Below are 126017 nucleotides of genomic sequence, written 5' to 3'. Positions count from 1 at the left end.
CTAACAAAAGAGATGCGAACGAGGCCTCAAAGCTTCCAAACCCACCACCAATCATGAAGTAGAACCTTGTTGAAGGAGTTAGACAAATAATAGATAGAAGAAGGAAGGTGAAGTTAGACTAAGTGAAGTTGATGTAGAACTCGCAAGGCTTAGGTAGGTTAAGTAGTATTATAGCCGAAGGCAAAAGCAAGAGTGGCTACATCTTCAGCTATTTGTGAGAGTTGAGAAGGGGCCGAGGAGAAGGATCAAGCCCGCTATATTGTTGGTCAACGCTAGCTCTCAGGGTGTTGCTGTGCTTATGGGTCTATCTCGACACGGGGCCAATGGTAAAGGGGTCCAAATGAGAGATGATATGTCAACGATCAAAGCTAGCCAATGGAGCTTAAAAACCTTAGGGTTAGCTTCATTGAAGACCTCTAAAGGTTAGTGTAAAAGTCCTTTGACCTTAGGTAAGCTAGGGATGTGCTTCAGGTGGGAACCACGTCCAAGATTGTGGTGCTTGTCATGCCTGATGACTGAGATGCTTGGGTGCTTGTCGTGCTTGAGATGCTAGGGTTGTACTTGAGGTGGGACCCCATCCCAAGCTCGAGGGGCTTAAGGGCCGAGCTTGTGGTGAGAAGTGGGCCCAAGGTTGAGGGGCTTGAGGTGTCACAAAATTCAACACAAATCCCTACAAGGAGGGGGCGAGCCATGGAGGTAGGGGGGGTGGTTGCTTGACCTCTCTCTCTCTCAAAGGGCACCCCTTGCTCAAGAGGCAAGTAGGACACATATCAAGTCCCTACCTAGGTTACCCTCAAGGAGTGTCCAAAGCCTACTGGTTGATCCCTAGAGAGGTCCAATGATAATTTAGTTGATTTAATTAATTATTGTCGCATTTATCAAGTCCTCTCTCTCAAAGGGGAAAGGGGGACACTTGTCCCAAGGCTACCCTTGTTGCTTGATATGCATTCTGCATGTGATTGGCCAGGGTTGCATGGGTCCAATGAGCTTCTATGATGAGCTAGAAGAGGGGGTCGACCAAAGCAAGAAGGGAGGTTGCTTGGGGGGTATACTCTCCCACACACACTCACACACACTCTCATTGTGTGAAGTGCAAGAAGGTGCAAGAGATTCACTCCTTCTCCAAGATAGTAGAGAAGTTGAGAGCCTACACCGACACTGTTGGCTCTGGAATGCAAATCCAAGCAAGCCATCTTCTCCATCTTCATTACTATGCTATTACATATTCTACCAAAAAGAGTGATGATGAATGAGGAACTATTTCTTTCTCCTTTGAATGTTTCTTCTTCCTCTTCCCTACTCTCATTCCCCGCTATCTCTCTCCACCTTTGAAGGTGTTTGAGGCCTTAGGACTGAGGCTTGGGATAGTTAATGTTTTTTTCAAAGTCTATGTTATGCTCGTGATGCATGTAGCTTGCTATCTTCATTGCATCACCTAGGTAACAAGTAACACAAAAACTATATTGTACCAAGTCTCTCTTGATGGGAGAATCTTTAATACAAAAGCCTATTGGAGGGGGGACAGGCTCCACATAAATCCGGTCCTCAACTGTTGTCAAGTTCTCTAAACTCTCTCTCTTGCAAAATTATTGTTCATGCCAAGTCAAGTAAGTACTATGATTATGTTGCTACCATCAATTAAGTTCACCCTCTATGTTCTCAAAGTAGTCTCACAAAAATGCTTTCTTTAATTCTCCTAATTCCGATATTCTCAAAGTTCATAGGTCATTTCCATTACATTGGTATCAGATCATTTGGTTTCTCTTTTCTTGCTTAAGAAGAGAGGTCCTTAAATAGCCTAATAATGGTTGATTTTTTAATTATATTAGGGTAAGGGGGACTGGGATCTATTATCGGTTTTGTTGAGACCACTATGTGGAATATGGTGCACACCTTGGGAGCTTTGGTCTTAATAATGGGGTCTTTTTAGACTTGCCTACTGCTTTACCATTATTGAGCCATAAGAAGTCCAAAAGGAGCTATCCCTTGGCAATTCTGTATATAATATTATACCCACTCCACTACTCTCTATAATTAACCAATTCGAGGCATGGGTTGTAGATACTTAGGTGGTGATTTTCAAAGTCTAAGAGGAGTAGCAACTAAGGTTTTGAATTGCCAAAGAATACACTAAGTAAACACAAAAATTCTATCCACATGGCTGACAATAACCAAGAGAGTAGAATGAACATTGATAGCTTTGATTTTTCACATGAAGGTGCTAATGGTGAGGCCCCCATGTTTGTCAATTATCTTGTTACTAGGTTGCAACAAGCTATGGGCAACCCTACATTATAGGCCGAAGTTACTCAACAAATTTGTGCTTATGGGATTTCCCTTCCTCTCCAAGAGGAGAGAGAGCTTGGGAGGCCACTTAATGAGATCCCCAAAAGAAGACTCTCTCCCATACGAGAGGAGGCATCCAAAGAGCGAGAAAGTAATGAATCTCTAAGTTCCTATGAAGATGTGGCTCCACGAAGATGGCGGTCTAGATGGTCCCTAACTCCTTCCAAGAGGAAACGGTCAACCCACAGTCCTTTTCCTCGTCAGTCCAAAAGAAAAGAGAGGAAACAAATGAAGAAAAGGGCAAGAAAGAGGTCACCCTCTTCTCCTTCTTCTTCACCTTCCTCCTCTTCTGACGAAAGCTATGGCTATTCTCCTATAGAATACAAGAGGAGAGGACATCGTAAATCTTACCCTGCATGGCAAAGGTCACAAAATCTCAAGAAGTTCAAAGAGGGAGGAAAGAGTATCTCTTTTCTCACCTATGATAGCACCTTTGGTGCTACCAACAAAGTGTTGGCCTTCATCCAAAAATTTGATGTGGCCTTTGCAGACAAGGGCTTCATGGAGTCCTCCAAGCTACACCATGTAGCTATGCACTTTCAAAAATTGGATCGTCAATGGTGGGCTAGCCTTCATGGCAACGGTGAAGCCCCAAAGACATGGAAAACTCTATGAGTTTCCATCATGAAGCTATTCCTTGCAAGCAATGCAAAGGACAAAGTGCTTACAGAATGGCGGAGTTTGAAGCTTCTCTCCCATGATTCTATCCACAAATACGTGGACAAGTTTTGGGATTTACATCTCAAGGCTACTGTCTTTCAAAAGGTAGACTTTGTTGAGCAAAGGCAACAACTATGTGCAGGATTACCTGAAGAGATAGCCGAGTACGTCAACTCTCAACTACTTGGTTCTATCACCGAAGTAATCCACCACATCATGATTGCTTCGCATATCAATTTCCAACAAGGGGCTAGACAAAATGTCAAGCCCATGGAAAGAAAAGACAAAAATGAGGCAAAGGGGAAAACCAATGTCCAAAATTCTTCCCAAGGAAATTCCAACAACCACAACAATCGGTCCAAGGAGAAAGGAGTTTACAAAGGTAAAAACAAACACCCTCCTGAAGATCTTGAAGCTTTTCGCAAGGACCACAAATTGTTTAAGTGTGGGGGGCGGGGAGCAAGGGCATGGCTATCGTTCTTGCCCCAAGAGAAATGCCCGCAATAAGACTCCTAGAGCTTCCACCATGGAAACTCCAAAAGAGCATGCTCATTGCAAAGGATCACCTCTCTCCTATGCTTTGGGAAAGGTAAGGGATCATGATGCCTTCATCTTGTTTGACCCTGGCTATACGTACAACTTCATATCAACGGAGTTGGCCACCAAGTTGGGCATTCAAGATTTCGAGATGGGAAATATTGTTACTGCCGATACACCTTTCAAGGGACATCAAGCCTCCGTTACTCCCTTGATTGGAAAGTTGAGGCTTCATGTCCAAAGCTATGTCGACAAAGAAGACTTTTTCATCTCTCCTCTCTAACATGAGGATGCTATCCTAGGGGAACCCTGGTTCAACCACATGGCTGTCAACATGAAGTTCCCTCAAAGGAGAATATACATCACCTACAGGGGAAAGAGCATGTATATAGACACTAGTGAGTTTGATTGTACTACTCTTGATTTTGATAAATCAATGAGAAGCTCAGTTTTTGCATACACGAATTGAGCATCGAATTGAGCTCCTACCAGGGAGCTCACTGTCTAACAAGTCTGGAAGCATGAGGACCGGTGCGGAGGTAAGCTTCTCTTTGAGCTTGTCAAAATCATTCAGCTCCTTAGCAATCCATGAATACTTAACATTCTCCTTTGTTAAGTCACGTAATGGTCCTTCTATTAGAGAGAATTTTGCTATGAAGCATCTATAATATGCACACATACTAATAAAGCTTCTTAGCTCATGTAGATTCCTTGGATTAGGCCATGCTTTTATTACCTCCAACTTTGATGGATCCATACGGATACCATCTTGAGAGATAATATGACCTAAGTATTGAATCTCTTGAAGAAAAATTTGCTTTTTTTTTTATTGAGAAAAAGCTTGTTCTCCGTCAATGCTTGAAAAATCACTTGGAGATGTTACTTGTGTTCCTTCAAGGACTTGGAATAGATGATGATATCATCAAAGAACACTCCAATGAATTTGCGATAGGGCCTAAAGATTTTCTCCATTAAACGTTTGAATGTGGCTGGTGTTCTTTGATGATATCATCAAAAGATCACTCCAATGAATTTGCGATAGGACCTAAAAATTTTCTCCATTAAACGTTTGAACGTGGCTGGTGCATTACTCAAGCCAAAAGGCATGATTAGATATTCATAAAGGCCAAACATTGTATGAAACGTGGTCTTTAGGATATCTTCATCCACTATCCTTACTTGATGATAGCCACTTTTAAGGTCAATCCTACTGAAGTAGGTAGAACCTTGTAGTTTATCAAACAGATCTTCTACCCGAGGCACGGAAAATCTGTTTTTAATAGTGATATGGTTTAGTGCTCGATAGTCCACACACATACGATATGTACCATCTTTCTTTTGCACTAAAAAGATTGGAGAACAAAAGGGAGAGGAGCTATGCCTCACCATCCCTTTGTCTACCAATTCTTATGCTTACCTCCTGGTCTCCTCTTATTGAGCTTGGGAAACTCAATAAGTCAACGCCATTTGAGGTCCAATGTGATGCTTGTGGTGATTGCCTTGGAGCAGTCTTGCTTCAAGAAGGGCATGCCATAGCATATGAAAGCCAAAGGCTCAACACAGATGAACGGGTCTTGGCCATTTGTGAGAAAGAGCTTTTAGCTATTCTACATGCCCTAGACACATGGAAGCACTACCTATTAGGAACTCCATTTATTTTACGAACAGACCACCAAAGTCTCAAGTACTTCATGACACAAACCAAGCTTTCCGACAAACAAATGAGGTGGGTAAATTTTCTTTTGCAATTTTATTTTCATATTGCTCACTTTGCTAGTAAGCACACTCAAGTGTCTGATGCAACGACCAAAAGTTAATGCGGTGTCTATAGCAACTCACAATGATCTATCCTCTATGATAGATGAGTATGCTACTGACCCTGACTTTAAAGACATAATGCTAGCCCTTGCTTTAGGGAAGAAAGAGGAACCATTCACCTTGCAGGATGGTTATCTTCTCCATGGCAATAGGCTATGTGTTACCCACTCCCTTCGTGAGAAAGTCATGTAAGAAACCCATGCTCCTCCCTATGCGTGGCATAGAGGCATTCAACCTACTCTCCGAGAAGTAGAGACGTATTTCTCTTGGACTACCATGAAAGTGGACATACAAGAGTATATTTCAAAATGTGCGGTATGCCAAAATACCAAGTATGATAGAGGGAAGAAATCTGGATTATTCTAGTCATTGCCTATCCCAAATTCACCATGGGAGAGTATATCCATGGATTTTATCTTTGGATTACCCAAGTCTATCCATGGGAATACGAGAATATGGACAATAGTCGACATGTTTAGCAAGCAAGCACACTTTATTCCTATCAAAAAGACTATTAAGGCACACCAAATCTCAACTCTCTTCATATCTCAGATTTTTAAACACCATGGATTGCCAGCATCCATCGTGTCCGATAGATGATGTAGTTTGTCTTCTTCCAACATCTCGTAGTCATCAACATCTTCGGTGTCTGTGCCTCTGCCATTATTATCGGCATGTGCACCCAAAACTCTTTTGGTGGCCGTGTCATCTCTCGTAGTTGCTGCTAACCTTGCTTCCTCACTCCTTGTATTAGGCAGCAGAATCTGGCAATGTCTACTTGGAAGCTTCAAGACTACTGCAATCATAGCCAGGTTGTGTTCATAGCAACTGTTGGTGCCTTCATATTTGTGATTCTTGCTGTAAGTTGACCCATTAAGCATTGTCTATTTCTTTCGTTGAGAGTATGTGCTTGACCTTTTGCGGTGTGGCATTTTTTTTTTTTAAAGTTATGGAGTACACCAGTTTTGACTCCCTTCAAGCTGATAACAGTTTTCAGTATAATCTAGGATCATTGTTGATGTATCGTGTAGGAAAATTCTTACCTTGGTATGATATCAAGAACTCACCTACAACAAGGCCAACAGGGCAATTTCTTTGTGTTTGCTGTGTAATAGGGGAGGGCCAATTTTGTTTGTGTCAAATGTAAATTTCTACGTTTATCCCATTTTGCACAAAAGCTGCAGGCGGTTTTACGTCAATTTTACAGTTGACTGGAAATCTTTTACTTGCTGAAGGGAAGTTTTCCCATCAGTCGTGTACTTTAGGAAGTGACAATAATGGTTGAAAAGGCTTAGTGCCGTACTAATGTTCAGTGTGTTGTGGAAAGAGGATTGATTTGGAATGATGCTAGTTGACTGCATGTGATTGAGACTTGAAGGGAATTTTGGCAGGTTGAGGGAATCAAGGTTGATGCAAATGAAGGTGGTGCAACAATCACTCATGGCGGGTTGCCCTGGATAATTTTGCATGCTGGATGTATTGGCTTTGACTTTGATGCACATCGTTTGTACAGTATTTGTTAGTCTGACCTTGGATCATCATTTTGGGGGATGGTACTTGTTCTCGCTTCGATAGATCCTTTGTCAGCAAGAATTGCTGCAGCCTGCTTTGATCGCTGTATTATGTATTGCCAAAAGTTGCTGCTTTGATCGTTGTATTATGTATTGCCAAAAGTATAAGTATTTTCTTGGCGTTTCTACAATTTTTTTTCTTGTTATGTTGGCCTTGCCATTTAATAGATGGATACCACCATCATAATCTGATTTCTCTCCGTTTTTGGATTTCTGCTCTCGATGATTATCAAGAACAGTGGTTTCTTTGCTGCCTTTGTATTGGTACTGCAGTAGACTCCTTCAAGCTCAATAATTATTACATTGCCCTGGTCCAATTAGCATAAAAACAACATCATTTATGATATGTACTCATGACACGTTCATTATTTATATACAGGCTTCTTGATCTTTTTGGGTGCCATCTGGGTGTTGCAAGAGATGACAAAAGTGCGAATATTGAGATATGTTGTTCTGTTCATGGGTAAAACATCTTTTGTTTACACTATTTATTTGGGTGATGAACTTCAAAGTTTTGATATTACAACTTAAGGTACTATTTACTGTTTGCAGGTGGATATGAACAGCATGTTTGCAGGTGGATATGTGAGTATCAGTGAGGTCCACCATGATGTAACTCTTTGGTCTCATAGGTCACTTTGGCCTTTAGAAGACCTTAACATTTCATTTCATCTCTCTCTCTCTCTCTCTCTCTCTCTCTCTCTCTCTCTCTCTCTCTCTCTCTCTCTCTCTCTGACGTTAAAATTCTCTTGTTCTTGTTCTTGTCCCCCCCCCCAAATGGGCACTCTCCCCCTCGAGCCATCACTTCCACGGAGGTCTGGGGTCACTATGCATCATCCCTATACACAGTTTCGAGGCAGTCACCTCCTCCGGATCCTCCAGAGCCATGCCCACACACGTGCTTGCTTTACCGCCGAATGTTAAAGAAGGCCATTGACATGAGAACCAGGAGAGCATATGATCATGATGGCCTAGTAGCAGAGCATTTTATACATGCCAGAAATCTGCTTGCAGAGTTTCTAGCTGTGATGTTCTACCGAGCTATGTGTGAGGGCCTACTTGATACTTGGAGTTTGTCTACTATTGTACCTATCGTCAAGTCAGGGCACCCTATGGAGCCTAGGAACTACGGCACTATCATGATTGGACACACATTGGCATGGTTGTATGCATATGAGCAACAATTGAGTAGATGGGCAAAGAAAGAGGGTGCATGTGCTGCAGGACAGGCAGGTTTCAAGAGGGGTTTCTCTACTCTTGATCACATTTTGACACTCAAAACCATTTTTGGAGAGGGGAGATCACATAGGAGATGGCTCTATTGTAGCTTTGTGGATTTCCGCAAAGATTTTGGCACAGTGCCCAGAGCTAGACTGGTGCACAGATTGTAGGAGATGGGGCTGCCTACAGAGTTGATCTGGGGGATCATGGCTTTGATTTGGTTTACTCCACTATTGGGTTGAACCAAGGTTGCCCGCTATCCTTAACACTATTTGGTATGTATGTAGATGAGGTTTGTGATTACATTGAAACAGATGGTGATAGAGGAGCGCAGTTGGCAGGGACATGGAACCCACTATTGTTATAGGTTGATGATATTGTGTTGATTTCTAGCTCTCTAGAGGGGATGCAACGGCACTTAGATGGTTTACATGCATTTGCCCATGATAGTGGATTGTCTATTAACCTTGGCAAAACCAAGGTTATGGTGTTTAACACCACACCTCAGTGGGTCAGGAAGTCAGCACCCACATTTACATATGGTTGGGAGACAGTGGAGTAGAGCTTATGCAACCTTAGGAGGATCGGAGAGGATGTGTTCGCAGGTGCAATTTCAGGAACCTCGAACAAAGGGCATATCTGGTAGCATAGATGTATGGAGAGGCCTTTAGTCATGATGATTTCTCTCATGATTCGGGCACAGGCTTCAGTGCCCCATGAGATTATTCAAGCCAAGCTAGCTGCCCCTCCCCTCGTCGGCGAGGCACTTACTAGATGAGTCTCCTTTATGCACAGTTTATGGGATCTCCCCAGAGACAGATATGCTCAGCTAACCCTTGAGTCCTCTTGACAACTAGCCCTGCAAGGTGATACATCATGCTGGTATGGGTAGATGACATCATGGTTTCAGCATGGACGATTGCCTCCATTCCACTACTCATTGGACGCACCTCCCTATCTCTCACACGGACAAAGATCACTCATGCGTTAGGATTCAGTTCAGCTAGATACTAGGAGGAGAGGGATACAACTGATACAGGAGTTGGGCACGAAGATAGCTTTCTATAGAGAGCATCTTCTCCATCTCATGGAGGACGGCTTTGTGACTAGGCCCTGATACATGGATACACACTTATCTCATGGGATACCGTGTGCTATTGGCCAGATACGCACATCCTTGCATCAGCTTCAAATCAAGACTAACAGATTTCGAGTACCAACAGAGGCCAGAATATGTTGCTTATGCCATATAGAACTAGAGACAAAGCTGCACTACATATGTCATTGCCCAGTGTACTATGAGATACATTGCCGCTTTCATTGCTTGTTCAAAGAGGGTTTTGGACCACTTTCTAGAGTCATGAGATATGAGGACCAGAGATGTCTAGGACTGTTTTTATTTGAGCTGCATAGATATAGAGAGAGCTTGTTGAGGACACCAGGGGAGAGCTAGTCTCAGAGGCGGATCACAGATTTCTTCACACTAGCCATCGGGCAGCTAGAGGAACATTTGTCACAACAGAGTTCAGATTTCACCCACACCAGAGGTATGTTGATTGATCGAGCAAGTGAGCTAGCGAGATCCCAAGTGCCCACAACCTCCGAGGGCTTCACAGCATTGACGGAGGTTGCAATAGAGGATCCGGATCACTCTAGCTTGACATGCAAGACGCCCAGTCAGAGTCTTGACCATGGAGGATATTGATGAGATTCGCTAGCGACCAATGAGGGATCTCGCTGATTTTGATCCACTTACCTTTGTTGATTTGTATCACCCATTGTATCAGCTCTCATCCCCCCTACACAGCCCCAAAGAGTTTAGCTGTGTAGCTCGTAGTAAAACTCTTTTTTGTACTCAGACATTGTATCATATTCAACACCTGTTTGGGCATGTGTCGCCTGAGGATGTGTTGCCAAGGCAGTGAACATGGTCTTTGAAAGGCTGAACTCAGCCCTTGAGACTAATCAAGGTACATGTGTGATATAGTTTCTGTCATCCCAAAATAGGGAGGGTTGACCTCTATGTGTGTGTGTGTGTGTGTGTGTGTGTGTGTGTGTGTGTGTGTGTGTGTGTGTGTGTGTGTGTGTGTGTGTGTGTGTGTGTGTGTGTGTGTGTGTGTGTGTGTGTGTGTGTGTGTGTGTGTGTGTGTGTGTGTGTGTGTGTGTGTGTGTGAGAGAGAGAGAGAGAGAGAGAGAGAGGTGGATATTGTTAATCTGGAGAAGAGCCTAAAAAGGTTTGGATAGCTATCGATTGGACAAAAGAGTAAGAGGGCCTTCTCATAGGCCAACTCAAAGCACTGTTAACGACCCTTTCTGGATTTTGGAATGATCCCATACACAGCTCAAAGCGCCGCTACAAAAAGGTACAAGGCAATTTTTCCTCCGACTTGGGGGGTAGTTCAACCACCCTCTAGATGCTTGAACTGCCTCCGAAACTGGCTAGAGCCCGCTACTGGGTGTCTGCAGCTACTTGTGGACTGGAACACTCACACAGTGACCGGCATCGAGCAGTCTGTTGGTGGAAAATTTCCCAAGTATGGGATGGGAGCGTGCCGCTTAACAGGCCTCTACCTTTGGAGGGCCTCTCTATGAGAAGTGCTTTTAGCGGACCTACGGGAAGGCTCTCTAAGAGTCCTTAGATGCCTTACTGATCCACATTGGATATATCTATCCATCATATTCAAGGCGACATTGATCTTTGTAGCAGTATTTTATGCCTTTTCGCATATTTTGCATAAAACATGCCATAGAGGAGAAGGGAGAAAAGCATGAAATTTTTTGAGTGCCGCAGGGGAATGATCTCCTTCGCCTTGCTATGTGCCTCTGTTTATCTTGGACTAGTGATCTTGGCAGGTGACCACATGTGATTCTTTGTCAACTTGGAGTAGTGATCTTGGGAACTTCTTCTTCTTTAGATTTTAAATGTAGGGGGTATTACTCAGAATCAAGAAAGATCATGCCTTTAGGGTCAAAGACGAACAAGGAGCCGTAGTTCCAGATGGTGGTTATCGGAGAAGACAAGCTTAAGTAGGAGGCTGAGAGGGCACCAAGCGAGAGGTGGCATGCTATGAGCAGCGAGAAGCTGCGTGCGCACATATATAAGCATTGAAGGCGCGCTGCCTTACTAGTCAGGTCGATGATCCTCCGCACTATCTCACACGGTCATGGGATGGATGGGAGCAATGGCCCACACCCATTTTGGGGATCGGGTTCGATATGATCCGTCTGATGATATGAGCCGTCTGATGCGACTTTTGTAAATTCGGGAAAACGGGCAAATTCGGGCGCACCAAAACTTGTAAATTCGGGCGTCCCCACCCCCTCTCCCCATCTCATCCCCTGGACTTGAACCCCGGACGCCACCTTTGCAAGCCTATCACCTTGGTTAAAAGCAATGGGAGAAAGGTTTCTTTTATGATAAACCCGTCCCTCGTTGTGTAAATTTGGGTCAGCTTTAGTAAATTCGGGCAAACTAGGAAATTCAGGCGCGCCGTGAGATCAACGGTCCACGATGCCCGCGCTCCCCAAAAATGGCGTGGGCCATTGATCCTATCCAACCCATGCCCGTGTGAGATAGTGCTGAGGGTCGATGATGACAAAACTATAGCCTGGAAGGGGGGTACCGTGCGTGTTCGAAGCTTGAAGGCTGCACTCCTTTCGATGCTTGCTCAAAATAAAATATCAAAGCTCCCAGTAGGAAGTATTTGTTAGTAGGGCAGGAAAGATAACCACTCCACAATTTTTGAGAAGTAGATAAACAAGAATTGGGCACTGAATCCCGATGCATATATAGGGGCAAGTAGTTCCCATGCTTGTACTTTCAATGATCGTAGTCCGAGGAGTTACACATATCCAACTAAGGAAGATTTTGATGAGTCCATACTTCAGATTATGAGGTCAAAATCCTATCAATGCACTCCTTAATCCCTTGTTTTTAAGGCTTCTTTATGCAGGCCAAATAAAGGATGCAAGTGCTCTACCATATCCATGCCCAATCTAGTAAGCTTGGTGGATGGAGGATAAAATTGTTAGAGGTTGTGGCCTTCACCTTTAAAAGAAAACTATTTCAACAAATAGGATTTATGCAAAATTGCAAGTTACTTATAGTGATTTATGGCAATAACACCCACATTGTGAACTTCAAAATTAAGGTTGAATTGAAATGATATTCTTTTCAATCTGATGCTTACAAAATGGGAGATGCGAGCATGTGTGGATTTCATTGTTGGTCATTTTGGCAGTGGGCAATGTTGATTGACTAGTGCGTCTCTACCATCATTTTGTGGGTCCAATTAGAGTAATATCATCTTTGGGTGCATGAGGAAACCTTCTTTAACAATTTTTTGATGCATGATTCTGTAATGATAGCCTTGGGTAAGAGGTCTCATTATCTCAAGTTGATATGGCAATGCTCAAATTTTTTGAGTGGGATCATGCTAATTGCATTTTTCTTTGCACTACATGAGTGAGAATGAACAATCAATATTGTAAAATTTTCAAGAGAGATTACATTTACTCCAGGGTGAATCCAGTGCTGCATCTCACAAAAACTCTTTTTGCTTAGCTGAAAATGTAGGTAAACCTAGGTTTTAAAAAACAGCTCTAGCAAATTTAAATGGTCTATTGTGAACTTGGAATGTGCTCTCTCTCTCTCTCTCTCTCTCTCTCTCTCTCTCTCTCTCTCTCTCTCTCTCTCTCTCTCTCTCTCTCGTTGGGTGCAAATCCCACTCTTCTACCATCATGACATAGCCACTTGGTTACATTGTACACTCATATACATGCATGCATACTTAAATATACACACCCATTGAGTCATGTTTTTGTCGATTCCTTGTACACAAGTTAAACATGTGTACAAACTTAAACATACACTCTCATATACATGCATTCATACTTAAATATACACATCCATTGAGTCATGGTTTTGTCGATTCCTTATACGCAAGTTAAATACACATAATGTATACACTCAAATACACGAAGGGAAAGGATTTATCTTATACATGCAGGTGTAATTAGCCCCCCCCCCCCCCCCCCGCGATGGAAGTTGAAAGAGAGAGAGAATGGAAAGTCAAAGGAAACTATTATAAGTTATATAAGTGGCTTTGGAATTTTAAGTTTTTCATTCATATTATATCTTTAGACTTTTCTCTTTTTTCGTTAGTTACAAAAATCTAGCAAGATAATGGATTTATCAAGAGTATAGCAAGGTATTTGGTTGATTTTTGGGAGGGTTGATTAGTGAAAATCTTGGAAGATGCCACCTTGGTGATCAAATAGGAAAAGGAAAGGGTTGTCAGATGGTACGCGAGCGATCCACGTGGCGCACAAGAGCATGCAACATGTATGTGCATGCGTCGGCCATGCAAGCGATCCATGCGATTGGATGGGGTGGTGGGGGGGGGGGGGTTGTAAGAGCACAAAAAGAAGGAATTTGTTTATATTGAAGGCATTACAAAGTTGACAACAAGGTCATCATGGGTGGGTTGGTTAGCGCAGAGGGCTTTAAATATTCTATGCAAACACTCGAGTTCAATTCCGATTGTTGCATAGTGGTTTTACTCCTTGCATTGTTGCAAGTAGATGAAGCAAAGGAATTTGTGAAGGTTTCAAGTAATGGAAATGCAGAAAGGAGCAACTATGTAGAGTATAGCAACTACTATATGCATGCAATTGCATATGTTGATGAATGTTTATTACACAATGAAAAGCCACTATGGCCTACATAAGAGGATGGGAAAGTGTGTGTGTGTGTGTGATCCACTGATGTCTTTGTTTGCCATATGGGATCATAAATCCCCATGCAAAAGGTGCCTTGCATTGGATCAGGGCTTGCTGATTAGCGAAAACTAATCTTGTGAAAAATAAATCTTATGATGCCCAGCCCTCCCGTACTTGGGATTGAAATTCCCATCACTAGGATGAGAGGACAACACGATAGCAAACTCGTTTAAGTGTGTCATCTTGGTCAAGGTGTGACTTATATATTTTAAATGTTAATGTCAAGAAAAAATTTGATACGGAGATGATGGCCTTGATCTTCTCAAAAGCAGTCCATATCCCAATTTTTTACTCTATATGTCCTAAAATTTTACCTTTTCTCATCGTAAACACACCTCAAGAGTCAACAAATTTTATATAGGTAGAATTGTTCAAGATCTTTTTTAGGTGATCAAAGTGATATCTCCCCACAAAGAAGAATAATCAAAGAGGCCATCCATATAAAATTCTAAGAAAAATCTTGGGTATTCTTTGAAAGAATAACTCATGAGCCTTTGGAATGTAGCCAAAATATTGATCAATCCAAATAGCATGACCATGTGAGCAAAAATTTCCCCTCCCCAATCAATTGGTAGTCATGCCTCAAAAAACCATCCAAACAGTTATACTTTTTTTTGCTTGCTACTCTTTTCGGGATATGTTTTGTGATGGGAAGTGGATAATTATCCATAATGGTAGCTACATTCACCTTTTTGAAACTTACACAAAATTAAAGTTTGCCATTTTTCTTGGTACAATCACGATTGGTGGAACCTAATCTATATATTCAATCTCATAGATGAATTTTGCAGTTTGGAATTTCTCAATTTCCTCTTTAATCTTCTTACCAAAGGTCTCATTATAAGTATAAGGTCTTTGTCCTAATGTCATCTCACATAGGGATTGTGTATTGATATATGTTTGGATCTACCCCTTTAATTATTTGTACGACCAATGAAATACATCTATACATTCCTTTAGGGTTTTGATAAGAATCTCTTCTTCCTTTGGAGATAAGTCTATAGCAATGTATGCCAGCTTAGGATCTTCACTTGGTAGGAAAAGATCTATTTTTTTATCATCTTCTAAGCCATCATAAGATTTCCCAAGCTCTTTCAACTCCCTCATAGGTTTTTGAATCACAATCTTTATGTCTCGAAGTATATACTTCTACTAATGGGATGGTACAATCACATCACTTGGCGTATCTTTATCGAACTCTATTTGTGTTGTCTCTATCTCTTTCAACGTCTTTTTCAAATTTTCTATATTTTACTCTTTACTTAGTTTTTGAAAGTTTAAGTTCACTTTCAACCTCAATTGCCCTCTTAGGTTTCTTTTTTTACTTCATTTTCTCATTTGAGTCCTTTCCGGGTTCTCTATTGTGTGACAAACAACACTCAATTATTTTGTCTTTGACACAATCCTTTGCCTTACAAGAAAATGAGTATTCAACTCTCATGGCAGGTATTGTGTGTGTTCTTATTTTTAAAAACCTATTGTTTCTTTTTGTAATTCTTTTTTTATCTGCATCATTTGTTCAAAAAATAATAAAAAAATTCTCCCATTTCTTGCCAGCAAGCACACCCTTGAGCATTGCATTCTTGAATTGGAGCCACTAAAAGTGATAAGATCCTCTTCTATCTCATGTGCAACATCATAAAAGGTAAATTAAACCTCTTCTTCTTGCCCATACAAGTCATTGATGGAAATTTTTTCTTGTAGCATGAATGCAGGTATCTCCTTTTCATGTTGGCTCTCATGTATCACTGACACCAATTAAATTGGGATCATATCATAACCTTCTTCATCGCAAAATGTAGTAGGAGTGGATTCATTCACACATGTATCCATTATCGCCAAAATATGAGTCCATTCAAATTTCTTGAATAAGTGATCAAGGAATGGCTTTGGAATATATGCTTCATCCTCCACTTCCCAATCTAGGATACAATTTTCTCTCATTAAGCTACCATGTTCTAAAGCACCACACATCCAAAGTTGTGGTTTCGCATATAATTATGAAGGTAGGTTTGTACCTAGTGCAAATATGAATCAAATTCTTGAATAGGAGTTTTTGACACATCTATGAAAGGATGATCTTCTAAATTGAACATTGATTGATCCTACTTTTTTGAGGTATACATAATTATATCCCAAGTTTTGAATTAGTGACAATTCTCTCATAATTTCTTTTTCTAATATGACATCTTGATTGGATTTCTTTCCAAAATGCACAATTCAAAAGTTTGCTAATAGTCAATGCCACAAGAATTGACTATACACCTTCTAGAAATCCTAGTCGTCTTTCCACTTTTCCATCTGCAAGTTGTAGCTTCATATGTGTCTTTCTAGCATTGGGTTTACCCCAAGATCCCTACACTTTCTTGGTGTCAATGGCAATTCTAGCCCCACTATGTAGTATAGGCAACGTGGTGTTTCTCTCTTTAGCCTCACAATAGTCCCCTTCTTTGTTCACTAGAACAAAACTTACAGTTTTTCTTTTTAAGACTATTTTTGTTTTAGTTCCTCGACATGCTCTTGAGTTAGACCCTTCGTTTCCATTTTATCAAAAGTTTTATGTAAGTTGCTCCATAGGTTAGTTCTAAGATTTAGTAGTTCTCCCAATGTTAACATGAAATTTATTTTTGTGGACATTATACAATGCAAATTTCCAATATTCAAATTCTCCTTGGCTTTCATCACTTTGGTTTGTTGTACAAACTAAAGACTTTTCTTCAAGCTCACCTAGGAATGATGGTGGTGTTTTAAGAGTAAATTTTCTCTTGAAGTTCTCGGTTTTCCCAAACCCCAATCTCTATATAAATATTGCATGTCCACTTCCATGGGTGGATGTTCTAAACATAACTTTGCAAATGGTGTAGATCCTAAACTCTAGCTACCATTATTTGAGTCTCTCACTGCATCCCATAGATAATTATGCCAATCTTCCACCATATTCAGCACAATAAGAGATGGTTGTCTCATGAACTCAAGCTTTTTTCTTGTATTTTGTCCGCTTTTTCACTAGTTTTTGAGTTACTTCATTTTGTTTTAACTAGTGTAGATGGTCCTTCTTTTTCATGTCCAAAAGATTTTGGATAATTTGGTCCAGCTTTTGATAAGCTTCAAGCTTGGGATTTGAGTACTATTTCCATTTTTTTTCCAAATTTTGCTCAACTAGTAACCCTACTGATGTGCTTCTAGTGTAGCTTTTATAGGTTCTAATGCTTCGTCTACCAAAACTAAATCCTTGCATGGTCAGTGGATTCCTCTTTCTTGTATTGACTAGTTGATTTAGCCCTTTTTTCTAGAAATTTCTCAGCCTTCTTGGCTCTTGCATCTTCTTTAATTTTCCTCCATGATGCTTTGTTTTTTTGGATTCTCCTATTTAGAGATGATTGTTTCGCTTCATCCAACTTTTCAAAAATTTATTTCCCCTTAAGCTTTCCTTGAACTCTTGTTATGACTTTCAAAGGCATGTGTGTTTTTTTCTCTTGATGGAATAATTTCCACCATGTTAATTGCAACTTTATCCTTATTATTAGGGGTTTTACGACATGCATTTGGAAAGTGTTCGCCCTTCTTGCAACAATCATAACACTAGACTATTGGTGACAATAGTGTTCTCTCAAGACGAGGACATTCATTCTTCCAATGGTCGTCAATTTCACGATTATGACAATTGCCAATCCTAAGCCTCCCCTTAGTTGATGATTGTTGCCTTACCATTGGCTATCTTGGCCCTTGATTGTTTAAGGAAATATAATGGCATAACCTTTGGTTGTGCATAATAGATTGATCCCATCATTGATATTGGTTGTTGCACATATCATCTCTCATTCATAGACATTGATGAACTACTCTCTTTAGAGGCTATTATTGGCACTAAGGGTGAAAGCATGTATAGGTGGACCGCTTTTGCCACTATATAGTATATGGTTTTTGGGGTTGAGAAAATGGGTGGTTTAGGCGTTTGAAACAGTGGGATTAAATTCAAAATTTATGGAAAAAAAGGGTTAAAATTTGACGTGTACTAAGTGAAAGCGCTTACTCATTAATGATCACCCCAAGGTACGTTCAAGCACTTAATGCAAATATTCTCTCGAGTCTCGTCCCTCTCACTTTGTCTCGCTCGTTCCTCCCCCCTCTCTCTGTCTCGCCAGCGCCATTAAGGTTTTTGATTCCCTCTTTCCTCCCTCCTTTGCGTTTCTCTGCTAGCCGAAGCAACAAGCAGCAACATCACAACAACAGCAAGCAAATTCAGGAGGAGTACTTTTTGCTGGGCTGGTCATCAACTTCAGTAAAAATCCCCTGCAGCAGCAACAGGTATGTGTCATCATGTAGCTTGACGCATTCTATCTCGAATGTTGGTTGAATTTCAACCCCTGGCGATATGGTCTGCCCTCTGTTGGGTGGCAAGATAATCATGGATTGTAACTATTAATGATGCATGTGTAAGTTTAGAATTTATTTGTGGAATGTATATGCATTGTGCACATCTAATTGATCACCCTTGTGAATGCTTTATAAGAATGCATCATGCAGCTTGAAGCATGAATGCAGATTTTATCAACTGTGTGTGCATGCTTATACGAATGCATCATGCAGTTTCAAGCATGAATGCATTTAACTATTGATCTTCTATCTATGTGGCATTTGTGATTTTTTCAGGATGAAGAATCAGGCTACAAAAGGACCTTCAGACTCTGACAAGGGTACACGTAGGAAGGGAAAGAGCTCTACGCAGGAGTCGCATATCAAAACAGGTTAGATGCATCATGCATGCATTTCTAAAATTGGTTTTATGTCTTGTAAAATTTCTGAATTTTTTGCACATGCATGCTACAAAAAGAACTTCCGAGTCCCCCAAGGGTACACCTAAGAAGCAAAATGTTCAGCAGGTTAGATGCAGGTATTTCCCCATGGATTCAATTAAAGTGTTGCTTTATTAGGAAAAAGTAGTGTGCACACCACTAGTAAATATCAAGTGGGTGAACCCCACTTTTTATGGGTACAACACCACTGCTTGGCTGTGTTGAAGTGGTGCACCTGCAGCACCCTTTAAAGTTGGGCAGAAACCATGGTTGCATCACTACATAGTTATGCTGATATGGTGCACCATCTCTTAAAAGTGATATTGGACCACTTTAAAGTGCTGGGCAGCACTAAAAACAGGTAAGGTTCTAGTAAAAACTGGCGATACAATGGGTGCATCGCTTTCTAGTGGAAAACCCTAACTATTTTGTGGTGAAGCATCACTTTTAAGTGAAGCATCACGATGGTGCACCACTTTTTAGTGGTTTTACACACTTTTAAGGTACCGAATAACGTTCTAGTTAAGAAGCACCACTCTATACCACTTTATTGATGTTTACCACTTTAAACCAAATAACGTTCAGGTTAAAAAGCACCACTTTTCAGTGGTTTTACACACTTTTAAGGTACCGAATAACGTTCTAGTTAAGAAGCACCACTTTTTGTGGTTCAAATCACATTTAAGTGGTGTTTATAGTGGTGAAGACCACTATAAAGTGGTGAACATCACTATAAAGTGGTGCTTCTTAACTAGAACGTTATTCGGTACCTTAAAAGTGTGTAGGACCACTGAAAAGTGGTGCTTCTTAACCTGAACGTTATTTGGTATAAAGTAGTAAACACCAATAAAGTGGTGGTCACCACTTTTTGTGGTTCAAATCACATTTAAGTGGTGTTGTGTGATGGTCAACCACTTTCACTGCTGTAGAACCACTTTTTAGTGATGCTTTACAAAAGTGCAATAATCGTTAGTTCTGCATCTTTGCTAAAAGTGGTGGTTAAGTGCTTTACAAGGAGATACCACATTCTATTGGTGTAGCACCACTTTTTAGGAGTGCAGCACCAGTTTTAAGTTGTGTACAACAATTCACATCGGTGTAGCACAACTGAACAGTGGTTCAGCCCACTTTTATGTGCTGGAGCACCACTTTAAAGTGGTGAAGAAACACCAAAAGGGGATGTATCGCTAGAAAATAGTGGCGTAGCAGGACTTTTTAGTGTTACCTAACCAGTTTTAAGTGGTTGAGAACCATTTAGTGGTACACCACCACTTAAAAATTTTGCAGTACCACTGAGAATGGTGCAGAAATCATTTCAACCACTTCTTATTGTTGATAAAACAAGTTTAATTATGGATCATTACATACTAACATGCATTCTTATATGTTTTTACAGGGAGGTGGACAGTACCACGAGTGGCCTTATCCACTCAAACAAAATTTTGCTTCACCAAGGAAGATTTTCATACCGAATATGAGCTATGCTTGGTTGGCCAGGATCCGAAACTCCTATGTGATGATGATTTCTCAAATGAGGAGTGGCTTAGTGTATGGCTTTACAAGCGCCACCAAAAGGAGAAGATGCATTTAAAGGGGCTGAGGCCTGAAATGTATGAAGAATGTCTCCTACTATACCACAAAGTATATCAGGGAGCTCCCCCAAACAACAAGGTAGGCGTGCATTTTGCACATGGATTTACTTGGCAGGTGATTGTGTTGCTTGTGGGATGTCTATCATGCAGACTGTTGTTACCGGTGTCTACATGCTCCAGTGTCAACATCCCTACCACCCACTTTGTTTTGTAACTGCATGTAAGTCTGCCGGCCAGTGTCTATTTCATGGATGTGAGGAACCTTTAAAAGATTCTTCAAAGCTGCTGGCACCTGGAGAGGCAAACATGGATGAGCATGTTGGTATAGGTAATCGATGTTTTTATACCTTATGATATGAAGCTGATTGTAGATTCATTTCTTGACCATTTTGTTTCTTTTCTCCATGTAATTGCAGAGAAAGATCCAATGGAAGGCATCTTTGGATCTCCTGTTGATGGAATTGGTAATATTCTATGGAACATTCTTCTCTTTGAATGTTCACATAACTTAATATTGAGTATTATTACATTGTCTTTTATGTAGCACACTCCCAAGCTGGGTCATCACGCAAGCCCAATATTGATAGCATGTGTGGTGGGTGCGGGGATAAGAATGCATCCCAGAAAAAAGCAGGTGAAGACACTCCGGACCAAAAAGGCTGAAAAAAGGGCTGAAAAAAGAGCAGATGTAGTGGGAGCTCAAGGTGACGCATCCAAGAAGTCAGCCGAGGTGCCTCTGAAGCCAGATCCTGCAATGAACAAGGACGTAGAGGACACTGGAAAATCATCTGAGAAGCCAATTGAAAAGGATACAATAGTGAACTTGTCTGATGAGGACTCAGAACTTCTTATTTCAGAGGTTTGTGCAGAGATTTTGGGGCGTAGGAAAAAGAGGAGCAACACTGAAGAGCGCGCCACACCAAAGAAAAAAGCTAAGGTTTCATCCAAGCCTCCAGAGCCTACTCCAAGAGGTAAAAAATCCAAGGAGTCTTCATCTGCTCGGAAAAAGACTAACCTCCAAGCACCCAACCTTAAACCTCCCAAACCAAAGTCCCGCAAGAAACTTCTTTAGCCCCTATTAACCTTTTCTGCTTTGTAGACTCTTTGTAATTAACAACTTGCTCGGGGGTGCTGTAGACAGTAAAGAAATGGATGACGATGATGACTTCATCATGATCAGTCATGCCAAACCCATGCCCGATGCAGCTATGATGAAATAAGTACTTTAGAGTAAATAGTTAGGGGTGTTCAAGAGGAAGCTATGAGGGCTAAAAGCGGGCAAAATGTGCAAGAGGTCGGTGATGACAACCCTCTCTGGGTTTTGTAAACAAAGTGAAGCTGAAGAGGAAAGGTGGCCTGCAACAAAATCCAGAAGAGCCCGGAGATGATGCTTGTGTTTCCCCAATTAACCAACCTTACCAAAGGTGAAAATAAAGCCACTTTCTCATGCTCTTGTAAGAAACTATGCTAAATCTATTCTCTGTTGTGCCCGATTTTTGTAGTGATAGCAAGCTGCACATCTTATGGCATGTATCTCTTTGATTATATATAATGGAGAAAATGTTGTTGGCATAATTCCGTGTTTGTGCAATAGTTCAACAACTTTTTCTTGTCTTTTATGACGTCTTCATTAGATACCTTTATTGTGTTGCAGGGAAAGAGAAACTACAATCAATGCCTTTGCATCATATGAATGTTGCCATTGCATTGAAAAAGATATGAAAAAGGCATATTGCAGGAAACAAAGTCCAATGTAGGAAACAAAGGCTCAACAAATCTAGGAGCACAAGCACACTGGGTACTACAAGTACAAGCACCCTAAGTAGCACAACCATTTTGAAGAGTAGTCCAGACTCTTCACATACTTGTAAAATTATGTACTATGATGAAAACTTGTAATATCGTGATGAGATCACCTTTTCAATGTTCATACCTATTCTGACTTTAATCCCAGATAATAATGTTTACAAATTTTGTACCATTGTATTGTTTGGGACCATACCTTGTGCTATGTTGGCATACTTTCTGGTCTTGTTAACATTATATGAATGCAATGGTATCATATTGAGGGTTGCTTTTCACACTCAGTAAGCTAGTAACCCTAAGCAATAAGCTAGTTGACTTACCCAGTTTGCTAATAGTATAGATAGTTTTAACCATCATGAATGGTACTTTCTGTGCTAGTTATTAGCACACACAATTATGCTAGTCAATAGACTTTTGTGTATGCTAGTCATCATACATGCTAGTATGCTATCTATGCTAGTTAGCAGAGTCAGTATGAAAGTTAGGAGAGTTTGTGTGCTAGTTAGCATAGGGGGTATGGTAGCTAGCATACTGTGTTTAGTTAGCATACCCACTTATGCTATTTAGCATACCTACTTATGCTGGTTTGCATAAATGCTACTATGTATGCTAGTTAGCATAGTGGCTATGGTAGCCAACATACCCAGTTAACCTAGTTACTATACCCAGTTATGCTAGGTAGCATAGATGCTAGTTATTCTATGTATGCTTGTTAGCATAGTCTGTATGCTAGTTAGCATACTCAATTACTGGTTGTTAGAAACACCAAAGACATGTATATACAATGCATAAGAGACACAAAACCAACTTTATGATAAAACTGCATTATTTGCAGCAAGAATTATATTAAGAATCCACTGGTTATAACTCAAAAACTGAAGGGCATGCTATTACAGATTGCTTCATAGATTTTTGGATGATTGTGTACACCTGCCTTTTCCTTGGGATGTTCTCCATAGGTATGTTGATACATCTCAATAGATGTGAAAGTAGGTGGAAAATGGGTTGCTTGTGGTCTAACCTAAAGGTGTACTCATCCAATTGCTTGTAATAAAGTCCTTGCACAACTTATGAGCCTCTATCAATTACATTGCTCCATTCATTGATGTACCCCTTCTCCACCTTCTCCTTTGCTACAACACACTTTACAAGGTAGAATCCACATCCTTGGCATTGGTTGAAGCATCTAGATTTACAATAGAAGTGTTGCCAACACATAGAGCTGATTAGGTATTATAACAAGCATAGGATGTATGCTAACTAGCATGGACAATGTTCTGATCAGCATACCCACAATGCTAACTAGCACACTAGTTGTGCTAACAAGCATAATCAGTGTGTTGTTTCTCACATGAGGTATGCTAAACTACATATAATGTATGCTAAGTAGAATGAAAAGTATGCTAACTAGCATGTATTAGGTTATGACTAGCGTACCCTAAATGCTAACAAGAATAATAGGTGTGCTAGCATACTCATTACATCAAACATCATACTCAAGATGCTAGTTTGCATACTAGGAACACTAACTAGCATAAACATTGTGTTAAACAATATATGTAGCATGTTGGTGAGCATACAAGGTATGTTAACTAGCATAAATGGTGTTAATTAGCATACACATTGTGTTAACTAGCATACTTTGTATGCTAGGTAGTTTACTAGGCATGCTAACTAGCATAAAGGGAATTAATTAGCATATATATTGTGTTAAACAACATATTCAACATGCTAGTCAGCATACTAGGTATGCTAACTAGCATACATATTGTGTTAACCAACATACTCTACAAGATTACTAGGGTGTTAATTAGCATACATATTGTGTTAACTAGCATATTCTAGATGCTAGGAGGTTACTAGGCATGCTAGCCATACTCATTATGCTAAACAGTATACCAAGATATAATTGGGAATGCTAACTAGCATAAACATAATGTTAAACATACTCAGAATGCTAATGAGCATACTAGGTATGTTAACTAGCATAAAGGGTGTTGATTAGAATATATATTGTGTTGACTAACATACTTTGTAAGATTACTAGGCATGCTAACAACACACCCAACATACAAGGAATGCTAACTAGCATATACCTTATGTTAAATAGCATACTCAGAATGCTAGTGAGCATACTAGGTATGCCACCTAGCATAAAATGTTAACCAGCATACTCTGTATGCTAGGTAGATTACTAAGCATGATAACTAGCATGCTCATTATGTTGGACAACATAGCCAACATACTAGGAATGCTAACTAGCATAAACGTTGTGTTAAACAACATACTCATCATGCTTAACAATACTAGGTATGTTAACTAGAATTGCATATTGCCATAAACACCATACTATGTATGCTAGGTAGATTACTAGGCATGTTAAGTAACATACTCATGACATGCTACCTAACTACCTAATGTAACGTCGATAAATGTGGTAGCACATCCTCACATCGTTGTTGATGTCAATTGCAACAGCTCCGCTTAAAAATTCGAATCTCCCTACTTGTAAATTGTTCTCAACACTTCAATAGTCATAAGCATCCAAATGAAGATAGTTGCAATGCCTTTCAATCAACATGTTCTTATCCCACATCTTGCCTTCCATTAGCTATCTAACTTTTGTGGAGGAAGACTTGAATCCTCACCAACTTCTCATTCACAACTTCTAATTTTGAGAAAACATTCAATGTCTATGTGTGTGTGTGATAGAGAGAGAGAGAGAGAGAGAAATAGAGAGGTGGCATCGTTCTTGAATCTCTATGCCTACTTTCTTTCCAAAGTGTAGAGAGAGAGACAGAGAGATGACTATGATGGTTATGGCTAGCAAACACTCATGAGACGAAGCGTTAGGAGGATTTAAATCTCCGCCATCTCTACAATATCCGCCTGCATTCCAACCCACGTGCTGTTACACCACATTGGGACAGCTCGACCTCCCTTCCCATTCATTAAGAGGAGGTATAATTACGTGGTCCTTGGGATGGCTCGACCTCCCTTCCCATTCATTGAGAGGAGGTATAAGTACGTTGTCCTGCATGTGCGTCTCATACAAACTCCTGCTCATTTGTAATTGCTCCTAAAAAATGAAAAATCCAACAAGATTAGGTTACTTTGACATGAGGCCTCCCAACAATGTTATACATACTAGTGTTTGAATCGTCTTGGTGGTTGTCATTGCACCTAGGTAGCTGTGTCTGAACCGAGGAGGGCTAGCCATGGTGGTGAGAACATTGATGACGCGTCGGTGACACTGGTGTTGAGCGAAAAATATTGTGATGAAGCAATGTTTCCTCTCCCTGACCTTTATCGATTACATTGCTCCATTCATTGATGTACCCCTTCTCATTTGCTACATTACACTTGACAAGGTAGAAATCCACATCCTTGGCATTGGTTGATGCATCTGGATTTACAATAGAAGTGTTGCCAACACATAGAGGTCATTACGTATGATAACAAGCATAGGATGTATGCTAACTAGCATGGACAATGTTTAAATCAGCATACCCAGGATGGTAACTTGTTAACTAGCATAAAGGGTGTTGATTAGAATATATATTGTGTTAACCAACATACTTTGTAAGATTAATAGGCATCCTAACTAGCATATTCATTATGCTAAACAATACACCCAACATACAAGGAATGCTAACTAGCATAGACCTTATGTTAAATAGCATACTCAGAATGCTAGTGAGCATACTAGGTATGTTACCTAGCATAAAATGTTAACCAGCATACTCTTTATGCTAGGTGGATTACTAAGCACGCTAACTAGCAAGCTCATTATGTTGGACAACATAGACAACATACTAGGAATGCTAACTGGCATCGTTCTTGAATCTCTATGTAATGGAAATGGCCTATGAACTTTGAGAGTAGCGGAATTATGAATTAGGTGAAGCACTTCTGTGAGATTACTTTGTGAGCATAGCGGGTGAGCTTGGTTGATGGTACCAACATAAACATGGTACTTAGTTAACTTGGCATGAACAATACTTTGCAAGAGAGAGAGTTTAGTGAACATGACAATAGTTGAGGACCGGATTCATACGGAGCCGGTCCCCCCTCCAATAGGCATTTGTATTATAGTTTCTCCCATCAAGAGACACTTGGTACAATACAATCTTTGTGTTCTTGTGACCTAGGTGATGCAATGAAGATGGAAAGCTTCGTGCATCATAAACATGAAATAAAATTTGTAGAAAGCATTAACTATCTCAAGCCTCAGCCCCAAGGCCTCAAACACCTTCGAAGGTGGAGAGAGCTAGCGGGGAATGAGGATAAGGAAGAGGAAGAAGAAACATTCCATAGGAGAAAGAAATAGTTTCTCACTTATCATCACTCTTCTTGCTAGCATATATAATAGCATAGTAATGAAGATGGAGAAGCTGGCAAGCTTAAGCATTGAAGCATGGCTCTTGGTTGGATTTGCATTCCATAGCCAAGAGTGTCGGTGTAAGCTCTCACTTATCACAAGCTTGGAGAAGGAGGTGCAGTTCCTCCACTTTTACCAAGTGAGACTGCTTCCAAAAAATGAGTGTGCAAGTGGTGTATATCCCCCCAACACCCCCGTTGCTTGCTTGGGGCGATTTGTGGATTTTACACATGTTTCAAGCCCATTGGACCCCTCTCCCCCTAGCCAATCACATGCAACATGCATTCAAGTACATGGGTAGTCTTTGGACAAGTGTCCTCCTTACCCCTTAGAGAGAGAGAGAGAGATCTTGAAGATATCTAGATATTTGTTGGATGGAACTAGAAGCTCATTGGACCCCTCTTTATCCCAACCAATAGCATTCAAGCACACCATGTGGTTAAGCATAGGGAGAGTCTAACATGTGTCCCATGTGCCCTTTGAGAAAAAGGGGTGCCCTTTGGGTGAGTGGAAGGTTAAGTCAAAGATTCCCCTAACTTTGGGACTCTCATGCATAGGAGCTTCTCAAACACCTTCCTCAATAAGTTTGTAGGGTCTCTTTTTGACTCAAGCCCCTTACCCCCCATGCATGGGAAGCTTCTCAAGCACCTTCCTCATTAAGTTTGTAGGGTCTCTTTTTGACTCAAGCATCTTACCCCCCATGCATGGGAAGCTTCTCAAGCACCTTCCTCATTAAGTATGACAAGCACCTCAAGTACCTTAGTCATCAAGCATGACAAGCACCTCAGGCACCTTAGTCATCAAGCACGCACCTTAGTCATCAAGCACGACAACCACCTTAGTCATCAAGCATGACAAGCACCTCAAGCTTAGGTTGGGTTCCCACCTCAAGCTCAGCCCTAGCTTGCCTAAGGTCAAAGGACTTTTAACACTAGCCATTGGAGGTCTTTAATGAAGCTAACCCTAAGGTCTTTTAAGCTCCATTAGATGCACATTTCTCTTTGATAGACTACCTCTTTTTGGATCCCTATTGAGATGTAACCATCTCTCCTCTTGGTCCCCTACTGAGGTAAGTATAGAAGCACTTATTGCACATTTCTCTTTGATAGACCATCTCCTTTTGGACCCCTATTAGATGCAACCATCTCTCCTTTTGGTCCCGTGTTGAGATAGGTCTAGAAGCACATGTCTCTATTATAACTCTTGTTCCCCTTTATTCTCCCACATTAAATGATCAGTTTAATATGAGAAAATCATTTGGTAAAGTTAGATATTATATTTTATGACATTACCTCTTTCTTGAAATTATAGTCATCCTCGACTATGAGGTAGAGAAGATAAAGCCTAGTCATTAGTCCATGCTTCTTAGCGGTTAGAGGATCCCGTTTTACCCACGAGATCATTCCAAGATGGATGACTAGTCTATTTGGTGCTTGGGAGACGTAGCTGCCGCAAGCATGTCTACTTTTTAGTCCATATCATACTTCCAAAGTAGAGTGACAAGTTCTATTGGTCTTTGGGAGACGTCATCACCACAAACATGATTCTAAGCATGCATACTATTTAAATTTGTGCACAATAAAAAGAGAACTAGTCTTATAAGACAAAAACATTTTTCATTTAAAATGCATTTTCATATGCTTACTCTAGTGCAACATTGTAAGCATTGACAATGTTCATATTGTCCTTAAGCTAGGTTCCTTGCATCCATTTAGCATCTTTAAAAGGATAATTCTTTAACTTAATAAGATATCATCAGATAATCTTACTGTTTCTTAATACCTTGTCTTCATGTCATAGGATGGACTTGATTGAAGTACTTCTTCTCGATCTTTGATTTTTGGAGGGTCTACAATTATTGCTTCTTTTGATGGTGCTCCTTCGTAAGGCTTATGTACGTTCTCATGGAAAACATTGTGCATGAGCCAATGGTTGGGCAACTTCAATTGATAAGCCATCTCATTGACTGGCTTAAGAATTTTGAGGACCATAGTATCTTTTTGCTAGTTTAGCATCATACTCTTAGTGGTCCATAGGACTCTTGCCCATAGTATGCCTCAGATGAGCCTTTAGAAACTTTAGCAAGACCCAATCATTTTCCTTAAAGGCTAAGGCTCTTCTGTGCTTATTAGCAGCAACCCTTTTTGCCTTTCCTGTGGGATGGATATAACCCCTTTAATCTTTGGAAAAGATTCTTGTAGGTCTTGGCTATATTCATCAGCAACAAAGATCTTCCCATGTACTTTAAGTAGTAAGGGACTTTTGGATCTTCCTTCTTTAACCTCAAAAGGTACTTTCCCCATAGAAGTATGTACAATATCATTGTATGCATACTCTATAAGAGGTAGGCACTTCTATCATTGAGAACATTGATCTACTTCCATGACATAGGCTTTTAGTATATCAAGAATCGTTAGATTAGTTATTTCACTTTGGTCATCCGTTTGTGGATGATAGGCCAAAAGAGAAATTTAATCTACTTCCTAGATTCTCAAAGAGACCCTTCTTGAAATTACTGGTCATTCTAGGATCTTTGTCCGACACTATGGATGTTGGAAATCCATGATGTTTGAAAATTTGAGATCTCAAGAGGGTCGCCATTTGATGTGCCTTAATAGTCTTTTTGATAGACATAGAGTGTGTTTCTTGTTAAGCCTGTCGACTGCAACAATCCAAGTTGCTTCTCTCGATCAAATTTCAACTTTTGGTATACCACGCATTTTGAAACATCTCTTGTATGTTTACTTTTCATGGTAGACCAAGAGAAATATATTTCTACTCCTCAAATAGTAGACTATGGAATCCCTCTTTGCCCCGCATAAGGAGAAGTATGGGATTCATACATGACTTTCTTATTGTATGGGTGATTAATACATAGCCTATTGCCGTTTGGAAGATAACCATCCTCCAAGGTGAATGGTTCTTTTTTTATTCCCTATTGAAAAGGTTGTAATTACGTACTTAAAGTCTCGGTCAGTAGAATACTCATCTATCATAAAAGATAGATCATTGTGAGTTGCTATAGACACCACATTTTCCCTTGGTCGTTGTGAAAGTGCATCAACCACTTCATTGTGCTTGTTAGCAATGTGAGAAATATGAAATTTAAATTGAAAACGAAAATTTGCCCACCTCATTTGTTTGTCAAAGAGCTTGGTTTGCGTCATGAAGTTCTTGAGGCTTTGTGATCCATTTGTAGGATGAATGGAGTCCCCAAGAGATAGTGTTTCCACATGTTTAGGGCATATAGAATAGCTAGTAGCTCTTTTTGGTATTTGCCCAATACTCACTTATCAAAGTTGAGTCTTTGACTCTCATATGCTATGGCATGCCCTTCTCGAAGAAAAATAGCTCCAAGCCGATCACCACAAGCATCATTGGACCTCAAATGGCTTTGAGAGATCTAGTAGTGTGAGCACACATTGAGAGATAAGCTTCTCAAAAGCTTCTTGCACTTTTGCAGTCCACGAATACTTAACATTCTTTTTTTTATTAAATCATGTAATGGGCGTGCTATTAGCCAGAATTTTTTCTATGGATCATCTATAGTATGCACACATACCTATGAAGCTTCGTACCTCCTATAGATTCCTTGGATTAGGCCATCCTTTTATTATGTCTAACTTTGTTGAATCCATATGGGTGCCATCTTTAGAGATAATGTGACCTAAATATTGAATCTCTTGTAGGAAAAATTCAAATTTTTTTAAATTAATGAAAAGCTTATTCTCTCTCACAACTAGAAAGATTACCTGGAGATGTCCCTTGTACTCCTCAAGAGAATTTGAATGGCCTAAAGATTTTTGTCCATCATGAGTTTGAATGCGTCTAGAGAATCTGTCACGCCAAAACTTGTAAATTATAAAATAGGTCTTCTACCCGCATTATAAGAAATCTATTGTTGATAGTGATCTTATTTTGTGCTCTATAGTTGGCACACATGTGATATGTGTCGTATTTCTTTTGCACTAAAAGTAATGGTGAACAAAATGGAGAGGAGCTAGACCTCACTATCCCTTTTTACACCAATTGATACACTTGCCTCATGATCTCTTGTTGAGCTTGTGAAACTCGATAAGGAGGCTTGTAAGCAGTGAGCTTCTTGGTAGGAGCTCAATTGCATGGTCATCATCCCTCATTTTAGAGGTAGCTCACTAGGGATGTCATCAATGAAAACATCTTGGAATCCATTTAGGAAATTAGATAGCTCTAATTCCTCTTGATTCCTTTTATTGCAAGGATATGGTGTTTCCCAACTCATTTAGCATCTATATACATGCTCTCTACTCTACAGGTGAAGTAGATTCTCCTTTTAGGGAGCTTCATGTTGGAAGCCATGCAGTTAAACCATGGTGCCCCAATGATAAAATTCTCATGTTTGAGAGGGGAGATGAATAAATTCTTTTTGTCCACTTAGCTTTGGACATGAAGCCTAAATTTTCCAATTAAGGAAGCAACAGAGACGTATTGTCCCTTGATAGCTCCATTGACAATGCATCTCCCATCTTGTGGGCTTGTATGCCTAGCTTAGTGGTCAACTCCTTAGATATGAAGTTGTGATTTGAACCACGGTCAAACAAAATAAAGGCATCATGCTCTTCCATCTTTCCCCAAGCATAGGAAAGGAGAAATCCTTGGCAATGAGCATCCTCTTGTGGAGCTTCAAACATAGAGGCTCTAGGAGTCTCATTGCGGGCAATTCTCTTGGGGCAAGGACGATAACCACGGCCTTGATTCCCACACTTAAAACATTTGTGGTCCTTACGAAAAGCTTCTAGCTCTTTGGGAGAGAGTTTGTATTTACCTTTGTTAATTCCCTTCTCCTTGGGCCGATTGTTGTTGTTGTTGGAATAGCCTTGGTAAGAATTTTGGGCATTGGTTTTCCTCTTGGCATCACTTTTGTCTTTATTTTCCACGGGCTTGACATTCTGTCTAGCCCCTTGTTGGAAATTGATGCACAAAGCAACCATGGTGTGGTGGATTACTTCGGTGATAGAACCAGGCCGTTGAAGCCATCTCTTTAAGTAATCCCACACAGAATTGTTGCTTTTTCTCGGCAAAGTTTATCTTTTGAAAGACAATAGCCTTGAGATATAAATCCCAAAACTTGTCCACATATTTGTGGATAGACTCATGAGAGAGAAGACTCAAACTCCACCATTTGGTGAGCACTTTGTCCTTTGCATCGCTTGCAAGGAATTGCTTCATGATGGAAAATTGTAGAGTTTTCCATGTCTTTGGGACTTCACCATTGCCATGAAGGCTAGTCCACCATTGATGAGTCGATTTTTGGAAGTGCATTGCTATATGGTGTAGCTTGGAAGACTCCGTGAAGCCCTCGTCTTCAAAGGCCGCATCAAGTTGTTGGATGAAGGCCAATACTTTGTCGGTAGCACCAAAGGTGCCATCATAGGTGAGAAAAGAGATACTCTTTCCTCCCTCTTTGAACTTCTTTAGCTTTTGTGACCTTTGCCATGCAGGGTAAGATTTGCGATGTCCTCCCCTCTTGTATTCTCTAGGAGAATAGCCATAGATTTCATCGGTAGAGGAGGAAGGTGAAGAAGAAGGAGAAGAGGGTGACCTTTTTCTTGCCCTTTTCTTCCTTTGTTTCCTCTCTTCCCTTTTGGAGTGACGAGGGAAGGACTATGGGTTAACTGTTTCCTCTTGGGAGGAGTTGGCGATCGTTTAGTCAGCCTTCTTCATGGAGCCACATCTTCGGAGGAATTCAGGGATTCATTACTTTCTTGATCTTAGGATTCCTCCTCTCGTATGGGAGAGAGTCTTCTTTTGGGATCTCATCAAAAGGCCTCCTAAGCTCTCTCTCCACTTGGAGAGGAAAGTAAATCCCATAAGCACGAAGTTGTTAACTTCAGCTTGCAGCGGGGTTTCCCATAGCTTGTTGAAACCTAGTGGCAAGATAATTAACAAACATGGGGGCATCATCATTAGCACCTTCATGTGCAAAATCAAAGTTATCAATGTTCATTCTACTCTCTTGGTTATTGTCAGCCATGTTAATTAAACTTATGTGTTTACTTAGTGTATGCTTTGGCAATTCAAAACCTTACTATGCTACTCCTCTTAGCCTTTGAAAATAGGCACTTAAGTATCTACACCCACGGCTCGAATCGGTTAATTATAGAGAGTAGTGGAGTGAGTCTAACATAGCGAAGTTGCCGAGGGATAGCTCCTTTCGGACTTTTTATGGCTCAATAATGGTAAAGCCGTAGGCAAGTCTAAAAAGACTCATTATTAAGACCAAAGTTCCCGAGGTGTGCACCATATCCCACATAGTGAGCTCAACAAAACCGATAATAGATCCAAGTCCCACTTACCCTAATATAATTAACAAAATCAACCATTAATAGGCTACTTAAGTACCTCTCTTCTCAAGCAAGAAAAGAGAAACCAAATGCTCTGATACCAATGTGATGGAAATGGCCTATGAACTTTGAGAGTAACGAAACTAGGAAATTAGGTGAAGCACTTTTGTGAGATCCTTTGTGAGCGTAGCGGGTGAACTTGATTGATGGTAGCAACATAAACATGGTACTTAGTTAACTTGGCATGAACAATACTTTTGCAAGAGAGAGAGTTTAGTGAACATGACAATAGTTGAGGACCGGATTCATACAGAGCCGGTGCCCCCTCCAGTAGGCATTTGTATTATAGTTGGAATTAGGGTTGCAGAGAAATGCACACAGCTTGGAGAAGACGAAGGAAGCTCAAGGCATACAATAGAGAGTGTGTTACTTAGTGTGGAATGTAAAGATGGATAGCCATAGAGTGATGGGCGTATATACAATGCTCGGGGGGAAAAAACCTCCTAAAGAGGGAAAAAATGCCTCGGCGGTCCTAGTGTGTTCAGACACATCACTACCACATGTATATGGTAACAAATCCCCCTTGGAGTGATGCGGTGAACGAGAGCTGGCACATGAGTAAAGGGAAGTGCCATGCCCTGAGGACATGATTAGTCCACAAAGGGGAGTAAGCCCAAAGCTTTGCGGAAAGCTTCAAGCTTCTCACGAGACAATGCCTTTGTGAAAAATTCTGCAAGGTTGTCCTGTGTCGGCACATAGCCAAGCTGATCTCTCCTACTGAGAGCCTCTCCCTGACATAGTGGTAATGCACCTCAATGTGCTTGATGCGAGCATGAAAAACTGGGTTCCTCGCAACTGCCAATGCGCTCTGACTATCAGTGTAGATAGTGTCGGCAATGTCCTGTCCAACACCCAAATCAACCATAAGGCATCTGAGCCATACACACTCAATCGTAGCTGTGAAGACTGCCCTGTACTCAGCCTCACAACTCAAAGTGGCCACAGTAGGTTTCTTCTTGCTCAACCATGATATACATGAACTACCAAGCATGAAAAAAAACCCACTTGTGGACACTCGCGTGTCAAAACAACCAGCCCAATCTGAGTCCGAAAAAGCATGTAAGTCTGGCAGCAATGATTCCCCCTTGGGATAAAACAAGCCAAGATGTAAAGTGCCACTAAGGTAGCAGAAAATCCTCTTGACAGCCTGCCAATGCTTAGACCCTGGGCTATGCATAAATCTGCTGACCTGTGAGACTGCAAACTGAATATCAGGCCTCGTGTTGCATAAATAAATGAGGCAGCCAACAGCAGTTTGATAAAGAGTGACATGAGCAGGATCACCAACATCTTGTAGACTCAACTTCAAACCTGTTTCCATGGGAGTGGCAATAGGTTTGCAATCCTCAAGTCCAACCTTACATAGCAATGTCTCTATGTAACTTTTCTGACACAAGTCAATACCACCATTACACTGCTTAAAGTGTATACCCAAGTAATGATGCAACAACCCTAAATCTTTCATCTTGAAAGTAGCAATCAAATCAGCCTTAAATTCAGCAATATGTCTCTCATTTGGTCCAGTGATCAGCAAATCATTGACATAAAGAACCACAATGAGAAGTACATCATCCTCATGCTTTACATACAATGTGCTTTCAGTTGGACTGTTACGAAAGCCTCATTTGACCAAATTGTTAGGAAATAAGACGTAGCTAAATAGATAATTGAGTAGATTACTTAATGGAGAGAGACAGATTTATATACACGAGATTATAGAGTATAGAGAGAGAGAGAGAGAGAGTACACACGATATACGTGGTTCACCCAATGTGGGCTACGTCCACCGGAAAGCAGCCACTCAATGGCTTTAGTACTTCAAAACAAGAAGTAGTTTACAAAGGGATTATACCCTTAATGGAGCTCCCGCCTTGCTTCACTCTCACCACCTCACACTCACCTTGTTGCATCAACTTCACACTATGAAATGTGTGTAGAAATGGCCTCCTTTTATAGGCCAAAAGGGCTGCCCTCTCTTATGAGAGACAGCCATGTGTAGCCGCCCTTGTGCAAATAAGTCCAAATCGGACCCTCCAATCCGCCCATGTGTGGCCGCCCTTGAGAAGACAAGTCCGCTTTTGAATTCAGCCACCGGCCATTGACTTCCGACCACCGGCCACCGGCCATTGACTTTCGACCACGGGCCATCGGCCATTGACTACCGGCCACCGGCCAACCGACCGGTTGTTTTCCGACCACTTTTCGGCCGCCGTCCGGCCATAATATTCCAGCGAAAAAGAATATTCCGGCAAAAAAAAAGTCTCGGGGGCCTCCGTCCCCGAGGCCTTTAAAGTTGCCCCTGATTCTTGTCCGTGAAAATTTTGGTTTCCTGTGAGTGATTTTCCTTCACGCACGATGGCTTCTCCTCATAATGGGGGCCTTACAAATGTGCGCTTTTACCACAGAAAATTACAAGGGTAAATCAGGCTCCATACTTAACACAAATGAGTGTCAGCTTTCTCATACCAAGCACGAGGAGATTGCTTCAACCCATACAAAGCCTTCTTACATCTGCACACTCTGTCCTCTTGTCCTTTTATTGAAAAAACCGCGAGGCTGCGTTACATAAACTTCCTCAAATATGTCACCATTCAAGAAAGCAGTAACAATGTCTGATTGATGTACATCCCAACCAAAATGAGCTGCCAATGCACATAGAAAACGCACAGTAGTCATACGACAAGTGGGAGCAAAAGTCTCTTCATAATCTATGCCTTTTTGTTGTGCATAACCCTTTGCAACAAGCCAAGCCTTATGGCGATCGATCTCACTATCCGGCTTGCGTTTCAACTTGTAAACCCACTTCGTACCAATCGCCTTTTTGCCAAGAGGCAAATCACATAAAGTCCATGTGTCATTTTCTATAAGTGCATCATATTCTGATTGCATGGCAGCCATCCAATTTTTTGAATTTTGTGCTTCATCAAAAGACAAAGGCTCCTCAACATCATGTAAGCTAGACACAGCCACAACATAACAATCTAATGCATAAGATGCATGGCGAGAGCTTGAACGAGTATGACTAGACAAAGGTGCATCCAGTTTACTGTCACGCAAAGTGTGCACCAGCCATTTTGGCATACCTCAAGTCTACTCATTTTCAGCCCTTTCCTCATCAAGTACATCATGTACATCTGCATAAGTAATAGACTGATCTATAACATTTTCAAAAAACCCCATAGGCTGTAGATTTGCCTCATTGAAACTTACATTCGTATTTCCACCACTGAAAAGAGGCAATAAAGTGTCATAAATGTCATGTGAGCTTACATTACTGTCTCTAGTACATGACAGCAAGGGTTGAACAGAATCTTCTACAAACACTACATCCGGTGAAACCAGAATATGTTTTGTTTGTTGATGATACAAGATGTAACCTTTGCTTTCATCACTATAACCAACAAGAATACATTTGACAGCCTTATCATCCAATTTTTTGCACTGTGATTGTGGCACCAAAGCATATGCCAAACAGCCAAAAACACGTATGTGCTCAATAGAAGGCATTCTATCATGCCAGGCTTCATATGGAGTAATAGACTGCAAAGATTTCGTAGGACACCTGTTTAGTACATAAGTGGCACACATGATGGCCTCAAGCCAAAAAGAATGCGGCAAAGATTGACTTTTGACCATACATCGTGCCGTTTTCGTAAGTGACCTGTTTTTCCTCTCAGCAACACCATTTTTTTGAGGTGTGTAAGACAATGTACATTGGTGTTTTATCCCACGACTAGCCAGAAATGCATTGAATTCATGAGACATATACTCCCTCCCTCGATTGGAACGGAGGGTGCCCATAGTACATTTCGAGACATTTTCAGCCATAGCCAAAAATTGTTTGAAGCACATAAAAACTTCGGCCTTTGCTTTAAGCGGAAATACAATGCATGCCTGGAGTAATCATCAATGAAAGTCACGAAGTAAAGGTAATTGTCCAAGGACGGAGTTTGCATGGGCCCACAAACATCACTATGCACTAGCTGCAACCTGCATGTGGCCCGAATTGAACCATCCTTTGGAAACTTAGAACGCTGCATCTTACCCAAAATACAGCCTTCACAAACATGTTTGACAGGTGCTTCAAGAGGCGGCAAAGAAGCAACCATATCAGATTTTTGCAAACGCAGCAAACTGACAAAATTCAGATGACCAAAACGTGCATGTCAAAGTTTTGCATCTGAAATAGCCCTTGAATCTGCAACAGCATTTGCAAAATTTTGTCCACACTTGTCATAGAAAGAGAGCTTATGCAGCCCACGCCACAAAAGGCCAGATGCAACAATTTCATCACCAAAACTGAGATCATGAATTGTACATCTGTCATCCACAACTTTGACTACAAGCCCAAGTCTAGCAAGTGCGGATACATACAAGAGATTCTTCTTGATTCTAGGTACATAAAGTGCATCAAAAAGTGTGAAGGAACTTCCATTTGCAGCAGTAAGCACAATCTTTCCAACTCCCTGAACCGGATAAGAGGCATTGTTGGCACCAGTGTGACTAAATTCCCATGAGGGACAGACTCGAGAGAGGTGAACAATTCACGATGTGAGGTAATGTGCTTTGTAGCACCACTGTCACGATACCACACATGTGAATCTGCACCAACTGACAAGCATGCATCATGGAAAACAGGATTGTAAGTGCACTCTGCGCTAAAAGCCCATTCTGCATCGACATCAGCATCATAGTCTCCTTTCACAGAAGACTCAACAATGGTTGCATTTGTAGTGGAAACAGCATTTGCAATGGAACCACCCTTTTTCTTCTTAACCTCTTTGGTCTTCAACTTAGGACACTGCTTGATCAAGTGGTCATTAGCTGTACAATAATGGCAACGCATCTTCTTTTTGCCCTTATCACCAGAATTGCCAGACGAAGTGCTGCGAGCAGAAGCATTAGGAACAGAAGTTTTGCCACTCGCAACAGAACCATAAGAAGTGGATGCATTGCTGTTACCACCCTTTCTTTGAGAAGCAATAAAGGCCTATTCAACTGCACGCTGTCTGGTCCTGTTTTTTTTTTTAAGTGACTCTTGCAATAGTAATGTGCATAATGCATCAAACTTGACAACTTCTGGATTTCCTTGGGTCATAAGTATCCAAGTACTAGCAAAAGTCTGGTAAGAATATGGTAAGGCATCTGGAACAATCTGCACAAGGAAACTGTCTGAAATGACTTCACCTGCAGAAATAAGTTGCTCATTGTTATCCTTGACACTAGCAAGGAAATTGTCCATATCATCTTCCTCATGCATAATCTTCGACTCTAGCTATTTACGCAGCAAAGCAATTTTAGCCTCATTGCGACTTGCATAAAGACCAGCCAATATATCCCAAGCTTGTTTTGCAGATTTTGCTGAACGAATGTGAGGAACAATGGTGCCCTTCACAGACAACGCAATCAATGCAGGAGCCTGCGCATCCTTTACATCCCAACAGGATTATTCTGCCGTAGGCAAAACAACTCTAATAGCAGCAAGACTTGCAACATCCTCAACATCACCTGCATCCTCTAAACCAGGACGTACATCAAAGCCCTGCACAATATCCAGACGCACTTTGACACAAGAACATGTTGCATCATGTAAGCCCACATAGGGTAATTGTCCCCATTCAACCTGTCCTCAGCAGCAAACATCTTGAACACATCTGTGTTTTTGTCAGTCATGGTAAATGTTGCACCTGATGTTAAAACTGCCCGAAAAGAGGAGTAACGAAGTGGGAACAACACGTGTTATATAGCACAAACTGTAGTAGACTGTAAGGCATCTAGTGTTATGCAAAAAATGGCACTAACAAAAATTCTGCACAAAATGACGAAATGGCCTGTGCAGACCTGCCTATAGTGGAAACGGAGGCCGAAATGAGCCCAAATAAAAATCTGAGCAGACTAAGCTCTACGAGCTTATCCGAAATATTTGTTGACCTGTGAACGCTTGCCAAACCTCATTGTAATCGGAGAAAGTGAGTAGGCGTGTGCTGAAGCAGCTGGCGACTATACCCAGGAGGACGTAACCTCTTCTGATACCAATTGTTGCAATTAGGGTTGCAAAGAAATGCACACAACTTGGAGAAGACGAAGAAAGCTGAAGGCACACAATAGAGAGTGTGTTACTTAGTGTGCAATGTAAAGATGGATAGCCCTAGAGTGATGGGCGTTTATACAATGCTCGGGGGAAAAAAACCTCCTAAAGAGGGAACAAATGCCCCGGCGGTCCTAGTGTGTTCACACACATCACTACCACATGTATATGGTAACAATAGTTTCTCCCATCAAGAGAGACTTGGTACAATACAATAGTTTCTCCCATCAAGAGAGACTTGGTACAATACAATCTTTGTGTTCCTTGTGACCTAGGTGATGCAATGAAGATGGAAAGCTTCATGCATCATAAGCATAACATAAACTTTGTAGAAAGCATTAACTATCCCAAGCCTCAGTCCCAAGGCCTCAAACACCTTCGAAGGTGGAGAGAGCTAGCGGGAAACGAGGATAGGGAAGAGGAAGAAGAAACATTCCATAGGAGAAAGAAATAGTTCCTCACTTATCATCACTCTTCTTGCTAGCATATATAATAGCATAGTAATGAAGATGGAGAAGATGGAAAGCTTAAGCATTGAAGCATGGCTCTTGGTTGGATTTGCATTCCATAACCAAGAGTGTTGGTGTAGGCTCTCACTTCTCACAAGCTTGGAGAAGGAGGTGGAGTTCCTCAACTTTCACCACGTGAATGCTTCCACAAAATGAGTTTGTGTGTGTGTGGTGTATATCCCCCCATCACCCCCCTTGCTTACTTGGGGTGAGTTGTGGCTTTTACACATGTTTCAAGCCCATTGGATCCCTCTCCCCCCTAGCCAATCACATGCATCATGCATTCAAGTATATGTGTAGTCTTTGGACAAGTGTCCTCCTTACCCATTATAGAGAGATATCTAGATATTTATTGGATGGAACTAGAAGCTCATGGGACCCCTCTTTAGCCCAACCAATAGCATTCAAGCACACTAGGTGGTTAAGCATAGGGAGAGTCTGACATGTGTCCCATGTGCCCTTTGGGAAAAGGGGTGCCCGTTGGGTGAGTGGAAGGTTAAGCCAAAGATTCCCCTAACTTTTGGACTTTCATGCATAGGAAGCTTCTCAAACACCTTCCTCATTAAGTTTGTACGGTCTCTTTTTGCCTCAAGCCCCTTACCCCCCGTGCATGGGAAGCTTCTCAAGCACCTTCCTCATTAAGTTTGTAGGGACTCTTTTTGACTCAAGCATCTTACCCCCCATGCATGGGAAGCTTCTCAAGCACCTTCCTCATTAAGTTTGTAGGGACTCTTTTTGACTCAAGCATCTTACCCCCCATGCATGGGAAGCTTCTCGAGCAACCTCCTCATTAAGTATGACAGGCACCTCAAGTACCTTAGTCATCAAGCATGACAAGCACCTCAGGCACCTTAGTCATCAAGCACGACAAGCATCTTAGTCATCAAGCACGCACCATAGTCATCAATCACGACAAGCACCTCAAGCTTAGGTTGGGTTCCCATCTCAAGCTCAACCCTAGCTTGCCTAAGGTCAAAGGAGTTTTAACACTAACCATTGGAGGTCTTTAATGAAGCTAACCATAAGGTCTTTTAATCTTCATTTCTCTTTGATAAACTACCTCCTTTTGGACCCCTATTGAGATGTAACCATCTCTCCTCTTGGTCCCCTACTGAGGTAAGTCTAGAAGCACTTATTGCACATTTCTCTTTGATAGACCATCTCCTTTTGGACCCCTATTGATATGCAACCATCTCTCCTTTTGGTCCCGTGTTGAGATAGGCCTAGAAGCACATGTCTCTATTATAACTCTTGTTCCCGTTTATTCTCCCACATTAAATGATCAGTTTAATATGAGAAAATCATTTGGTAAAGTTAGATATTATATTTTATGACACTCTATGCCTACTTCCTTTCCAAAGTAGAGAGAGAGAGAGAGATGATTGTGATGGTTATGGCTAGCAAACACTCATGAGATGAAGCTTTAGAAGGATTTGAATCTCAGCCATCCCTACATCTGCCTGCATTCCAACCCACGTACTGTTACACCACATTGGGACAGCTCGACCTCTCTTCCCATTCATTAAGAGGAGGTATAATTACATAGTCCTGGGGACGGCTCGACCTCCCTTCCCATTCATTGAGATGAGGTATAAGTATGTTGTCATGCATGTGCAACTCATACAAACTCCTGCTGATTTGTAATTGCTACTAAAAAATGCAAAATCCAACAAGATTAGGTTACTTTGACATGAGGCCTCACAATAATATTATACATACTAGTGCATGCGTCGTCTTGGTGGTTGTCATCGCACCTGGGCGGCTGTGTCTGAAGCGAGGAGGGCTAGCCATGGTGGTGAGTACATTGATGGTGCGTCGGTGTCTATGTGTGTGTGTGTGTGTGTGTGTGTGTGTGTGTGTGTGTGTGTGTGTGTGTGTGTGTGAGAGAGAGAGAGAGAGAGAGAGAGAGAGAGAGAGAGAGAGAGAGGTGGCATCGTTCTCGAATCTCTATGCCTACTTCCTTTCCAAAGTAGAGAGAGAGAGAGAGAGAGAGAGAGAGAGAGAGAGAGAGAGAGAGAGAGAGAGAGATGATTGTGATGGTTATGGCTAGCAAACACTCATGAGACAAAGCTTTAGGAGGATTTGAATCTCCGCCATCCCTACATCCGCCTGCATTCCAGCCCACGTGCTACTGTTACACCACATTGGGACAGCTCGACCTCCCTTCCCATTCATTAAGAGGAGGTATAATTACATTGTCCTTGGGACGGCTCGACCTTCCTCCCCATTCATTGAGAGGAGGTATAAGTACATTGTACTGCATGTGCATCTCATACAAACTCCTGGTGATCTGTAATTGCTCCTAAAAAATGCAAAATCCAACAAGATTAGGTTACTTTGACATGAGGCCTCACAATAATATTATACATACTAGTGCCTACGTCGTCTTGGTGGTTGTTATCGCACCTGGTGGCTGTGTTTGAACCGAGGAGGGCTAGCCATGGTGGTGAGAACATTGATGGCGCGTCGGTGACACTGGTGTTGAGGGAAAAATATTGTGATGAAGCAGTGTTTTCTCTCGCTGGCCTTTTGATTCTGGAACCAGTAGAAGATTTTTCAGTCCTCTATGTGGCCGTGTGCATGCAAGCGAAGAGTGATGTGGCTGATTTGCACCATTGTGGGGGTGCGAACTGCGCACGCCTCTTATTGTGGGGGTGTGATCTACCTACAAACATGGTAGAATGTGTGAATATATGCAGCAATCTAAGATCATGTAACATCCAATTTGAGAGAATGCGACAAATGACAACGAGGGTAACCGCATCTGCTTGCACGTACAATCGCATCGTGGAAGTTAGCAATCTTCTTTTAGATTCCCCCCATCTCTCACACACGTAAACACAATGGTTCTAAAAATAAGAGAATGCACTATCTTTATGCAAGCTTGTGTGTGCCTGCACGTACGATCCCATGGTGGAACCGCATTTGCTTGCACGTACGATCGCATCGCGGAAGTTAGCAATCTTCTTTTAGATTCCCCCCATCTCTCACACACGTAAACACAACGGTTCTAAAAATAAGAGAATGCACTATCTTTATGCGAGCTTGTGTGTGCCTGCGCACATGTGTGTGTGTGTGTGTGTGTGTGTGTGTGTGTGTGTGTGTGAGAGAGAGAGAGAGAGAGAGAGAGAGAGAGAGAGAGAGAGAGAGAGAGAGGAAATAACGGGGTTGTGTGTGTGTGTGTGTGTGTGTGTGTGAGAGAGAGAGAGAGAGAGAGAGAGAGAGAGAGAGAGAGGAAATAACGGGGTTGGTGGCAACCTCTTAATGTATTGTCATCCATGGTCCTGCTGGCGACAGAACCTCTTAATGTAGTGTATTCATGCCTCTTGACATAGTGTATTCATGCGGTGCACGCAAAGAAAAATAGATTGGCAGCAGATTGAGGCAACATACAAAGGTGTGTGTGTGTGTGGGAGAGAGAGAGAGAGAGAGAGAGAGAGAGAGAGAGAGAGAGAGAGAGAGAGAGAGAGAGAGAGAGAGAGAGAGCCTTACTTCGATTGGAGTTATGAGACCATAGGCCTCGCTTGCAAACGCGTTGCTCTCCTCCCATGCATCTTTTAACGTCGACAACCGTTCTTTGCAGTATAGGTGTGCATGCATTTGAGGGTGGAAATCAAGCCACATGGGTAAGCGTCGCGGGGGGGGGGGGGGGGGGGGGGAGAGAGAGAGAGAGAGAGAGAGAGAGAGAGAGCATTATGTTGAAAATTTAGGTTAACTACAAAAGACGTTGATCCACCAAAAGCTTTACAACTGAATGATTAATGCCTTATCATAAGGCAAGTCTCTTAGTACATAAAAGAGTTGTTCGTGTTCTCAACGTTTAGAAGCAGAAAGAGCTTCCAAAAGTTGGTGTGGCATTTTCAAGCATCCAAAGAGTGGTTTCATTGAGACCATTTGTGATTTTGTGTAATTGATCTCATTTTGAATTTTGGAAGATTGTACAATAGCAACGCCTCTTCAGTTCACTATCCTTTCCTCTTTATTTGTGGGATTCAAATTCAAGCTCAGCTAACTAAGACACCAAACCCATGTGACAAAAGTTAAGTCTCTTTTTATCCTTTCCACTCTGAATGCTTCACATTGGAGTCGATGCGATTTCCCCGGGAAGAATACACATTGTTCTGGATGTAGTTGTACTCAATGGAATTTGCAACTAATTTTTAGAGCAATCCCATATTTGCAACATATGACTAACGGGGATCATAAAATTTCAAAGACTTTTAGACACCACCTCAAAAAGGATTTAAATGTATGTAGGCCTTAACACCGGTAAGAGATTATTCCATGTTGTACAAGCTTTGTTCAAAGCATGAGATTGTGTGACAAACTCCTCAACAACGTATCTGGCAAGCCTTCTCTAGGACATGTGAACCCAAGAAAAATTAAGGTGTTCTTTGCTCATCAATAACCATCAGGTGCGAAGTCCCCCAGTGACCATATTTGATAACCAAAAACATTTTTCATCTGGCCGTAACTGACACGCCACACATTCAAGTCATCCACCAAGTAGAGGGTACCTTTTGGCTTGAAAAATCACGCATCCTTGACCCTACTAGGCTTCCCATAGAACAACCATCCTCAATCATGTATCCTCGACCCTGCTAGGCTTCTCATAGAACAACCATCCTCAATCTTGCATACAAGAGCAATTGTTCTTTTTTGCCACAAGCTAATTTCCTTGCAAAAGACCTACTAAACACCTTACTCGTGTCATACATTTCTTGAATTGACTCCAAAGACACTGGCGGCTTTGCTTCCATAACCACAATCTGATTTTCTACCAAACCCTCATTTGAACCGCAATCAGTCATACTATAAACCGCATCATCCAAATGCGTTTACACTCCCACTTCATTCAATTTACATCCCTATCGAATACTTCCCTGTTCCTTCAACACGCCTGTCTCAATTTATGAACGTCATCCGAGACCGCCATCACATTGCATTACAGGTCGCATTATCTTGTGTTGGCATGAACCACCTGTTCCATTTGTCAACACTCACAAAAAAGTGATGCGTCACTCTTTCAACGTAAAAAGCTACAACCTCAACCTTAAAAAACCATGCCTCTAGAGAAGCTATCTCATCCACAGCTCTGAGCAGAAGAAGTCACTAGATTTGTAGTCTCTCGACTCAGCAGTATCGCCAGGGAACCCACTAGCGTTTTCAACCTCCAGAACTTGGTGTTTTGCAACTTGCAAATCCCAATCAACAAATCAGGTCGGCGTTTTCAGATTTCAACCTTCTGCACTTGCAAATTCACCCCTTAGCCTCGCAGATCTCATCTCTCGCAGCAGATATTCATCATTTCATGAATTCAGCCAGCGTTTTCCAATTCAGCTACTAGCGCTTTTCAGAATTCAGCAAATCAGTGTTTTTGAAGCATTGTCGTCAAGTCGTTGTCGCCGTCGTCACCAACACAATATCAATTTTTAGCCTCAGATCAGCCCTCAATTTTCAGCCAGATCATCCCTAACATTTTTGTATTTTAGCCCGTCCGCCATCATTGTCGTTGACATCGTCGGCAAGTCCATTGCATCTAGACCATTGTACCAGGATTGTGCAATCTAAAGCATATACCTTTCTCGCCATAGATAGGGGGGCCCTTGGAGGGAGGTTTGAGAACCCATATGGTGTCGTATTCTTCTCTCTCTCTCTCTCTCTCTCTCTCTCTCTCTCATTCTCAACACTTTCATTCACAGTAGCATTCACTTTGTTTGTGGCCATTGCACTTGCACTCTCTCTCTCTCTCTAAGAAGAACGGAAGGCTCTAAAAGGGACCCTTGAGCAAAGTTTGGAGCACTCGTCCTGAGCATTATCAACATTCACTTCCGCTGCACCTTACAATCAACCTACAATTGACGTTTGTACTCGGCTTTGATAGACTTTTCCACCAAGAATTTGTCCAAATCTTCATTCTTTTCTTCATTTTAGTTCCGGATTTCAACTTTTCTTTGCCTACCTCCCCCTGACAGGTGTTATCTTTGTTAGATTCTCCAAGAGAATCGATGAGTAATCTAGAGTTCTTTATGGCTTATGCCCTTTAAGACAGAGCGATGAAGACGGGAGCGGCATTGGATGTGTGATGGACGAAGGGTGGGAGTGGCTAATAAGTCTCTAAAAGGATTGGATCCTCCGTCGAAGAAGAATCTTTTTGGGCTCTTATACCACTATAACAAGCTTGGACACTCCAAGTGAGAAATCAATAGCAACATGTGAACAAAAACTTCAAAATCACTGAACTTTTATATATAGATATATATATGAGAGAGAGAGAGAGAGAGAGAGAGAGAGTACGGCACGACGGAGTTCTGCGCCCAGAAGCATTGGCCCCAAAGAGTGGCGCCCCTTTCAGTATTTCTTTATTTGTTGATCTCAACAAGGTACAACTCTCGAGGGTCCTGTGCTTTAAGAAATTGTGGCCAGATGCTCTCCAGAGTGAAGCCCCAAGGGCTCTTATAAATAGTACAAGGGATGCCCAAAAGCAGAGCCCCAAAAGCAATCAATTCAAAAGCCCTTCTCCCCCCAAAAGCATCTGCTCTCGAAAGCTAGTGTTGGAGATTCCCAAAAACAATTAGCATAATTTGTGAAAATCCGTACAGCCTGACATGTGGCACTTGCAACGCAAATCGCGGAAATTTCGTACGGCCTTGCCATGTCAACATCCGTACGATTTGCCACGTCAACATGTTAGTGCATTTTATGAAAATCCCTTTTAGAGTTCAAACTCCTGTCTTTTAGGGTTTCGGGCCCCACAACTGATGCTTCATAAGTTCTTCAATTTAGTCTATTAAGTTTCTCTTGTCCACTTGGCCATTTTTTTGCCAGTCGGTCATGCCACATTATCACTTTGTAACACAGTAGCTCACTTTGTAACACAGTAGCTCCGAGGTCATTGGTAAATGTGTTTTTTGCACTCAAAACGATCCAAAACAGAGAACTACAGCTTGCTGCGTTTGTTTGTTTGTTTGCAGGTTTAGAGTTTCACACCTAAATTGCAAGTTAACACAGGAGAAGCGTCGAGGGAAGCATTGGAGTGGTTGTACAGGAGTTTTGGCACCTGTCAGTGACCAAACACTGCAGGCTGATCAAACACTGCAGGCTGATCGACAACTTGCAATTTCTACCCTTGGCTGGTTTGAACAGCTTAATGAGAGTTAGGTGTAAATGTAGGGGTGAGGTAAACCAATCGTAGACCATGTGTAGGGTTCTCTCTCTCTCTAGCCGGCTTGCTTGGCTCAGAAAGCTGCGATAGGCAAAAGAACCTTCATTGCTAATGTGCGGACACCGGCAAGCAAGCAAAACAGCGAGCGATGGGGGCAGCGAGAGCAAGCACGAAGAGGGTTGCAAAACTCGGCTGAATACCAGTGAAGCAATGTGGAGTGCGCCTTGGTGGAGGGAGGAACCAACGGGCCAATTGTAAGGAAAATACATAGGGAAAATAACCAACTGGGCTGCACAAGGAAAATACCAAGAGGGGGGTGCGAGAAGATCTGCGCGCAAGAACAGAGAATGGCTGAGGCGGCGGGCTGCAGAACTGAACATGAGGGTGGGATGTAGCAATTAGGGTTTGTGCAGGCCTCTCTCTCTCTCTCTCTCTCACACACACACACACACACACACACACACACCCAATGTAATTGCGGCCTTTCTTTCTATCTTACCTTAGTCTACTGTGTGTGTCCAGCTCTGTTTGTGGATTCCTTTGTAGACCTGCAGGATATTATGCTAATATCGATGAAGCTTGGAGGATGACACCCAACTGGAGTCACCGGTCGCTGCAATATAACTGGTGAGGGACCTTTTATTCCCTCACTTAGCCTTCGAATATTGTTTGTGAGGAGTGTGTGAGAGGTTTTCTGTGCATCCTTGCTGTGGTGCAACATTGTCGGCTGTAGACCAAAACTGGTTGAGAATACTGCTTCGTCTCAGGTTTCTATCTCACTCGTTTGATTCTGATATGATTAATTTTGGTTTTTCATTATTTCACCTTTGCAAGGCTGATCTGCCGTCGTGTTTAAATGATACTAAATCCAGCAGCCTATTTTCTGAAAATATGCTGTTTGTAGCTGTTGGCTTGATGGTGGCACATAATGAAATCACCCGTGGGATGGTGTCAAATGCTTTGCGGAAATCTACAAAGGTGCAGTAAAGCCTCTCCTTCTGCACCTTTGTCCCATCAATGAGGCAACACAAAACAGAGATGTGGTCGATAGTTGAGAAGGTCCGCATGAACCCTGCGTAGCCAAGAGCCCATAAGCCCTCAGCCTCCCCATAGGAACTAAGCTCAGCCTCAAGAACTGCCCCATACTGCTATTCCATTGTATGCCGATCATGATAGTCTTGTAATTCCCAGGGTCCAAAGTGTCTCCAATCTTTTGGATCGGCACAATGGTGTACTTGGTCCACTCCTTTGGGAAGCCCTTCCCTACAGTTCGGTTGAATGCATGTGCAATCAACGGGGCTATCGTGGCGGTTGCATAAATGAGGTGCTCACTCTATAAACCCGGATGGCTGATGTTTGAAGAACAAATGTGATGTAAGAGGCAAGCATAGGTAGTGGCGTAGAAGAGTGGAGTAGGAGGAATCCCTTCTCGACCTTTGCCGAGTACAAGGGAGCTAGCCCATGTGTGATATGGATCGTGGTCCGGGAGGTGTGCTTCATGGGTGTGTGGGGTGTGGTGTTGCCAGTGAAGGAGGGTGCAAGATAAGTGTGGTCGGCTCTAATTGGTATGGGTGGGATGGTGAAAGAGCTAAGTAGGTGGAGGTCCTCTCTAGGTCCCATGATGTAATCCATGGTGCTTCCCCCTCCCCCCCCCCCCCCCCCCCCCCCCACCCCCACCCCCAAAATTGCAACTCCATGTTGTGTGCATGGCAGTCCTCCTGAAGTAGGCCATTGTGCTATCCCGTTATAAATAACGAGACAATGCTGGGAGTCTAATCTGAGCAAATGATGGTCGTAGAGCTGTGTCTACCGACTCTTTCATGGTGGCCTCTTCTTGTATGGCGAATAGTGCCACCGGGTCCTCTATGTCGTATGTCTCACTGATTCCTACCTGTCCTGGCGTCGGTCTCCCATAAGGAAGACTGTCCCTAGTGTAAAGTACTTCATAATCTCATCTGACAAGTATGTGAATGGGGATGGTCTCTCCTCCCTCTCCCCTGTTGTCTCTGTGGTAGTGAATCTGGAGCCTGAGGGGGTGAAGTAGTAGAGGGCGAAGTAGATAGTCTTGGCTTGTGATCGCTCAAAACGGATCCAGAGGTAACGGGCCTGTGGGTCTCGTGCAACAATCTGTATCCTGCTTCGGAATCCCCGTCTGAAGAGTATAGCCACCCCTCCTGACCCTCGTGTGGTGTGCTAGCGGGTGCTCTCTCGATGTGAGGACTCCCACTGAAAGCCTTGGATCTTTGGTAGACTCCGCTCTGGACTCTCATGTGTCTCTGTCAGAAGAATGATGTCCCGTCATCTCATCACCTCCTCAGGTCTCTTTGGGTGTGTATAGATCCCCGTTGCAGTTCCAAACCGCGAGGTGGATCTCCTCATGTGTCCCATAGGTTGCCAGTCCCTATGTGATGGACTTGCCATCAATGATGACCCTACCATCTTGGTATATCTCCTTTTTCTCTTCTTTACGAGCTTTCTTGACTCTAGGTATGCATGCTCGGCGGTGGTCCTGTTGCATCTTGGTGAGGTCGTCCTCAAGGTAGATAGAGGGCCCCTTGAGTGCTCTCAGGATAACCTTGTTTTGGATGAAGGATGTTTGAGACTCCTCGGAGGTGAGGATGAGGGCTGTTTTTTGTGGATCTTTGTCGGCTCTCCAAGCTTTGGAGAAGGATGACTCCTCGTCTTCTTTGTACCCGAGCTTCATGCATAGGGTTTTTCTATCACTCTCGGGTGTGGACACCTCCTCTTCTTTGATGCTAGTTACCCGTACGTTGATGAGCCGCGGTGTTGACCGCTTGGTCAACAACACAACATAACTCAAGTTTCGTACCAAAGTCTCATCTTTTGCGAGTTATGAAATGCTATGGATTATGGCTATAAACGTCATTTGTAATGAGTAGTTATTCTAGTTTCAGAAGCCGGGGTGCAATGGCACTTCCAGATTGTAAATACAAAGCCATTTGACCCTTTCGACCCCATTTTTGGTTAAACCTAAGGTAGCCTTAGTATATAAGGTACCTAGGTCATTTTGGAAGGAGGACTTTTTATCATAATCAAGTTTTAGCGATGCCATCTACTGTGTGTGAGAGAGAAAGAGAGTGAGTGTGAGCTTCATCCTCCCGCTACGCCCGGCTCGCTCAACACATTGGAGATCCGACTGCACCATTGCGGTAGGCTCGAGGAGAGCTACGTGACAACGCCAAGTATTCCACGCGGGACGAAGCGCCCACGTCGACACATCTACGAGCTATTTGTGGCCGTAAGTGTATCAAACGATGTTTGTTTTCTGCGTGCTAGTAGTCTATAGAATTGTGACGACATAAGCTACGCATAGGTACTCATAAATTTCAGTTTCGGGCACTTTCAAAATTCTATTCTGTCATCCTACGCGTTTTTCGCAGATGGGTTTAGAGTGAGGGTTTTGAGTGTAGAAGCTTAGGGACATGTGTATCCTAGTGAGGGGATGGTGTTCCTTAAGTTTCGTATGAATCTGGCATGATTAGGTGAGTTACCTTTTGTATGTGTGTATGTGGCTAGGTGGTGTAGTTGAGGGTAGTTAGGCTCTTGATTGTGGTTTAGTTGGCCTTCCAGAGTGTTGTATGTGTAGGATGGTCTCAGCCTGACAAGCTTAAGAGATTTCCTCAGTGTGCCTATTGTGTCATCTGTGTCCTCGATTGACATTATGTTGATCTAGGTAGTGTTTGCATGCACTTCATGGGTGTGTGAGTCGCTTCCCGTCCAACACGCGGGCTTGCCACATCTTCTCTTCCTCAATGGTTGTGTGTATGATGAGCGCTTCAGACTACTTAAAGCCATCCTTCCTTGGTAGTAGTCTCCATTTTGTCGTCGATGCTTGCCGTTAGAGCTTTGGTGATCTTATCTTTGAGGGTTTCCTTGCCTTCTGCTTTGATCTCTCCTTCTTCGGGGGTGAGAAATGTGATAGAAGCACGAAGGAGGTCGATTTTCTCCTTAAGCTCTTCTTTTTCTATCTTCCATTCTTCTTTCTCCTTCTCTCTCTTCTCTTCCAACTTCTCCTTCTTCCATGCTTTCTCTTTGGTCAAGGCTTTGACCTCTTTCTCAAGCTTGCATAGCCGATTATTGAAGCCATAGAGGGTATCCTTGATGTAGCACGTCATCTTATCATCCTGCTTGTTCATCTCTGGCGGCTTGGTCGTCTCCTCCTTCGAAGCGCTCTTCGGCATGTTGGCACTTTGAGGGGGGCGCATGATTAGGGTTTTCTGGTGCAAGGGGGTGGTGTGCAGGTGCAACACGCAGTAGCAAACAACACGGAAATGTGCAGAGGTGTAGCAACAGCAGCAAGGCAAACGTGCAGGTGCACTTGCAGCAGCAGGGAAGCGTGCACACACACACACACACACACACACACACACACACACACACACAGAGAGTATTTAACAAATAATTTGTTTGTAGGTACGGGGCATAATGAAACTGTTTATCATTAAACAAGAAGTGAAAGGGGATTCAACAAAAAAATTTCCAAATGAGTACACCAAAGATATATGGAGAAAGATTATATCAAACAATAAACAGCAGTATGATGGTATTGGTTGAAGAGGTCTTGGGCGGCGCAAAGAAGGCTTATTATATCTTCGCTTGATGCCGTTCGAAATTACCTTCATAGTAAGTTTGAAACGGCATCAAGCGAAGATTTAATAAGCGTTCTTTGCGCCGCCCAAGACCTCTTCAATCAATACCATCATGCTATGGTGAATGCTGGAGATAGGTTCCTTATTGGTGAAAAAGATCTTTGTGATCCTCGTGTCAAGGAGATCATTACTTACATGGCACAAGAGCTTCACATAAAGGTGGAGTTCCTTGCAGCAACATGTAATCTCTCTCTCTCTCTCTCTCTCTCTCTCTCTCTCTCTCTCATATGTGTGTGAATAAGAAGAGGAATGTTGATATGCAAGTGAGAGTACCAATGCAAGTGATGGAGAGAGTTTACCCCATCATACCTATGTGGCATAGATTGATGCATCCTTTTTATATCCTGGAGACAAATTAGATGGAAACTTGTCTCTCATCGTTGGAACAACAACATTACTCCCTTTTGCTAAGTTGGCTTAAGTTTTGAATAACTATTATGCGGCTATTTTTCCTATACGTTTTTGTCCGATGGTTGTTATCTGATGGCTCCCCTTGGTATCTACCCAAGGTCATGATGGTTTGACTTATGTTGTCATAAAAGACGTTTTGGAGTTTTTTTGCTGACTGGTTTGCATGAAGTTCTCTATGGCTTGTTTCACTGACTGATTGGCATGAAGATCTATGTGGCTTGTCATTTGATCAAGTTATGGCTCGTTTCTTGAACTCCATAGAAGTGAATCACTGACTTGCTTGCCTAAAGATCTTTGTTGCCTGTCATTCCAGTTATGGTTCTTGTCCTTGTTCTAGTTATGATGAATTTGCATTTTGGCTTGCTTACAGATCTCTATTGCTTGTCGTTCTAGTTGTGGCTCTTCTCTGCTGCTTTTTTTTCAGTTAGGGTTCATCTCCTCAACTCCATGGGAGCGGATGGTTACTTATAGCTAGGTTCCCCTCTATTCTCAGTACCTTCTGCTATAATCCAAAAGTTTCATCGGACCGGCATAAACATGCTTTTCTAAACTCTATGATGTTGCTGTTGTTTCGTGAATTCCATACGGCAAAAGCTTGCTTGGATCTGAGACAGTTGAAACCCATGCTAGTACACCTCTTTCCCTACCCAGCATCTCGGCTCTCTCTGTCACAAATAGTGTGTGCTGTGCACATTTTGCTTGATTTGGCGAGAATGTATGCAATGCTTGTTGGATTTCTTGCTTAACTGCAGTAGTAAGTGCAAGAGCCGTATTGATTAGCATAATTATTCTTTTGGCATTGTTAAGATTTTCTCATGCTTATGGTACTGTATGCGTTTGTCGAAGATTGCTTATGTTCTGAAAATCACGCGTACAATTGACGAACTTTTGACAAGCAAGGTGCATTTATTTCTGGCTCTGGCTATCGTGCTATCCCCCTTCTTGCTTACCCCAATGATAGAAACCTCTGTGTTCTTATAAGCCAATAGCACAATAGGTTTGCAGATGTATTTTCTACACAAAACCTAATAATATTGCAAGTATAGAGTAGTTTTGTTGTTTTATTTTCATTACATCTGAGGGATCTGTACAAATTCGGGAGTGCGTGATGATGAAGCAGGTCTACCTGTTTTCAATTCTGTCTGAATTTATTTCGATTTTGTTCGATTCTCACAGTTTTATGATACTAAACATGTACAGCATGCAGGAGACTCTTGGGAACTGTACCTGGCCCAAATTGGCTACTAAGCTGTATTTTTGTCCCCATCCCCCATCACCTAGGGTTTGCTACTTTGCATTAGTGACCATGCATTTCACGCTGCTCTTATCAAGCTGGATGAAGGGGTCCTTGCTCGTGAGGAAAACAATGAGCTACTCATTCTGCGACAACTTGATATGCTTGCATGGTTTAGCTTTCCTCTATGGCGTGCAAGCACCCTCAAGCAACTGTGACACGGCTTTTGTGAGTTCTTTGTGAGCCTAAAAGCCATCACTAACATTAGGGCCAAAAACAACTCAAAAAGGGATGTTTGTTAATGTAAGGATTAAGGAATAGTCCAATAGTTATTTGACACGTATACAAAAGTATGGCACTCTTGTCTCCTCTATTGTGAGTTTTGGTGGTCCTATTTTGACGGAGAACCGCTAAATGTCTTGATCACAAGGCTAAAACTGCTATATTTAGGTGCTTTCGGCAAGAGAGCTCATTAAATTTGCGGCTCAAAGCAATGAAGTTTCGTCTTTTATTCTATTTTATATTTCACAAAAGCGTTGTCAAAAGATACGAAATCTATGTCAGAAGGCTCTCAAAACAAGAGCATTAATGATAAATTACCTACTTTTTTCAAACGTATACCTTTCTCGCTCTCTAGTTTGTGAGAGGTTTTAGTTTCTCTAGTTTCCGTCTATACTTTCTTTCTTCTCTAATCTCTGAGTTTTCATGGCATCTTTTACACGTCGCCCTTCACATAACATAACTTCTTGTGACTTTCATAACGTTAGAGAGGATGGTCTTTGGAAGTCCATATCTTTTTGTATGAATGACTGGGTAACAATGCTTCCTTCATGCATACACAGAGTGAAGAGAACTAAACGCGATAAAGTAAAAAACCATTGGAAAGGTCGTGTTCTTGCTTTCAAAGTGACCGACAATGGCTGGGTAGCTAAGGTTCAACATGTGTACATGGCCAAGGATATGGTGTTAGACTGGGAAGAACATCCCACACTGCATTCTTACTGTAAGTACAAAAAAAAACTATTTGATACAGTGAATTTTTTTCATTATCCCATTGTTTTTCTCATTTTTTGATTCCATTCCAAATATATTTCCTTCAACAATTGTGGAATGGCAGCCTGTGGAGAGTCTGAGTGGGACGTTCAAAGCAATGCATAAAGGGATTGCAGATGTTATGTATGCTGACAAGCCACCTTCCTTTTACAAAACAATGGATTTGTTTGTCTATTTTGCAGAATACAAAGTTCCATCACGAGAAGGTGCATATGGAGAACTACATCAGTTACTCGTTCCCACCATAAGTTCACTTGATTGGGAAGCTCCTGATGCATGTACTATATCAAGCTTCAAATCCAAGATCAAAGAAGACATCCTTAAAGCTATGTCTCCGGGCAGGATATCAAGAAGGATTAAAGTTCAATGGTTCTTGCCTATACATGTCTTTGTGGCATGTTTCAAAACAATGGATTTGCAGAGGACAAAGACGATGTGGCTTAATAGAAGACTTTCTATGACTGAACTTGATAATGTTCTTGGAGACGGATGGAGCACCAAAGAAACTTTCCATATTGGTGACAATATTAGTTGTAGAGTAAGCCCAAATTCTATGTCTATCTCATATCAACTATGTCGTCAATCATTAGTTCTGGGCTACGACTATAGGAGATGGAGAAGCAAATTAGGTAGTTGGGTTCCTCTCGACTCTGAGGAAAATTGTCCAGAGTTTGAACTAAAGGTCACAGTACATCCACACACCGAGTATAGAAGACTGATAGTAACAACAAATTGGAGACTAAATGATGTTAGAGAATCTCTTGAGTTTCTTGATGAAACATCTCCCGAGTATAGATTCAAAGTGGATGAAATTATGGTGAGCACAAGGATGGAGAATTCAACCTCTTGCATCACATGCCTTCCCCCAAAAAGAGTTGTATTTGAGCCACTTGCAAGGACTTGAAAAAACAAGTTCAATATTGTAATCATTTTGTAAATATATTTATCTTTTCTCTGCTTATGTTGTTTTAAACTTACATGACATCATGATACACATTTAAGAATCGACAGTTGGTATTAAGTATTTGAAGTACAAAATTATGAATCACCAAAGGGTATATATATATGTTCATATGGACAAAATGAACAAAAGTGTACATAGCTTTTGTGGACTATTCAATCATGAAATTCCACTTTTCTTTTTGCCTGAGAGGATTCTGCATCCTCAGAGACCCTTTTCCTTTTGTGTTCAGAAGGGGGTGAAAGTTCAGGAGTGGGTGGTGGTGGTGACTTGGCAGGGGTTGGTGCTTTGGACCCCTTAGGACTTGGCATGGGTGACTTGGCAGGGGTTGGTGCTTTGGGCTCCTTAGGACTAGCTGTCTTGGGTGATTTGGCAGCTTTCTTTGACAACATAAATGGTAGCTTGAAAGGTGAGCTAGGTGCCTCCCCCTTATTGTTCTTAAGTGTACGACTCTTTTGAACCTTGAATTTCAATGGTGAGTGGAATGGATGGCCCTTTGTATCTGCTCTTTTTTTTGCAGGGCTCTCAGTGGGACTCTTCCCCTTGGCAGTCTTCTTAGTGGGACTCTTCCCCTTGGCAGGGATCTTCTTTTTGGTAGGACTCTTCCCCTTGGCAGGGATCTTCTGCTTGGGACTCTTCCCCTTGACAGGACTCTTCACCTTGGTAGGACTCTTCTTGTGATCCTTTTTCTTTGTATGGATCTTTGCAGGAATTTTCTTCTTTTGATCCATTTTCTTTGCATGCAAACCTTTGGTGGCTCTACCTTTCTTTGGTGGCAAAGGAGAATCTAGATCATTTGGATTTATTGATCTTTCCAAAACCATAGAAACAGCCTTCTCTCTCACCCACATGACCCAAGACTTTGGATAGTCATGCAACTGAAAAAAATAGAAAAAGGAACTAAAGGACATGACATACATACATAAAACATCAAAATAAATACATGAACCACACTTACAGTGAGTGTAGTCATCCGGCACCTTGACTCAAGATATCTCCATGCATTTGCAAGCACCCTCCATCCACAAGATGTTGAGTCTGTCTGTAAAGGCACTTTTTGATTCTAGTACTTGAAAGCTTCTATATTGTAATCCTTGTTTGTGGTACTCAGGTGACCAACAATAAGTTTGGCAGCACTGCAAGAAGACATTGAATCAAAAAGCTACTAATAGAAAACAATGGGCTTCATACTTACAGTTTACTTTTCCCATGGATACTTGACAATGAATTCATAAATATAATATCTTTCTCCAAAAGATTGAAGATAATAAGACTCCAATGTCCTCTACAAAATAAAAAACAAATTAGCTAAGAATACCACAAAATGTTAAAAATAACATGTAAGGAGTTAAGAATTACCCTTCAACATAGGGGTACAATATGTACTTGTAGGTCAGCATGTTAAAATCATCAAAAAAAACTTGAAAGGGTTCCTTGCTTGTTGAAAAGGCACTGTGTCACTAGAGGGTCAAGTATGGCAATTTGCATAGCTAGAGCCTCTGGAAGATCCCTCATAAGACACCTGGAAAAGGAAACACAAGCCACAATGAGCCCCTTGTGCCTGTATGCCATGCACATGCACATTATAATAATTAGCAAAGCAACACACCTGAGAGAGATATAGAGCACAGTGTCACCAAGCTCAATGTTGGGATTTACAAGCATACTTGTGTCTTGAGGGAATATGTCCAAATATGCCTCAGTATCTCCAAACAAGGAAACATCCACCACCATTTGGCCTGTGACTTTTTCATAAAGAAGAGAGTTGGATGCTCTTAAAGTTTCAGCTTGCTCTTTAAGGATAACGTCCTCGGATATCATGTCTTGCTCCCTCTCAACTTCCTTAACTGCTTTAATATCCTGAGACTTTCTTGTCTTGTATTCATGTGTAACATCCTCAATGACAACCCCAGAATCTTTCTGCTGCCTGGAAGGAGGGATGTTTAAAATTTGGAAGTCTCTAAGATCCTCACTAGGAATGAGCTCAAGAGCCTTATCAAACTTGTACCTTAGCCTTGACACAAGCACAAAATCTTTGCTCATAAGTGTGATCCTGTGAGCAAATGCAGCTGCAATATAGCTATCATTCATAAAGTCTATGAGAAAATCCTCAGCAGCTTCCTGAAGGCACATCATAGCTTGAGACTGCCACCTCACCGAGACAAAAGTTTTGATATTCATCATGTTTACAAGTCTATCAGATATCTCTTTCACAACCCTCATGAAAAAGAGCTTTGGAATTAGTAGACAAGTAGACTTTTGTGCCTTCCTTATTTCTCTTAGGGACTTCACGTGATAATTCAATCTCTTTCTGGCATTGGCCCTCTAACGAGGTTGTGGAGGGGGTGCTTTCTCTGCATCTTTCTCAGCATCACCTACTTCTGGATCGGTTGGGGCTTGGTAGACCTTCCTTGCAGTTTGCTTAGTCCTGGCCATTTGGGTACAAGAACACACCACGCGACAGAGGGGTAGGCCACAACCTTCAAGATGTTTCTATCACGCCGTGTGTGATGAGCAGGATAACACGACACGATAGAAGGCTGACAAAAGCGTCGTATGTGACCACCGGAACGTGCGAAAAGAATATCACAGAACTTCCTGTACGACGCGATAGAGGGTGCAACCACACCCTCGAACATCGCCGTATCGCGCCGTAATGCGAGGTGAAATCTTTAAGCCGAGAAGCCCTGCATGACGCGATGAGAGCCCCACCCAGAAGTTGCAACATACGCTTATCGCGTCGTATGGGAAGCCATGAATATTTGGAGGTAGAGACTACCACAACGCTGTAGAAGGCACACAAACACCGTTGGAAATGGTATAGAGCATCGTATGCGAGGTCAAATTTTTATGAAGTGTCGACCTCCCGCACGACGCGATGAGGGGTTCACCGAGACTTTGGGACTTGCGTCAATCGCGTCGTAAGGGACACTTAGGAAGCGGTAGAAAGTAGAAAGTGCGTCCACATGCCCAACAGTTCCGGTCGCGTCGATGAGAGGAAACTTGGTTTGGCTTAGTGGACGGATGACAAGTGTACGGGTAGTTGAGGATGACACGACGCGAATGTCGACTATAGGAGAAAGCACAAAATGAGCACGTGACAAGTGTTTATATACATAAAACCGTCCGTATGACGACCGTTGTATGCATGCCACGTGGCACGTGTGCATGGCTAACACGTGTCACTAACGGTCATATATTGGATATATATATAGCTTCGTCTCGAATTTTAAAAATGTTCCACGTTCACTTGTCGCATACGACGCGAGATATTATCTATTTTTGTGTAGCCCTTCCACCTCGCACAATCTTATCTTTGCAATTTGCACATTGGTGGACGCTATCGCTTTTTGTTTGCCTTGTCACGTACGACACAAGAATTCAAAGAGTTTGAAGAAGCAGTTGAAGGCAAGTGTTTGGTTTTAGATGGGAAGGCGTATTGTCATCTAACCGAATATACTACAAACTCAATTGAAAAGAGCAAAGTAACAAGGAGGTTTGGAAGATTTTCTAAGAAGACTTCCTTTGTTTGTCCACCTACCATTTCTTGTCAATTACATTTGAAACCTTGTAACCTTGTTCCAAAAGAAGTTGCTTTTCTTTTCTTTTTGTTCCTTAAAGTTGACATGCAAGGCAAAGCTGATGAAGTGAAAGATACAGATGAGGCAACAAATAAAAATGTTTCCACAGTTTTGCAGCTTGAGAAAAGTGAAATTCTAGAAGAGGAGGAGGTTGATGTTGCAGCTAAGGAGCAAGAGAGTGCAAATTTTGATGTTGCTCAATTTAGAGCTAGTACTGTCATTGATGAGCCAACAGATGAGGCAGAGGTATCTGAAGCTTCCCTTACTATTCCAAACCTTCCCTACTTCTTTATCAATGGAAAAGAGTATATTCCTCTCCATCATATCCAGTGTTTGCTTAATATGAGGGAGGACTATTGTATTGCAACCATTTCTGAAGCTTCTGAGGTGGCCAAAGATTTTATTGACACAGAAGAAGAGTCAAAAGAGGAGTTTTTGGCACTTGATCTTCATACATCCAATAAAGATTTTTTGCCTGCTCCTGATGCACTTGCTCTATGCATGAGAAGAGTGGAAGAGGAAAAACCTTCCCTCAAAGATGAGGATTTTGAGAAGAGGCTTGTTGAGCTTGGCATCCAATCTTTTGGCAGAGACTTTAAGCTAAAAAAAATTGAAAAGGAAGTTGACATAAGAGAGATGACCGGATCATGCAATCTCCTTCAAGAAAAAGTCATTGCCGAAGATGAATTGCAAAAGGTGATCTCCCTACTGAAATCTTTCTTTTTTTCCAAGTTAGTTTTAATTACTCATTGTCTTGTTTTGCAGATTGAACTCCTTGACAAAGACAATTTTCTTGGGAGAGCTAAAGGCTCTAGAGGGAAAGCAATAGAGGGATCTTCAAGAAGGGATGCCTCCTCTCTCATGCACTACATGCCTACATTGGATAGTGCCATCTTCTGTGCTTTCCACATGCAGTATTCTGAAGATCTTGAGTTGCCAATGTTTGCACTGAAGATATTGTCACGGTTTTTAGGGTACACTCCCCTTCAAATCAATGCAAACAAGATTATGCTACTTGAGAGAGCAGCAGCACTTCGAATGTTTGGATATGCTGCACGATTCAATGCCTCAAGAGCAGGATACTTTCTTTGCTACTCTAGCTATGTAGCAGCAGCTGAGGAGACGAATGTCAACCTTCTTGGGGGCTATAAAAGAAGAAAGTTTTTGAGATATAGGGGTGACATGCCTGGAGATATAAAAAAAATCAAAAACTGATGTAAATTTTTGCACCAAAATATCTTTTTTGAATTTGGATCTCTTTAGAAAGAAGTACAATGTTTCAAAGTGAAGCATTAATCTCAGATCTGTGGTTGAGCAGCATGGTTGTTTGATCTCATCCATTGTAATTGCCTCCTATAGAACCAATTGAATAATTCCTTTAGTGCATTGCTCCTTCTTTGTCCACCTCCCTTTCTCGTACATTTGAACAAAGAAGTCCTCGCTTGATAGTGAGATTTTTCCATTCCCTGAGTATTCCATGTTGCAAGGGGTCCTTGTTTTGCAAAATATGGTCCATGCAGGTACAGAATATGCTAAAAATAAAAAAAAAGTTAGTTGAACTCAATAGGATGCAAAGTAAAATACTATCCAGACTTTAGAAAGTAATTGAATACTCACCAAGTAATATGTGATGTCTTTTCAAGCATCTGTAATAGCAGTTATTAAAAGCTTTATTGTCTTTTTAAAGTCATCTGCATAAGTAGCAGAGCTAACTTGTTGTCTCAAAACTTTCAAAAACCTGTCGATCTTCTTTCACACTTCCATGCGTTTGTTGGCTACATCTGGTCTACTTTTGACATTGGTTGTTATAACACAAAGATCCTTCCAGCAGTTCCATATAGCATCAACTTGTTTGTTGTCATGGTTACTCAAAAATATTCTGGCTTTTGCTCCACCCATTGAAACATCTTGCAAAACATCACCGGTTCCTTTTGAAACAGTGGGATATTTTTTTAGATGCACTTGACCACCATGAAAACCCATTTGAGAGAGCAAAGCCTCTCATTTTTCTATGCACTCGTCTGCAAGTTTAGTTGGCTTAATAGAATATGCATAGTCAAGATGGAGTCGAAGCAATTTGTCCAAGATTCTAATCTCTGCATGCATTGTGCATATATGTACATTTTTTAAATCTATTGTTAGAATTGGATCCCAAATCATAGAAGACGATGGGTAGTCGATGACGTTAACACTATTCCTCGATGGTGCTTTTCCAACCTCGTGTTCTGCAAGCCATCCTTTTGTTCCAGTGCTTGCCATGCAATATAGACATGGATACTTGGTATTGGCACCTTCACATACACCAAACATGCACTTTAATGCTTTTAGGTCGGCACTCAAGTGCCATTCTACAAAAAAGTCACCCATGCCATCTACACAGAGTTTTTCACCTGCATTTTGGTCTTGTATAACAGAAGGGATATCGGTCTGCAAAAACAGCCATTTCAATGTATCGTGATTTTCTACTGGTATTTGAGCTGCTCCGATCCACCAAAGTTCCATTTCTGATTGAGTTTTATGATATGGGGAATCAAGCTTACCCTGGCTATAGTCCAATGCTCTATTCATAAGGGATATAGATATTCTTTCCATTTTTTGACATTTTTGAATTTGAGCTTCATCCAATTTCAGAACATATATAAGTTTTCCTTCACAATCTACTTCTTGCATATTATAGTATCTCACCATAGCAGATTGAACATTTTTTATACTCATCCAAATGTTATTAAAAACATTATACTCAAAAGAAGATTTTTTTTTCTGTTTTTCATATGGCATCGTTCCTTCTATATGATAGTACTCTCCAAAATGTTCGGGTATTTCTTCATTTAATAGAGTCCTAACTTTCCCAACATTATGAGGCCTAAGCAACCCAAAAGCTTTAATCTTGTAATACTTTAAAACCTGAAACCAGGTTTTAGAGATGGCCCTGTAACCCCTTCTACTCACCCCCACTGTGTCACAAACTTCTTGCATTTGAGAAGGTTGGACCAGTAAACCCATATCTTTCAGTAAACTTTGAAATACCAATTTTTTATGAGCTTGATTTTCAGGAAGTTTCAAAAGTTTAAGAATATCACTTTTGTTCATTACCTCATTCAAAAATCTCACCCTTTCTTGACCATTGAACATATCAAATCCTAAAAGACTAGTCACATGTTCTCTAGTAATCTTTAATCTTTTTTTTCTTTGTCCAGAACCTTCTGTTAAGTTTACTACATCTCTTATTCGTTTTACTCGTGCTCTTAATCCTATTGGAGTTTCTTTTAAAGTCCGAAGTTGGTGATTTTCTTGTTTTAGAGATGCTATTTGGTTTTCAAGTTCTAAAATTCTTACTGCATTTGAAGACAAAACAGTTTTGAGATATTGAATGTAATGTGTATGATCAATGTGTAAATGAGATAACCTAGAACTATATCCTAGAAATCCATCAACCCCATCACCAACAAATCTCATCAAATCATGAGGAGTGTCAAAAGATGGATACCTTCCAGTGCTAGGATCCGGTGGATACAAGCTCCCATGTGTCCATATATCAATGTGTTTCTTTCCCTCGTTGCGAAGTTGTTGTGCTTCATTTGCAGTTGTAACTGGTCTTTGATAGACACTCCGCGTAGTAGCATATTCCTGGCTTAGCTTAATGTTCAAGTGAAACTTGTGGTTATCACTAGTGGAAGATGTATTAGTCATTGTAAGTAATGAAGGAGCAGAAAGTATAATGAAAATAACGTAGCAGCAGAGAAGAAGGTGCATCAGAGAAGAAGAGAAAAATCTCGCGAAAGGTGAGAGAAAAAAGAGAGATTCAAAAGTGGAAACAACTATTTGCCGCCAAGTGAAGTAAATGAAAACAAATTTCGAGGTGAGCCACAAAGGAATGTGAAGAAAACGATATCTTTTTGAATATTTAGAGATATGTGCCTAGATACGCTTTAGATTGCGTAGATATGCTTTAAATGACCAAAACGGACAAATTTGGAGCCGTTTTGACCACAAACGACTCTGCTAATTAGTAATTTAACCAATTCCTTACACAACCCTTTTTGAGTCGTTTTTGGCCCTAACGAGTGGATGAACGAGGTCACAAGGACTGGCTGGAGCAATCACCTAATGTGATGAGGCTCTTCATGAATGCTCATGGGAAGACATTGCGCAGTGACCCTTTGCTGCGATAGCGCAAGATTCATCTTCTACACAACCACTCCGATGTTTGAATGTCACCTCCAAGAGAGACTTGTAGCTTTCTCACACATGCCGACCTTGATGAAGAAGAGCAAGAAATAGCTACTCAAAGCTTCACCCTCCTCAGTCCTCAACTCAACCTCACAGGAAACCTTTTGAAAACCTTTTGAAACTTATACTGACCCATTTATACCTTCATGGTTCTTGGAAGTACTCTTGGGAGATGCCCGACATAAGCCTTGGATGCTAGGCAATTTTACACTCGTGGCACCCAAGGTTTTCTCCTTACCCTTCTCAATAGCATAGACAAGGAAGCCATGAAAGCTGGTTTACAACAGATTGTCGACTCTAACTCTTCTAACATCATTGAGAACTTTCTCATGGCTACCCCATTTACTATGTCTTGCCTTGAGAACAATACATGCAAGGCATCTTATGGGTGTGTTATTGGGGTAAAAGGGGTACTTCTAGTCGAGGCTCTAATTATACCACACAAATATGGAATATTCGTAAGCCCTTATTAAAATGTGGATGTGAACTTGTTGGCCAAGGTGATTATTGTAAAGATGGCAATGTGTTATGGTTTGATCACGCTCTTTGGATGACTCTCTGCCAAGAAGTCTTTCAAATGGTCTAACAAAGCTGCAAGATCAAACACAGGATTGAATACTTCATATGCTTTGGTGTACACCTCCATGTCACCACCATCCATCACAACCACCAATAGTTTTTCACTTGGACTCTCCTCCAAAATCTCCTCGCGGCCTTCCATCATACTAGAGGAAAAGTCGACAGGTGAAGCTAGGTACAAGTGCCAATGTACCACACCAAAACGAAACCGGACCACGCGATAGGCGCTTCATCCAAGCTCCGGAAATGCCTCCCTGTGCGTCGTGCGGGACAAAACCACACAAACACCAAACGTACCAAACGACGTGATAGACGTTGGACCTGGCCTTTGGAATTGCTTCCCTACGCGTCGTGCGGGACAAAGCCAACCAAAACCGTAAAACAACACCAAACGACGCGATAGGCGTTCGACCCAACCTTTGGAACTTCTTATCATCTACCCTTTTTCTTCCCAAGCTCCTCTCTAAAGAAATCAACTATCTCCTTTCTGAGTTGGATCTCAATAGAGGCACAAGAGGCCTTAAAAGCCCTTCTTGTACACCTCTTCCATAGGGAGAGGTCAAAAGAAGCTATAAAATTATCGATTCTCTTCAATCAAGTTCCTCCGTCGGTTAACACAATCTTGGAAGTACACAAGTCTATCATGCAGGCCATCACTCCTGGGAGAGAAGCGCAAGACAACTGTAAGTGTGCTCGAGGAGATAGCAACAAACAGGAAGAGGAATGCATTTCACACCCTCAACGCTCCTCCAATTCAACTCAACTCCCTACGAAAAGCTATGCTTCACCCTTTGAATTAGCTAGGAGTTGTCGCAGTCCTCAAATCACCCCCACCTTCCCTCCTATTCTCACCCAACCTTCCCTTCCTCCCTTCCATTTGCGTTCTCTTCAACCCCAATTGTGCCACCACTACTCAATCACTATTATATGATTGATACGGGTTGTGAGGGATTGCCATGGACGTGTACATTTAGTTCCAAACATGAAAAACAGAGGTTTTTTCTTGACAATTCACGTTGTTAAACCTCAAAACTTTCTTTGGTATGTTCTTTTTTGGCTTAAGCATTAGCACAACTCACTCTTGGGATGATTGTAGCTTTTGTTTGTGATTTGATGCCCCCCTACTAAAAGTTAGCCTATGTAATGTAAAGGATGTTTTTACATCATATTGTTTAAATCATTGCTCTTGTTCTCTTGATTTGGTTGGTTTTGACTCCTTTCATGGCCATGTTTTAAATACCTCACTTGAAGGTTGCATGGATCCATATCTTGCTTGGATGTGTAGAAATGGCTTGGGTCATACTATGACAAAACCACCCAACTTCCCTCAAGCTTTTATTGACTTACTCAAAGCATTTGATGCCATTGTAGCACTCAGGTTTGTTATTCTTCCTGATCATGTCTCTCTTCATATCGTAGATAAGTTATTGTATGATTATTGTCTTAATTACTTACCAATTAAAAGACAACACAACACTTATGGTGATCTTTTACAAGAGATTGAGGGAGTTGAAAAAAAATACTTTATCACTAGAATAGATAAAGCGGCAAACAATCCAATTCTAATTTGCAAAAATTTTGTCTCTGATAAAGCACTTAAGCGCTTACAAGGTTTAGAATCTGAACCCTCTCGATTAGATATTGAACAGACGCATGATTCTATTTTTGCTTTTTTAACTTCACGTTTTTCTCCTCTACACAGATCCCTACCTTACTTAACTTCCATCTACAAGCTCTATAAGGCATCTTTTAGATGAATCACTTGTGGACTATTGTGTTGAGATTTCTTTACTCATGGCATGCTTGTTAAAAAAAGTGTGTTCCCACCCTAAAATCTAGAGCAAGGAATCTTAACCAGAAAGCCATCCTTTGTCATAATATATACCTCCAATCTTGGTGGATTGTAGATTCTTGCATTCTCAACCTCCAAAAAATGCATCCACTCTATGCTCAGGAGATGTAAAGAAGTGCTATGAAAACATACTTCATTTAGGGGAAAATGGTCACATCAACAAACTCATAAACTATATCTTTCTAGCAAACCAAGAAGAATTCATCTCTTTTAGAAAGCTGCCCTCCAAATGCATGGAAGGCTCTTGTTCAAATCATCGTTACAAATTAGGTTTGTCCTTTACGGTAAAAGAGGTGTTAGAGCTTAATACTTGGCTCATCCAAAACATGTTTGTACGATGTTTTGGGTCTGTCTATCGACAAATCCACGGGATATCTATGGGGTTGGCATGCTCCCCTTTATGGTGTAACCTTTATCTCCATTCCTTGGAGTTTAACTTCTTAGCAAAAAGCCTAACCTTACTTGCATCTCATCTTACTTCAAACAAGCTTGATACACCTTTTCAATACTTTGATGATATTCTTCTAATAAGCTCAAGTGATTCCAATTACTTTTTGGATCATCACAAGATCTATCATAATTGCCTCTCGATTGAGAAAATAGAAGGTTCTTGCACTAGTTTTCTTAACCTTCAACTATGCATCTCTAATGGCCAACTTACTAAACATCTAGTAAATAAGAAAAGTGGCCTTCTTTGCACCCCAATCAAATTTCTTTAAAAAAGCGAGTAATAGGCCATCAGGCTAGGCCCATAAAGTCATTTTGTCCCAATTGAAACCTACCCTTTTCTGCAATATTTACCCACTTGATGATGCAAACAACAAGTTATTGCTTTTTGTCAAAATGGCTTTGAAAGAGAAAAGCTATGGAGAATCATTAGATGATACCTTAGAGATTGCTCACCTTCAGCACATTCTTGTAACCCACAAATCATTCTTGTACCCTTTTGGGGTGCCTAGTGCCCCCAGTAATATCATATTGTACTAGTGTGGGTGGTGGAGGGCTTCTCTTTCTCCATATGTATTTCTCACTCATAGGTCTAAACCCCATAAAAAAGACTTGTGCTACTAAAAAGAATCTTTTCAAGCCTTTGGGCCCTCATAGGAGAAGTGAGGCGTGCATATTTCTTTTGGTTGTTACCACCCGAAGGATTTCTTTATTCCTACTGACCCCCCACTCGCCCTATACCTTCTTGATGGGCATATATACTCCCTCCACCCTTATTTTACTAAACCTTTTTTGGAATGGGTGAATACCATGTGGCTTCCCTAGCCTATATATAGGAGACAAAATACAATGCCTGGAAAAGGGGCAAGTAAGAATCACTCTATCTCAAAGGAGCTTCAACACTTAACACCTACCTCCTTACTTTCCATGGATCCTTCTAATCAGGTCTACTCTTAAGCACATGAATTAAGGCGACACCTATAACATGTAGGAAGTTTATTTTGACACCTGTTTCCCACCTTAAAACACTAACATTGTCATGTTTTTTGTTTTGGTGATGGTGGCAGGTAACATAAGCTTCCTCTCCTTAATTCTATTGTTTGGAGTACCTGTTTCTCCTCTCCATGACACTCATGTAACTCTTCAAGTGTCTTTGGCAATTAAATAAAAAAGCATCTTGGAGAGCTTGCAAGTCTATATTTTTAGACTATCTTAACAATTTTTAGTGAGGTTCTTCCTTTTCTTTAAATTGTTTGCATTGCAGTGAAGCCCAATTACCTGCTCTCTCTTCCGTGGAATTTCTTCTCTTTATCCCTCTGTTTCTATACCTCTCCTACACTATAAACATGTCCTCTCTCTCTCTCTCTCTATGGACGTAGAGAGAGAGAGAGGGAGAGGAGATAGAGAATATAGTAGAGATGATATATGTGTGTGTGTGTGTGTGTGTGTGTGTGTGTGTGTGTGTTTTTGCAACACCCCACTAGTGATATTTCTAATGGGAAATTTGGTTTGGGGGGGGGGGGAGAGAGAGAGAGAGAGAGAGAGAGAGGTGGGGTGGGGGAGGTGAATATAAAGTGAGAGGGGGGAAAATGCATAAGAGATTGGGTGTGTGTGTGTGTGTGTGTGTGTGTGTGTGTGTGTGTGTGTGTGTGTGTGTGTGTGTGTGTGTGTGTGTGTGTGAGAGAGAGAGAGAGAGAGAGAGAGAGAGAAGCAATTGAATGCGAAAGTGCAAAAATTGCCAAAAAAAAAATCCTAATTGAAAAAATTACAAGAACGTTGAAACTCTCAAGAATTTGTCAATGATTAATTTTGTTGATTTTCTATAAGGCAAGTTCAAAATCTACCTAAGATTTTACAATTTCAGCCGATTAAAAATGCATTAAAATCATACGCTTTGTATGTGTGTGTGTGTGTGTGTGTGTTTGTGAGATAGATAGATAGATAGTTCTATTATCATCCTCGAAGGTCAAATATGACCTATGGGACCAAATGAACATGTCACGTGATGTGAGTGGAGGTCATAAGTGACTCTCGATGCTCAAAAATGCCTGAAATGAGTGTCGCAATAGAGAGTCCACAACGTGGTTGGGAGAGGAAGGTATGGAGAGAGAGAGAGAGAGAGAGAGAGAGAGAGAGAGAGAGAGAGAGAGAGAGAGAGAGAGAGAGAGAGAGAGAGAGAGAGAGAGAGAGAGATTAAAGGAAGGCATGGTAATTCACATATTTTCTTTAAGGAAATAATCTCCCCAGCATTTTGCAATTTCTATATGCGTATGTGTGTGTGTTTGTGTGTGCGTGAGAGAGAGAGAGAGAGTGAGATTTCCAAGGAAGGTAAGAATCATGATGCTCTAGTGCTATGCATTAAGTATCATTATGCTCTAGTGCTATGCATTATACCTTTTATTTTTAATATATACTTTGGACTAACATTAAGGAATCACCTTCATTAATGCTCAAAGGAAACTGAGATACTTTCTTTTGAAATCTCTAAATCTCTCTCTCTCTCTCTCTCTCTCTCTCTCTCACACACACACACACACACACACACACACACACACACACACAACCCCCGGTCTGCACAATGTTTGTGAAAATAAGCTTAATGTATTTGGATTCAATTAAAATTGCAAAATATTTGGTAGATCTTAAGATTGCTTCGACGGAATCCAATGGGTCACGCTTCATACATTACACCACCCATATTACCCCCAACTACAAAACTATGTTATTTGTAAAAAAAGGAAAGCATACTCTCTCTTATATCCTTAAGACTATCCCCTTGTCAATCATTTGGCTTGGCTCCCACTCCCCTCAATGCGAGACGGAACACTAGGGAAATGGAGAAGACTCATCTCAACTATGCACACTATGCTCATTACAAGTTCACTTTAAGTACCACACATTACTAGAGTGTTCATAGTTTTCTCACATCTGAACTTGCTTCTCTCACACTGTCAACCATGACAACCTACACACTTTCCTCTACTAGCCACTGTGTGGGCTTTCCATGGAATTCTAATCACCACGATCTTGAAGCCTTGCGAATCACTTATCAACCCCATACATATTACATCATATGTTTCTTTGGTCCCATAGGCCATATTCAACTTTTGAGGATGATAATAGAATTTATTTGTCTATTTCTTGCTCTAACACACATGCACACACAATCTCTCTCTCTCTCTCTCTCTCTCTCTCTCTCTCTCTCTCTCTCTCTCTCTCTCTCTCTCTCTCTTCCTCTCTCTCTACAACACACACACACACACACACACTTAAGTACTTCTACAACTAATATTTAAACCCAATAAAAAAACCAACTCTTTACTTGGTTGGGTTTAGGACTTATTTACCCCACAACCCCTCATCACCAAAACTGAGATCATGAACTTTACATCTGTCATCCACAAATTTGACTACAAGTCCAAGTCTAGCAAGTGCAGATACAAACAAAAGATTCTTCTTGATCCCAGGTACATAAAGTGCATCAACAAGTGTGAAAGAACTACCATTTGCAGCAGTAAGTACAATATTTTCAACTTGCTGAAGCGGATAAGAGGCATTGTTGGCACAAGTGACTGAATTCCCATGAGGGACAGACTTAACAGAGGTGAAAAATTTACGATGTGAGGTTATGTGCTTTGTAGCACCACTGTTGAAATACCACACATGTAAATCTGCAACAACTGACAAGCATGCATCATGGAAAACAGGATTGTAAGTGCACTCTACACTAAAAGCCCATTCTGCATCAACATCAGCATCACAGTCTCCTTTTACAGAAGACTCAACAATGGCTGCATTTGTAGTGGAACCATCATTTGCAATGGAACCACCCTCTTTCTTCTTAGCCTCTTTGGCCTTCAACTTAGGACACTGCTTGATCAAGTGATCATTAGCTTTACAATAATGGCAACGCATCTTCTTTTTGCCCTTATCACCAGAATTGCCAGAAGAAGTGCTTCCAGCAGAAGCATTGGGAACAGAATTTTTGCTACTCGCAACAGAACCATAAGAAGTGGCTGCATTACTACTACCACCCTTTCTTTGAGAAGCAATAAAATCCTGTTCAATTGCACGCTATCTAGTCCTGTTTTTTTGGAAAGTGACTTTTGCAACAGCAATGTGCATAATGCATCAAACTTGACAACTTTAGGATTTCTTTGTGTCATAAGTCTCCAAGAACTAGCAAAAGTTTGGTAAGAATCTGATAAGGCATCAAGAACAGTCTGCACAAGGAAACTGTCTAAAATGACTTCACCTACAGAAATAAGTTACTCATTGATATCCTGGACACTAGCAAGGAAAGTGTCCATATCATCTTCCTCATGGATAATCTTCAACTCGAGCTCTTTACGCATCAAAGAAATTTTAGCCTCATTGCGTCTTTCATAAAGACCAATCAAAATATCCCAAGCCTGTTTTGCAGATTTTGTTGAACGAATGTGAGGAACAATGGTGCACTTCACAGACAACGCAATCAATGCATGAGCCTGCGCATCCTTTACATCCCAACGAGATTGTTCTACCATAGGCAAAACAACTCTTATAGCAGCAATTCCTGCAGCAAGACCTGCAACATCCTCAACATCGCCTGCATCCTCAGAACCAGGACGTACATCAATGCCCTACACAATATTCCATACACCCTTTGACACAAGAACATGTTGCATCATGTAAGCCCACATAGGGTAATTGTCCCCATCCAATTTGTCCTCAACATCAAACTTCTTGAACACATCTGGGTTGTTGTCAGCCATGGTAAATGCTACACCTGATGTGAAAACTGCTCGAAAATAGGAGAAATGAAGCGAGAACAACACATGCTATATAGCAAAAAACCATAGAAGACTGTAAGGCACCTGATATGCAGAAAACGGCACTAACAGAAATTTTGCACAAAATGATGAAATTGCCTATATAGACCTCCCTGTAGTGGAAACTAAGGCTGAAATGAGCCCGAATTAAAAATCTAAGCAGACTAAGCTCTACGAGCTTACCCAAAAGGTTTGTTGACTTGCGAACGCTCTCCAAACCTCATTGAAATCGGAGAAAGTGAGTAGGCATGTGTTGGAGCAGCTGGCGACTAAGCCCAGGAGGACACAACTTGCTCTAATGCCAATTGTTGGAATTAGGGTTGCAGAGAAACGCACACAGCTTGGAAAAGACGAAGGAAGCTAAAGGCACACGGTAAAGAGTGTGTTACTTAGTGTGCAATAGAAAGATAGATAGCGCTAGAACGATGGGTGTATATACAATGCTCGGCGGAAAAAACCTCCTAAAGAGGGAAAAAATGCCCCGGCGGTCCTAGTGTGTTCACACACATCACTACCACATGTATATGGTAACAAATGCAAACATTTATGATGATCTTATTTCACAAAGAGTACATTCTAGTGATGCTAAGAAGTTTGCAGAGATCTGCCCCTGTCCATGCAACATACTAATCTGGGGCGTATTGTGGTAGGTTGACTAGCAATTTTTTGAATGCATTTTTGAACATGGGAACTGGTTTGTCTCTTTATTGATTTGTGTTTTCTTCGATTTTTCTTGTTTACTTCTAGCTAAATCCAAGTAAGGAATGTGTTATTTATGCAAGAAAGAGTGATTAAATATTCTGTCTGTTATGAAGGAATGTATGTTAATAATATGAATATACTTCGAAGTGATTTATTGCAAAATGTTCTCGCCCAAAAAAAAGTGTGATAAAGATTTTTTTGATGGTGACGTTATGGTCTCATCGAGGCCATTCAGCATTCATGTAATTATGGAGGATTCGATCTTCATCAAAGCTTCCATAGTCTCCACACGAGAACAAGCTTATTGGCACTCACGAGTGGATTTCCAATAATTAGTCACATCCTTATTGAAATGCCAGAAAAGTTTTTGGTGATGCCATTCAGGCTTATCAATGCTTTTGCAACGTTCAATAGGATGATGGCCCAGATTCTTAGAGAGCACATGCAGTATGTTTGCCCATTCTTTGATGATACAATGTTTTCTCCAAGTTCGAAGCAAACCATCAAGAGAATCTAGCATGGGTGCTTAGAGCCACAATGTCATCAATGGAAAGAGAAATGAGTTCTTTATGAGGGAGATGCACTTGATAGGGCATGTGTCCCCTGAGGGTGTGTCGCCAAGGCAGTGAACATGGTCTTTTAAAGGCCAAACTTAGCCCTTGAGACATAGCAAGGTACATGTGTGGTATAGTTTATGTCATCCCAAAATAGGAAGGGTTGACCTCTATGAGTGAGAGAGAGAGAGAGAGAGAGAGAGAGAGAGAGAGAGAGAGAGAGAGAGAGAGAGAGAGAGAGAGAGAGAGAGAGAGAGAGAGAGAGAGAGAGAGGGATGTGGATGTTGGTAGTCTAGAGAAGAGCATAAAAAGGTTTGGATAGCTACCGTTTGACGGAAGAGGAAGAGTCCTTAAATGTCTTACTGATCCACATTGGATATATCTATCCATCATATTCAAGGCGACATGAATCTTTGTTGCAGTATTCTATGTCTTTTTGCATATTTTGCATAAAACATGCCAGTAGGTCTCCCAAATCTCAGAAAAATAAAAATTATTTCAAAGCATATTAAGTGCGTAAGTGAAGGGTGAGTTTAGGAAATGAAAAGACAGTTGAAGGTGGAAAGTCAAAAGACATATGAAGGTGGAAAGTCAAAAGACATATGAAGATGGAAAGTCAAAAGACCTTTTGTGTCCATATAAAGAGGTGGTCAACTTGACAATGGTTTATTTGTGTTTTTCTTTTTGTTTATTTTCTCTTTAGCATTTTTTTCTCTTTAAAGTGTCCTTGCTCTCTCTCTCTCTCTCTCTCTCTCTCTCTCTCTCTCTCTCTCTCTCTCTCTCTCTCTCTCTCTCTCTCTCTCGCAATGTTGTATCCGTCCTTCCCAACTGTTACTGTTGCAAGTAGGAATTCCTTGAGAGGAGAAGGAAGAAAAGAATAAAATTTTTTGTGCGCCTTTAAGTTTTTAAATTGGTTCCTCATTTAAGTGCCTCATGAGTTCTTTTCAACTTTTTGTTTTCAAATAACATTTTCTGTTTGCAAATGCGTCTCTTCATTTAAGGGCCTTAGGAATTCCTTTTCAACTTTATGTTTTAAAATGCCAATGTGAGGCTTCACCTGGTGTTTTCTATTGCTACTCCCACCCCTAAACATAATAAGTTTTGTGTCGCAGGGGAATGACCTCCTTCGCTTTGTTGTGCACCTCTGTTTGTCTTGGACTAGTGATCTTGGCAGCATAATACAGCTCCCTTCTTAAAGGACATGTCTTTTGTAGTGATAGCCGTTTTTCGGCTTTCCATAATTGCCATAGTAAGTTACTCCACCCTACCAAATTCACCCAAACGCTATGGCTATCCCTACCATTTCACTGTACATAGGCGTGTGTGAGTTAGGGGGCTTTTCCCATATCTTCTTAAAAACCCTCAGCTAGCTAGTCACTGGACTAGTTGAGCAAAAAAAATAAAAAAAATAAAAGTATATTATGGCCTCTTTGGTTGTAAATATTTCATTGTATATATGGCCTAAATATAGGGATTTTTTATAATCATTTTGGTATTTTATTTAAATATTCTACTTAGGTGTGTGTTTTATTAAACCTATGTACACCGTCTTTCATTCTCTTATATTTTTGTCAATACTCTAACCTCATATTTTTTCTTTATACAAATCACTCCCACATTTTCACCCTCACCCTCGTGAAAACAAAAAATTGATTTCTACTCATTGGTCACGTTTATTATATTATTTATTTGCATACCTTTTCCTCTTTCACCCAAAATAATTCAAAGAGGGACCATATCATATGATTCCAATATCTTTCCATATCCATAACTCCTCCATACTTTTATTATTATTTTTACTCATTATTCTAACACCATGTGCTCATTGAGCTAAAGTCCATGAATAGTCCATACACTAGTCCCACCATGTATATATTTCTTTATTCACCAATAATCCTCCTCCATCCATGGGTCAAGGGCAACTTGGATGCTTTGTATTAAAATATGACAAAGGAGGGGCTCACTCTTGGATGCATTGTACAAATTCAACAAAGGAGGGGTCCACTAAAAGACTTTTGCAGGCATAAAAACAGGCTTTTTTGTGAGAATTTTGACACCTATCTCCACTCCGAATTTGGAGCGGTGGTCAAAAAAGAAAATGTAGCCCACACTCTGAATAATCACCTCAAAGTTTTTCATGATTTTTGGAGCTACCAATGGTGAGATATGATTTTTTGAGTGGACCCCAGTCTGCCCACTTTTCTCACAAGTAGCCTATAGTCTTCTCTCACCTCTTTCCACACTTCTACACACACACACACACACACACACATTCCTCTCAATCCCTCACTCAAACCTGCACCTTCAATGGTTTCTCTCACCTTCTTCACCATTAACCTCCCCACTTACTTCCATAGCTCTCATATAAACTCTCCATGTACATACACCATCTCTATGCCTCTCTCTATTACTTCCAAAGTACAATTCCATCTTACTCCTTATATATATACATAAATTCAGCATGTGTACCATGATTAACCTCTGCAAATCAAGAGATCTCATCAACAGAATTACCATTTTCATCACGATAATCAACCTTGGCGGCGGTGGCGTAAAGAAGGGAAGACGAAGAAGAAGATCGATAGTCATTTTGAGAACCTACACAAGTAAGTCCAAAACATCTTCAAGCTTCACCATCACAAGGATTTGCTCACTTCATTCAACCATCTTACTTCAACCATCCACCTCATTCTACCCATTGTAAATGTAACATTAACTTTCTAGTGATTACTAACACTAACCACTAACATACTAACACAAAATAGCCATTGACCTAACCATAAAAGACACCTCACCTCAAGACATGTGTATAGTAACTCTCTCTCTCTCTCTCTCTCTCTCTCTCTCTCTCCTTACTTACTTTCACCTTATCTACCATCAATAATGCTCTCTTTTGAGCCTACACCCATGACTCAAGCAGACAAAGAAGGCCCGCAATGTTTTGATATTCAAAAAAATCATAATCCTGATTTGTTAGTTTGTAAATTAGGATTTCTAATAATCTTAATGAGGGATCTCCAACCTATAAATAGGCCCCTCTCCTTCTTGTAAAACAATCTCCAACATCTCACATAGCACCTCAACACTCTATGCGTGAGGAGAGACTTAGGTGTAGAAACCACTTGTGAGATTCACTCTTGGTGTGAGAGAAGCCTTCAAGCTACACATTGCAAGTGAGAGAGCGTGAGTTCCTAAAATCTCAAAACCACTATTGTATATGCTCCTTCATCATCAATAAATTGAGGTTTGGTGCATCAAAGGCGTGATTCGACATTCAAATCTTCGTCCTTCCATTTGTGCAATACGGTTTGGTGAATTCAAGGTGACTTGTGTATTTGAGTTTTTATCGGTTGATCTTGATTTTAGAAAGTGTTTTAGTGTGTTTTTCATTTCCAGTTTTGTGTCCATTGTAAGAGGGTATTGTGGTGAGAGGTCTCCCACACCCTAAGACAGTGTGTGTGTGTGTGTGTGTGTGTGTGTGTGTGTTTTGACAATGTTTAGCAATCACTAAGCATTGAGTGAGTTTTGTACAAGTTCTACGATAGCATCATAACGAACCATCTCCATTTGCAAGTCACAAATAAGGTATTACGCAAGATCCTTTCCTCTCTCTCTTCCCTTTGCTCTAGCTCTCTCTGGTCCATTTCATGTGTGTCTTGGTGTGAGGTTGCTTGTGTGTGTGTTGTGTGGTGCATCTTCTTGGTTGTGCCAAAATCTCTCTTGTGTCCTAGTTCGCATACCATAACTAGGTGGTGCCCCTATCTTGTTTGGGTTTGGCTGTGGGTTTGTTGTTGTGTTGTGCTTGTGGTTGCCCCAGCCCCAATTGAGCAGCACGGGAGCATTGAGGGGTTTTTAGAGGTCGCCTGTCTTGTTTCCCGCCCCGGACCGCCTCAATCAAGATCAACCGATAGAAACTAAAAATACACATGTCACCTTGAATTCACCAAACCGTATTGCACAAATGGAAAGACGAAGATTTGAACGTCGAATCACGCCTTTGATGCACCAAACCTCAATTTATTGATGATGAAGGAGCATATACAATAGTGGTTTTGAGATTTGAGAAAGTCATGCTCTCTCACTTGCAATGTGTAGCTTGAAGGCTTCTCTCACACCAAGAGTGAAGCTCACAAGTGGTTGCTACGCCTAAGTCTCTCCTCACGCATAGAGTGTTGGGGTGCTATGTGAGATGTTGGAGATTGTTTTACAAGAAGGAGAGGAGCCTATTTATAGGTTGGAGACCCCTCATTAAGATTATTGCAAATCCTAATTTACAAGCTAACAAATCAGGATTATGATGTTTTTGAATATCAAAACATTGTGGGCCTTCTTTGTCTGCTTGAGTCATGGGTGTGGGCTCAAAAGAGAGCATTATTCATGGTAGATAAGGTGAAAGTAAGTAAGGAGAGAGAGAGAGAGAGAGAGAGAGAGAGAGAGTTACTTTGTACATGTCTTGAGGTGAGGTGTCTTTTATGGTTAGGTCAATGCTATTTTGTGTTAGTATGTTAGTGGTTAGTGTTAGTAATCACTAGAAAGTTAATGATATATTTACAATGGGTAGAATGGGGTGGATGGTTGGAGTAAGATGGTTGAATGAAGTGAGCAAATCCTTGTGATGGTGAAGCTTGAAGAAGTTTTGGACTTACTTGTGTAGGTTCTCAAAATGACTATCGATCTTCTTCTTCGTCTTCTCTTCTTTACGCCACCGCCGCCAAGGTTGATCATCGTGATGAAAATGGTAATTCCGTTGATGAGATCTTTTGATTTGCAGAGGTTAAGCATGGTACACATGCTGAATTTATGTATATATATAAGGAGTAAGATGGAATTGTACTTTGGAGATAATAGAGAGAGGCATAGAGATGGTGTATGTACATGGAGAGCTCATATGAGAGCTATGGGAGTAAGTGGGGAGGTTAATGGTGAAGAAGGTGAGAGAAACCATTGAAGGTGCAGGTTTGAGTGAGGGATGGATAGGGAGGGATGTGTAAGAGTGAGTAGGTGTGTGGAAGAGGTGAGAGAAGACTAAGGGCTACTTGTGAGAAAAGTGGGCAGACTGGGGTCCACTCAAAAAATCATATCTCACCGTTGGTAGCTCCAAAAATCATGAAAACATTTGAGGTGATTATTCAGAGCGTGGGCTACATTTTCTCTTTTGATCACCGCTCCAAATTCGGAGTGGAGATAGGTGCCAAAATTCTCACTAAAAAGCCTGTTTTTTATGCCTGCAAAAGTCTTTTAGTGGCCCCCTCCTTTATTGAATTTGTACAATGCATCCAAGAGTGAGCCCCTCCTTTGTCATATTATAATACAAAGCATCCAAGTTTCCCTTGACCCATGCATGGAGGAGGATTATCTGTGAAATAAGAAATATATACATGGTGGGACTAGTGTATGGACTATTCATGGACTTTAGCTCAATGAGCACATGGTGTTAGAATAATGAGTAAAAATAATAATAAAAATATGGAGGAGTTATGGATATGGAAAGATATTGGAATCATATGATATGGTCCCTCCTTGAATTATTTTGGGTGAAAGAGGAAAAGGTATGCAAGTAAATAATATAATAAACGTAACCAATGAGTAGAAATCAATTTTTTGTTTTCACGAGGGTGAGGGTAAAAATGTGGGAGTGATTTGTATAAAGTAAAAATATGAGGTTAGAGTATGTGCATATTGGCAAAAAATATAATTATGGTGTAAGAGGATGAAAGAAGGTGTACATAGGTTTAATAAAACACACACCTAAGTAGAAATATTTAAATAAAATACCAAAATAATAATCAAAAATCCCTATATTTAGGCCATATATACAATGAAATATTTACACACAAAGAGGCCATAATATACTTTTATTTTTTTTTTATTTTTTTTTTTTGCCTCAACTAGCCCAGTGACTAGCTAGCTGAGGGTTTTTAAGAAGATATGGGAAAAGCCCCCTAACTCACACACGCCTATGTACAGTGAAATGGTAGGGATAGCCATAGCGTTTGGGTGAATTTGGTAGGGTGAGGTAGCTTACTATGGCAATTACGGAGAGCCGAAAAATGGCTATCATTAGCCCCCCTCTTAGATAATGGTACATTCATGTATTATTTATCCGATCATACAACATGTAGATTGTGTAACGTCTGTCTTTGTCTGCTCTCATCTTTGTATGATTAAGAAACCTTGTGTGATATGAAAGGTTCTCAAAACCAAAAGCAGGATGTAGTGAAGTGACTGAATAAACCTCCTCCATTGAGAAAGTTTCCATAAGCACCCCCCAGGATCAAAGATCTTGAAATATCTTTCCCAAAGCGAATCACTTACTGATTTCGGTTGAAGAAACTTGTAGATTTTACTGTTGTCCATCATTGCATCTATCACTATGAATGTGATATAAAAGATTGGTTGCTCTTCCTCCTGTGTAAAGTTGATGTATCTGCTACGATCTTCAAGAGCTTGTATGAGAAAATTCCTGAACTGTAGCTCATAAAACTCATTCAACCTGGGTAGGCTCATCAACAAGTAAAAAATTCTATGACCTTCATGATTTAGGAAAGCTTGATCCATGCTTCCAGCTGCTATTGGAAGGTATTGCAAATAGTTTACCACATAGGTAGATAACAGAGGAAGGTTTCTATTGCTTCCAACACATTGAAAGAGAATAGATTTTGGTACTGATTGATGAAATATCCACATGTAGCAATCAACAAGTTTTTCATCTATGATGAAGACCAGAAGCATCACAATGTGCGACCTCCATACACCAAAGAACCAAATGAAGAAGGTTTGGAAAAATCCGTTCATCACCAAGTATTCATGTCCTCTTCCACTTAAGAAGGTATGGTGTCCCCGATGAAAGGTATATGTGAAGAGAGGAGAAGTTGACCTTGAAGAGGTGAAACCCAATATGAAGATGATTGGGGCTTCAAAAGCTTGGATCTCCTTGCTAAGAGATTTTCCCATGAATGAAGAGACGCCCACTAAAACACCATTGGAGAGAATGATACCCTTCTGATAGTTTCCTTTTATGATTTTATCTTTTACTACTCTCTCATGTTCTTCATCTCCTTCTAAGCCCCCCCTTTGGCAAGGTTGTAACTCCTCACATCGTACCACCTCAAAGGTTGATGGATTACTATTTGATTTTGTGAAAACTTTGGCTTCTTGCATGATAGGTTCCTCCATGCTTAACATACATGGGTCATACCAATGCTTATCAACATCCTCAAACACTTCTTCAAGATTATCCTCACATGGATTCAACTCACACTCTTCTACTTTGTTTTGGAGTTGGCATTCCATGTACACAATCATCTCTTTATGATCAATGTGTTCTATGATCTCTCCACCTATGATTTCATCTTCTTCTTCACTCTCTTCTTTTAGACAAGATACACTCTCAGAACATTCCATAAGATCAAGGTTACCTTCAAGGTCTTCATTCTCCATAGAGTCATGTTGCACAAAAGCTTCGTCTGCTCGGACTAGAAATTGATCCTCTGCCAAAAGGTTGGATGTATCCATTATTGAATCATTAATGCCATTTGAGATATCTTGTGTCGATTTTTGCATGCTTGTGATAAAGGTAGAAGAAAGAGATTCCACATTTGAATCTTGGCCACACACTTTAGCACTTGAATAATCAGTTGGCATGTAAGTAACTTCTTCAACATTTGTCGGAGTAGAGGGAGACAAGTATGGCAAAGGAGATGACTCCTTGATAGAAACACTTTCATGATGGTTGGTTCTTCCAGCATGATGGAAACCATTTTTGATGTAGAAGTACTTGTGAAACTTCCTTCGGGCAATAGTGACCGCTTCTTCAAAGGTAGAGGGTCCACTACAAGTAACCTTAGTCTTTAGGAAAGGAGACAAACCCGAAATAAATTGATCCATTTTTACATAATCTGGGAATGTAGAACTAAACCCACATCCTCCCCATTGACGAGAAAAAAAATCCTCATAAGCATAGTAGTCTTCACCATGTTGTTGAAGTCTCCCTAATGAAGCCCATGCTGTCTCTGTTGTTGGAATTTTAGAGAATCTGGTCTTCAAAGCTTTGGAAATTTGGGTATACCCATCTTCAATCTGAGAAGACATACTCCAAAACCATTGCTCAGCGTTGCCTCTAAGGCATAGCAATAGAAAATCCCCTTTTTCAATGTCATCCCTTTTACCAAGGATATGACAAACCATTCTAAAATCAGCAAGAAAATCATCAACATCTTCTTCTAGATTCCCGAAGAAGATTGGGATATCCTCAAAGGTATAGTGTGTCATAGTCTCTCAATGCTAGAACCACACAAAGATTAGTTCCAAACAATCATCAACTAACTACACAAAGTTTTGAAAGGTCTTTCAGCATGAATTCTACATTCTTATGTGAAAATGTTTTTTTCCTTTCTTATGTTATGCATAATCCGAACCATATTCTAGATCAATTTATGTTTCCTTGAAATTAGACTCGATCATACATGTTTTCATGATTCATATAATCTACTTGATTATGCTAAAATTCAAGCATTCATGCAATACAACAACAATAAACACACAATCGCTCCTCCGTGGGGGCACCAAAATTGAGGCGGTCCGGGGCGGGCAACAAGAGAGGCGACCTCTAAACACCCCTCAAGGCTCCCGTGCTGCTCAATTGGGGCTGGGGCAACCACAAGCACAACACAACAACAAACCCACAACCAAACCCAAACAAGATAGGGGCACCACCTAGTTATGGTATGCGAACTAGGACGCAAGAGAGATTTGGGAACAACCAAGAAGATGCACCACACAACACACACAAGCAACCTCACACCAAGACACACACAAAATGGACCAGAGAGAGCTGGAGGAAAGGAAAGAGAGAGAGGAATGGATCTTGCGTAATACCTTATTTGTGACTTGCAAATGGAGATGATTCGTTAGGTTGCTATCGTAGAGCTTGTACAAAAACTCACTCAATGCTTAGTAATTGCTAATCATTGCCAAAACACACACACACAGTGTCTTATGGTGTGGGAGACCTCTCACCACAATACCCTCTTACAATGGACACAAAATTGGCAATGAAAAACACACTAAAACACTTTCTAAAATCAAGATCAACCGATAGAAACTCAAAATACACAAGTCACCTTGAATTCACCAAACCGTATTGCACAAATGGAAAGACGAAGATTTGAACGTCGAATCACGCCTTTGATGCACCAAACCTCAATTTATTGATGATGAAGGAGCATATACAATAGTGGTTTTGAGATTTGAGAAACTCATGCTCTCTCACTTGCAATGTGTAGCTTGAAGGCTTCTCTCACACCAAGAGTGAAGCTCACAAGTGGTTGCTACACCTAAGTCTCTCCTCACGCATAGAGTGTTGGGGTGCTATGTGAGATGTTGGAGATTGTTTTACAAGAAGGAGAGGGGCCTATTTATAGGTTGGAGACCCCTCATTAAGATTATTGCAAATCCTAATTTACAAGCTAACAAATCAGATTTATGATTTTTTTGAATATCAAAACATTGTGGGCCTTCTTTGTCTGCTTGAGTCATGGGTGTGGGCTCAAAAGAGAGCATTATTCATGGTAGATAAGGTGAAAGTAAGTAAGGAGAGAGAGAGAGAGAGAGAGAGAGAGAGAGAGAGAGAGAGAGTTACTTTGTACATGTTTTGAGGTGAGGTGTCTTTTATGGTTAGGTCAATGCTATTTTGTGTTAGTATGTTAGTGGTTAGTGTTAGTAATCACTAGAAAGTTAATGATATATTTACAATGGGTAGAATGGGGTGGATGGTTGGAGTAAGATGGTTGAATGAAGTGAGCAAATCCTTGTGATGGTGAAGCTTGAAGAAGTTTTGGACTTACTTGTGTAGGTTCTCAAAATGACTATCGATCTTCTTCTTCGTCTTCTCTTCTTTACGCCACCGCCGCCAAGGTTGATCATCGTGATGAAAATGGTAATTCCGTTGATGAGATCTTTTGATTTGCAGAGGTTAAGCATGGTACACATGCTGAATTTATGTATATATATAAGGAGTAAGATGGAATTGTACTTTGGAGATAATAGAGAGAGGCATAGAGATGGTGTATGTACATGGAGAGCTCATATGAGAGCTATGGGAGTAAGTGGGGAGGTTAATGGTGAAGAAGGTGAGAGAAACCATTGAAGGTGCAGGTTTGAGTGAGGGATGGATAGGGAGGGATGTGTAAGAGTGAGTAGGTGTGTGGAAGAGGTGAGAGAAGACTAAGGGCTACTTGTGAGAAAAGTGGGCAGACTGGGGTCCACTCAAAAAATCATATCTCACCGTTGGTAGCTCCAAAAATCATGAAAACATTTGAGGTGATTATTCAGAGCGTGGGCTACATTTTCTCTTTTGACCACCGCTTCAAATTCGGAGTGGAGATAGGTGCCAAAATTCTCACTAAAAAGCCTGTTTTTTATGCCTGCAAAAGTGTTTTAGTGGCCCCCTCCTTTGTTGAATTTGTACAATGCATCCAAGAGTGAGCCCCTCCTTTGTCATATTATAATACAAAGCATCCAAGTTGCCCTTGGCCCATGCATGGAGGAGGATTATCTTTGAAATAAGAAATATATACATGGTGGGACTAGTGTATGGACTATTCATGGACTTTAGCTCAATGAGCACATCGTGTTAGAATAATGAGTAAAAATAATAATAAAAATATGGAGGAGTTATGGATATGGAAAGATATTGGAATCATATGATATGGTCCCTCCTTGAATTATTTTGGGTGAAAGAGGAAAAGGTATGCAAGTAAATAATATAATAAACGTAACCAATGAGTAGAAATCAATTTTTTGTTTTCATGAGGGTGAGGGTGAAAATGTGGGAGTGATTTGTATAAAGGAAAAATATGAGGTTAGAGTATGTACATATTGGCAAAAAATATAATGATGGTGTAAGAGGATGAAAGAAGGTGTACATAGGTTTAATAAAACACACACCTAAGTAGAAATATTTAAATAAAATACCAAAATAATAATAAAAAATCCCTATATTTAGGCCATATATACAATGAAATATTTACACACAAAGAGGCCATAATATACTTTTATTTTTTTATTATTTTTTATTTTTTTGCCTCAACTAGCCCAGTGACTAGCTAGCTGAGGGTTTTTAAGAAGATATGGGAAAAGCCCCCTAACTCACACACGCCTATGTACAGTGAAATGGTAGGGATAGCCATATCGTTTGGGTGAATTTGGTAGGGTGAGGTAGCTTACTATGGCAATTACGGAGAGCCGAAAAATGGTTATCAGTAGAAAAATTAAGTGAAGATAGCATAATCGTGTCTGTGCTGTTAGGAAATAAGATGTAGCTAAATAGATAATTGAGTAGATTACTTAATGGAGAGAGACAAATTTACATACACGAGATTATAGAGTAGAGAGAGAGAGAGAGAGAGAGAGAGAGAGAGAGAGAGTACACACGATATACGTGGTTCACCCAATGTGGGCTACATCCACGGGAAAGCAGCCACTCAATGGCTTTAGTACTTCAAAACAAGAAGTGGTTTACAAAGGGATTATACCCTTAATCGAGCTCCCGCCTTGCTTCACTCTCACCACCTCACACTCACCTTGTTGCATCAACTTTACACTATGAAATGTGTGTAGAAATGGCCTCCTTTTATAGTCCAAAAGGGTTGCCCTCTCTTATGAGAGGCAACCATGTGTAGCCGCCCTTGTGTGAATAAGTCCAAATTGGACCCTCCAATCCGCCCATGTGTGGCCGCCCTTGTGTAGACAAATCTGCTTTTGAATTCGGCCACCGGCCACCGGCCATTGACTTCCGACCACCGGCCATTGACTACCGGCCACCGGCCAACCGACCGGTTGTTTTTCGATCACTTTCCGGCCGCCGTCCGGCCATAATATTCCGGCGAGGGAATAAAAAGTATCGGGGGCTTCCGCCCCCGAGGCCCCTAAAGTTGCCCCTGATTTTTGGCCGTGAAAATTTTGGTTTCCGGTGAGTGATTTTCCTTCACACACGATGGCTTCTCCTCATAATGGGGGCCTTACAAATGTGCGCTTTTACCACAAAAAATTACGAGGGGTAAATCAAGCTCCATACTTATCATGTGCAACCCACAAATGTAAAACATTCTTTAGCAAAATTCTGGTTTCTTTGCTCGACTCACTTTCATGGCACCGCACCGCACCGCACCTAGATGATGATGTCAGTGTTTGTTGATTGAGCTCATGATAGCCATTCAAAAGGTACATAGATACAGAAGAGCAACCAAGCTTGGATAATAGCAAAATATGCAGGACAAGTGGTGGGTGTGTTCGTTCTAAATGGCGGCAAAAGCTTCCTCCAACTACTCAACAGGTACTTCAAATGGGAAAACCAGCTTCCCACAATGTTTTGATGGAGTTGAGAACACAAGTCTCCACTATTTTTTATAATTGGATTGTACATTGTAATGTGATCAATTCATTCATGATTTTCAGAGTGTTGTAGATCAAGGCACTGTGTTTTGGAGGGATTTCAACTTTTTCTATCTTCAAACACTCAGCATGCTAGTTTGCATACTAGGAACGCTAACTAGCAAAACATTGTGTTAAACAACATACGTAGGATGCTGGTGAGCATACAAGGTATGTTAACTAGCATAAATGGTATTAATTAGCATACATATTGTGTTAACTAGCATACTCTGTATGCTAGGTATATTAGTAGGCATGCTAGCTAGCATAAAGTGAGCATACTAGGTATGCTAACTAGCATACATATTGTGTTAGCCAACATACTCTACAAGATTACTAGGGTGTTAATTGACATACATATTGTGTTAGCTAGCATACTCTATATGCTAGGAGGTTACTAGGCATGCTAACCATACTCATTATGCTAAACAACATACCCAGATAATTGGGAATGCTAACTAGCATAAACCTTGATGTTAAATATCATACTCAAAATGCTAATGAGCATACTAGGTATGTTAACTAGCATAAAGGATGTTGATTAGAATACATATTGTGTTAGCTAGCATACTTTGTAAGATTACTAGGAATGCTAACTAGCATACTCATTATGCTAAACAACACACCCAACATATAAGGAATACTAACTACCATATACTTTATGTTAGATAGCGTACTCAGAAAAATAGTGAGCATACTAGGTATGTTAACTAGCATAAAATGTTAACCAATATACTATGTATGCTAGGTAGATTACTAGGCATGCTAACTAGCATGCTCATTATGTTGGATAACATAGCCACACTACTAGGAATGCTAACTAGCATAAACGTTGTGTTAAACAACATACTCAGCATGCTTAACAATATACTAGGTATGTTAGCTAGCATAACATATTGTATTATGCTAGTTAACATACTCTGTATGCTAGGTAGATTACTAGGAATGCTAACTAACATACTCATGGCATGCCACCTATCTTACGTAGCATGTTAATAAGCATTTTGAGTACTATGTACAATGTGGTTACTAGTATCAATCTACAGATGAGTATGCTATTGATCATTGTACACAAGTTATTATGCACTAGGGATGCAATACATAGAATACATAAGTTACGGCATTAATATTTCTAGGAGGTGCACATGGTGCTTTATGTAGCTTTTCCTCCCCACTCTCTTTCGGCAAACATCCTTCTTGTTGGGTGAATGCAAGTCTCCTTTCTCCAAAATGTGTAGACCAATTTCTTAATTTCATCTATGATAGGGCTATGGGGTGTTTCTTGTGATATGCAGCCAATGAAAACAATCAACCATCAACACTAGGCTTCAACTGTCGTGATTTTGCCATGAACAAGGTGCGACGATCGACTTTTAGGACCCTGGAGAATTTTGAAATAGGCATGTTTTCCTTTTATTTCAACATCATCTGCAATGCTGCATTCTTAAAAAACAGCTCCTTGTTAGAACCTCATTGTTTGATGGTAGCCAATGTGTTGTGGACATTGGAGACAATTGCACTCTCCATAGCAACCTTCTCTACTAAAGATTGATCATGGATTTCCCAAACAAGTGGATGTTGAGCAACAAGATTCCAGATTTCCCACTTTTCTTTTGTACTAAAACCTTCAGTCCTACTCTTGAAAACTCTGACAATCTCGGAGGAGATTTTCTTTTTCTCCTCATCATAGACTGCATGATGTCCTCGCTCATATTTCATCTATTTGCACTCCCACTATTTACTCTTTCTTTCTCTCTCATACTTCCAGATAACAGAAATAGCTGGATCTTGGGAGTTGTAATTCATTGCATGTAATGACTTCCTTCTTATTTTTCTTGAGGAATATAAACGTGCATGATACATTACTTACTTAAAATCACTTAAATGAATAGCTATCAACAGTTGATGTTGTAATTCCAAACATACAAACTCCAAACATGCAACGATGTGACCAACTAAACGAGTGGGCTACCCACAATATTTTCTTACCATCATATTATAACACACCTCCATTTCCAAGATTGGAGCTAGCGACAATAATGTTGTATGTTGGTTCTCCATATATGTAGGTCTTCGCCCGAGTGAGGGAGAGAGCTCAGCTTGGACAACTCAACTCTGAGGCAGGATGCTTGATGCAAGGAACGAACGTGAGAGAGTGAATGAGAGAGAGAGAGAGAGAGAGAGAGAGAGAGAGAGAGAGAGAGAGAGAGAGAGAGTGTGTGTGTGTGTGTGTGTGTGTGTGTGTGTGTGTGAGTGTGAGTGTGAGTGTGTGTGTGTGTGTGCGTGTGTGTGTGTGTGTGTGTGTGAGAGAGAGAGAGAGAGAGAGAAAGAGAGAGAGAGAGAGATTCCAGTACCCCACATCGTCTTCAGTAACTAAAAAACCAAGCCACATCCCAAAAGGTAGAGAATGAATAATATTTTTTAAGGACATTTTAACTTCAAAATGCACTTGCTATTTGGTTTTCAATATATGCTAACAAGCACAAGTAACTAGCATTGTCTGGTACAACATTTTCAATGACAAGTTGGTGCAACCAAAGTTGGGTGATGCTGAGAGATGTGTTGTGCAATGCTATGGATGCTAGTAGGTGCATGGTAATGTCCTAGAGCAGGTACCAAGAACCAGGTCAGGCAGGTGGTATCTGAAGTGTATATTTTATGCGGTCTTTTAGGACAAATGGGCTGCAAAACGAGCTAAATGATGGGATGGCAGATTCTTGATGAGTGGGGTGTATGAGGATAGTGTCCAAAGTTGGTTTCAGTAGGTAAATGTGAAGGGTTTGAGTTGTGTACCATGCCGATCCTTTGGGATTGAGAATCGGATCCTAGATGTGCAAGATATGGTCAACTGAATGTTTGCCAGAATATTTGCTAGGGGCTAGTTATGTGCCCACCTAGATTTCATTGGGAGGCATGCCATCAGGTAGATTTTTTTCTTTGACCAAGTTCCAAAAAGAAAAATATGGAATGGTAGTTGGGTAGAAGTGACGGCTCATCAATGGATCATGGAGATATAGCAAGATAAAGTTTGTCCCAGTCTACGTCGGTGCAATGACGCATGAATTTTTCCATCTTTGGACCAAAGGTTGGAAAGCCTCGCGAAGTTGAAATGCAAAATAGTTTGCAAGGGTCAAAGTCGGCAAGTGGGAGCTTGGGGGTGGCTTGACAGACCGGAATTTGGAACCCTGAGCACCAAATGGCTAAATGCCAAATTGGAAAAAAAAAAGAATATTATGAACTTTTCATAAAGACTTTAGAGGCATGGGGGGGTCAAGTTCATGAGGATTTGCCAGTGGTACCCAGAGTCATCCCACATGCGCTACAAAGATTTGGTGCTATGGGGGATTTGACCTAGAGGGTGCACTCCCCTTGGCAATGTGAGGCGTGGAGAGGGGAGCTCTCCTTGGCTTGGCTATGGTGAGCATGTGCAGGCACTGCTCGCGACGGCTGTATTGGTTGTAGACCGCGGAGTTGATGTAGGGCTTGGTCCCACGAGGCCTCCAAATGGCCCCTATTCTTTTATTGAGGAGGACATGCATCCAAGGGGTTGTCGCCGCACTGTGACATCCCCTCAGGGATCAAGAAGGTGATTCACATGCAGTATTGTGAGAGAGGGATTCTGAGGTGTCCAAGTGGTGCCATGAATGCTAAATGGGGACCACCAAGTGGATAAAAATGATGGAAATTGCTAAGAGAAGCACCCTTGAGATACACGAGCCAGGTAAACCCCATTTTTTGGTTTTTTTAAAGTGTAGCCTCCCTATAAGAGGGATTTTCATGAAGATATGGCATGTCGAGTTGGTTGGAAGTGACGGCTTGTCAAACGGAGCCCGGATCATGGAGATATAGCAAGATGAAGTTTGTCCCAATCTACGTTGGGGTGCAATTCCGGATGGATTTTTGCAATCTTTTGACCAATGGTTGAAGGTCCTGGCAAAGTCAAATGCGGAAAAATCTGCAAGGGTCGGAGTTAATGAGGGGAGGTTGGGTGTGGATTGATAGACCGAAGGTTCCATGGAACCTTGAGCAACAAATGGCTAAGTGCCAAAATGGGGGGGGGGGGAATGAATTTTATGAACTTTTTATATAGACTTTGGAGGCATTGGGGGGTCAAGTTCATGAGGATTTGCCACATGGTGAGGTCTCGGCAGTGCAAAGCAGGATAGAGAGAGTTTGTGTGTGTGGAAGGCAACGAATTTAGTTGTGCATATGGTCGTTTGCAAACAGTGATTTTCCTGTAAGATTGTGTGAGTTTGAAGGTGAACTCTAGTGGATTGGGGTGCTGTGTATATCCTAAGCTATAGAAAGGTTCTTGTTTGTGTTTCGGGTGTGTTCCCCTTTTCCCCTTTCCAATGTTAACATGCTTATACCCTATCAGTCATCCAAATCTTGCAAGAATGAAAAATTAGAAGTCACCAGACGTCGATAAAAATAGTAATAAAAATTTTATAGACACGGGTTCAAAAGATCATAATCAATGTAGTATGTGCTTGCATGTCATGCCCGTAAAAGAAAAAGAAAAAACAATATATACGTATGACGGGGAGGTGACACCGTCCTCACCCAATTGTTATAAACCATAGGGAATGTGCTTTTCCACCATATCACCATCTCCACTACATACTTGTTTCCTCCTACAATGTTGAAGGTTCATAAGATGCTTCTCCTCAAATGTTGAAGGGTTACACTGATTTACTTCTCCTCCATTTTAAAAGGGTCACCTTTTTTTGGATTTGCAATGCACCAAGAGGAATTTATTACCTTCAAGTTTTTAGAAATAGTGGCATCATGATGATCTTGCTACAAAATGGTACGCCCCACGAGCACCCATGTGTGTGTCCACGTACTTGTAACGCCCAATGTATCTATGTGTACTTAGGCCCTTTGTTTCCCAATGAAAACTTATACATTTGTTTAGCTGTAGTTCATGTATTTCAACCATATTTTGACATGGATATCCTTCAAGAATCTTGGATATGCCATGCATTTGTGACCATGTAATAAAGGAGAGCTAGGGTTACTATCATCTCAATCCATTTAGAATTCAATTTTGACTTCATTGATAGATGATACGGGCATGTGATAGAACATTTCTATGTTTTGGGATCACTAAAATGAGATCCAAATGGCCACAATATCATCAACATTGGTGGATTGCCTACAAAGCATCAATATGCACCAAAGCAACAAAACTTGGACCAAACTCACTCCATAGCTTCTAGAGATCATGGTATAGAAATATGCATTGTCAAAGTGGGGATTGGGAGATTATAGGAGCCATAGACAAATAGATGGAAAAAAAAGATGCATTAAAGAGCTAGAGTGTTCAATTTGGGCCAAATCAAGTGCAAAAGTTGGAAATTTCTAGCCTAATGGCTACATCTAGCTATCACCAGCAGACCCTAAAAGTTTCCATGGAGTAATTTGGAGATATGGGACCCAAAAGGGCAAGTCAAATACCTTCAACTTGAATAGACACTCTAATAGATATCCACAACTCAAAATTCATCCCAAAGGGTAGTAATGGGTTCCAAATGCTTCCAAGAACCAAGCCAATGCAAGCAACACTAAAAAAGACCAAGCAAGGACATTGCCTTGCTTGAAATTTATGCCAAATGTGCAAGTGGTTGAGGAGCACTCCTCTTGTCTAAGATTTCATCTCATGGAGTCCACAAATTACGGGATATGCCCAACATGATCACGGCCAAGAAGCTCCAGGTTGTTTTTAACGGATGCAAAGCGAGAAAATCTCTCCAAATGCAATCATCTATGCTTGCATCTTTGAGGCATGTGGCACTACGCAAGTCCCTAAATTAGGCAAAAGAATTGTTAGTCAAGGGCTATTGAAATAGAGTGTATTGCTTTGCATTGCGTTGGTTGACATGTATGCCAAATGTACAAGTGGTTGAGGAGATTCTTATCTAGAATGTTGTCTCATGGAGTGCACTGGTTGCGGGATATGCCCAACACCTGCAAGGCTAGGAATCTAATCTATGAGAAATTTTAGGATCACTTTTTACCCTCCTATGACATCTTTCCAAGATGGATGACTAACCCATTTGGTGCTTGGGAGACATAGCAATCACAAGCATGTCTGCTCTTTAGTCCATTTCATTCTCCCAAAGTAGAGTGACAAATTGTACTTGGTGTTTGAGAGATGTTGTGATCACAAACATGATTCTATGCATGCATAATATTTAAATTTGTGCACAATAAAAAGAGAACTTAGTCTTATAAGACAAAAACATTGGTCATTTAAAACAAATTTGTACATGTGCTTACTCTAATGTAGCATTGTAACCATTGACAAGGTTCATATTATCCTTAAGCTGTATTCCTTGCATCCATCTAGCATCTTCAAAAGGATAATTTTTGAACTTAATAAGATTCCGTCAGATAATCTTACCATGTTGTAGTACCTTGTCCTTATGCTGAAGGATAGCTTTGGGTTGTAGCACCTCTTCTTGGTCTTCAACTTCGGGCGGGTCTTCAATAATTGGTTCACTTGGTGGCTCTCCTTTGTAGGGCTTGAGTAGGCTCACATGAAAAGCATTGTGGATGAGCCAATGGTTAGGCAACTTGAGTTGGTAAGCCATCTCATTGATAGGCTTCAAGACTTGGAAAGGACCATAGTATCGCTTTTCTAGCTTAGCATAATATTTTTGATGGCCCGTAAGATTTTTGCCCGTCGTTTGCCTTAAATCAAGCCTTAGGAAACTAAGGTAAGACCCAATCATTTTCTTTGAACATTGAGGCCCTTTTGAGCTTGTCAGCAATAGCTTTTTGCCTTTGTTGAGAAATGGATATAGCCTCCTTAATCTTTTGAGAAGATTCTTGTAGGTCAGGGCTATACTCATCAGCATCGAAGATCTTTCCATGTACTTAGGTGCTTTTCCCGTAGAGGTATGTACAGTATTATTGTAGGCATACTCTACAAGAGGTAAGTACTCTTCCCATTGTGAGCATTGATCTACTTTTGTAACATAAGTCTTAAGTAGATTGAGTATCATAAGATTGGCTATCTCACTTTGGCCATCCGTTTGTGGGTGATAGGCTGAAGAGAGATTCAATCTTGCTCCTAGATTTTCAAAGAGGAATTTACAAAAATTACTAGTCATTCTAGGATCTCTATTTGACACGATGGATGTTGGTAGTCCATGGTGTTTCAAAATCTGTGATATAAAGAGAGTTGCCATTTGGTGTGCCTTAATAGTCTTTTTTAAAGGAATGAAGTGTGCTTGCTTGCTAAACCTATCAACTATTTTCCATATTTATGTATTCCCATAGATAGACTTGGGTAATCCAAAGATGAAATCCATGGATATACTCTTGCATGGTGAATTTGGGATAGGCAATGGCTGGATTAATCTAGGTTACTTCCCTCTATCATAGTCTTTTGGCATACTACACATTTTGAAACTTACTCTTGTATGTCCACTTTCATGGTAGGCCAATGGAAGCACATTTCTACTCCTCGGAGAGAAGTTTGAATGTCTCTATGCCCCGCATAGGGAGGAGCATGGGATTCATACATAACTTTCTCACGAAGGGAATGGGTAATACATAGCCTATTGACATGGAGAAGATAACCATCCTGCAAGGTGAATGGTTCCTCTTTCTTCCCCAAAGCAAGGACTCATATATCATAGAAGATAGATCATTGTGAGTAGCTATAGACACCGCATTATCTTTTGGTCATCGTGAAAGTGCCTCAGCCACTTGATTGTACTTACCAGCAATGTGAGCAATATGGAAATTAAATTGCAAAAGAAAATTTTCCCACCTCATTTGTTTGTCGTAAAGCTTGGTTTGCATCATGAAATACTTGAGACTTTGGTGGTAGGTTCGTAGAATAAATGGAGTCCCCAATAAGTAGTGCTTCCATGTGTCTAGGGCATGTAGAATAGCTAAAAGATCTTTCTCATAAATGCCCAAGACTCGTTCATCGGTATTGAGCCTTCGGCTCTCATATGCTATAGCATGCCCTTCTTGAAGAAAAAATGCTCCAAGACAATCACCACAAGCATCACATTGGACCTCAAATGGCTTTGAGAGATCCGGAAGCATGAGGACTGGTTGGGAGGTAAGCTTCTCCTTGAGCTTGTCAAAAGCATTTTTCTCCTTAGTAGTCCATACATACTTGACGTTCTTTTTAGTTAAGTCATGTAGTGGTCCTGCTATTTGAGAGAAATTTTCTATGAAGCATCTATAATATGCGGACGTACCAATAAAAGCTTCTTAGCTCATGTAGATTCCTTGGATTAGGCCATGCTTTTATTACCTCTAAATTTTATGGATCCATACGGATACCATCTTGAGAGATAATATGACCTAGGTATTGAATCTCTTGGTGGAAAAATTCGCTTTTCTTTTGATTGAGAAAAAGCTCGTTCTCCCTCAATGCTTGAAAAATCACTTGGAGATGTTGCAGTAGATAATGATATCATCAAAGAACACTCCAGTGAGTTTGCGGTAAGGTCTAAAAGTTTTCTCCATTAGACGATTGAACGTAGCTGGTGCATTATGTAAGAACTAGGAACTAGACTCTAGGATCCTCCTCCCAAACTCCCTTTATATAGGCGGGCTCCTAGCCCCTTGCCCTAGACGGATCCCCTGTCCACATTGCCTAGCGCGGCCCTTGGCCGTAGTCCGTGACTAACCTAGTTCTTAGGGTACAGGACCCTTGTCCTGACACTACTTCCCCCTTAAGAAGAGTTTTTGTCCTCAAAAACACAAGTAGTATTATCGTCTTAATGATACCAATGTTTTCTTTATTGACGTCCCATAAGTGAGCCAGTTGTCTGTATGAGTGATAGTTGGTGCAGTGAGGAGGTTCAATGAAACCAAGAGCAACATCTTGATTTTCAACATTGTTGTCCGTTTGAAACCACTTGGGTCGAAATGGTAACTCAAGTTATAACTCACTTGAGTACTATAAAGGAGTAGTCACAACTAAGAGTCACTTGGGTCTAATTGGTAACTCCATTTATAACTCACTTGAGTACTGTAAAGGAGAAACCATAACGAAGAGTTGCCGAAAGGCATAACCATGTTCAGATCTTCTGAAGGTACTGGAATAATTCAAGGAAACCTTGGCGCAACTGTCCCTGAAGTTGAGAGCCATATTTCCAACGCACGTGAGTATCTTAAAAAGCTTCATAGCTACGAAGAAGTATAGTAGGGTGTGTCCTTATGGCAGACTTTTGAACATATTGGAACACATAGAACTACAGGTTCTTCCCTAATGAAGGTTACTTGCCAACATACTTTGTCAGCACACCTGGTACGTCCTTGATGTATGAAAGTATTGACACAATCTCCAACCCCACCACAAGAGGTGTTCGAAGTCAAAAATCGTACTTAAGCAAATTCTATAATAGGGAGAAAATCATCTATTCAGAAATGCATTGTGTTAACGTATGCTCTTAGCAGATCCTTTAGCACAAGATTACTCTTTGTATCTGCCTATCCCCTTGGATGACTGACAGTAGTGAGGTGTGTTTTCCTCACGGTTTACAGACAGTCGTCCCAGATGACTGGTAAACGGGGAATCATAGTAGTGTATAACCATCGTGGTTAACTTGAAAAAATCTACAAACGCCCAAACCGAGCCATGACCTCTATTGGTGATTAGTAGACCCAAAAGTAATCTCATAGAGATAGTGCACATAGAGTGCAAAATGCTTCATAAGCAACAACCTGAGGAATATACATGCCGTTCCAAATCATCCTTTGCTAAACCCTAGGGCCCATAACACCTAGTGTGCATGCATTTAGCAAAAACTAACCCGAACCTGTATATCCATAATGGTCCTTGCCAATACTGATGGAAAATGTGATGCGCCTAGCACACATGAAAAGGAATGTAAATAGTTCTAAAAAGACACTAAATACTTTTAGTTGCAATCTTTTGCAAGCCTACTGAAATGTGTGAGTCACAATAGAAGGTGAAACATTGATCACTTCTAGGTACAGACAATGAAACTTTTCATTTTAACAACTTATAGCCTTGCTATATGTATAAACAACCATCTGTAATGTTGTTTAGCAGTACTTGTACCTTAACAAGCCATTCTGAGTATCCGACAATTTCTGGCCACGAAATTGCTCCTGATATGTCGTGCTAAAAAAATGGTCTAGAAAACAGATGTGACCAACACCTAGGGACTTTGTCATGACACATAATTGAAATAATGGCACTAGTGTCAGTCCAGAGACGCATATTCTCCACATGTGGAATATGTCTCATGTAAGGATGTGTAAAAAGGAACATCCTTCAAGTACAAGATGTACTTATGTATGGAGGTAACTGCAAACACTCTACGACGGGAGTGAGAGGGACCCTCATTCATTGCTCCACACTAGCTAAACCGAACTCCTTGAGTTCCTAGACCATGTTGTATCCATGTGATGACATGGGCCAAATTGAACCCTACAAGTAGGCTCGTAACTGCATAAGGCAGAAAGATAGATTGGGTACTTCGCCTAAATTACTTTGTGCCAGCATGCCCTTGGTATGGGCCTGTAATATTCAAGCGTACTTAGATGTCTTGAAACACCAAGCAAAGCATACTAAACATGGAATTGACACCAAATCAGTACACTTACCTGTATGCAAATGCAATAACATATTGTACACTGACATGTATACAAATGCAATAACATATTGTACACTGACATGTATACAAAATGCAATAACATAATGTATGCTTACCTGTATGCAAATGGAAAGGAGCACATCCCCTTCCTGAAAAACAAACAGTATTGCACTGGGAACCCTGGTTGTTGCCTTTGCAACCCAAGCCCTTGAATTAGAATCTACGTAGTCAAATCCCGTGATAAGACTTCTTTGTAGAAATTGCTCAACTAGGAGATAACGGTAACCAACATAGTTTTCCATGTACAGATTGAGTGGAATTAACTTAAAAAGTGTGTTCGTCTGCTACCGCGTGGTAGATTGTGGAATTCTTTCCTTGAAAGTAGAACTGGGAGAGATCAACTGTGATCCTCAATGCAGATCAAAGTGTGATCCTTAATGCCTATGGGGTGATGTAGCAATCACTCGCTAGGTCTTACCCCAAAACCGTATGTCCATAGACACTTTGTAGTGCTATAGAGAGAGCAGGAGACCCACATGAGTGAACTACCGATCCCTTACAACCACGTTGTCACCCCTGATTGCTGCGTCTATACTCCGTGGTAGAGATCATCCGGTGTGAGGTTAAGATTATCAAGAAACATGTAGTGAAAAAATGACACCCTAAACATCCGTAATGATATCTATAATGACAAGACGCTTGCTTGTCAATTAACGTTAATGTGTAATCCACTGGGTAGAGCTGTTCGATCTTGAGAACAATCATCCAGGGAATACCAACCACTGGATCTTATCCTAGATTTAGCAATGGCCCGTAGCCAGCGTACGTGGTTCATAGCCCGTATGGCAATGAGTGTTCAATCGATAAACCGATAAAAATAAATGTGAATGACACCTTGGCCAATTTGTAGTTGAGAATTGTAGAGCATCTTGGCTCAGGAGACCTCAGTAGTGAAACATGAAACAAACTTCGTATAAAATTTTCATTTTGTTCGTTAGAGAAAGAGATGAAGAACGAACATAAGAGCATGCTGGGCTGAGGAACTTTCCTTACATTGCTAGTGTGTGTGTGCCCAGAATGTGTGCTCTTAGACATCTTATGCTTGACTGCCATCTTATCACATAAGCATGCAACCATCTGACTGTATGGTGTTCGCATCGCGAGAGGGAACACAAGTCACATCTTGGCCATCTACCGTGTATGGGTTGTGAATCCAGTAGAAGTTTTAGGTTGTTTTGTGTGCCTTGATAGCAACCAAAAATTATGGGAAACAATGCATAATTAATAGTCCAGAGTGATTTGTGAGAGCGTACTTTATACCATTTGGTTTGCATGCCTTGCATGCAAAAATGGAAGCCCGTGGCTACTGTGTCTCATTACCACTTTTCCCAATTTGAGATCCCCCCTTGCATCTCTACTTCTTAGCATTTGAAACATATACTTACAAGATTCCAACTTCAACCCATCAAAATACTTTTGTAAAGTAGGATCTAATGGCATTGTTGGTGGCTCCTCCATGCTCTCAAGTGAAGATTCAAGCAAGGACACAACCATGCTTTCAACTCTATCCAGAAAGATTTCTCTCACCAACCACCTGTCACAAATTAACATGCACAAACGTTGATTAAGCGTTTAGATATACCAGTGTCTTCCAAGCCTTCTAAATGATGAATTGACTCACCCTTTAAAATATTCTTCTTTTGTAGGTATCAGGTATTGCTCCTTGTAATTCTTGAAGCCCCTAATAATTTCAAAATTCTAACTCTTTTTTCAGGTTGTAAATCAGAAGTTGCAAGCATTCTAAGTTTTTCCAATGTCACATATGAGTCTTTCACAACCGTTGAAGTCAACACCCTAAGTGCCTTGACCCGGTTGGACTGGTAGGGATTCGATGAGATGATATCCTGAATAATGTAGGTGCCCCAAACTTGGTTGCCAACTGCTCTTGTCGCCAAGGTAATCGGAGTACGAATTAGAAGCCTTATGTCATGTGAAATGGGCCAAGCATTTGGATTTTCATAATACTATCCAAAGCAAATGCAAAACGTAAAGTTGTAGGACACGTGTATCATATACACCCTACTTCAGTGATCTTGCATGCATCTCAGAATGTTTTCGGCAGATCGTATAAGCCGAGATGATGTGATTGGTTGTACCAAAAATGACTATGAAAGAAAAAACAATTGGGGTGTAACAGTACCCAATTCAAAAAAACGTACAATACGCTGAAAATCCATATTAAAGTATGAGAAAATGGCTAAGATAACATGTTCAAAAGCCATATAACTACTGTGCCATGCACCAAAACTGGAGTTTATGTCAAATCACGAACTCATGCATCATGCTTAAGTTGTCCGACATGTGGGCACTGCTTTTTTTATGTGTTCCTAAGCAAATAAAGCATAATTTTTGACTTTTTGCACGTTGAAATTCGGATGGTGATAGGCGCTTCTTGACCACGTTGGTCGTGCCCCGATTTGTTCCGACAACCGAATTATTGTGGACATGTTGGACCTCTTTGGTCATAACTGGTAAATTGGCAACCCCCTGGGTTGCTGGCAAGTGCAGAGCTGATTCTGGTAGCATTCTATAAATTAGTTGTGTAAGATTTTCTACTTGTGTAACCAAGATTTGAACCCTGACAGCAAGTTTGCGAAATCGGGCATCAAAAGTTTTCTAGTCCTATCGAGTGACAAACTCCCTGGCATCTGGCAATTGATTGTCATCCTCTAGAATATCCAACACACTCTGAGGAGGAGGGGTTGATAAATGAGGAGACATAGATAGATCACCTGGGTTTGCACCGTGCATCCCTGTTGCCACGATGGTACTCTCCGTGAGAGTATCCAGCCCCATGACATCCATAGGTGGAGCCAATTTGATGTATTCAAAGTCAAACATGTGTTGATCATCAATTTCCGCACTCATGGCGAATCTATGTTGTGCGAACAAAAGAGAAAACAATACCTTGGAATGCAACAAAAACTCGTAACCGTATCGAACACAAAGGAAGTTAGCCGTGCTAACCTCACTGCGATGATCGTAAATTGTTGGAAGCGTCGACTCGTATGTTGCTTGAACGACTCTTGAAGTCGTCACTCAAAAAAAAATCTGCAGGTGTTGTAATCTTTTGCAGGTACTAAGCGTAATCCGACCTCGGGAGATTCGACTTGAAGCCGAGAGTTTTCCTTGCTTGTTTTGCTCGGGCTTGCTTCACCGGTTCAACTTGCTGAATTTCCTGTGGGAAAGGCTACTTGCAGTGGTCAAGGTTTAAGTTCAATGGACAAAGGCCTCCTAAATGTGAAAATAGCGTGTCTTTTTGAAGCCAAAGCTCACACGCAGCGTGATGAGAACTGCGAGGTCGAAGATGATGAAGGAGAGGCTAGGTGAGGCCGGCTATGGCCGAGAGATGCTGGCGCAAGGTTCTAACTTCCCATGGCGCCCCTTCTAAGCCAGAGAGCTCGTAAAATCACCCACCACACACCCGTTTCTAAAAAAGGAAAGCCTGCCCGAATTGGCAAGGAAATCGGCTAAAAATGGAAAAAGCGCAAAAAAGCCACGGTTCTCACCCAAAGAACCTGCTTTTAGGGACCTAAAGAGACCACGCCAAGAGAGAGAGTGGAAGAGACTCCTAGGCTCTAATACCAGTGTAAGAACTAGGAACTAGACTCTAGGATCCTCCTCCCAACCTCCCTTTATATAGGCAGGATCCTAGCCCCTTGCCCTAGACGGATCCCCTATCCACACTGCCTAGCCCGGCCCTTGGCCGTAGTCCGTGACTAACCTAGTTCTTAGGGTAAAGGACCCTTGTCTTGACACATTAGTCAAGCCAAAAGGCATGACTAGATATTTATAAAGACCAAAAGTCGTGCAAAACGCGGTCTTTAAGATATCTTTATCTACTATCCTTATTTGATGATAGCCACTTTTAAGGTCAATACTATTGAAGTAGGTAGAGCCTTATAGATTATCAAACATATCTTCTACCCAACGCATGGGAAATAGTGATATGGTTTAGTGCTCGATAGTCCACACACATATAGTGTGTACCATCTTTCTTTTGCACTAAAAGGTCTGGAGAACAAAAGGGCGAAGAGCTAGGCCTCACCATCCCTTTGTCTATCAATTCCTGTACTTGCCTCATAATATCCTCTTGTTGAGCTTGAGAGACTCGATAAGGAGGCTTGTTAGGCGGTGAGCTTGCTGGAAGCAACTTAATGCGACAGTCATCATCCCCTCGTTTTTGGAGGTAAGTCCACAGGGATATCATCCTCAATGAACACATCTTGGAATCCTTTTAGAAAATTAGACAAGTCTAGATCTTTTTGATTCCTACCATTTACATTTGATGAAACATTAGGATCTTTTAGAGACTCTGTGACAAAAATCATGCACGCAAAAACTGAGCTCTTCATTGATTTATCAAAAGCAAGAGGATTTACGAGTGGAATAGTGCGACCACGCTCACTAGCACCTATATACATGTTCTTTCCCTTGTAGGTGAAGTAGATTCTCCTTTTAGGGAACTTCATATTGACAGCCATGCGATCAAACCATGGCCCCTAGGATAGCATCCTCGTGTTGAAGAGGAGAGATGAAAAAATCTTCTTTGTCGACATAGCTTTGGACATGAAGCCTCAACTTCCCAATCAAGGGAGTAACGGAGGCTTGCTATCCCTTGAAAGCTGTGTCAACCGTTACAATATCTCCCATCTCAAAATCTTGAATGCCCAACTTGGTGGCCAACTCCGTTGATATGAAGTTGTGAGTAGAGCTAGGGTCAAACAAGATGAAGGCATCATGCTCTCTTACCTTCCCCCAAGCATAGGAAAGTGATGATCCTTTGCAATGAGCATCCTCTTTTGGAGCTTCGATGGTGGAAGCCCTAGGACTCTCATTGCGAGCATTCTTCTTGGGGCAATAACTATAGCCATGTCCTTGCTCCCCACACTTGAAACACTTATGGTCCTTGCAAAAAGCTTCAAGCTCTTCAGGAGAGAGTTTGTTTTTGCCTTTGTAAACTCCCTTCTCCTTGGATCGATTGTTGTTGTTGTTGTTGGAAGTGCCTTGGGAAGAATTTTGGGAATTGGTTTTCCCCATTGGCATCACCTTTTTCTTTATTTTCCATGGGCTTGACATTCCGTCTAGCCCCTTCTTGGAAGTTGATGCGCGAAGAAACCATGGTGTGGTGGATTACTTTAGTGATGGAACCAGGCGGTTGAGACTTGACATACTCGGCCATCTCTTCGGGTAATCCCGCACAAAACTGTTGCTTTTGCTCGACAAAGTCTATCTTTTGAAAGACAGTAGCCTTGAGATGTAAATCCCAAAACTTGTCTACATACGTGTGGATAGACTCATGAGCGAGAAGCTTCAAGCTGCGCCATTCGGTAAGCACTTTGTCCTATGCATCGCTTGCAAGGAATTTCTTCATGATGGAAACTTGTAGAGTTTTCTATGTCTTTGGGGCTTCACCATTGCCACGAACGCTAGCCCACCATTGACGGGCTGATTTTTGGAAGTGCATAGCTACATGGTGTAGCTTAGAGGAATCCGTAAAGCCCTCGTCTCTCCAAAGGCCGCCTCAATTTACGGGATGAAGGCCAACACTTTGTCGGTAGCACCAAAGGTGCCATCATAGGTAAGAAAAGAGATACTCTTTTCTCTCTCTTTGAACTTCTTTAATTTTTGTGACCTTCGCCATGCAGGGTATGATTTGTGATGTCTTCCCCTCATGTATTCTCTAGGAGAATAGCCATAGCTTTCATCACAAAAGGAGGAAGGTGAAGAAGACGGATAAGAGGGTGACCTCTTTCTTTTCCTTTTCTTCCTTTTTTTCCTCTCTTCCCTTTCGGAACGAGGAGGAGAAGGACTGTGTGTTGATCTTTTCCTCTTGTGAGGAGTTGGCGATCGTCTAGATCGCCGTCTTCGTGGAGCCACACCTTCAGATGAACTTAAAGTTTCATTGCTTTCTTGCTCTTTGGATTCCTCCTCTCGTATGGTAGAGAGTCTTCTTTTGGGGGTATCTTCAAGAGGCCTCCTAAGCTCTCTCTCCTCTTGGAGAGGAACGGAAATTCCATAAGTGCAAAGTTGTTGAGTAACTTTGGCTTGCAAAGCAGGGTTGCCAATAGCTTGCTGCAACCTAGTAATGAGATAATTAACAAACATGGGGGCATCATCATTAGTACCTTCATGTGAAAAATCAAAGCTAAAAATATTCATTCTACTCTCTTGGTTATTGTCACCCATCTTAACAAAAATTTGTGTACGTACTTAGTGTATGCTTTCAAAATTCAAAACCTTAGTTTCCACTCCTTTTAGCCTTTCAAAATTGGCTTTTAAGTATCTACACCCATGGCTCAAAGTGGTTAATTATAGAGAGTAGTGGAGTAGGTTTAACATAGCAGAGTTGCTGAGGGCTAGCTCCTTTCGGACTTCTTATGAGTCAATAATGGTAAAGCCGTAGGCAAGTCTAAAAAGACTCCATTATTAAGTTCAAAGCTTCTGAGGTGTGCATCATATCGCACATAGTGGGCTCAACAAAATCGATAATGATCCCAATTCCACTTACCCTAATATAATTAACAAAATCAACCATTTATAGGCTACTTAAGAACCTCTCTTCTTAAGCAAGAAAAGAGAAACCAAATGCTCTTATACCAATGTAATGGAATTGGCCTATTAACTTGAGAGTAGTGGAAATTAAAGAGAGTACTTTTGTGAGTATAGTGGGTGAACATAATTGATGGTAGCAACATAAACATAGCATTTAGCTAACTTGGCATGAATAATACTTTTGCAAGAGAGATAATTTAGAGAATAGGACAACAATTGAGGACCGAATTTATGTGGAGCCGGTCCCTCCTCCAATAGGCATTTGTATTATGGTTTCTCCCCTCAAGAGAGACTTGTTACAATACAATCTTTGTGTTCGTTGTGACGTAGGTGATGCAATGAAGATGGAAAGCTTCATGCATCACAATCATAACATAAACTTTGTGGAAAGCATTAACTATCCCAAGCCTCAGTCCCAAGACCTCAAATACATTCGAAGGTGGAGAGAGCTAGCGGGGAATGAGGGTAGGGAAGAGGAAGAAGAAACATTTCATAGGAGAAAGAACTAGTTCCTCACTTATCATCACTCTTCTTGCTAGCATACACAATAACATAGTAATGAAGATGGAGAAGATGGAAAGCTTAAGCATTGAAGCATGGATCTTCGTTGGATTTGCATTCTATAGCCAAGAGTGTTGGTGTAGGCTCTCAACCTCTCTACTTGCTTGGAGGAAGGAGAGGGAGCTCTTGCCCTTTGCACTTCACACAATGAAAGTGTGTGTGAGTGTGAGTGTGTGTGGGAGAATATACACCCTAAGCAAGTCCCCCTATTTTCTTTGATGGACCCCCCTTGTAGCTCATGCTTGAAGCTCATTGGACCCTTCCCCAAGCCTAGCCAATCACAAGCAAGAGTCATACCAAGTACCAAGGGTAGTAGCCTTGGGACAAGTGTTCCCCTTTCCCCTTTGAGAGAGGGCTTGATAAATGCTAAAACAATTAATTAAATTCACTAAATTATCATTGGACCCCTTGGAAGGCCAACCAATAGTCTTTAGGCACACCATGAGGGTAACCTAGCTAGGGGCTTGACATGTGTCCTACTTGCCCCTTGGGCAAGGGGTGACCTTTGGGAGAGAGAGTGGCCAAGCAACCACCCCCCCTTCTTGCATGGCTCGCCCCCTTCTTGTAGGGATTGACTTTGAATTTTGTGCCACCTCAAGCCCCTCAACCTTGGGCCTAGTTCTCACCACAAGCTTGGCCCTTAATCCCCTCAAGCTTTGGCTGGGTTCTCACCTCAAGTACAACCCTAGCTTTTCAAGCATGACAAGAACCTCAAGCATCTCAATCATCAAGCACATCAAGCATGTCAGTCATTAGGCATGTCAAGCACCTTAAGCTTGGGCCGGGTTCCCACCTCAAGCATAGCCGTAGCTTACAGCCCTAGCTTACCTAAGGTGAAAGGACTTTTAACACTAACTATTGGAGGTCTTCAATGAAGCTAGCCCCAAGGTATTTATGCTCCATTGGTTAGCCTTGCTTTTTGATAGACCATCTCTCATTTGGGCCCTTTTACCATTGGCGCTGTGTTGAGATAGATCTATAAGCACATGTCTATATCCCAACCCTTGTTCGTGTTTATTCTCCCACATTAAATGATAAGATTAACATGAGAAAATCATTTGGGTTGGTTAGATTTTAGATTTTATGACATGAGTATTGAATCTCTTGAAAAAAAACTTCACCCTTTTTTTGATTAATGAAAAGTTTATTCTTCCGTGCAAAGCTTAAAAGATTACCTAGAGATGTTGGTTATGCTCCTCAAGAGAATTGGAGTAGATAATGATATCATCAAAGAACACTCTAGTAAACTTGTGGTAGGGCCTAAAAAGTTTCTCCATTAAGCAGTTAAATGTGGCAGGAGCATTTGTCAGTCCAAAAGGCATGACAAGATATTCATAAAGACCAAACGTTTTGCAAAAGGCGATCTTTACAATATCTTCATTCACTATCCTTATTTGATGATAGCCACTTATAAGGTCAATCCTATTGAAGTAGGTAGAGCCTTGTAGCTTATCAAATAGATCTTCTACCCGCAGTACAAGAAATCTATTCGTGATAGTGATCCGATCTAGTGCTTTATACTCAACACACATACAGTATGTGTCGTCTTTCTTTTGCAGTAATAGGACGAGTGAACAAAAGGGAGAGGAACTAGGCCTAAACATCCCCTTATCTACCAGTTCATGCACTTTCCTCATAATCTCCTTTCGTTGAGCTTGAGAAAACCTATAAGGAGTCTTATTAGGCGGTGACCTCCCAGGTAGAAGCTCTATCTTATGGTCATCATCCCCTCACTTTGGAGGTAACTCTCCAAGGATGTCATCGATAAAAACATCTTGAAATCTATTTAGGAAATTAGACAACTCTAATTCCTCTTGATTCCTACCACTTTGATTTGGTAAAACATTAGGATCACTTATGGACTCTTTGATAAAATTCATGTACGCGGCAACTGAGCTTTTCATTGAATTCACAAGAGGTATAGTATGAACTGACTCATTAGCAACTATGTACAGATTATTTTCTATGTAGGTGAACTAAACTCTCATTTCAGGGAACTTCATATTGACAGCATGTGGTTGAACCATGGCTCCCCTAGGATAACATCCTCATGTTGGAGAGGGGAGATGAAAATGTCATCTTTGTCGACGTTGCTTTGCATATGAAGCCTCAATTTCCAAATCAAGGGAGTACTGAAAGCTTGTTGTCCCTTGACAGTTCCATCGGCAATCACAGTATCTCCCATCTCAAAAGCTTGTATGCCCAACTTAGTGGCCAACTCCGTTCATATGAATTTGTGAGTAGAGCCATGGTCAAAAAGGATAAAGGTATCATGCTCCCTCATCTTTCCCCAAGCATAGGAAAGGGATGATCCTTTGCAATGACTATCCTCTTTTGGAGCTTCGACCATGGAAGCTCTAGGAGTTTCATTGCGTGCAATTCTTTGCAAAAAGCTCCTAACTCTTCAGGAGAGAGTTTATTTTTAGCTTTGTAAACTCCTTTCTCCTTGGTCTTGTTGTTGTTGCTAGAATTTCCTTGGGAAGAATTTTGAGCATTGTTCTTCCCTCTTAGCTAATTTCAGTCTTTGGTTTCCATGGGCCTAAAATTCCTTTTAGCCCCTTGTTGGAAAATGATTTGTGAAGCGACCATAGTATGGTGTATCACTTCAATGATGATCCTAGGCCTTTGAAAGTTAACATACTCGCTCATATCTTCAGGTAGTCCCGCACAAAATTGTTGCTTTTGTTTGGAGAAGTCTATCTTTTGGTAGACGGTAGCTTTGAGATGTAAATCCCAAAACTTGTCCACTCATTGGGAGTTAGCTTCAAACTTCTCTTTTCGATAAGTACTTTGTCTTTGGCGTTGCTTGCAAGAAATTGCTTCATTATGGAAACTTGTAGAGTTTTCCATGTCTTGGGAGATTCACCATTACCTCGTAGACTAGCCCACCATTGTCGGGCAGAATTTTGAAAATACATAGCTACATGACGTAGCTTGGAGGACTCCGTGAAGCCCTCATCTCCACAGGCCACATCAAATTGCTGGATAAAGGCCAAGACTTTGTCCCTACCACCAAAGATGCCATCATAGGTGAGAAAATAGATTCTCTTTCCTCCCTCCTTGAATTTCTTTAGCTTGTAGGGCCTTTTCCAAGCAGCATAGGATTTGTGATGTCCTCCCCTCTTGTATTCTCTAGGAGAGAAATCATTGCTTTCATCGAAAGAGGAGGAAGATGATGAAGATGGTGACCTCTTTCTTGCCTTTATCTTCTTTTGATCCCTCTCAAAATGACAAGGAGAAGGACTATATGACAATCTTTTACTCTTGGGAGGAGTTGGAGATCGTTGAGTCCGCCGTCTTCATGGAGCCACATCCTCCAAAGAATTTGGAGATTTACTTCTTTCTCTTTCATAGGGTTCCTCCTCTTCTATCACCGGAGAGAGTCTTCTTTTGGAAGTCTCTACAAGAGGCTTTCTAAGCTCTCTCTCCTCTTGGGGAGTGTTAGCGGGTCGCTGCAACAGACGTCTGCAGCATAGCTCTTTTGTACTAACATAATGTCAATATGCAAGGAAGCGTCTCGGGATGGGGCACGGAGACTTAATGAGAGTGTCAATGTCACCAAAGTGAACTTAGGGACTACTCGTTCTACGAAAAAAGCAAATCAACCACTTCCTAGTCAGACAATCAATATGCGTCCAATCTCACCACTCTAGGTTATCATGCCTTTTTGGCATCCAAACGAATCCGGAACGCCATGAAACTTAAGAAGAGGTATCACAACACTTAAGGGCTCAATCCTACCAAGTTCTATCACCATCTGGGAAGGTACATAAATCATGATCCATCACAAAAAATGTGCAGAAAACTGAAATAGAAGTACTTAGAAAGGTCTTCCTTAAGCATAGAAACACTTATCCATGGTCAAAACATCAAAAAACAACCATTTTAACCTCCAAATCAATGCATTTAGCTCACAAACAATGGGTCACAAACCACATCAGAATTGGAAATGATTACACTTAGTTTGTAGAGCAAGAGACAAGGAACGCAATGTGCTATTAGGAAACAAATTCTGATTACCAACTCAGGATAAAATAAGATTACAAGTTGTAGTAGTAAGAGGCCTCCATAGTGCACGTTGGAGAGGGGGAATGGGGGAACACGCCCAGGACAAACACAAGGGCCTCTATATAGCTTTCTGAGGGTATCCAGAGCACCCCTATTCTCTCGGAAAACACCTTCAAAGAAACATTTTACACTAGCTCACCACCGCCTGCGCAATTTCCACTCCTCACACACTCCACAAATCCACCACCCCACACACACCTACTGCCACGGCTTGTCTCCACCCTTACACACACTCACAGCCGCTCAATCTCACTCTCTCACACAAAGTACCATCTGTCTGAGGGGGCACACACATCCACATAGCCGACACCGAGGTGAAACATGAAACCAGGAGCAAGAGAGGGGGGGGGGGAAGGGGAAACAACAGCAAGAGGGGCAACCGTGGCTTGTTTGCACTTCAAAAATCATATACACTGGCTTGCACTGCCATCACTATGGCCATTTTTCAAGAAAAAGTTACAAAGGGGTTGTTCTATCAAAGAAATCCGCTTTGCAGGCTTCAAACGACACCAAAAGAGCCAGGAAAAAAGCCCCTAATTTGATCCAATTTTGCCTTTTATAGGGGGGGGCTTTAATTTTGGAATTTACACTTTAATTGGTCCATCTGGCACCTTGATTTGGCATTTTTTGGAAGGAGGAAACCGCTTTACTCTGTCTGCTCTCTTCCTCTCTCTCTCTTTTGCACTTGGGGGGGTGCAATAGCGACGTCGCTATTGCCCCTTGGATTTTTACTTTTTTTTTGTTATTTTTTTCCTCCTTCACTATTTTGCACTGCACCATTGGCCTAACTTTGACTTTCTCTCTCTCTCTATCCAACTCCTCCTGCCACCTCTCTCTCCTCCTTCCCCTTGGTCTGGCTTCCACTTTTGCATTTTGCTTCTGCTCTTTGCTTGGATGGCCTTCTCTCTTTGTTTTTGGCCTTTATGTGGCCCTCACTTTTGCTTGGCCAACCTTGCCGCCTCCCACTAGGCCAAAACCCAGCCGTCTCTGCCCTGCAAGGCCACGCGCCGCCTAGCGGCATCAACACGCAACACCCATGAGGGCCCGCGACCATAGCCAACGGGAGGGAGAACTCCCCTCTCTCTCCCCCTTTGTGTTCTACTCAAGGCCCACGGCCTAGCTGATATACGCCAGTCGTTCATCACTAAGAACCACATGCGGGACTATCCAGCCTCCACTTGGCAGCTGCTAGTGGGTTGTCTCCAAAGACACCCTTTTCCATGAGAGAATTGTAAAAAATTCCCACTTTGTGCCAATTTTCTTGGTCCTCCTTGGCCAAGCTCCCATTTTTCTTACAGACCTAATCTCCAAGCAGTAAAGACCCACTAAAACTCCTCGTTTCCTTTCGTCAAATCACCTGCCTCTTGCGACATTTTGAGGTTTCTAGGACCGCCATCAGAGGCCAAAAAAAACGGGAAAATCATCTGTAAACCTTTCACTACCAAATGCTCCCAACTTCATCTTGCTATATCTCACCGACCGAGCATCCGATGGACGAACCATCGATTTGTGTTAGCTCCACATGATGCACACTATCACCAAGAACCTTGGTGAGGCTAAAAAAATGCCAGATGGCGCATTCTCCAGTGCAGTCAAATGGGCTCAGACCCGGCCCTCGAAAAATCTTTTGATGGCCTTAACTTGCTAACCAGATCTCCGATTCACAATCCGAGAAGATAGGCATGCTCCGTAACTCGAGCTCTACCTATCCCTAGCTGTTCTGTCTGTCGGGGATCTGCAACACACTCTACCTTTAAACTTCAGTATCTTGCACACCGGGGCTCCGTTTGACGAGCCGTCTGGACTGGCTTCTAGAGCACGTTGAACACTATACTCGAGAGCACTAACTTGGCATTTCAAACACCTTCATCTGCCATCCCATTTGGACCATCCCGTAGCACTTTTGGCCTAAAACGCTGCTTTGGACATACTTTTCCGCTATCCTTTGGTTGCCCAGGTCCTTGGCATTTGCCCTAGCCTTCTGCACTACACTTGGCTGACGCCTTTGCCTAGCATAGAACATTTCCTAGCTTAGACTGACTTTGGTTGCACCATCATTGGCGAGCCCACTCGTCGAACATTTATGTTCGACCAAAAGCATATGTACAAGACTTTAAAATTGGCACACCAAAGTGATGATTGAAAGCATTCACAAATCCATAACTGTATGTACAAGCTATGTACAAAAGCTTCATCCTTTTTTCCTCACCCACCGCATGCTTCACGTGGGTTGCCCACCCCCCTTGACTACAATTTGTTGCACCTCAGGCACTAGATTCCTCTCAAAATATAGTTTGAGTCGCACACCATTCACCCTGTTTCTAAGAAGCTTGCCATTTTCTCTTACCAGTTGATAGGTTCCATTCGGAAAGGTCTTTCGCACTTTATACGGACCTATTCACTTCTTCTTGAACTTCTTCCGGAATGTGAAATCCAAGTAGCTTTCGTACATCATGACCAGGTCTCCTTCCTCTATCTTCTTGTCCAGGAGGTTTTGATTGAAGTTGGCAACCCACTTCTCTCTCTGCTTCACATAGTAGTCTGCTGCTGCCTCTCTGTCCATCTGCAAAGCCTCTAAACTGGCTATCCAATCCTGTAGAACTCCTTGTTGAGTGGCACTGACACACCATATACCCTTCAAAGCACCTAGCTGCGCATGCACCGGCAACACAACCTCCTTACCATAGACTAGCTCGAATGGATTGAAATTTGTAGCTACTTTATAGGACGTCCTATATGCCCACAAACACTTATCTAGATTTGTTTCCCACTCAGATTCCTGTTTGTTTATGTACTTCATTAACATCTTGACGATTTGACCATTAGCACTCTCGACTAGACCATTGCTTTGGGGGTGATAGGGCGAGGAAAACCGATGCTGAATCTTTAAATTTTCCACTAATGCACTCATGACCTTGCTTCTAAACCCGTGACCCCTATCAGAAATTGACACCCATGGAACACCAAAATGGCAACAGATGTTATCGAACGCAAACTGAGCCACCATATTAGCATTTACTTCCTTCACTGCTTTGGCCTCGACCCACCTTGTAAGGTAGTCAATGGCTACCACCACGTACTTCTTACCGCTAGTAGACTTTGGGAGAGGGCCTATGGCATCCAGACCCCACTTCTCGAAAGCACTTTGTGCGATGATGGCGTCCTGTGACTCCGCTACCAGTTGTCTTTCACCTATAGTTGCACTAGTAATGCACGTCCTTCACAATGAAAGGCCACCAAAAATCTGCTCTAAGCACTCGAAACAAAACCTGGTCTTTGCCCTAGTGTCCGCTCTCTTCGTGGCATTGCTCCAGCACCATTCCTATCTCTTCTTTGTACATCACCCTTCTAAGCACTCCATCACGCCCATAGTTCATAAGATCTTCACCTACCATTGTGAATTTGTGGGCCTTTTGCACCACTCTTCTCTTTTGCAGCTTGGACAAACCTTCTGAACATTGCCCTGTACCCAAAAAACCTTCAATCTCTTTTAGAGTCTCCCTACCTGCATAAGTGGCTGGGGCCACATATAAACCTGCAACATGCACTTGTACTCTGCTACTTGCTAGCTGATCCACCTCTTGGTTATGTTCTCTCCTCACATGCTTGAATTGAACTTCTTCAAAAGACTTCAGCATCATCTTATGGAAAGGAACCAATGCTTCAAAGAATTGTGCTTCACCTGCCATTGGCCTAACAGTTGCTTGATGACTAGCAACACATCTCCCTTCACCACCAACCTTGAAATGCCAAATTCTATACACTGTTTTAGACCCAAATGCAGAGTGAGATACTTCGCCTCGTTATTAGTATGGACATCCTCTAGATCATACGCCTTCGAAAATATATCTTTGCCATGTGGGTCGTGTATCACCACACCTCCTCCTGCTTTCTGTACTACCCTTTGATACGCTCCGTCAAACCACATTGTAAAGGCCTCCTCTAAATCCGGCTCTTCCTTAGCTTCATCTCGCACCACCCTTGGATAGGCAGGCAAATCGACGGCCTTGCTTACAAGAATGTCTGCCAATTGAAACCGAGTCGTGTGATCTACCTTGAACTCGAACTCGAACTCTTGTAGCTCCAACACCCACTTCATAATCCTCCTTCCTAGCTTCAAATGTAGCACTACCTCTGGCAATAGATTATTAGCTGTTAGCACAAAAAACTTGCACACAATCAAACGCACCTTGAGCTTCCTGCAAGCAAAGACCAGAGACATCACCCATTGCTCTGCCTTGGTGTAGGTATCCTCTCCTGGGCTAATCACCCTGCTCTCGAAGTATATCGGCTTGTAGCTTCTCCCTACCTTTTGCAGTAGAACCGCTCCAATAGTAATTGTGCCCACCGTCATAGACACATAAAAGTTTTCCTCTTGATTGGGAGGGCATACCGCTGGCAACTGACACAAAATCTCCTTGACCCTATCAAAAGCCTCCTGAGCTTCTCCATCCCATTCATAACCATGCACTTGCTGAGCCCTCTTTTGAAGAGGATGCACATATTGTGACAACATCCAAAAGAAACGTGATAGATACATCAGCTTATGAACAAACGAGGACAAACCTTGAGCATTTGATGGCGGTTCCATCAACACCAACGCCTTCACCTTATCGAGATCAGCCTCTATACTGTTTTGTGACACCACATGACCCAACAACTGCGCTCGAGGATGCTCTAGCTTGCACTTCTTGGGGTTCAACTGACCTCCTTCTTCATCTAGACTTTGAAAGCATAACTGCAGCTTCGATAGGTGCTCCAATCTTGAACTGTAGCAGCCTATATCACCCATAAAGACCCTGATAAAACGGCCCAAGTATGGACCAAATACCCTATTTATCCAATCTTGGAAGGTGGCATATGCATTCACCAATACAAACGGCATCCTACGGGGTAAGCAAAACAACCCCATGGAGATATGAATGTGGTCTTCAACTGGTCTTCAAGTGAAATCCCTATCTGAAAGTACCCTGAAAGCCATCCATAATTGAGTATCTCTCATGCCCAGCCACCTGGTTTAGGATTTTGTCTTGAAATGGCAAGGGATAGTGATTCCTCTTGGTCGGGGCATTCAGTGGCTTGTAGTCGACACACACTCTCCATTTCCCATTCTTCTTAGGGGTTATAACCACTGACGAGACCCACTCTAACTCTTTCACAGTGAATATGATGCCAGCATCTAGTAGCTTTTTGATCTCTTGCCAAAGGGCCTCCTTTTGGATTTCCCCTAGTCTTCTCAGCTTCTATGCTTTAGGCCTATGCCCCTCCTTAAGAAAAATCTTGTGCTCTACCCCTTTTGCACCTCGCAAATGCTTGTACTTCGTCGCAAATACATTTGGATAGGACTCACAGTTGAACATAACCTTCCTTTTCACCTTTGGTTAAATCTTCGCTCAACATGCTTGAAACCTCCTCTATGCTTAAACCATGAGCTTGAGGCTACATATCCTCTTCTTTAGATGGGGAGTCGTCTATGGTGACCCCAAATAAGTTTGTATCTATCTTCACCATGTCGTCCTCCCTCTCCTCTTCTTCTGTGTTAGTATAGACTTCATCATACCCCGTCTCTGTCTGTACTCGTAGCTCGTTGTGTTGCCCTCATCTTTAACTGCCATATGACGAGAACTGATCTCCTTTGTCTTCAAATCAAGAACAATTTTCCTTCCCCTCTCTTTGTCGGGCAAGGTGAACACTTTACTCTCCCAATCCTTCTTTGCTCCTATCACCAAAAGCCATGGCCTACCCAAAATAATCGGATAAGCATTATCCCCTGCTTTCATCTCACAAAAAAGTATATCAGACACTCTATGCCCATCACCTTGACCTTTACATCTTGAGCCACACCCAGACATCTGGCCTTAGTATGGTTAGCCATCCTCATGTGCACATTCGACTTAACTACTGCCTTGACTCCTGTTTCTTTCATTGCTGCTTTCTTCATGACACAAACCTGCGCTCCACCGTCTATGTAGGCTTGTACCTGCATCCTCTTCTCTATAATTGCATCCACAAGCAGAAGAACGTCAGTGGGGCTACCTACCCTCAAAGCCATGTTTTACATTGCTTGCACATTTCCCTTAGCTCTCGGTAGCCTAGTACTAACACTTGTGGACCACTGTCTCCTTAGCTTTGGATTTAAAGCTAACAGCAGCTGACCAAAAGTAATGTTTGCCTTTTGATTTTGAACATCACTCGCCAGATTGTACTCGGGATAGCCACGCCCTAGCTGAAAATCCGCATGCTTATCTTGTGACGCCTCCTTCTTTTGCTAGGCTCGGGCTTCTCTCTACCTTCGTACACCTTCTCTTTGCCTTTACGAGCTCTGGTCTCCCGCTCTGTTTGTGTCTCTCTCAACTCTTGCTCTTTTATTAACCAAATCCTCGACATCCTGCTTATCCACTCCGATAATATTCACTTGGGACTTCACCTCCCTTTGGCGGAGCTGGCTGGATAGGATTTTCCACCGCTTGCTCTCTTGGACCATTGAATTTCCCTTGACCTCAACCTTTACCAAAAAGCGGGTAGATGCCTCCTCTTTCTCTCTCTGGTTGAGGACAATCGAGTGCATAGTGTCCTTTTTCTCCGCAATTGTAACATCTACCTGGCAATGGCTGTGCCCTGCCCCTTGCTCCTCTTGGTTGTCCTATATCCATGACACTGAGCCGCAACTCCTACATTTGCTCGGACAAATCTTGCACCGTGCGCACCCACTTTTGTGGCACAACAGCTACACCTCGATTTCCATGATTTTCCTCATGTATATCCTCCCTCGGACTCTGCGGTTGAACATGGACCATCGTCTCGTAGCCTGACACACCCTGCTCTATCTTCTTCTTTATCTTTCTGCTCTTTGATCGGGCAATCTCTACTGCACCATTGTAATTCTCTAGGCTCTGGAAATCGACTTTCTCTCTCACTTTGGGATACAGACACGCCATGAACTTGTCTATCTTGAAGTAGTCTCCATTAGCCAATTGCATGGCTGTCTCTAGTTGTGCCCAACATTCTTCAAAATGAACCAAAAACATATTAAACTCTTCACTTACGTCTTGCTTAAGCGCCTTCAGCTTCGCATCTATCTCGATTGGGGACACCTCCTTGCGAAATTCATGAAGAAACCTCACCCATAGATCCGGCCATGCTTGCTTTGGCTCGCCTTTCAATGCTTCGTACCATGATTTAGCTTTACCATGCATCACCAAAGGAAAAGTCTGCATTTTTCTATCCTCGTTCAGCATACGCAACGATAGCATATACAGCTCAAAATTTGACATCCACTCATCAGGGTTCTCTTCGCCTGTGAAAATCGGTCCATAGCTTCTAGCTGCCATGACTTCTAACGTGAAAAATTGCTTCTTTTCGATCAACTAGGAGCAATCAGCGTGCTCCTCAGTGGCGGAAACAAAAGATGGACAGGGGGAATGGGGGAACACGCCAGGCACAAACACAACGGCCTCTCTATAGCTCAGGGTATCCACAACACCCCTATCCTCTCAGAAAACACCTTCAAAGAAACACTTTACAGTAGCACACCACATCTTGCTCAATTTCCACTGCTCACACACTCCACAAATCCACCACCCCACACACACCTACTGGCACGGCCTGTCTCCACCCTTACACACACTCACAGCCTCTTAATCTCACTCTCTCACACAAAGAACCGTCCGTTCGGGGGTGCACACACATCCGCACATCCGGCACTGAGGGGAAACATGAAACCAACAGAAAGAGAAGGGGGGGGGGGGGGGGGGGGGGGAAGGGGAAACAACGGCAAGAGGGGCAATCGTGGCTTGATTGCACTTCAAAAAGAATATACACTGGCTTGTACTGCCATCAATATGGCCATTTTTCAAGAAAAAGTTACAAAGGGGTTGGTCTATCAAAGAACTCCGCTTTGCAAGCTTCAAACGGCACCAAAAAAGCCAGGAAAAAAGGCCCTAATTTGATCCAATTTTGACTTTTATAGAGGGGGGGGGCTTTAATTTTGGAATTTACACTTTAATTGGTCCATCTGGCACCTTGATTTGGCATTTCTTGGAAGGGGGAAACCGCTTTACTCTATCTGCTCTCTTCCTCTCTCTTTTGCACTTAAGGGGGTGCAATAGCGATGTCGCTATTTCCCCTTGTCTTTTTACTACTTTTTTGTTATTTTTTTCCTCCTTCATTTTTACCCCTTTGTTGGCTATTTTGTACTGCACCATTGGCCTAACTTTGACTTTCTCTCTCTCTATCCAACTCCTCCTATCACCTCTCTCTTCTTTTCTCTATCCTCCTTCCCCTTGGTCTGGCTTCCACTTTTGCATTTTGCTTCTGCTCTTTGCTTGGATGGCCTTCTCTCTTTGGTTTTGGCCTTTATGTGGCCCTCACTTTTGCTTGGCCAACCTTGTTCCCTCGTTCTCTCTCCCCTCCTTTCTCTTTGCTTACTGCTTGTGAGACAGCCCTCCCTGGCTCTTGTTGCCTCTGCAGTGGGACTCTCCCCTTTCATGTAAGGGGGAGGCAATAGCGATATTGTTATTTCCCTCCCTCTCTATCTCAAAAACTTGGGGCCCAATTGGGCCACAGACCAACCCCTAATCGGGCCTGCCACGTCATCCACTAGGGCTGTCTGTACCCATTTCACTTCCACGTGGGCGTGCGCCACCGCGCCACCTCTCACTAGGCCAAAACCCAGTCATCTCCGCCCTGCAAAGCCGCGCTGTCGAGAAATTTGTGGTTTTGCCGAAAAAGCACCGGGCTTATGGTTGTGAGATTTTGTGAGAGAACTCCAAAAAACTATATGAAGGAGTTAAACCATAGATGCCATGAAGACTAGGGTTTGGAAAGAAGTGCAATCAAAAAAGACCCACTCTTTCTCTCTTGCACTCACACACACAAAGAAAGAACACAAAAGAGAATGTCAAAACAACACGAAGATGAAAACATCAAGGCTATGGTCATATCGTATCATGGGTAATATGAAAGGGTTAATAGATGAGTAATGGCATTCAATCTTGACTGACCAAATAGGCTACGAATTGTTCTTTGGAATTGTAGTTTTGTGCTTACCATAATATATATATTTTGTCTAGTGATTGGGATTAATTGTGTGTACAAATCCTCTTGGTTCATAGCAAGATGACTACGCTTACGTCAAAAGAAAAGTTATAGTCTATGAGAGGTAGTATGATGGGATTCAGTGATAGAAGTATTTCATTGAGCCTTTCTGGGCCAAAGAGAAACACTATACGTTGTTGAAAGTGTATTTTACGGCTAATCCATACGTTAATTCTAATAGATCGTACATAGTGAAAGCGATAGAAATTATCATCATGTGGGTTATTCATCTAGGATAGTATGTAAGAAATGTAGATATGAGAGAAAAGAAGAGATGAGAAGTTTCCCTTCCAAGCCCTATTCTTACCCGTAGGCAATAAGGATACTCCAGGGAGAGATGTACCTGTAGCAAAGAGAACCTAGAATTTGTAGAGAGGATGAATTACTAAGAATGGGTTAAGGAGATGAGATTAGATACATACATATATATATATGTTGGATTAGAGATGAAAAAGAAAACAACAAGAAATCAAGAAAACATCAATGTAGAACACATCTTACTTGACAAACCCTTCGGCACCATTATTGATGAAGAGAGAAGAAGAGGGAAGAACTCCACTTTGATTGATACGCCAAGTGCAAGACCTTCTTTGATTAGAGTTGATCTTCCAAGGTTAGCTTGTTGCAAGAATGGCTAGTCTTCTTCTAAGAGAAAGTGTAGGCTGAGGCTTATGTTAATGACTAAGTACAATTTGGCATTACTACTCCCTCCCTCATGAATTCCTCTCATCAATGGCTTAAATGCTTGAGTTCCTTTCAAGTAATAAGAGGTCCCCTTTTATAGGTGAAGGGAACCCCCAAGAGTTTACACAAGAAGAGAAGAGCCAGTGTGAACAGAAATTGGAAAGGTTGGAAATGAGCTGTCCCTGCATGATGTGGACAGACTGGGGTACAGTATTTTGATCATATCTCCTCAACCGTGGCTCCAAATAAAAAAGTAAAAATATGGGCAAGAACTTCAGCTCATTACCTATGAATTCCTCTTTATATGAATTTTCCAATTCGAATTGGAACCTTGTGCAAAAAAATCATAAAATTAGGGTCCATTTTTGGTAGCAAAAGTCTTCTTGTGGTCCCTTTATCCTAGACTTTCATTTGATTCCAAAGGACACCTCATGCCATATGAAAGCAAGACATTGCTCCTTGACAAAGCTTTGTAATCATGCTTGCAATAATGCATTAAAATAATTGTATCTTTGAAATCATGCCACCTAGTGTCCCACTAGGATTTGATTCCCCCCTAGTAGCTATTTAAAAAGAAATATAAGAAAAATATGAAAAATACATAGAATATATATATATTGGAGTTTACCCTAGATATAGGATCTAGCTAGGGTGTGAGATGATAATGAGATAGTAGAAATAAAGAATCAATGCTTTTTGCCCCAAGTTAAAGAGGCGGAGCTATTGACGCTTTTCCCATAGTATTTTCTGATGGTAAAGTAAGAATAGGTTACCCTTGAGATAAATAATAGAACGAGATAGAAAGCATATTATTGTAATTAAATATGCATATGTACATTATAGAAAATATAACTATGTATCTAAAAAGTTACAAGATAACTCTTGTAGCATGTGTTCCCACTATGTACGTGTCACATCACGACATCCACCCTCTCTAAACCTGCACATCCTCCGGCATGTGCCAGCCTCATGGTAACTTGTTAAAGCAATTGTATCCCGTGTCATCCCATGACCTCCTCCAGGATCATATGGGTAACTCAAAAACTTGTATTGTACTAAGCATTGAGATTCTTCGCATCTTTTAATTCCTCTCGGATCAGAAGGAATTGTTATATACATATGTCTTGAAAACATCTGTAACAAATCTGCATTATGCGCAAAATCTTCATGACGAAGAGACATAAGTTCCTCATCCTCCTCTTCAAAAAACACTTCCAGGCTTCTTGTAATAGACTTGAAAGATTTTTGAAACTGCACTTCAACCTTCTCACCAACCTCTAAATCCATATGTATCTCTTTCGCATAGAAGTCTGAACCTGCATCTTCATTCTCAAAAGAATCCTCTAGATAGCCTTTCTCAACATCGAGAGAAACCTCAAAAATATGCATGGTAAACCTCTCACCAATTCTCTCACCTTTTACCAAATACCTCTCCAGCTTTACATCATAAAACTTTGCATACCTCTCAAATATGGTGTCTAATTCCCTTTCCAAATCATCCTGGTAGGTATGCTCTCGGTCACTTGTAACCGACTACTCAAAAACCTCCTTGGAGTTAGTCTCTGACACAATATCTTCACCCCTTCTTCCTTTTTGACCCATCCCTAAATTATCTTCAACTGAATCATGTCTCCCCTCATCTAGGGAGAACCCTTCTTCATTACATGACTCTGGTGTCAGCAGAGAGCTAGCATCCTCTTCTTGCTTCAAGGAATCACCATGTATACCCTTCCTATCCATAGCAGATAGATGCTCACAAACCTGCTTGCAATTTATACCCTGTGACACAAGACCTAAATCCCTTTTATGCCTCAGATATTGTTTGCATACGAAATTCTTAAAACCCTGTATAGTAGGCACTTTATGGCAAGCATCTTTATTTGCATCTTCACAGAGATCAGAAATATCACCCCAATCACAAACCATATCCGAAGAGGTTTCTTGCTCTTCTACTCTATCCTCTGATGTCACTTGAACATGTATAGGATTCCCAAACATTTCTCTATCTTTGATTTGTGAATCTTGAAGATTCATAGCTTCATCCGCAGAACCCCAATCCTCATGCAGAGAATCTGCATCTGTCATTCTTGTAAACACGACTTCAAAAACGTCATCATCACGAATAGGCAATTCAAAATCAGCTGTTGAAGACTCCAAACTTTGCATAACACCTTCCTCTACCATGGAATTGTGAAAGCTTGCTGCATCTAGCTCTAAATAAGGCACAATTTCATGAGTCATCTGCATCACATCTGCTACCCCATATATACAAGACATACATATTACTCTGTCAATGCACTCCTCTTCTTCCACCTCGTCTAGCTGAGGTACTTCACAATCTGCAATGCTACTAGCAGAGCTATACTCACAAAGGAAGAGATTTTCAGTCACCCCCTCTAAATTAGCACTTTCGCAGCTAGGCATATCCATTTGGGTAGTACCACATGCATCAAAATCGCATAGGAAATCATTGATAATGACTTCTTCATCCTGGTATATGTCTTCAACATAGGCATCCGGCTCTTCTAAACTTGGTAAAAGTTCTTGGATCTGCTCAAAATTAGATTGTAGCACATCACTAATATAGCCATCTTCCACCTGTTTTCCCTTCACATCCTCTGTCAAAACCATAGCATCCTCATCCTTGTATATACACTCATGTGCATCTTCAAACGAATCAAAAGGAGCATCCAAATCATCTATCATAGCCGACGAGTTTGCATCATCCTCTAAGTCGCTTTGAGCCATTTCAGGCGCTTGGATAGCATCATGAGAGTCATTATCTTGAGATACGAAGGTTACAAGACCCAAACGTGCATAACTTCAGCTCATTACCTATGACTTCCTTTTTATATGCATTTTCCAATTTGGACTGGAACCTTGTGCAAAAAAATCATCACAATAGGGTCCATTTCTTGTCTGTGGTCCCTTTATCCTAGACTTTCATTTGATTCCAAAGGACACCTCATGCCATATGAAAGCATGACATTGCTTCTTGACAAAGCTTTGTAATCATGCTTACAATAATGCATTAAAATAAGTGTATCTTTGAAATCATGCCACCTAGTGTCCCACTAGGATTTGATTCCCCCCTAGTAGCTATTTAAAAAGAAATATAAGAAAAATACATAGAATATATATATATATATTGGAGTTTACCCTAGATATAGGATCTAGCTAGGGTGTGAGATGATAATGAGATAGTAGAAAAAAAGAATCAATGTTTTTTGCCCCAAGTTAAAGAGACGAAGCTATTGACGCTTTTCCCATAGTATTTTCTGATGGTAAAGTAAGAATAGGTTACCCTTGAGATAAATAATAGGATGAGATAGAAAGCATATTATTGTACTTAAATATGCATATGTACATCATAGAAAATATAACTATGTATCTAAAAAGTTACAAGATAACTCTTGTAGCATGTGTTCCCACTATGTATGTGTCACAGCACGACAGCGCGTCGTGCGGGGGCATCAACACGCAGTGCCCATGGGGGCCTGGCCATAGCCAACGGGAGGGAGAGCTCCCCTCTCTCTCCCCCTTTGTGTTCTACTGAAGGCCCACGGTCTAGCTCATATACGCCAATTTCTCGCCACTAAGCACCGCACGCGGGAGTATCCAGCCTCCACGTGGCAGCAGCCCGTGGGTTGTCTCTAAAGACACCCTTTTCCATGAGATAATTGTAAAAAATTCCCACTTTATGCCAATTTTCTTGGTCCTCCTTGGCCAAGCTCCCATTTTGCTTACGGACCCAATCTCCAAGCAGTGAAGACCCACTAAAACTCCTTGTTTCCTTTCGTCAAATCACCTGCCTCTTGCCACATTTTAAGGTTTCTAGGACTGCCATCCTAGGCCTCAAAAAAATGGGAAAATCATCTGTAAAGCTTTCACTGCCAACTGCTCATAACTTCATCTTGTTGTATCTCACCCAACGAGCATCCGATGGACGAACCGTTGATTTGTGTTAGCTCCACATGATGCACACTATAACCAAGAACCTTGGCGAGGCTAAGAAAATGCCAAATGGCGCATTCTCCAGTGTAGTCAAATGGCTCAGACCCGGCCCCCGAAAAATCTCCTGATGGCCTTAACTTGCTAACGAAAGCTCCGATTTGCAATCCGAGAAGACAGGCATGCTCCGTAACTTGAGCTCTACACATCCATCCACTGACACCTGCACGGGCCACCTGTCCCTAGTTGTCTTGTCCATCGGGGATCTGCAACACACTCTACCTTTAAACTTCAGTATCTTGCACACCGGGGCTCTGTTTGATGAGCCGTCTGAACCGGCTTCTAGAGCACGTTGAACACTATATTCGAGAGCACTAACTTGGCATTTCAAACACCTTCATTTTTCATCCCATCTGGACCATCCCGTAGCACTTTTGGCCTAAAAGGCCGCTTTAGACATACTTTTCCGCTACCCTTCGGCTATCCAGGTCCTTGGCACTTGCCCTAGCCTTCTGCACTGCACTTTTCTGCCGTCTTTGCCTGGCATAGACCATTTCCTAGCTTAGACCGACTTTGGCTACACCAAAATTTTTGATTCTTCAAGCTAATGATAAATCTCTTCTTAAAACTAAGGGTTTTGACTTTAAAAGTTAAGGGGGCTTTCCCACGACCATCCGGCCTCTTACAAGGGTGTAGACTCAGAGAAGTAAAGAGGGTATTGTCTAATAAAATCATGGTTACAACTCATCCTAGGCTGAATTACATGGCTATCTTCGAAACAATAGAGTGTTTACAGGGTTTGGTGTGCATACGCCTGTATATGCCTGTGTCCACCAAACATTCCCCCCTTCCTAGTCATTGCACGTCCTCGTGCAAGCTGTCTTTGAGTGAGTCTACTGCCTTCTTTCAAGCATTGTAGTGAGATTTTTGAATTTATGAGCTCGTGCTTCAATCTTGACTTTAGTGGCCAGCTCTCTGAAGGGATTATTACTGAGGGTACTTTGGTAGGCAATGTGGCGGACTGGCAGATCTTTTGTCATTGGGTTGAATATGGAAGAGTCCACTTTGAAGAAGCGTGTCATGGAAGCCTCTTCAAAGGTCTGCATGTAATGAGAGGGCAAAAACATGACTCTTGCGTACAATCCAATAATGACAATCTTGCTTGGGATTTTTGTCTCCATATTCCAGCAAATGCCCCGCGTACCTTTGACAAAACTTGGTCAGGGATGCTCTGCTGCTTCGATATCACGGAAAGTTGTAATGCATGTGATAAGAATTTTGGCAATCTTTACAAGCATCTGACAGGCGAGATCTGGATCTCCTTCATCATGTTGATTACCCCTTTTAGAGTTTGATTCATGTAATGCTCAGATGGTGGGTTGTTATTGAGAGGCTTTGTAATTACCGAGTAGTTTAGCATTGCCGGTCTTTTGCTTTGCCAAATATAAAAACTATCCCAGGATCGTCGTCTGTTGATGGGATAGTAAGTGGGGTCGATCCTGAGATGTTGGGGAGCGTTCCTGTTATAGGTTTCATCAGTTGGATGCTGATTGAACCATTTTTTCCGCCAGAGGGGTTGATTGTCTATGATGGCCTGAATCTGAAGGGCCGTAACAGGAACCTCTCTGTAGTCCCCTCTGCTACTTGGTTCAAGTTTGGGGAGCATTTTTTATTGCCATAACTTAACTTCTTGTCGCATCAGTGGCAGTGCGATCATCTCGTGCCCATGATTCTTTACTACCTCATCTGGAGTGATCATGAGGAGGGCAACCGATTCCAGCACCTTCAGTTCATATTGCATATAAGCCTTGTGTAAAGGGTCCTTTACTTCTGAGATCTAGCATTGAATTTCATCCCTTGTCGACTCCAAAGTGGATGCCATGGCTGGATCTGCAGATTCATGCGTGCCTCTTCCAATGCTGGTAGTGGGCACCTCTATTTGATGAGCTTCAAACGTGGATTGTTTGAAGCCTCCTCCCTGCTCAAAGTCCCCTGGGGCCTGCTGATATTTTGGCTGATCTGCTCTCAGAGCTGCTAATTCTCCTCTTGCCTCAGTCAGTTGCCTTTTTAATTCGTCAATTTCCTCACCCTTGGCTTGTTGTAGGGCCCTATGACCTGCTGTCATGATCTGTCTGTCATATTTCTCTTGTTTCAAGGTTTCTTTCAACTCTTTGATTTCTTGACTCAAGGAAGTAGATCCTGCAGTCCTCGTTGAGGAGGAGGGGGTCTCTTGTATGGCCAGGAGCTGAGTTAGAGATCTACTAACCACCGCATAAGAGCCTTGTAGCTTCTCATTTTGTTCTCTTTCTCTGGTTAGCTCCTCCTTGAGACGTTGCTGCTCGAATTGCAATGCGAAGTTCGTCTCGTTGAATTGTTGCACTTCCTTGTAATAGTAGGCTATTCTCTTGTTCTCTCTGCAACTCCAATTGTGCCTGGAGTTGTGCCTTCTTTAGATCTTTGATTTGTTGCTTTAACTGCAAGGATTTGTTGCTTTAACTTCAAGGACTCTGCCACCGTTCTAGAAGCTTCCTTCTTGTTATCTTCTAACTCTAAATCTCTTAGATTGTAAAGAGCCCTTTGACATTGAAATTCTAGCTTGATCTGCTCTAAGTGAGCATCAATGTCAAAGGATTTGACTATCTCCACTCCTTCCTCCATGGTCACTTGTGTGTGTGGTGATCTTGGCCTATGTTGGTCTTTCTGGCCCTGATCCGATTGCTCAGCCACCTTAGCTTGCTTTTCTCTTTGTTTCGAATCTTTTATAGCATTAGCCAGAGGTTGTGGCAGGCTTTGTTTATGTGGAATCCATTTCTTGATCCGTTTTGTGTTTTGTCTGCTTTCCCTCCGCCCCTTGCTCCGACAGTCCTGCACTTTCTCCTTTCTCTTTTTTCGAAGTCTCTAGAAGTGGCTCAGCATCCTTGGGAGAACCAAGGTCTTGACCTTGTTGGTCCCGTGTGTCATGATATTCCTCTCCTTGCGTGTGACTTTCCTCCTTTTTGCTTTGACTAGATTTGTCAGATGATTCGAGATCATAGACTCGTGGCTTCTTTGATTCTTCTCTTTGCCTTTGCTCCATCTTTTGCTTGAGCTCATTGTGAATGTGTTGTCGCATGGCGCTTGGAACCTCCCGTTTTTCTTCAGCTTCCTGCCTCTTCTATTGCTTGATCCTTTCCAAAGCCTCTGTTTATCTGCGTAGCAGTGGAATATTTCAATTTCATCCTCTTATTTTTCATCATCCACTTCTTTTCCTTGGATGTGATGCTGATCTTGCTTTTGTTGGCGGAGCTTTTCCCTCAATGCCTGAGCTTCTTCCATTTTCCTCTTGACATGAGTAATGGGGATAGCCTCTGCCAAGTGTGCAGCCTTTTTCTTCAACTGGGTATATTCAAGTATGTATGGGCTGTCTTGCTCCTCCTCCGAAGATTGGTACTCCGAAGGAGTGTCTCTTGGGTAGGACCCCTCTTCCTAGCTACTCCGAGCGTCTGACTCGGTCTTCCCGCTGTCAGAATCCTTTAGCGATGTGCTTTGCCTTGTCTGTTTGACTTCTGGTTTCGGCCTTGTAGAAGGTCCTGCCACTGGTCTTACAACCCTTTTGGATCTGTGGATCAGATCTATCTGCGCTTCAATAGGTGGTAGATCCTCAATCATTCCCAGTGCTTGATAGGCTATACGTGTGAGCATTGGTCCCCCGTTCATGTAAGCTTTACTTATTTGACTCCCCTTTAGGTTTGCTTCCACAATAGTGTCAAGAAGATAGTTTCCAAAGTCGCAACTGACCACCCTACCTTCAGCCAAGCCCATTGCCATTACCACGGCCATGTGCAACAAAGGTTCGGTATATCTAGGCGGCTTCTGCACCTTGAAATGTTGCGAAATAAGGCGCAATGGCAATTTAGTTTCTGAGTAGATCAGGTCTTGATACGCCAGATTGTGGCCTCGTTGATTCAAAAAGGCTTTATCATTGTCTATTGCCTTCATCTTCTGCAATAGATTGTGCGTCCCTTGCGGCAGGTGGAGGGCTTCATTGATAATTTCCGATGTGATCTTTATCTTGACGACTGCCCCATCCTTGTCTGTCAGAGTTGTTTCCCCATTGTACTGAATTGAATTTATGAGCTCGTGAGCTCGTCTGAAGTCCGTTCCCCAAGGAGGCAGTTGTAAAAGGTTGTCTAGTTGTAGGCACCTTCCCCTGCTTGCACTTCTTGTTTTTGGTGCAAAGTCCACATTTTCTATGGAAATATTGTGGCCTTTACAATTTCTCCATCTACTGCTTAAAACCTTCCGATGAAGATGTTCGTCGGAATTGCTTCAAATACCTGTTCGGTGAGGTGAGCTTTCTCATTTGATGAGATATCGGTTATCTCATAGGGTGCTGCATTCCACTCCCTTTGTGCTTTCCTTCGATGCATCCTCTTGCCAATTTTAGCATGTGAAAACAGGTTTTAGCCATTGATCAAAATTGTCGGAAAGTGTAAACTTGACCATAGAATGAAAAAATGAGCATAACTTTGTCAAAACTACTTCAAATTTGACCAAATTTCACAAGTGCATCTAGGATTACTATAGGCACAAGATTGTGATGTAACAGATGAATTTTGGCAAAAAAGAACATGGATCTCGATCCATGTTCGGATGCATTTGGAAATTCTAACTTTGGGAAGTTATTCCTGGGCATATGGAAATGCTACTAAGCAATTTTCTCTGGATTTAGGGTTGAAGGTACATGGATCGCGATCCATGTTGGGAAACATCTTGGAAATATGATGATACTATCTAGTAGGGTTCATCTAGATTATGCCCAAGTCCAAAAAATTTGGGATTTGGATCAATGGTTTGACACTTGGGCTAAATTTTGGAAACCATTTAGAGATTTTTTTCTTTTTGAAGTGGATTTTGGAATTCAAATGGTTTGAAACTCCATGGCTTGGCTTTCTTGAACATACTAAATCAGATGGCATGGTTTTTACGTATATTGGGCAAAAAGGTACATGGATCGCGATCCATGTTGGACAGAAGTTTGATACAGTTCTTGTGCACATTTTTTCCCATAGGTTTTCCTAGTACACTAGTGAAATTTTTTCAACTTTGGACATGTTTTTCCTTAGTTTGCCCCATTTTTCAGTTTATGGCAATGTTTTTTCTGTTTTGACCATGTTTGTTTCTGGCAACCACTTTTTGGACTCATGTTTTGCCTAAATCTATCATTGTTTTGATTTTTGATGATTTAGGTATGTAGTTCATAGCTTTGCTTGGTTTGTTGGCAAATTCCACCAGACATTGAATTCTTTTGAGAAGACAAACTGAATCTTGCAATTTTCACCATTTTGCAAGTAAACTTTTGCTTAGTTTTGATCCTACCACCATCCTTAGGTTACAATTGCTGTTGATAGGCTCCGAGGAGATTGTGAAGTCTCCCAATTGACCTTAGCAGTATTTTGAAAATTTGTCAGGACTCTATCTTTAGCCATTATTTATTTATAGGTCTTGCTGGCATCTCAGCATCTGCCCTCTCTTGAGTTTTTTTTTCTAGGATTCCACCTTTTTTCCTGTGAAAATGACAAAAAGACCATTTGGAGACTGAAAGTAGCAATCCAGGAGGGTTTGATGATCTTTAGAGCACTTTCTGTGATCATTTTGTAACATTAGTACTATTTGTATATTGTCCAGCTAGTGAGCCACTTTTATCCTGATTTTGGCAAAAAGAGACATGGTCGCGATCCATGTTGGGATGCATTTTGAAAATCCAGTCATAGGAGATTATTCCTGGCCCTCTATTGTTGCTCCTGTAGAAATTTCCATGATTTTAGGGTTTGGGAAACATGGATCGCGGTCCATGTTCCACCACTTTTTTCTGTTGTTTTTACCTTGGCTGATTCTGTCAGCTAGTTGGGGTCTACTGATGAAATATTTTTGGTTTTTGATGCGTTTTGGACTTCCCGATTGGCCTTGTTAGTTTGCCGATTTTGTAACCTTCTATTGCTTTGATCTGTTGTTTTGACACTATTGATGCCGTATGGGACACACACACATGCTCTTGCAAGGTTAATGATCATACCTGTCAAATCTGGTGTAGTAAGATCCATCGAGGTGGTCGCAGTGGACAGAAGCAACTCCAGAAGAATCTTTCCATATTTGCCATGTTCAAAGTCCTTGCCTTGAAGTTTCGGCGTTTGCTTTCAAAAGTCAATTCTAACTTTCTTGGCTCAACTTATCAATTTTTTGTTGATTATCTGTCGTTTTTTGCTTTTTTGTAAAAGAAAATTATTTACAATG

General features: G+C 41.5%; 1 long non-coding RNA gene and 1 pseudogene across 1 annotated transcript; both read left to right on the top strand.

Moving 5' to 3' along the window:
* The first annotated feature begins 6131 nt into the window (after positions 1-6131).
* LOC147458123 (uncharacterized) lies at positions 6132-72918 on the top strand (annotated as a pseudogene).
* Positions 46641-54969, top strand: LOC147458124 (uncharacterized). Its single transcript, XR_015188198.1, has 3 exons — positions 46641-47281; positions 53812-53972; positions 54205-54969. It is a non-coding gene; the product is annotated as an uncharacterized LOC147458124 (long non-coding RNA).
* Positions 72919-126017: the final 53099 nt, after the last annotated feature.

This window comes from Adiantum capillus-veneris, chromosome 5, assembly GCF_014529385.1.
Source record: "Adiantum capillus-veneris isolate H3 chromosome 5, ASM1452938v2, whole genome shotgun sequence".
Lineage (NCBI taxonomy): Eukaryota > Viridiplantae > Streptophyta > Polypodiopsida > Polypodiales > Pteridaceae > Adiantum > Adiantum capillus-veneris.
This window is presented reverse-complemented; position numbering and strand designations above follow the sequence as displayed.